This window comes from Phacochoerus africanus, chromosome 7 (genome assembly GCF_016906955.1).
Source record: "Phacochoerus africanus isolate WHEZ1 chromosome 7, ROS_Pafr_v1, whole genome shotgun sequence".
Taxonomy (NCBI): Eukaryota; Metazoa; Chordata; class Mammalia; order Artiodactyla; family Suidae; genus Phacochoerus; species Phacochoerus africanus.
In genome coordinates, this window is record NC_062550.1 from 81,888,503 (window position 1) to 81,999,048 (window position 110,546).

Below are 110,546 nucleotides of genomic sequence, written 5' to 3' on the forward strand. Positions count from 1 at the left end.
ATGCACATACATATGTATTCCGAGGCAGACACACTGCTTTCTCTTCCCGGCTGGCCTGGTCTGGACAATGAAGCTGCTCCTCTTTCCAAGTTCTCCGCCAGTTAGGTGCTCACATAGGCTTTCTGCCCTTGATTCAAAGTTCTTCTGCCCAAGGAGCCACTATGGGGCCAGCCAGCAAAGGTGGGAGTCCCTGGAGGCCAGGTCCCAGAGACATGGGTGGGGAGAGGGTGGCAAGTGGGGCTTGTGGCTAGGACACCCACAGAGAGAAAAATAAGAGGTGCCTCCTCTACATCAGGATGTGAGGAGAGGGTGCAGCGATGGCCTCTGCAGAGGTTTGGAGGGTGGGGAAGATGATGAAGCCACCTGGGCAAGGATGGTCAGCTGTCAGCCATGTGAGGAATGGGAATTCCATCAGGAAATACTTACGGAGGCTCACTCTGTGCCTGGTGCTCTGCCGACACTAGACCAGCAGGGGCTAGAAAAGTGTTCCTAGAATCTACTGGTTTCTGGTGGGACAGGGGCCAGACAAGACCCCAGCATTAGGCCACTGCTTAAGTAGACTGCACTCACCTTGGGGCTCCCAAGGCGGTCGGGGGTCTGTCGGGACCAATGGGCCATGGGAGAGACTGACCCAGGAGGCTCCTAAAGGGGACACATGCCCAGACCAGCCCATTGCCCGACCCTTGCCTTCTGTGAAACTGAAACCAAGGCCGAGTCACTTCAGCTCAAGACCAGAGACTGGAAGGGCCCCGCAGCTGGCCCAGCACAGGTGAGCCCTGGAGTCACTCACTAAGGGGACCCTGGCCCCTGAAAATGCTGGATCTCCAGCCTCTGTCACCCTGTGGCCCACATCTCATGAACCACCTCCTTCTGTGTGGGTCTGAGAGTGGCTCCGTGTATGGTTTTCTCCCACACTGGCTTGTGTGCTGTGTACCACAGCTGGGTTCCAAGCGGTTTTTTTTGTTTTTGTTTTTTTTTAAGTCTATGGGCATCCCTGATACTCAGCATCACACTCCCCGCCAGCCCTAGGAGTCTTGGTCAGAGGTGCCACCTGGCCCACTCATCACTGAGTCCCAGGCTGTGCTTCTGGTCCTGCTGGCCACGCCCCCACTCGTCCTCTGCCTGAAACGCCCGTCCCCCACCTCGCCAGCTGTGCGTCTCCTACTCACCTTACTCATCCTCCAGGCCCAGGGCAAACCCACCCACCCTTCCACAAAGCCTCCACTCCTGCCCGGGGACTCAGGTCTTGGAATTTGTCCTGGGCGCCTTTGAACCACATCACAGCCACTGGTGATAGATGTTGCTGCCAATGGAGTATTGGTTAACCCCTTCATTGCCATTTAACGTTTCACTCACACAGGTGGTGTCTTCAGCTGGCCTCTGAAATCCCTTGAGACAGGGACCCTGCCCCATGGGTAGTTTCTACTGCTTTGTATTGCCTTCTAATGAGTGGTGCTTGTCAGCTTGTTCCAAGGACCAGCAATGAATCATTTAGTGAGTAAATGAATGAATGAGCAAACTGAGCCTTCCAGCCCCACTTGTGATAGAGGCCCAGGGAAGACAATTAGCAGAGAGAAGAGATGGATCCTTCCATGAGCTCTGGAGGCCCCAGAGTTGGTACTGGGGGGAGGAGGGGAGAGCTTATGGGCAATGGTGGGAAGGGGTGTAGGGATGCATTTTGTAGTTGTGTTCTCATAGCAAACACTCTTTTCTTTCTTTTTTTTGGCCGCCCAATGGCATAAGGAGTTGCTGGGCCAGGGATCAGATCCTAGCTGCAGTTTCAACCGACACCACAGTGGCGGCAACACTGGATCCTTAACCCGCTGTGCCGAGCCAGGGATCAAACATGCATCCTGGCACAGCAGAGATGACACCGATCCTGTTGCGCCACAATGAGAACTCTGCAAACACTGTTTTGATTTGAGACTAAGAGAAACTTGGGGAGACTTAAAGCGTCATGCCACCCTTGGCACTGCCACTGCAGAGGGGCAGCCAGTGCAGGCAATGAGCTAGAGCTCAGGATTCCAGCAGCTTCTGAATCCACAAGCTAAAAATAACTCAACTTTATCCTGCTTTTTAGGATCCCAAATAACCACCTGCCTACACTTCCCGCCAGCTGTGCTAATGTTTGTTTTATACTGCCTGCTCGTGACCGTAAAATAAAACCTCTATTTCATGTCCTCAGACCCCAGTGGCTGGGAGAGGGTCTGGAGGCACAGATGGGAACAAAGAGGAGCAGATGAGACAGGCAGACAGCGATAAGGAGACTCAGAGAGACAGCAGGGGAGCGAGCAAGGACAAGATCAAGGCAGAGAGCTGGGCGGGGGCTAATCAGGAACCAGGCGCGGGCGTGGGGCGCCTCGCCCACCTCTTGCCCCAGGTGTGTTGGCACAGTCCTCTGTCATGCCCTGACAAAGATGATGACAGGACTAGCAGAAGCGGTTCTCGACCCAGGGTCTGGAGATCTACACTCTAACAGAATTATCATAATTACAGCACTGAAGTAGTTGGATGATGGGCAATCTCCCCCTCTCTCATTTATCTGAGCATGAGCTCAGCTATGCACAGCAAAGTGGATGCAAGGGCGAGATGCCCAGTGTCTGAAGGGAAGATGGACAGAGTGCACGGAAGGCTAGGATTGGGGTCAGCAGAACACCCTGCTTAGACTGCTAGTTCTAAGCCAGACTGCTGAGTTTGAATCCCAGCTCTGCCACTCACCAGCCTTACAACTCTGGCAAGTCCCCTGACCTCTCTGTGCCTTAATTTCCCCTGGAACTATAAAATAGACCAAGTAAGAATACTTACAGGGCAGTCATGGGATAGAATGAGTCAATATTTGCAAAGCCTTAAAACAGTATAGGGCACATAACTAGACCAGATAAGTATGTGTTCAAAAAAAAAAAAAAAGAGCCACCTAAGACCTAATTTTGAAGGGATGGTTAGTAAAGGCCTCCCTGAAAAAAAGTGACCTTTATTATTATTATTTTTTTTAGTGGTTTTTGTAACTTTCTTTATATATTTTTTGTTTGTTTGTTTGTTTGTTTTTTGTCTTTTTGCCTTTTCTAGGGCCGCTCCCGCGGCACATGGAGGTTCCCAGGCTAGGGGTCTAATCGGAGCCGTAGCCACCGGCCTACACCAGAGCCACAGCAACGCAACCTACACCACAGCTCACGGCAACGCCGGATCGTTAACCCACTGAGCAAGGGCAGGGACCGAACCCGCAACCTCATGGTTCCTAGTCGGATTCGTTAACCACTGCGCCACCACAGGAACTCCAAAAAAGTGACCTTTAAAACAGAGACACGAGACAGTGGCAGTTTCTCTAACCTAAACTCTCCATTAGGTGATCTTTAAAAATAATTCCGGCAGTTCCCTTGTGGAGCAGTGGGTTAATGATCCAGTATTGTCACTGTAGCAGCTCGAGTTGCTGAGGTGGTTCAGGTTGAATCTCTGACCCGGGAACTTCCACATGCCATAAGTGCAACCAAAAAAAAAAAAAAAAAATTCCAAAAATAAATTTACATCTTCAAAATGGACACTTTGAGGGCACTCAAGTCCTGGGGACAACTCTTGAATGAGTCGCACTCTCTAGCTCATCTGGCTTGGTTGCCAAAGGTGACCACCTATCTTCTGGGCGTGTGGCTACAGTCCAGGGTACTGAGATTTGCTCTTCAGGAAGCCAAGAACTTCAGGGGGAACAATCCATGGCCCTGGCCTCCTGGGCCTTGCCAACAGCTGCTGGGCCCAAGAACCAAGAGACAGGAGGGACAGAGAAGGCTGGCCTCCTTGGTGGGCCACCAGAGTCCAGCCTGGACCTGCAGGCTCGCCCTCCAGCACACGGCTTGCTCCAGCAGGGTCTGGCCCCAGCGAAGGCCACCCCCCTTCTCCCTCCAACTCTTACCCTGGAGAGGTAAAAACTATTGCCATAGTCCCTAAGTCATACTCTGGCCCTTGCCCCTTGCCCAACGTCATAAGAACTCCCCAGATGCCATTGTCTCTTTCCTGTTCGGCCCCTTACAACGACCAGTAGAAGTATTCATCAGAATCTTCCCAAGTGGGAGCCCCCATTGTGATGAAGCAGAAACAAATCTACCAGTGTCCATGAGGATGCAGGTTCAATTCCTGGTCTCACTCAGTGGGTTAAGGATCTGGCGTTGCCGTGAGCTGTGGTGTAGGTCGCAGACACAGCTTGGATCCAGTGTTGCTGTGGCTCTGGCGTAGGCCAGTGGCTGTGGTTCCGATTGGACCCCTAGCCTGGGAACCTCCATATGCCATGGGAGCGGCCCAAGAAATAGCAAAAAGACCAAAAAAAAAAAAAAAAAAAAGGATTCAGGCTTGGCATCTCAAAGAGATGGTTTCATCACCACCAGGAGAGACAGCTGTCACCCATCGCCCAGGCCACCAGCCCCTTCCAGGGCCCTGTCGGACTTGGAGAATCTGAAATCTAAGAGAGAGGTGCCCAGATTGGCTGGGGAAACTGGACGGGCCTGAGAAGGCACGCATTTCTGGCCCATGACCTTGGCACATGTGTGAGAAGCCCAGAGCTGCGCTCATGGGGAAGGGTCCAAGGACATATTCTGGAAATACATTTAGCCTCTGGAAGAGGGGGGGGGGATCAAGAACCACAGCTGGGTCAGAGATGGTCCCAGCCACCAAACTAATGGCTTGTACCAGTGGTGAGCTGAGAGCACCTCAACTCTGGGAGGGAGGGACCTGGGGCCAGATGGCTGGGGCCATGAACATGTACCCCAACACGGGGCAGCTAGGGGCCTGAATGCTTAGGAGTGAGCAGTGAGTCCCAGAGGCCCCGGGCATCCACCTCTCTCTGCACTCGCCTTCTGTGGCCCCTCAGCCCCTCTGATGGCCTTGCTTTGCGCGCATTCACCGAGCTGGCAGTCTGCTCCAGGAAGCCAGGGCAGCCTGTCTTATAGGTAGGACTAGCCCTCCAAGCCCACAGTAAATATTCCAAGTGGAGGAAGGGAGGCATTTAATCTATTCCTACAAGAGAAAAAAAATGCTGGGGTTCAGGGAGATTGCACCTGGAGTGCCAGGGGCATGGCTGATGCACATGCAGTTCTGTCACCAGACCACCCTGTTATCAACCAGTTATAGGACCTTAGGCAAATCTTTTCATGCCTCAGTTTGGTAATAAAACAGGGGTAAAAGCTCCTGTCCTATCACCGAGGTTGAAGTTAGACAATAGATGTGAAAGTGTATTGGAAAGGTTGAAAACACCATTCAAATATAAATCTATTACCATGATAGATACTATCAGTAAGAGCAACATTAAGAAGAATAACCTTTGCAGTTCCCATTGTGACTCAGCGGTAACTAAACTGACTAGTATCCATGAGGACGTGGGTTCGATCCCTGGCCTCGCTCAGTGGGTTAACGCTCAGCATTGGAGCTGCCGTGTAGGTCACAGATGCAGCTTGAACCTTGCATTGCTGTGGCTGTGGTGTACGCCAGTGGCTGTAGCTTGGATTTGACCCCTAGCCTGGGAACTTTCACATGCTGCAGGTACGGCCCAAAAAAGACCAAAAAAAAAAAAAAAAAAGGAGTAATCTTTGCCGCTTGGAAAGTAGAGCAGCCAGAGGCCTGCGGCTGCTGGGACCACAAACACCACAAGCTGCATGAAAGCAGGTCTAGCCCCACCTCCACCTGGAGCTCTAAGTCTGCTGGAGGTTTGGGGGTGGGCAGCAGAGGTGCTGGACCACCAGCTCCAGGTCTGTCCTACTTGAGGGGGCTTGGGGAGAGAGCAGAGGGCTGGCTTCCAGGAGAGAAGGAGGGGACAGTCAGAAGATCGGGGCTCCCGAGGCTGTCCTACGCCTCCACTGGGTCCTGTTCAGCCTGCTGGAGGGGGACCCATCCTGGAGTGCACCCCACAATTAGAGTCCTGGCCTGGTCCCCAACCTGCCCTGGAGGCTTTGTAGGGAAGCTAAGGATAAGGGGGGAAGGGACGGATGTGGGTCCATGTGTACACTGGAACGCTGGAATTACCCCCTTTGTTCCTTCTTCCCATAAAACACACACACACACACACACACACACACTCCCTCTCTGCTTTACCTACTTTTAGGTAAAAGGTTTTTTAAAGGCCTGAAGTCACACTTCCTCCTTTCAGCAGCCCTATAAATTCTTCTTCCCTGAAGCTGGGCTACACACTGAGAGCCCCCAGACACAGCACGGGCTGCTAAGGCAGACAAGGCATGCCACCCCCCACCCCACCCTCACACACCCATGCAGCTGGGGAGACAGAGGTGACACAGCCCTCAGAACAAGGGGCCACCGTGGTCTCTGGCTCCAGTCTGTGCCCCCTTGCCTGTCCTGGCACAGTTCTCCAGGCAAGGCCTCTCCTAGCAGACTCAAAAGGGGTCCGCCCCAGAGACAAGGCTGCTGGGGGTTGCCCGGCAGTCCAAGGCAGAGGGAGATTCCTGCCCCATCAAACAGCTTGGGGACATGGGTGTGACCATGGGGAGAAAAGGAGAAATGCTGAGGGAGGACATCAGCCCTGCCACGCTTGGCTTCCACTCCTCATCACAGGGCTGGGCTCACCCCGGGTCTGGAAGGGATGGAGAAGGGCCCCCCAGCTGGCCAGTCTGGCCTTTGCGGAAATCCCGACAGACAATGGGTTGAAGAGAGAAGAGAGGCCCTGGGAGTCCTGACTCACCCAGGCCTGTCCTTGTGTCATGATTGCTCATCTCTGGAAGCTTCTGTGTCCCATGATCTTCCACCCCCACCCATGGTCAAGGGCAAGGGCTTGGTCACCCTGCCGCCCGCTCCACCCTGGGCTCTCCCTGAGATGGGCTCCCTGACTTCCCCAGGCGATGCTGCCCCGGGCAGGCAGGCGGAGGGCACCCCGGCTGTCACGTGGGCTGCAGAGGCAGAGCTGACCTGAGATCATCACACCCATTTTACAGACGCAGAAACGGAGGTGCAGAACTGTTCGCTGACTTGCTCAGATTCGCTTAGAAACCTGAGGGAGCCCAGGTGGGCTGCCTCCTGCTAAGGGCTCTGACCGTTTCTGGAAGCAGTCTGCACGTGCGTCCATGAGCACAGGGATGGGTGATCCGGTGGTGCAGGCGTGACAGCAGGTGGGGTGGGTCCAGCCGAACCCCGGCAAATGTACCTGCCGTCCCCGCCCCTCAGGTATGATCTCACTTCCTCCACATGCTCCAGGGCCCGGCGGCTCAGCACCTACTCTGAGTCATCGGCAAGGCTGAGAGGTCCTTCTTGGAATCGGGTAGCACCCCTGAAAGTCTCAGGGCCACAGGGAGCTGAGAGGAGGGCGCCCCCATCTGGAGCGTCCTTGAATGAGGTCCCCAGGCAAAAGGGGTCCACATGGTGGCCAGTACCAGGGGGTGTGCAGAAGGGAGAGAGGACCACTGCACCCTGACAAGATATCTGACTCCTGGATGCCTTTAGGCATCAGCAAGGGATGGGATCCCCTCAGAAGCCTCTGCCTCGGCAGCCCTGTCACTGTCGCCTCTCGGAGCACCACACAGTAGGCTGCAGGCAGAGGGGCAGGAAGTGGTGGCCCGGGGTGGAGGGGGAAGAGACCCCTCAGACCACTGTGGAGAGCTGGGTTACAAGGGCCAGCCCCACGCGGGGTCAGACTCCTGAAGCTCCTGGACTAGGGGGCTTAGGTCTGGGCACAGTCAGCCTTGGAGCCCAGCCTGGTCCTGGGCAGCGGGCAGGGCTCAGCCTTCCCCGCCACACCCCCACGGGACTAGCCAAAGAACACAGCCTCTCTGTTCACTCAGGGTAACAGGGAGGCTCCTCGGGGACCCCCCGCCCCAGACACACAGCCCTGACCACGACCAGCTGTTTACCTCCCAGGCTGTGGAAGGAAAAGCAGCCTTGCCCCCACCTCTCTGCCTCCCCAGGCAGTGGGCCTGCCCCTGCCACACACATGCCACACACATGCCACACATGCAGATGCTCAGTCCACCACGGACACACAGCCCAGGGGCGCAGAGATGGCTGGACAACAAAGCCGCGAGGCACAGAACCTGGTAAAAACCTGGGTGTGGAGAGCTCTCTATTGAACAGAGAGGGCGCTCTGCTCTCCCACCCGCTCCGGGGCCTCTCTGTCCCCCATTCCTTGGCCTGGGGCCCCCGCTCATCTCATTCTGAGGTCCTTCTTGGCCACCTGTCATCACAGGGGACAGCAGCCTCTGCGTCGCCTGCTCCAGGGCCTCGAGTCCAGTCCGTGGAGAGCCCTGCCCGGCTCGGCCAGCCTGTGGGCCTCCAGGCCCGGCGCACCCTGGCTCTCCTGGTGGCAAGTGCCCGCTCCAGCCTAACCACTCCTCAAGGCTCCAGCTCCCGGGACAGGCGAGACAGCTCCCGCTGGTTGTCAATGACCTTCAGCTGCTGGACGGAAGCCCAGGTGCCAGCCGGACTCCGGGTGCTCAGGGACTGCTCCGAGCCTGGGGGAGGGGAGAGGGGTCAGGGGGGCACCCCCTCCACCCGCCAAGAAGCAAATCAGCTTTCCTGCCCTCGGCCACCCAGGTGGCCAATCTTGAAGACACCTGCTCCCCGTTGGGGGCAGAAAAGCGTGGGAGTCAAGAACACAGACAGAAGAGGGAGTTCCCATCGTGGCGCAGTGGTTAACAAATCCAACTAGGAACCATGAGGTTGCGGGTTTGATCCCTGGCCTCGCTCAGTGGGTTAAGGACCCAGTGTTGCCATGAGCTGTGGTGTAGGTTACAGAAGTGGCTTGGATCCCACATTGCTGTGGCTCTGGTGTAGGCCAGCAGCTACAGCTCGGATTGGACCCCTAGCCTGGGAGGCTCCATGTGCCACAGGAGCGGCCCTAGAAAAGGCAAAAAAAAAAAACAAAAAAAAAACCGCAAAAACAGACGGAAGAAAACAGGTCCTCCAAATTACATACAGCTTAATACCTCTTTTGCTAAATACAAAAACAACTAAAACTAGAGAATATTTTGTTGTCATAAATTATGAGATATTTTTAAGATATATATAACTGTGTGTGTATTTTATAAAATATATGATAAAGCTATTTTCAAAAACAAGAAAATAACTCAAAATTCAGGGAGTTCCCACCGTGGCACAGTGGGTTAAGAATCTGACTGCAGGAGTTCCCATCGTGGCTCAGTGATTAACAAACCCGACTAGGATCCATGAGGATGTGGGTTTGATCCCTGGCCTCGCTCTGTGGGTTAAGGATCTGGCGTTGTGGTGAGCTGTGGAGAAAGTCACAGATGAGGCTCAGATCTGGTATTGCTGTGGTTGTGCAGTAGGCTGGCAGCTGTAGCTCTGATTTGACCCCTGGTATGGGAACTTCCATATGCCGCAAGTGTGGCCCTAAAAAGCAAAAAAAAAAAAAAAAAAAAATCTGACTGCAGCAGCTCAGGTTACTGTGGAGGCATGGGTTCAATCCCCAGCCCAGCACAGTGGGTTAAAAGGGTCGGGCATTGCCACAGCTGAGGGGTGGGGTTGCAGCTATGGCTCAGATTCTATCCCTGGCCTGGGAACATCCATATGCCACCGATGGGGCCATAAAATTTTTTAAAAAAGAAAAAAATTCAGGAGAGGGATTACGCTGGGCGGGGAGGGCCAAGGAGACAGGAAGAAGGGAAATGCGACTAGGCGTCATGTGTGCCCATGCCTGTAAATGCCAGCCACGGCCAGCTTGTCAGCACCCGCCCCTGCCCCCACTTACACGTGGAAATCCTGGTCGCCTGGCTGTCCTCGTGCAGGTGGGAGACTCGGCTTCTCAGTGGTGACAGGGGCACTGGGAGGTAAGAGGTGGGAATCAGAGAGACAGGGCCCAGCTGATGCCTTGAAGGGGGTCTCGGTCAGGGGCGCCTACCAAGGGGGACCTGCCCTCTCACCATTGCTGTGGCTTCGGCAGTGGTGCAGCATCCGCACAGCTCTGGCCATCATTCTCTGCGGGCAACACAAGGACATGAGACCGGGTGTGAGGGACAGGGCCCTGGTGTGGCCTGAAGGGCTCCTAGGAACTAGGGGCTGTAGGAGATGGGGCTGTGCCTGCCGTGTCCCAGCGGGGACTAGGCACTGAGGGGAACGGAGGTCAGGCAGGACTTAGAGAGGAAGAGGCCTGAAGGAGACGCTGGCTGAAGGGTGAGACGGTTGAGGCTGTCCCCCCAGCACAGCCAGCACACCCCAGCACTCCCCAGCAGAGATGAGGCCCCCTAAGGGCATGCAAAAGAGTGAGGCAGGGCCCATTTTAAAGGAATGATTCTTATTTATATTATTGCTGGCGGCTTTAGACCATCTCCCACCCCCTGTCCCTTCCAAGGCCGTAGGCAGAGCCGCCAGCCTGAGCCGGTGTCACACGCCCAGTCTCCTCGCGCTCACCATCTTCTCAAAGTTGATGAGATTCTCCACCAGGGTGTGGTTTCCCTCATGGATGAAGGTCATGTCTATGAAGAGATGGGCTCTGTTCACAGGTCCCCAGCTCCCTCCCCTTCCAGCCGCCAAGGAAAGGTGCAGGGCTAGGAACAGTGCGACACGGGCCTGTCCCCTTCCACTCGGCCCTCTGCCTCCCACTCCCCACCTGGAGGAATCTCCTTGTATCTCTGAGGCCTCCCACCCTTGGTCATTTCAAGTCACCAATATCTGCCTGCGCATCCTCTGGGTTTGTTTGTTTTTTTTTAGGGCCAAACCCACGGCATATTGAAGTTCCCAGGCTAGGGGTCGAATCGGAGCTGCAGCTACCACTTTACACCACAGCCCCAGCAACACAGGATCTGAGCTGCTGAGCTGCGTCTGTGACCTACAGCACAGCTCACGACAACGCTGGATCACGGACCCACTGAATGAGGCCACGGATCGAACGTGCATCCTTATGGATACAAGTCGGATTCGTTTCTGCTGCGCCACGGTGGGAACTCCCTGTGCATCCTAACTCCGCTTCCATCCTATAGACTCCCCATTGCTACTTGTGGACCAGGGCGTCAGCACGTTGGAATCACTTGGAGGGTCAGACGGACACACAGACACAAGGATGGAGGGTGTGGAGGCAGGAACACGGGTGCTGGTCCTCTTACCTTTGAGAAGAAGGGGCATGAAGGGGATGACAGGAGGGGACAGCTTGGTGAGGGCTACACGGTACACTCGGTGGTTCCATGAGGGGTCCTGAGAGGGAAGAAGTCATGGTGAGAAGGGGAGGGTCCTGCCTGCCACCGCCACCACCCACCACGTGTCTCAGCGCAGCCAAATGCCCACCCCACCAAGGAGAGTGCCATCCCCTTGGCACTCGGCCTCCTCTCAGGCCCCAGATCTCACCAAGGCAGCCTCTGCAGCAGGCAGGAGGGGACTGGAGCTGTGACTGCCAGTCTGCACCATGTGGCTTCCTGGCCTCCGATTAGGCCAAGGACACTTTTTTTTTCTTCCTTTTTAGGGCCACAGATGTGGCACAGGGAAGTTCCCAGGCTAGGGGTCGAATCAGAGCTGTAGCTGCCGGCCTACACCACAGCCACAGCAACGCGGGATCTGAGCTGCATCTGCAGCCTACACCACAGCTCATAGCAACACTGGATCCTTAACCCATTGAGTGAGGCCAGGGATCAAACCCACATCCTCGTGGATACTAGTTGAGTTCCTTGCCACTGAGCCATGACGAGAACTCCCTCAAGGACACTTTCATAGCCATTATCACAGAAGCCCTGGGGTTTCTTGGAAAACTCTCTCTTTCCTGTCCCTATCCTGCTTCCCTTGCTGTCTCTCCCTCTCTCTCCCTGTTGGGTAAATACCTTTGACCTTTCTGAGCCCCACAAGGAGAATTTTTTCTCAAGAGTTCTTAGGGGGGAGTTCCCATCATGGTGCAGCAGAAAGGAATCCGACTAGGAACCATGAGGTTGCGAGTTCGATCCCTGGCCTCACTCAGTGGGTTAAAGATCGGGCATTGCCATGGGCTGTGGTGTAGGTCGCAGATGCAGCTCAGATCCTGCGTTGCTGTGGCTGTGGCAGCAACAGCTCCAATGAGACCCCCTAGTCTGGGAACCTCCATGTGCTGCGGGTGTGGCCCTAAAAAGCAAAAAAAAAAAAAGCAAGCAAGCTCTTAGGGCCTTGCTGGTAAAACACCTGTGCACCAGCTCCTCTCCTGGCCCCTGTCTAGCCTTTCAACCCCCCAGCTAGTCCTGGCGGTGGAGGGTTCATCTCCTCCACTCGAGACTCATCTTCTGACTTCGGCTGGCCCCTTGGCTCCTTGAGTCTCCTGAGGGACCACAGACAGGCCCCGGCATGCCGAGGGAGCCACTGTGGGGACCGGCTCCTGAGGCAGGTCTGCTGGAAACCAGTGTCCCCCAGGGGTGCCCAGGGCCAGACACTGCCCTGCACATGCGCCCTCAGAGCTGCAGCCAGGGCCACCCCCACACATGCTGAGGCGTATGATACACGAGGCAGACTCCCCGTAAGGCGAAACACCCCCTTCCTCAGCCAGCCCCCCAAACTCACAGACTAAAGAGAACCAGGCCCTGACCCAGGGTTGGAGACCCTGGAGGTGGCCAAGGACAGGCAGAGGGGCTGCTGAGAAGCCAATAAGCAGGATTTCTGGAGGGAGCGGCCGGAGCCCAGCACTCACCAGCAGCCTCTCGAGGGCTGAGTACAGCTTCCGGACTTTGTGGGGCAGCCGCTGTGAAGAGGAGGCAGGCGGGCTGTCAGGGCTCTGGGGGGTGGGGAGCCCCATCCCCAACTCAGACTCCCAGGGTTCCCACTCAGGACAGGGGAGGGGAGACCCCGGCAGATGTCACACACCTCCCAGGTATGGGCCAGGCGGCTGATGGCCGAGTTGCTGAGGCCAAACATGACAGCAAAGAAGGAATTGAGATTCTTCTGCTCCTTGAGGCTGGGAACAGAAGACCCGGAGATCCTCAGAGGAGGCCACCACGGGCAGAGCCCCAGGCCCAGACAAACAGCCAGGCCTGGGCCCAGACCAGCACCGCCCCTGCAGGGACTGGGGCTGGATGGGGCAGGGGTACCAGAGAAGCAAGGGGTGGCAGATGTGGCAACACACTGACCACGGATCAGGGGTTTAAGTAAAGGCGGCCTCAGGACTCTGCCATCCACCCCACCCAGCCCACCCGCACTCACTGGGCTGCCAGTTTGATGAACTTCCTGAGCAGCTGGGCCCGCAGGCTGGGCACAGAGCAGAGACACAGCTCCGTGGCCACCCAGTATTGCAACTCGTTGAAGCGGCGCATGAAACGCTCCAGGTTGGCGGTGGTGACGTCCCGCAGATGCTGGGGCCCCAGCACGTAGTGGATCAGTTCCACCTGGGAGCGGGCAGCATGAGAGGCCAGCACGTGCCAGGGGGGGCGTCCCTGCCACCCACTCTCCTCCCCTGCGCTCTGCCCCTGCACCTGGTGGATGCTGTTGAAGAGGCTCCAGTCGTGATCCGTCAGCTGGCCGGCCAGGTCCTTGGTGCTCACCAGGTCCAGCCCCTCAGCAGAGCTCATGGTGGGCCCCAGCTGCTCGGGGTGTGGGGTCTGCAGGTGGGAGAGTGCTCAGGGGGCGCCTGGGGAATCCAGGGAAAGGTGCACGGTGGGAGGAGGGAGTCTGGGGCAAAGACTCTGAGCCCAAGATCGGGGGAGTATCGGGGAGGGCAGAGGTGCCGCAGGGAATGGAGGGGCCTCCGATGGATGGGGCTTCCCAAGGAGGCATGACCCTAACAGTGCCCCAATACTGGATAGGGGCACTCCTGGTAGGGTTCCTGTCCTCTGGGGAACCCCCAGTGAAGCAGGTCTCCTTCTTCTCAACCAGCTCTCACCTCCCCCAACTTTGGGAAGCCCCTGTCCCCAGGTCCCCATCATCAGAGGCCCACTCCTTCCTCTTCCCCCTTACGGCCCCATAGCAGCCAAAGCCAGGCCCCCTTCTCTTCTCTGTGTGACCCTCCTCCAGCACCCACCTCTACCACCCTCCAAACACAGCTCCTCCCCCAGCCCCGCGCCCTGCCTGTCTGTCCCTACCAGCTCATGCACTTCCTGTGGGTTGACAACAAAGAGCCGCTCGTTGAGCCCCAGGGATGTGGCCACACCACGGGCATCTGGCTGCAGGCCAACGGCATCTGCGAAGAGAGCAGAGGCTGTGCTGGGTGAGGACAGAAAGGGAGGCCAAGGAGCAACCAGAGGCAGGGCGGAGGCCCCATTGAGGAGGTTGAGAGGTCTCCTCTCCCAGTAGCGGGGTTGGAGTCCTGGCAGATGTTCTAAAGGCACAGGTGCATGTGCCCACATATCCACACACGTGGGCAGCACAGCCAGAAACGATAAAAGGGGAGTTATAATGAGACAGGCTGCCCCGGGCAACACTGCAGCCTCCCTGAGCCTAAGCTTCCTCCTTTGTCAAGTGGAGACACTAAGATTTGCCCTGACTAGGCACGGGTCAAATGAAATAAGTGATATAAATAACAGCTATAAGTATATGACACATATACAAGCCCTTTTACAATGGGACGTACCCTACGGAAGCCTTCATGTGGATTTTCATCAGCTATTATGGACTGGGACTGTGTTTTTTGTCATGTTTGAGTTCCCAGTCCCCAGAGGAGCAGCCTCCAAAGTCAGGTATACAAGACTATCCATGTGTCCATAAAAAAATACTAGCTCTTCTACCTGTGTTGATTTTTCGTACCTATTTTACATTTCTATTTTGTGTGTTGCTTTATGATTACATAATATTGGTGAAGGTATATACGTTTGTGACTTACAAACAGATAGATGAACAATAGGGAGTTTGTAATAAAATATTGATTATTGTAATAAATATTGATTACATGGGTGTCCATCAAAGTCATGAGTGCTCTGAACAGGGCATGACACAGGATTTCAATCAACACTGGCTTTGGGCCACTGCGATTTTCCACGTGGCCACCAGAGGGCAGTGCTTCCCAGGGCAGCCCACAGGCACAGGTGACCTCATCCTCTCTCCACTTCCTGAAGGAAGAGGCTTTGTAGGTCTTGCGGCCACTCCTTGACATTGCTCTCTGGAGGCCTCTCACACCTGTCTACCCTGAGCTCCAGCTGTCAGACCTGAGCTGTGTCCTTCCTGTACAACAGTGGTTTTTAATGTGCCAAGTACTCCAAAGGCAGGTCTTAAATAATCCTCATGCTGCCACATTCTGAGCAGCAACTTTACACCAGGTCCCATGCTAAGAGCTTTACACACGGCGTCTCATTTAACAGCCACAGCAGTCCTGTGGGATCGGTTCAGTTATGGTGCTCATTCGACAGACGAGGAAAGAGAGACTCAGAGAGGTTAAGCAACTTATCCAGAACCACAGAGCTAGTAAGCTGTGGGTTTGGGGTTCCAACTCGGGTCTGGGAGTCCACCGTCTAGACTCTTAACCATCAAGCTGCTCCACCTTACCTGCTGTGGTACCTCTACCTCCTAACACACTGTTGGACCACAGATGACCCTCAAAGACGTCTACAGACTAAATGAACAACCACCTAACCTCAAAGGCCAGCTACGCTCTCACTGTGTGAGCTTGGGAAAAGCGCTGAATCCCCTTGAGCTTCATTTTCCTCATCTGAAAATAGGACAAAGGCACCTATCTCACAAGATCGTTAGTAGGATTGAATGAATATATAAGCATGATAATAATAGCATTAGTAGCTAATACCTATGTAGTACTGACTATGGGTCAGACACGGTCTAACCACTGTAATAAAGTAACTTTTTTTTTTTTTCAGTCTGCACTTGCAGTATATGGAGGTTCCCAGGCTACGGGTCGAATTGGAGCTACAGCTGCCAGCCTACAGCACAACCACAGCAATGCTGGGTCCGAGCCGCATCTGTCACCTACACCACCGCTCACGGCAATACCAGATCCTTAACCCACTGAAGGACGCCAAGGATCAAACCCGAGTCCTCACGGATATGAGTTGGGTTCATAACCGGCTAAGCCCCAACGGGACCTAGATAACTCACTTAATTCTCACAATGCCTCTGTGAAACAGGTGCTCTTCTCATCCCCATTTTACAGATGGTAAAACAGAACTCAGAGGAATGAAGCATCCTGCCCAAAGGACAGAGGGGGAACTCAAAGACTGGGGTCAAAAGCAGGCAGCAGGCTCCAGTGTTCACGCTCGTAAAACACTGCGTGCAAAGCACTTTCGAAGAGATGTAACCCACCTCCTGTAATGCTGCCTGTCATTAACGTGGATCGAGACGATAATGATCTTAATTCGGGGCATGGGCACCTCTCTGAGGGGGCTGCCACCCTTGGGGCCACCCTACCCAGCCAGACACACGACTCACCGCCTGCGGAGTTGACCTTCACCAGCACCTGCCCCTTAGTCCAGCCATCCTCCTGGGCCAAGGCCGCCATCACCTCCCTGACCGAGGCCGTCACTGGCAGCTGCAGGGTCAGCACCGAGTGGTCTGGCCGGCAGATGTCATAGGGGACTGAGAGGGAGACGGGCCTGAGTTGTGGGAGGGGGCTGCTCGGTCTCCCCAGCCCAGGATGGGGAGGCAGCACCTGCAGCGGTGGGAGGGTCCCAGGAGGGAGGGCAAGGGGGCAAAGAGAAGCCCGGGTTGCTGGGAGGCCCTGAGCCAAGGAGGGGAGGAGCCGGGAACACAGACCCCCAGGGAGCACAGCACGCCATCCTCGGCCAGGCACCCCGTGGGCCAAGGGGTGGCTGGCTTGGCCCACCAACCTTTGTCCCCAGCTCGGATGGCGCAGTTGCTGCTGGGAAGGGGCTCGTCCTGGCTGGGGAGCCAAACAGGCATGTGCCGGGCCTGCGAAGGAGAGAAAGGAAGGCCTAGAGGACTCAGGAGAGCATGCAGGGACGGAGACCCTGTCGCCAGGAGCACGGGACCCACACAGCACATCCACCACTCCCGGGCTCTGCTTGCCCCATGTCAAGTAAGCTGCTGGGGACCAAGGCTCCAGGACAAGAGACAGAGCAGAGCTAAGAACAGTCTGCGCCCCTCCACGTGCGTGTCACCCCTCAGCCTATTAGGTCCAGAGCTGCTCTAATGTGAACACAGCTCAGCTGCTGACCCTGGGTTTTTCTTCCCTTTTCCTCCTTCTGCTACCACTTGCTATTTTCTCCGTGCCAGGCTAAGCGCGTGCTTATTGTAAGTATCTAAATATTTACCACAGCCCTTTGACAAAATACTATTATGACTCCCATTTTAGAGACAAGATCAATAAGGCTCAGAGAGGTTAAGTAACATACCTAAAGCAACACAGCTGCTAAGTGGCCCGGCTGGATTCCTAACCCGCTCCTCCCCTTCTCTGTGCTCTTGTCCACCAGCACTCGACTGTGTCAGCTGCCCTGTCGCCTCACAACCCTTCCTTGGAGCCCCCCCCAGGCGGGCCGATGGGGAGCCCCTGCTGGCCCAGGCCTCTCTCACACAGCGTCTCTGCCCACCAACTCTTCTTCCAACTCTTAAACCGCCTCTTCCTCCTCCCAGCTCTGAAGCTGGCAGATCAGTTTGGCTCCCGGTCCACGGTTCTTCTCTAGATTTCCAAATTGTCTGCACACCCCTCAGAGCTGCTCCCAGCCTCGTGCACCCTCCCCCACCCCAGCAGATTCTTGAAACCATATGAATTCTCCTCCAAACTCTGCTCTCAGATGCCCCTCAGACCCTCCTGTGTCTGCGCTCCCGCACCCCAAACTCCCCACACCCCTCAGATTCCCTCATCCTACCTCCCAGACGATTTTCAGGGGTTCGGGGCTCCTGCCGCACCCCCTCCCCCCACTGTCACTTCCCAACAAGTTCTGGGGTTTCTGTGTACCCCCTCCCAGCCCAGGCCAAGCCGGGTCCACCTGCCCGTGTGTCCTCACCCCTTATCTACAGCACTGGCCCAGCTCATCCCCGCCACCTCCACTCCCGGGGCCTCCCTCCCACTCCCATCTGCCTGACCAGAGCTAGATTAAGCTTCCTATCCCAGCGTCAAGGCCGTCATTGTCTGCCGGATAAAGGGCAGGCTCCTCAGCTGACCTATTCAAAACACAAATCCAGTCTTGTCAACCCTTGGCTCCAACACCTCCAAGGGCTCGCACTGCTCCGAGGAGAAAGGCCAGGCCCCTGACCACGGCCCACAGGCCCCCCAACACACACACACACACACATACACACACACACACCGGCCCTGCCCGCCTCCCCCCTCCTCCAGGGCTCCTTTGAGAGGGCAGGCACCTCCACCCTCACGCCTGCCCTGCCCTGCCCTCTCAGCCCTAGAGGCTTCTTCCCCAGGACGCTCTCCCTGACCCCGACCCCGACCCCGTCAGCCCTTCCCTTCCTGCCTCCAGAACAGCAGGTCCTTAGACAGCAGATCACTCTGCAGTTCTGTCTGCCCCCCACTTCCCTGCAAGCCCCTCGAGGCCAGGGGGGCTCTCCTGGCCCTGACCACCTCCTTGGCACCGAGCACACGGCCCACCTGCAAGGGCGGTTCCCCGCTGGTCCCCGACCAGGGAGACCCCCCCTCACCCATGGAGCCAGTATTCTAGTGGGATGTACAGCTACTGACACACAATAAGCAAGGAGACAAAGAAACAAAGAAAACAGTTCCAAGGGGGGGAATGAATGGTTGGAGGAAGAGTCTCGGGACCGATTGGCAGGGAGCCAGTGGGGGAGGGGCTCGCACCAGGAGATGGGAGGGACCAGCAGGTGAGGGCGGGAGAGCCGGGAAGGAAGGAGCGTCACTACTGCGAGGAGGAGCGGGGACTAGGACAGGGGGTTGGAGGAAGAGGCAGCTAGCGCAGCAGGCCCAGGTGACACATCTGGATTTTATTCCCAACCCATGACGCCCCACAACCAGTGCCAGCCTACCTTCCCAGTTCTTTCCCCACCATTCCTCGAATCCCGGCTCCAGGGGATACATTCATCCCCGACCCCCCTGGAGGGGGCTGCCTTCCTCTGGGCTCCCTGCACAGCCCCCCCAGGGACCCCCCCCCCCCCGCCCCTGGGCTTCAGAGGCCGCCTCCAAAGCACCACTCCTCACCTCCCAGACAGGAACTGCTCTCTGGCTCTAACTATGAGCACCAATTACCTCCCAGGTGGAATAAAAGCCCCTGGGGTGAGGTGGGGGCAGGGGCGACCTTAGATTTCTGTGTCTCTCCGCAGGGCCTGGCCCCAGGGCCACAGGCAGCCTGGACTCCGTGATGGGAACACCTCTCCCAGACCCAAGGGTGTGCCTGTGCACAGGGGGTCTTCCCACACAGAGCCCTCTAGGTGGGGGGCTGCCGAAGGAGGAGGGTAAAGCTGGGGTCCAGCAGAGGGAAGAGGAGCCCACCGGGGCAGGTACCTTTATCTGAGGAGATGCGTTCCCACAGCCGTTTTCCAACCTGGGGAGCAAGCGAGAAGGGAGATGAGACCGTGGGCAGGACAACACGTGAGGTCAGAAAAAGAGAGGCTCGAGCTCTGGATTCCACCTGCCCTCACCCAGGCTCCGAGGGCTGCAGACTCGGGCGAGTAGCACCAGAGATGCGCAAACCTTGAAGCCCAGCCCCTGGATTCGGTGATTTTCCCAGGCCACCAGGGAAGGGAAAGTGAGCTCAAGGGAGGGCAGGCGCGCTGTGGGGGCAGGCAGGGCCGGTGAGGGTGTGCTCTCTCTGAACCTCAGCTGCCCCATGGGATGCCCGGGGTGGGGGGCAGTGGGGGTGGGGGGCGGGGCAGGCAGGAAGGTCTGGGAAAGTGAGGTAAACAGTGGGTAGGACATTGCCCAGGCTGTGTGGCAGGAGCTGCAAAGTGCTGGAAATAGACAGGAGGAAGTGAGAAGAGCAGGTGCCCTGGGGTAGGAGGGTGACACGCCAGTGACTGTGCTCCGTGGGAATGGATGGACACGTGATGGGAGGGTGAGCAGCATGGGGACTGGGAAGAACGCGCACTGAAAGGAGCAGGACTGGACAAGTGAGCCAGCGTGCCCTGTGCTGCTCCTCTGGTGCAGTGGGGCAGGCACTCTCCCAGCTCTGCAGATGAGAGCCCAAGCCCTAGGGCAGAGGCGCGGGGCCGGGCTCAGGGCAGCACAGCTATCCTGGTGCAGCCTGGATGGAAGCCCTGTGTCTGATCCCAGAGATCTCCACCCTGATGCACTGCCTGTCCCACAGGCGACATGTTCACTTGAGCTAAAGCATCACCTGTGGTGTCGCCGCCTCTCGGGCCACTGCTCCCGCAGCAGGTTGCTAAGCCGGGCATCCTTGCTCACCAGGTCCGACAGTTTCTGGGAGGAGCCAAGATTGACTGAGATGCTGAGTCCACCCCAGGCAGCCTGGTCCAGCCCTGCCTCACTCCCAGGTACCTGGAGGAAGCTGGTGGCCACAGGGTCAGTGTGGAGCATGGGGCCATACAGAGCCACCCACTGGCTGACCAGCCTCAGGATCTGCTGCCTCCTGTTGCAGACATAGGTGCTGCACTCCTGCTCGCTGCCTCCTGCCGGCTCCGCGTGGAAAGTGGGCACCAGTCAAGGGAACCGCAACATCCAATCAGACCACCCACCACACCTCGGGCAAAGGAGAGGCAGGATGCCCAGGGTCCAAGGGCAAACTGGGCCTGGCATGACGCTGGCACTTAGGAGGGTTCAGCTCAGCCAGGCTACAGGGATTCCTGCTCCCTGCCCCACACCTAACCACCCTAATCCACCAGGGCTGGAAGGATATTGGTGCAGGAGGGCAGCGCAGAGCTGAGCGTTGGGCATGAAGACACTGTGGGTCAGGAGGAAGTCACTGAGGAATGTCTCTGTAGGGCGGGGACGGGGGGGACAGGTGGGGGCTTCAGCACAAATATATGCATCCCTTTGCCCAGTCCCACCATAGGCAAAGGACCAGCCATACTCAGCCCCTGTCACAGTGCTTCCCACCCAAGCCAGGAGCACAGGAATAAGGATTTCCTGCCAACCCAACGGACTAAGCCAATGAGTCAGAGAGCAGGCAAGGTGTCTCCTGCCCCTACCTGTTGGGTCATGAGCACTGGAATCGGGCCGCATGGCCTCCAACAGCAGTTCTAGGATCTTCTCCGGTGTGCCAGACATCACTGTATACCTAGCAGAAATAGCCAATCCATAGCACTTGTGCCATGACTGCCCCTTCCGCAGACGGGCAGACATCAATAATCAATCCCATCACTCTTCCCTATTTACCAGCCATCTCCCACCTTTAGGCCGAGCAGGGACCAACTCAGGGGATGCATCTTAGTCTCTGGTTGCATCTCTAACCCCAGGTGGCCAGAGGGCAGGGGTATGACATGGGGGAAGGGAGGAAAGCCTGAGAAATGGAAGGAGAGGAGGTGGGCAAGCGGGACAGTGTGGAGAGGGAGCATGGTGGGTGTGTTACCGGTTCCTGCCTGGGGTGGGGGGACGAGAAGGGCCAGCGCCCTGAGAGCTTCTCTCCAGCACCAACACCACTTTGCCATGCTCTTCCAGCCTCATGGTCTTCGCTTCCACATCCTGGAGAACAAGCCACACCCAGGGCTCAACACACACCATGACTCTTTCTCCCATTCTAGACCCTCTACTCCCCCGTTCCAAACCCTGAGCCTCACAAGGTCCCCACAAGGACCCTCAGCCCTTCTCCTACCCCATTCACTGCCCATCGCTCCATGCCTGCCCATTGCCCAGACTCAGCTCCTCCTCCACCCCATCCCTCCCAGGGTTCCCTCCATGGATCCCCCTCTCCACTAGGCTGCCTCCCTCTCATCCTGCATTCCCACCCCTCTGGAACCCCACCCCAGGTTCCCAGGCCCGCTGAGCTCCTCGCATGCTCTGCACCTCCTCACACACCCAGGGCTGGGCTCCCACCTCCGGCCACAATCCCCGAGATTTCCTACCTCCAGGCTCTCAGGTCCCTACTCCGTGCCCCACGCCATTTCTCCAGAGACATGTCCCTCCCATGTCCCCCACCCTCCCCACCCCCGGCAGCAGCACCTTGATGATACGGTTGAAGTCCTGCTTGTCCACGCGGAGAAAGTGACAGTTGTCTTCTCGCAGGATGATGGTGGCTGCCCGGGGTGCGTCATTCACCAAAGCCAGCTGTCCGAAGTCATCTCCCTCGTGCAGTGTGGTCACCAGGCCCTGCAGCCAGGCCGGGGTCACAGCCAGCCCAGCCCCCAGCCCTCAATGGCACAGACCCCTGGCAGCCAGAGCCACTGATCCAGGAGGGGACCTGGGAGGTCTGCAGCCTGGGGCCCGTTAAAGACCCTGCCCATGAGGACAAGGACCAGAGAGCGGCTGCGACCCAGGCGGCTGGGGAGGGCGGGAAGACGCACCTTGCCATGGGTCACCACGTTGACGGATCCCTTCCAGATAATGTACCATGAGGTGCCCTTGTCCCCTTGGCTGAACACTGAGAGAAACACGGGTCAGACAGGCCCCCAGGCACCCACGCACTTCTCCCCGGGGGCCTCTGCCCGCATCCCGGCCCCTGATGCCCAGCAGCCTGTCCCATCGGACTTACGCACAGTCCCTGCCTTGCTGTGTGGTTCAAAGAGCAGAACCGCTGCTAATTCCCGCTTCACCTGTGGGCAGGGAGAGGAGGCGGTGAGGGGAGTCCAGGGGCAGAGGGGCCAGCTGAGCGGGGAGGAGGTTAGGTCCAAGGTCACGAGTGCTCCAGGGACAGAGAGGTGGTGGGGTAGGGTGACCTGGGGTTCAGCAGGAGACAAAGCAAGGGGAGGAAGCAGGCAAAGAGAGGCAGAAGGATGTTCAAAGGATGCTGGGGGCAAGCTTCCAAGCCCCAGGCAGATGGGGAGGGGAGTGCCTCCTGGACGGGTGGTAGTCACAGGGAAGGGAGGTTTGGGGCGGGGGGAGGGCGGGCCTGGGCCGGACACTGACCGAGTTGGAAAGGTGGGCCACAGCCTTGACGTGCAGCAGCTCCTCAAAGATGAGGTCCAGCTCCTCATCTGTGCGCTGACCCGGGCTGTGGGCACAGGAGGGCCGGGAGGCGGTGATGAGCTGTGGGCCCAAGGCCAGGCACGGGGAGGCACTGCGCCCACCAAGCTCGGGACTGGGCCAGCCGGTGCCCCAGCAGTGGCCGTTTATCCATAGGGGACCAGCCTTTTCTTTACTCAGAGCCGGTGAGCCAGACTCTGGGCCCAGCGCTTTACACGCCTTACTTCATTCCGCCTTCACAGCAACCCCGCCACGTGGGTCGTGTTATCTTTTGACAGAAGAGGAAGCTGGCACTGAGGGGCCCAAGGGCACTGAGCTGGTGGCCGGTGGGACTTGGGATTTGAACCCAGACCTGCCTATGGATTCCAAAGCCCACCGTCTCTCAGCCATCATTGCAGCTCAGAGTGGGCAGGGGCTCGAAGGCCCTGTGCCCCACGGCCTCAGCTAGAGAGGAAGGACCGGGTCAGAGAGGGAAGGAGGGCTCAAGATCACACAGCTGAACACAGACCAGAGCTCAGGCCTCTGGTCCAGCCGGGGTCCGTCCCCTCCCTAAGAAGTAAGGGAAGGGCGTTCCCATCGTAGATGAGCTGCAACAAACCCAACCAATATCCCTAAGGAAGAGGGTTCGATCCTTGGCCCCAGTCAGTGGGTCAAGGATCCGGCATTGCCGTGAGCTGCGGTGTAGGTCGCAGATGGGGCAAGGATCCCAGGTGCTGTGGCTGTGGTGTAGGCCGGCAGCTGTAGCTCTAACTTGACCCCTGGCCTGGGAACTTCCATATGCCGTGGGTGCAGCCCTGAAAAAAAGGACCAAAAAAAGCAAGGGCAACTGACTGTATAGCACAGGGAACTATGCCCAATCACTTGTGGTAGAACATGATAGAAGGTAATATGAGAGAAAAAAAAATATATATATATATATGTATAACTGAGTCCCTTTGCTGTACATCAGAAGTTGACAGAACATTGTGAATCAACTATAATAAAAAAAAAATTGTTTTAAACAACATGAAGGAAACTGAGAAACCATGGAGTCTGAGAGTGGGGCTGCAGGATGCAGGGTGCCTGACTTACGGCTTTCGAAGGGCCACTGTGAGCAGGGCGTCAGGCCCCCGCTGGGAGAGCAGGGCCAGCGCCTCCACCAACTCCTCCTCCAGCTCATGGACACCCGCGGGCTCTGGCTCCAGCCCCGGGAAGCGGTAGAATTGGGTATCTCGGTCCTGGAAGGCCCAGTCGTGTTTCACTGGGGGGCAGAGGCCCAGGCAGGGGGGAGGAGAGGAAATTGAGGCCATGTGGGTATGAGCCCCCCACCTCCCCCGGCTGCCATGCCCACCAGATGCCTGCTCCCCAGGACTGCCCAGCCCCGGACACCCACCCAGGGCTCGGGCTCACCATGACAGAGGGCACCTTCATCCAGCAGCACCTGGCAGATTCCCACGGCTTGGCTCCGGGAGTGGACCCCCAGCCCCAGGGCCAAGATCCCATCCACTAGCTCCCGGCCAGAGCAGCACTGCCTGGGAGGAGAAGGGGACAGGGTCGGCAAGGAAAGAGAGTCAAGTGGCAGGAAGGAGAGGCGCCTTCCTAGGATAGAGGCAAGGCTGGGCCCCGGTGCCCGCACAGGGTGAAGGGGAAACAGCGCGGGTGAGGGTGGGGTGGACGAGGAGGCAGCCGTCACTCACCGGTGGAGCCTAAGGTGGTACTTTCGGTCTCGGATGAGGTTGGGGCAGGTGGCCAGGAGATGTCGATGCAGCTGTTTCCCAGCCCTGAGGACCCGCTCAGTGGAGGCCTAGGATGTGGGGGGCAGCCCAGCTGGCTCAGGCCCTGACCCCTGGCTGTGCTGCCCGCTCCCGGCTCCACCGCCACCCCCCACCGTGACTTGTACCTGCTCCAGGCTCACGCTGAAATCCAGGGACTCCTCGCTGTTGGTGAGTGGCGTCTAAGGGCAGCGGGAGGGTCTGCATGTTAGCGCCAGGCCTTCAAACCCAGCTCTTGGATGGCCTCTCCCATCTCTGCTCCCCCCTGCCCAGTCCCCGACTCTAGACATTCATTAGCTACTCTTTCCACAAATACTCAGTGAGCAACCCTGGCCCGCCACCCAGTAAGCCACCTATCCCCAGCCTGCTGTCCTGCCCCCAAACCCCTGTCTTCCTTCCCGACCCAAGCACTGCATCCCCACAGATGAGGTGGCCATGCTGCTGGCTCAGGCCCCAGGGGTGCCCGGCTCCCAGGTAAACTGCACTGGGTGAGGGCAGAGCACCGTGGAGCTGGGGGAGCCTGAGAACCTGAGATAAGAAGGCTGATGGGAGGCCAGGAAGCAAGCGGCCTGATCCTAAGCCGGGGTCTGTCCCCATCACAGGAGCATGGGGACATCTCCTGCCCTCTGTGGGCCTGGGTGCAGCCTCGAAGTGAGAAACCCTGGAACCAACTCTTGGACTCAAATTCGGCTCATCTGTTTACTAACTATATGACTCTGAATATATGATTTAACCTCTCCCTGCCTATAAAATCTATAATCCACTCGCAATAACGATTCAGGCTTTGGGAGGAATTATGGGAGTTGATATATATCAAATGTGTAAAGCACTGGTTGGAATATAACACTGCTGGGTGTACACGTTATAGCCATTACTACTCATCTGTGAAGCAGAGGGCAGGCGGGCTGCCGGAGGGCCCCTTTCCTCTCCGAGGTGCTGGGGCAAGTTCCTAACCCCCCAAGAGTGAGTCAGGCTTGGCAGCACACCGACGGCTCCGGAAGATGGGGTGTATGTATAATCACCGGTGACCAAGCTTTCCCTGCCCTTGGCATCAATCGTGCCATCCAGGATCCCGGGTCTGTGTGCCCTGAGATGTCGGCCACGAAGCCTCTCGGGCCCCTTTTTTCTACCACCTGAGAACTGGGATTTGTGGACATGTCTGGACAAGATGCCCTACCCTCTCGGACAGGCACTTGACAGTTTACAAAGTATGTCTACCTCTGTGATTTCATCTGATCCCATATAAAATAGGATCAGGGAGTTCCCGCTGGGGTGCAATGGGATCAGAGGCATCTCTGCAGCACCAGGACACTGGTTTGATCTCCAGCCTAGAACAATGGATTGAAGGATCCAGTGTTGCCGCAGCTGCAGTGTAGGTTACAACTGCGGCTTGGATCTGATCCCTGGACCAGGAACTCTATATGCCATGGGGCCGCCAAAAATAAATAAATAAATAAATATGTATATGTACAAAACTATGATTCAAAAAGATACATGTGCCCCTATGTTTATAGCAGCACTATTCACAATAGCCAAGACATGGAAACAACCTAAATGTCCATCAACAGATGAATGGATTAACAAGATGTGGTACACATACACAACGGAATACTACTCAGCCATAAAAAGAATAAAATAATGCCATTCCATTTGCCGCAACACACATGCAACTAGAGATTCTCATACTAACTGAAGTAAGTCAGAAAGAGAAAGACAAATACCCTACAATATCACTTCCATGTGGAATCTAAAATATGGTGCAGATGAACCTATATCTACAGAACAGAAACAGACTCATGAACACACAGAACAGACTTGTGGTTGCCGAGGTGGTGGGGGTGGGGGTAAGTGGGATGGATTGGGAGTTTGGGCTTGGTAGATGCAAACTGTCACATTTAGGATGGATGAGCAATGAGGTCCTGCTGTACCGGATAGGAACTCTATCCAACCTCTTAGGATAGACCAGACCATGATGGACGATGGTATAAGAAAAAGAACGTGTGTATATGTATGACCGGGTCACTATGCTGCACAACAGAAACTGTAGATCAGCTACAATTTAATAATAACAAAATTTTGTTTTAATTTGAAAAAGGAACTCCCATCATGGCTCAGTGGTTAACGAATCTGACTAGGAACCATGAGGTTGCAGGTTCGATCCCTGGCCTCGCTTAGTGGGTTAAGGATCTGGCGTTGCCGTGAGCTGTGGTGTAGATCGCAGATGTGGCTCGAATCCCATGTTGCTGTGGCTGTGGCTTAGGTCGGCAGCTACAGCTCCAACTGACCCCTAGCCTGGGAACCTCCATGTGCCACAGGTGTGGCCACACCTGCCCCCAAAAAACAATTTTTTTAAAGAAAAAAAAATAGGATCGGATGGGAAGTAGGCAGAGTTGGCAGTGTCTGTCCTCTCTGGCTTACGAGGAAACAAAGTCTAGAGGTGAACTGCCCAGTGTACCTCAGACACAGCCAGACGGCCACGGATAAACTCAAGTCCTACCTAAAGTGCTCACATTCCTGGTCTCACTCCACCCGCCACACCTGCCCGTTTCCTCTCCCTCCCTTGTTCTCTCTGCCACTTTCCCATCTGTGCTCAGGGCCCTGAAGAGGACCCGGCTGGGGAGCTGCGGGACGGATGGAAGACCAGGCCTGGGGCCAGAGCCACCACCCTGGTCCCGGCATAGTCACGCTGTGTGCCAGGCAGAGGCCTGAGGTCTGGCGTGTGGGGTGCCTGGGCCAGCAGCGGGAAGAAGTTGCTAGGTACCCCAAAGGTATCACTGCCCCTCTCATGGGGCCCATCCTGGTGCCAGACTGAGCCTTGGAGGCTTAGCGACAGGAAATGAGGAGGAGGGGGAGGAGCCAAGGAAGGAGGAAGGGCTGGAATGCTACCCAGCCAGCCCCCTGTGTCGGAACAAACAGTGCTAAGCACTTGTTGTTCATGTCAGAATGCCCAGGTGGCCCCAGTCCCTGCCCCAACTCCCTTTGGTGCCCACGACAGGGCTCCGGCACACACTCCCTTCCGGGTATTATTCTGACCCTGGAGGGCACATCAGGAGGGGAGGTGCCCTGTCATCTGGCCAGGCTGGTCACGACCCAGATCTCAGACTCGGCCCGCTTAAACCATTTCCTGTCCTGCCCCAGGGGATGTGCTCGAGGCCCAGAGGCCAGGGGTTCTGGCCCATCAGAGCTGAGGAAGGGACCTGAAGGCATCCTTCTCATTTTGCCAAAGAAAGCGGGAGCCCAGAGAGATGAAGAACATATCCAGAGCCGCCCAACTGCTTGGAAATGTAACATCCAGAGTTCCCTCTGTGCCACAGCGGGTTAAGGCTCCAGGGCTGTCTGTGCGGTGGTGCGGATTCGATTCCTGGCCCAGCGCACTGGGCTGAGGATCTGGTGTTGCTCCAGCCATAAGGTCGCAGCTGTACCTTGGATTCAATACGCTGACCCTGACTTAAGCATCTATCTCCTATTTCCCAGCGGCAGAGAAGGAGGCTCAGAGGTTACATAACCCGCCCTGAGAGCTGGTAAACAGGGGTACCACAACTCACGCTGCGCCTGATTCCAAAGCCCACGTTCTTAGCCACTGAATGCCACCATCTCCCATGGTGCCTCCGTGGCCCCGTGTTGCCCCCACCCCGTGCCATAGGAGTGGGGATGGTAGAGGTGAATTCTGCCCCCGGGAATGCGCCATGGGCAAGAAAGTTTGGAAAATATGGGTTAGACAAAGTTCCTCTGGGCCCCGCCCATGGTCCTGAGCGCTCAGACCTCCTAGGATCAGGGTGCTCTTCAGGGGCGGCGGTCAAGTGTGCGGGCTCCAGAGCCAGGTGCCTGGGTTCAAATCTTGGTTCCCCCTTTACTAGCTGGTTGTGTGACCTTGAGCTGCTCATAAAGCTCTCTGGGCTTCGGCTTCCTCGTTTGTAACAAGGGAGTGACGATAATAGGGCTTCTCCCATGGGGTAATTCTGAGGATGCAACAAGTTCACAAGCTGAAGCCCTCGGAGCAGTGCTTGGCTTGTAGCAACGACTTAGTAAATGCGAAGTGACTTGATGTAACATGATTATTTCATGATGGGCACTTCTCCTCTGGACGCAGTGCAAGAAATGTTGTACCTCAGCTGACCCTGTCCCTGATCTGGTGACCCTATCCGCTGAGGGGGTTCTCAGTGGGAAGGCAGTGCCTGGAATGAGTAGGGGGAAGGCCCCGCTTCCCCCCTCCTCTCGTGCCTGGATGGGAAGGACTCAGAGTGGAAGAGGAGGGGCAGGCTGGCTTCCCTGGTACCAGTGCCATGGCCTGCCCCTCCCCCTTCCCTGTCACTGAGTGTCAGAGTCACACTGGAGGGGCAGGCACAGAGCCAGATAGCCGCGTGGGGACCCGTCAGACCAGTTCCCTTAGGCCACGGCTAGGGTCTCAGGCCAGGGCCGTGTGTGCTGGGACTGGAAAAGGATGCATGAGTGGGGGTGATGCTCTGGGGCGTCCGTGTCACCGTCTGCAGCCAGAAAGAGTTACACCAGGAGCTTGAAATCTGCCACCAGATCGCCTAGGACCATGGCCCAGCTTTGTCCCTTAGCAGCTGTGCAACCCCAGACTTGTCACTTAGCCTCTCTGTGCTTCTGCTTTCACATCTCTAAACTAAGATGATGACATTAGTATTTATCTCACAGGGCTATTGTGAGATTACTTGGTATGATAAAGCAAAGCTCATAATAGCACCCGGGACAAAAGCACTACACAGCCATTAGCGACTACCATTATTTGGGCAGGTTGGATAAAAGCATGTTTTCTGAGTTAGAGAATAGAGCCCCATCCCCCCACAAACAATCACTCAAAGAGGAACACCCCAGACTTCTCTGACCTTGTAGGACCCACCAGAGATCACCCTGATCTTGCCCCTGTCTCTAGACAGATCGGTCCCTCTATTGTCTGGGTCCCAGACATCAGACAAGAGCTCATCTCCCCCTCTGGTTTTCCAAAGGTGATGCTCTTCCATCCTGCTCCAGCATCACCTTTGCCATGGTTGTAAGTCCTTTTTGTATCTAACCTCAAGCCCTCCTGCTGTAACCTGCTCTCGTTTTCTCTTGCCCTGGTCTAGTAGGAATAGAAAATGCTCTCTTCAGACCTCAGGAGGTTGATGGGGTTCCCCTTTGGTTTTCTAAGAGGTGGGTATGGCCTGAACGACTGCCAGCATTGTTGTCCTGGGGCTCTGGACTCTACCTCCTTATAAGAGCCACCCTTCACCCTGTGTGTCCATGCTCCCTGTTAGGCACCCGCCAGACCAAAGGCATCATTCAGAGATGAGAAGTGTAGCTTCCCAGGTACCCAAAGTCTCTTAAACCCAGACACCGAATGGGCCGAAACCACCCCATCGCCACTCCCCAGAGATGGTCCTCAGGAGAGGGCATGGCCCCTGACTCTCGCCCTAAAAATCTAAGTTCCCTCTAACCATTAATCCATGCTTGCCCCCCACCACCCACACACACTTGGCAGGGGAGGAGCCTTGATTCTGTGCCTCTGACCCCATCCACACTCTACCAACTCTCACCCCCACCCTTCCGGCCTCCCCAGGCATAATAGCCCTTCAACTCTGGGGGACTGGGGAGCCAGGAGACAGCCTGGCGGCCTTCTCCACCCCTCCCAGACTTTGGGTCCCAGGGGATCCTCCAGTGACCTCATTGTCCTGACACCTGACCTTCCCCCCACTCCCCACCTTGCCTCTCTGAGCTGGAAAGGGGACAGGAAATGCACAAGTAATTATAGCCTGAGAGGGAAGGAGGGAGGGAGGGTTCCAGCCCACTGGCTCCAAGCAGTAGCTACGCCAGTGACCTGGGAGGCTGGGGGTGGACAGCTAAGCCCAGGAAGGCGCCTGGCTCTCCTGTCCCCTCCAGAGCGCCATCTGCAGCTGGACCCAGGGCCATGAGTCCCCTAGTCAGGAAGGCCCAGAGAGGGATAGAGGAGGGGAGGGCTGGGGACTGATACGTAGATTCCCTCTATCCCCATTGCAAGGAGATCCCCACCAGGCCTAGGTTGTCTCAAGTCAGCTTCACATTCTGGTAAGTACTAATGGTGGTTGGAAGCGGTAGGAGGAAGGTGGCAGAAGCTGGTGGTCATTCTACACAAAGGGACTTGCTGATAAGAGAGGAGCTCTCCCCAGTTGGTCATCTGCTCCTGCTTTCCTTCCCTCCACCCTTTCGCCCAAATGACCTCCCTGCACCCTACCCTCAGGTGGGCCACGTACGGGATTTACCAAATCTCAGATAAAGAAACTCTACTGAGTCTGGGTGGTTGGCAAGAGATTCTCTGCTGATTTGGATCCTGCAGCCATTACCCTGTCCCCCCTTCTCTCCCCCCCCTTTCTCTCGCCTTCATTCTTGCAGCTCCACAGATATTCCTCACAGCAAAGGGATCTCTGTTCATCTCGGAGTCCCTCAACTTCTCAGAATCCTTCCCCGAGCCCCCCAAAGCCAATGAATGCCAAGCAATGTTCACACGATCACCTCACCCCAAAACCAAAAAGCAGACTCCATGCAGTTCAGTCCTCACTAAAGGAGAACGTTGCCATGGTGACGTTTCAAGAACGGGAACCAAGCTTCCCTCACCCCTCATTTGACCTGCGGGCCCCCCCCCCCTGGATTTCATACATGCCCCCCTCCCACCTGGAGAACACACAGGCACCCAACTCAAGGCACACAGAGGTGACAGATAAATGACAAATCCCTTTCCTCTTCCCCCATGCCTGAATAGAGGGTCTTGGGCAGCACACACAGTGCAGCTGCATGAGCCACCCACACGCTCCAGCCAAGCTGCCTGACCCCCTGTCCACTCCAGCAGTATCCCTCACGCCCTCAAGAGCAAGCGGGGCCACCAGCAGCATGTTCTGTTCTCCCAATCCAGGGCCCCCTCCAGCCCTGGTGCCCGAGCCTGGCCCAAGCAGGAGATGGACACTCACCCAGCGAAGCCCCTGGATGCGGCTGGGGCGCTGGTGCTCCAGCAGCAGCTGGTAGGAGCAGCTTCGGGGCCGGTGCATCCTCCTCAGCACCATGTTGAGTAGCGTCCCCTCCGGCACCACGTCCGGGAGGCCTCCCACCGTTGGTGCTCCCAGAGCTGAGCCGTCCTCCACAGCCAGGCCCACCTGCCAGCGGCTCTCACCTGGCCAGCCCACCTGTGAGGAGAGGAGGACCGCAGACGGCCATGAGGCGAGGGCTGGGGCAGCTGGACCAAGACGCAACTGCCCCAGGCAGAACCACTTCCTCAGAGTCCTCAGGACTGGTCAGGCGGAGGTGCTGCACCCCTGCCAGGAGCCGGGGGAGGGACAGGAAAACCTTCACTGGGGCCTGCCGGTCTGGCGCATTTAGGGGTCTCCAGCTGGCGCAGAGCAGTGAACAGGCCCGGTCTTCTTTGGAATGCTGCCCCACCCCACCGCCCATGGCCCCGCAGGGATCTCCACCAACTCCCTATGAGGCTCTGGACTCACTGGATCCCCCAGAAATGCGGCTTCAGCTCAAACTCTTCTTTCCCCCTCCTTCCTAACCCTTGAGCAAGCCTAGAGCTCTCTCCCACCCCATCTCCTCCACCGCGTCAGCTTCCTCTCCTGCTCCCCCTCTCCGCGACCCCACCTCACCCACCTTCATGTTCCTTCTCAAGCTCACACAGCCCTGCAGTTTCTAGCAAAAGGCTGGGGGTGGGGGGGGACTGCCCCCAGCGAGCCCCCCGTCTGCTCCGCGGCTGTAAGTTCCAAGCGAAGTGAACAGGCCAATTCCTAGCTGGACCCGCTGTCAGGTCAGCCCCAGCCAAGCTAGGGGGAGAGGCTCCTCTTGGGGTGGAGGCGGGGGGGGGGGGGGATAAGCTGGGGACTTGGGGGGGGGGCGTCCCCCACCCCCAGCGACAGGGAGCCCCGAGCCTCCCCTCCGTCCCAGAAGAAAGAGCCAGCTGGCACCGGGCACTGAAGCGAGGCTGCTGCTGGCACTGGTCCGGGCAGGAGCTGTCACACCCCCTGCGCGGCCCGCCCCCTTCCCCTCCCGGGACTAGCAGAGGGGGCGGGGAGGACGCGCCCGGCCCCGCGGTAGGAAAGGGGGCGGGCACGGGCAGGGGGCGGAGCCGGGACCCCGGGGGCAGCTGAGCGGGCCGGAGCCGGAGCCGGGAGAAACCCCGGGAGGCAGAAGCAGCCCTGGGGTGCGTGCCCGGGGTGCGTGCCCGGGTCGCGGCGGCCGGGGTGTCGGGGTAGGGGCTGTGAGCCGCTGCATTGGCCGCCACGTGGCCGGGAGGAGAAATGCAAACAAGGAAACCCGGGGAAGGGGGAAGGGGGTGAGTCATTGCAGCCCCACCCGGGAGGGAAATCCGGGCTGGGGCCGCTTCCCGGCCGGGGGCGTCCTGCCTCCTGTTTCTGTTCAGGGTCTTAAACAGGCCGGGGGAAGGCTTGGGCCGCTTTCCCGTGGGGAATCCCGCTGCCGATCCTCCCAGACACACGCCCTATCCGTCCCTTCTCCCGGCGCTGCACACACGCACGCTCCGGGCGCGGGTGGGGAAATGGAGACTGGAGAGGAAGGACGGCGTTCCGGGACGGTGAGGGCTGGCGTGGTCGCTGAGCTCCCAGAGGAGGGGGCTTCGAGGGCCATGGCCCCGGCGGGTGAAGGCCCAGCCTGGGATTCCAGAGTCCTAGGCAGGCTTTGCAAGGAAGGGCCATCGCCTCCCTGGGCCTCTGCTCCCACCGCTAAGCTGGTGGCCCAGCGCCACCCTCTTTACCCTACTCCTGCTTCTGGGAGGGTGGAGAGACATTGGCTCTGGGACAGCGACTCCCCCGGGGCCTGTAATTGCTCAGGGCTTCACTGAGGGATTGGGAAGGAGTGGCACGGCCCGCCCCCGGCTGTCTGGGACTCACTCCCTTTTTGCCCCATCCGTGCCCCTTCCCCTCTGCGGCCGAGACTGCCGAGACAGAGGAAGACACATCTATCAGTCCGCACCCCCGCCTCCCCGCTCCCTGCTCTGGGCCGCCCAACCCTTATCTTCCACTGGGAATTAATTTGTGATTAAAATCTCAATCTTAATGTGTATTAAACAAAATCCTCCCAGGAGTTTATCAAACTATAAGATCCCCCCACCCCCAATTCAAGTTCAGTCCTATTGACATGATATGGAAAATCAGTATTTTGAACAAGTTTCCCAAGGCTAGGTTCACATTTTGAGAAACAATGGTAGAGTTTTAAATGCCCCCTCAGGGAAGGATGGAGGCCTGAAAATGTCTGGCCCCAAGACCAACACCCCCCCCCATGCAAATTCTGGGAATTTGGAAGAATGAAGAACAGCTTGCAGGTATATCAGGCTGGAGTCATAGGTGTCCTTGGAGAAGAGAATTTCCAGGGAGTGGGGAAGTGAGTTGAAATTTCAGGTTGCCAGTGCCAATGACCTGGTCTAGAAGTTCTTGCAGGGGAGCTTTCAGAGACTGGCAGTGGGATCAGAAAAGGGTCCCCCATTTCCTATTCATCCTGCCCCTACTTTGGGCAGGTGGAAAAGCAGGTGAGTGAGGCAGGACATCTGCATCCAGGTAGACCTCTCAGCAGGTCACAGTAGCCGGTAAGTGTCTGGCACTGTTCCAAGTGCTTCCGCATATTTGGTATTTGGTATTTCATCTCTGCCACCACCCTGTGGAGAAGTACTGTGGTTCCCACTTCAGATGGTGAGGATGAGGCTTAGAGCTATTAAGTAGCTTGCCAGGGTCATACAGCTAGTCAGTGATGGAGCTGGGCTTGAACCCAGGCTGCCTGGCTCCACTTAACGCCCAGGCTATACGGTGCTGTGTGTACATCACATTCATTTTTCTAATCTGGACTAAGAGAGGAGGCCATGGAAAGAAATACTGAGTGTGGTGGGGGCGTAGGGTACAAGGATCCAAAGAAAGGGATTCAAAATTGGTGAAAGTGAAAGCGTCGAAAGTCCATCATCCCTTCTCGGAGTCCCCTCCGTACTCCCCTTTCCTTGCTTTTCTTTTCTCACAGCTCTTTCTCATTCCCCATCTCCTGGGAGACTAAGAAGATGGCCTGGGGTGATTACCTGTTCACTGATAGCCAGGGGAGACCTTGGGATTGGACCTTCCACTTGTCTCATCCTTATCACTGGCAGGCAAAGCCCCCACCTCCCACCAAGGCAGAGGATGGATGAGATGGTTCCTTCTCAGGATCCCTGGGTAGGAACCGGCCAATGGAATAACCACTCAGTAGAGTCACTGATGGAGGCTGAGGCCTGGGGGGTGGGGGGTGGGGGGTGGGGCGGCAGACTAGAAGTGTGTCTGAAGAAGACACTTTAAGCCAGATGGTGAGTCATCATGGGGACCATCGTGCCTCGCCCTGGTGCCACCCACTCCTGCCCCAACTATCTTTAGATGCCTGAGAGGCGTGTTAGGACAGATAAATAACAATGGTTAGCGGGCACCAGGCCCGATCTTGATACTTGTCATACATTCACTGATTTCTTCACAGCAATCCAGTGGAGAGGCACTGTTATCCCATTTAACAGATGAGGAAGTGGAGACATGGAAAGGTTGACTGACATGCCCAGGATCCCACAACTAAGAAGACATGGAGCAGTGAGAGATTCTCCAAGCACTTGGGAGTCTGTGTGCGTTACCACTCAGCAGTCCTGCTCCCCAAACCACTGGCAGCTCCGGCGAAGAGGGAGAAGCCCACATCTAGGGTCGTTTCTCCTACCCCTGGGTGCACAGACCCCAAGGTTAGGGGGACAGACAGGTGATAGAGGCTGAGTAGCGGGGCCCCTGACACCATCCACCCACGTGATGTGCTCTCTGCCAGGCTGTGAGCCTCCTGGAACCCTGCCTCACCCTCTTTGGGCAGGTGGCAGGGGAAGGCAGAGGCTCCCAGGGGAGAGCCAGGGGGTGTCATTGGGAAGGAGGGTCTCGCTCTGGCTGTGGCTCTGGGTTGTGTTCCTCCCGCCCAGGCCTCTTTGCTGAGCTCTACACTGGAGGAGCCCACGGCTTCCTGGATCTTCACAGGTGCCTCTCTCCACGTGTCTAAAACTCCTTTCTCACCCCAGCTGCCTCTCTTCCCCACCCCGCCTCTCAGATCCCTGCAGCAGGAGCCCCACCACAGCCTAAGCAATGCACCTGATACCTTGGTCCCTCTTTCCCCCACATCCAGTCAGCCTCCAATTCTGGTTGATTCAACCAGCAGATAACCTCTTGCCTCCTGTCCATGCCCCATCCATTATGCCCATCATTGAAAATGCTCTAGCTCAGTGACGGTCTCTTCTAGCACTTACTATGGGCAGGGTTTATGTTTACTACTTTGGAGACATCATCTTTTTTTTTTTTTGGTCTTTTTATGGGCCACACCCATGAGCCCAAGGAAGTTCCCAGGCTAAGGGTTGAATCAGAGCTGTGCCTATGCCACAGCCACAACCTCAGCAACTCAGGACCCAAGCCACATCTGTGACCTACACCGCAGCTCATGGCAACACTAGATCCTTAACCCACTGAGCAAGGCCAGGGATTGAACCTATGTCCTCATGGTCACTAGTCGGGTCATTACCACAGAGCCACCATGGGAACTCCGAGACATCATCTTTTAATTCCCATAACAATCGCTGTTTACAAGGGGGACCACTGAAGAACAGAGAGGTAAAGTCACTTGGCCAAGGTCACACAGCTAGGAAGTAGTAACACCAGGCTCAGGCAGTCTGACCACAGAGCCCACAGTGTCATTATTTTGTACTGCCTCCCCATCACTGCTCTCAACCTTGCCTTCCTTGCAATGCCACAAGAATCTTTAATTCCTTCAATGGCATTTCTTGTAAGTGCCAGAAACTCTACTGTAAACTGGAGATCTAAAACTGGGCAGGGGAGTTCCCATCGTGGCACAGTGGTTAATGAATCCGACTAGAAACCATGAGCTGTGGTGTAGGTCGCAGACGCAGCTCGGATCCCCTGTTGCTGTGGCTCTGGTGTAGGCCGGTGGCTACAGCTCCAATTCGACCCCTAGCCTGGGAACCTCCATACACTGTGGGAGTGGCCCAAGAAATGGCGAAAAGACCAGAAAAAAAAAAAATTTAAATTACATTAAAAAAAAATAAAAAATAAATAAAACTGGGCAGATACTGGGCCTCAGGGCCACAGAGCTTAGTGGAATTTTCTATGAGCCTTCCTACGCAGCACAGTGTCTGGCATAAAATAGGCACTTAATGCTTCCGGGCAATGAGATGAAGTCTGTGGAGGAGTCAGCTGGGGCCAGCTGTGGGCCTGTGCCCAGAGCGGGGCAGAAGAGACAGGGGCTGCTTTTCCAGTTTTTTGGAGGATGGTTTGCCTCGTCTCCCTCGCTCCTGGCGGCTTCCTTGTTTCCTACGCTTTCCTCCTTCTCTTGTGCTGCAGACCTTGCTCACGGGGCTCAGCTGTGTCTTTTGAGGTTGGTTGGTGGGACCAAGAATGGGAGGTTGGAGGATGTTTTAGCTGATGGGCCTCCGGTAGGACGGAAGAAAAGGGCTAGCTCCAAGGCCGGGGGATGTAAGGGCTGTGCCTGGGCGCCCTGGCCTGCTGCAGCCTCCCTCAGCCTCCCCGATGGTCCCCCTTGGCCGTCTGACCACAGAGCCCACAGTGTCAACAATGGAGAGCCGCTGAGAAGGGAGCCCAGGTACCCTCATCCTGGAAGGCCGAAGGTCCTCTGGCACTTGTCCAGGCTCCTTGCCCCAAGGGTGGTTCCAGTCCAGTTCCCACATCTCGTCCCCTTGCCCGTTCCTGGGGTGGGCGGCCGAGGCAGGGAGCTGGAACACTGATGGGCACTCAGCCAAACCTTCCTGGGACCGGCAGGTCACAGCCAGTCACTCATGAGCCACTGATGATGGTGGTAGAACAGAACGAGGAGGCAGAGGAGCCGTGGGCTCCGGCTTCTCCAGACGGGGGCAGCGGGCAAGCAGGAGGGAGGTTTGTGCCGGCGGGATGGGGCTGGGGGCCAGTGGGGAGCTGACCAAGGGGAGAGCAGGGACCCCACACTTTCCTGGAGGCACATTCTCCTGGCTGGTGGTCAAGCTACCCATGCGGGCCTGGGAGTCAAAGAAACGGTCGCTTAACAGGCCTGTGGTGCTGATGACAGTGGCTGGAGGGGAAGGAGAGGCCGGGAGAGCAGGAGGGAAGGCAGGGGCAGGTCTGGAGCTGTGCGAAAGGGAGGGGAACAGGCCTGCTTAGCAGGCACATTTGGCGTTATCTGAACACGCAGGAGGTGCTTCTCAAGGAGTGTGTGTGTGTGTGTCCCACATACCCAGGAGACACTGCATCTGACCTTGAGTGATCGGCGCTCTGAAATGGCAGCTCCAGCCCAGTTATGATTTCCGTCAGGCTCAGAGCGCCTCTCCTTTGCCCTTGATCCTGCACCCCTCTGGAGCTTCCAGTCTGCACTTGCCTTTACCCCAAACAACACCGCACCACAGCCTCTCCCTGGGGCTCACTGCTCCGCTTTCCCTCTTCCCAACATTCCGCATTCCCAGCCTTCCCCAAATCCTCGCCTCCAGGGCTCCCACCTCCCAACCCATCCTGGGCCCTTGGCTTTTGCTCAGAACTTAAACTCTGCACCCACCTTGCCCTCACGTCTTAGAGACTTGGCAGGGGCAGCTGCTGGAGCCCAGCAAGGGTTCTGTCCGGATCCAGAGCCCTGGTTGAGGAGACAGCAAGGCTGTGAGTAACCAGGCAAGCAGGCCAGGCTGAGCAGCCCCTTCCTGGCATCTGAGCAGACCCTAATCCTGCCTCCAAATCCTGCTCGGGAAGTTCTAGGGCTGGCAGAAGCTGGACAGTCCAAAGACTTGGCACCAGACCCACTGCCCATTTCCTCCCTCCAGGGAGGGCACAGTGAAAGGCTGGGGCGAGGCTACAGAGATGGGGTCCAGAGAGGGAAGCAGAGAGAAACAGGGTCTAGAGAGGGAAACAGAAAAGAGAGGGGATGTCTGTAGGTCTGACTGAGAGAGGACGGCAGGCTTCCCTCCCCTCCTGGGATCAGTCCTTGGCTGCAGGATGGAGAGGCAGCCGGCAGCTGCTCAGACTTCCCACCCAGGCCTCAGGAAGTTCTTCCTGCTCCTGGCCTCAGCGCCCTCTGCCTCTAGGAGCTTCGCCTCCGGAGAAATGGAGAGACGGCGGGGGACTCCCCTTAAACCTGCTGCAGGGGCGGGCCTGGAGCCCACCTCAGCATTTCCCTTCTCATCCCATAGAGGATGCAATGGCCTGGATCCTGACATGGCCTCCAGGTGCCCCCAGGCCCCAGCTCCTCAGGCCTCAGCAGATGGTGGTGGCTGGGGTCCCGGGCACTGGGCAAAGCAGCGGTTTCTCACCCACTGTGCCCCCAGACCAGTGTTCTCCCGACAGAGCCCAGCCTGTGTCAGCTCCTCCGGCAGGGCCCCGTTTTCCTGTCACACGCCTGGCACTCACCACAACTGAAGTTAGAAATTTCTCTGCAATTGCTGAATTATTAGTATTGATTCCTCCTCCAAGAGAACATGGGCCCCCTGCAGGCAGGACCTGGTGCTGCCTTGCCCCAGGCTGCATGCTTGGCGCAGCCAGGGCGGTGGGCACAGAGGCTTCTGGAGTTAAGAGGGTGAACTCATCTCCCCCTCTCCCGCCATGGGTCCTTTAGCTTCCCTCACAGCTTCCTCAGGTCTGCCTTCTTTCTGCTACCTTTCTGCTCACTTTTTTTTTTTTTTTTTGGCCTTTTTAGGGCCGCACCCGCAGCATATGGAGGTTCCCAGGCTAGGGGTCTAATCAGAGCTATAGCCACAGGCCTACACCAGAGCCACAGCAACGCCAGATCCGAGCCACGTCTGTGACCTACACCACAGCTCTCGGCAACGCCAGATCCTTAACCCACTGAGCAAGGCCAGGGATCGAACCCGCAAACTCATGGTTCCTAGTCGGATTCGTTAGCCACTCAGCCATGACAGGAACTCCTCCACTCGCTTCTTGACACATCCCTGTCCCTCGCCCTGCCTCAGTCCATCTCTAACCCACCGTCTTCCTCCTCCAGGAAGCACCCTCACGTGTGGCACCTGGAACCTCTCTAGGGTGGTATGCCTGGGTCCCACGCTCTGGACTAAGCACAGGTGACAATCTCACTTCTGGTTTCTTGACTTCACCCAGTGCCCTTATAGCTGGAGTTGGTGGAGGGGGGAGGGCTCCCACATGTACTGATCAAGCCTCCGCGATGACTTTGTCATATCATAAATCCAATCCCCAGACTCAAATCTAAATACGAATATATACTAATCCCTGTGCCAGGCTTTGTCCTTTAGGGACAGTTAATGCTGTCCCCTCCTGCCCTCAGCCTTCGTATTTTCTCACTCCCCATGGCCCCAGGCTCCAGTCCATGCAGAGGTGAACTCCTGGCTTCATCTCTCTCTCTTCCTTTTCCTTTCTCTTCCCTCACCCAACAACAACCTCACGGTGAAAGGGAAAGGAAAAGAGAGTTGCAGGAGGTACCTGTGATTGGGGGGGTCGAGTCAGGAGATGGAGGTCACCAGAAGACCCGGAGATGCAAGCAGGCCTGAGCCCCAGGCCCTCCCTGGTGCCCCTTCCAAACACTGCGGCCACGGTGATCTCACACACGCATGCACGTCCTCCCTCCCCGCACTCGGCGGTCTCTGATGCTTAGCCAGCTCTGGAGCTTAAAGACCTGCTGCTTCCGCTCAGCATCTTCTCACTCAACGTCCTGCCCTCTGCGTGGACCCACAGGTTGTCACTGGGCAGGCAGAGGAAGTGGGGTCTCAGTGAGAAGCTGAGCGGTTTCACTCTAGCCGTCAGAAGTGAAGACGTCCCCCTGCAGGGACAGAAGGCAGCCACACCCCTAGGGAGCAGCATTGGGCAGGGGGAAGAGGCCAGGGCGACCCTGCCCAGATCTGATTCCTCAACTGGGGATTACTTCCTGCAGCCTGGGCAGCCTGAGATGCTCATGATGGGGCCAGCTTCTTCCTGCAGTGAGCCACCTGCTCCTCCGCCCTCCAACAGTCCTTTCTGTTCTGTGGTCTATAAGCCTGACCTCAAGAGGAAGACAAAGCTGCAGAAGGGCAAAGAGGTGGGGCCAGGGGATCCACCTCTGTGTCAGGCACAGCCTCGGGCTGCCTTACCCAGGGTCCTCAGCCTTGAACTCCACAGAGGCAAGGGGTTGGGCAAAGTCTGGAGGAAATCTTGTGGCAACCACCACCTAAATTCATGCACAGGAGATTTTTAGCCCAACTTTGCAGAGCTGGGTCTCAAGGCACAAGATTGGAGAAGGCTGCCTCCTAGAGCCAGGATCAAAGAATTCTTTCTGGACCGCCAGCCATTCTCTCCGTTATTCCACAAATATTTGTTGAGTTCCTACCTAAGCCCATGGCATTAGACTGGAAACAGGGAATGAGAAATGATCAAGGCAGGCAATGGAGTGACAAATGCGTCAAAGTTCTTCCTAGACTAAGGGGTTTCCTGGAAGTTGGACTCGTAGTGATAAAGCCAGGACAGTCCCAGGCAAACTGAGAGGAGTTGCTCCCTTACAGATAAAGCCCCTGCCCTCCTGTTGGTTTTATTTCAACAGGATGGAAAGGGTGGGGGTGGAAAGGATAAACAAATACACAATTTGTGGCTCAGCAGGAACGAATCCGACTAGTGCCTGTGAGAATGCAGGTTTGATCCCTGGCCCCAGTAAGTGGGTTGAGGAGCCAGCACTGCCATGAGCTGTGGTGTAGGTCACAGACACGGCTCAGATCTGGTGTGGTGCTGTGGCTGTGGCGTAGGCTGGCAGCAGCAGCTCCGATTCGACCCCTAGCCTGGGAACCTCCATATGCCACAATTTCAGCCCCCAGCAGACAAAACAAAGCAAACAAACAAACACACAAGTGCAGCATGCAGGAGTTTCTGGGCCTGGGATCAAACCCATGCACCAGCAGTGACAATGCCCTATCCTTAACCCACTGAGCCACCAGGGAACTCCAAGAGAGTTTCACATAGCGATATCACTTAAGACAAGATATAAGGTGGGGGGGGGATTGTACCTTAGAGAGGGAGGAAAGGATTGCCTCTCTGAGGAAGTAGCATGTGAGCTGAAGCTTGAATGATGAGGGACCAATCTCACGAGCACTCAGAGGAGAGCTTTCCAGGCACAAATTTACAGAGACCAGGGTAGGAACATGCTTGGCACATTTGAGAAACAGAAAGAAGGCCAGTGTGCCCAAAGTGAAACAGGCAGAGGTGAGAGCAGCTGGAGTTGGCAAGGCTCTAATTTGTCTACCCACATTGCTATGGAAGCTACTGGAAGGATTTAAGCAGAGGAGTGTCATGTTCTCATTTGTTTTTGTCTTTTCAGGGCTGCACCTGTGGCATATGAAAGTTCCCAGGCTAGGGGTCAGATAGGAGCTACAGCTGCCAGTCTACACCACAGCCACAACCACGTGGGATCTGAGCGGCATCTTCAACCTACACCACAGCTCACGGCGACACTGGATCCTTAACCCACTTTTTGGCGCCAGGGATGGAACCCGCATCCTCATGGATACTAGTCAGGTTTGTTACCACAGAGCCACAATGGGAACTCCTGGTTGTTATTTTTAAAAGACTATTCCAGCAGCTGGCTGGAGAATGGCTTGGAAGGGGAAGAATGAGCAGAGGAAGAGACCAGTTAGGAAGCTGCTACAAGTGGACAGGGGATGCTGGTGGGACCTGGGCTAGGGTGGTGGCAGGGAGATGGAGAGAAAGGGCAGCGCAGACCCAGCTGTGCCTGCTAATGAATTAGATGGAGGGGAGGATGCAGACACGGTGCCGAGGTTTGAGGCTGGAGCCATAATAAGCGAGGATATACCCCCCAAGGACACCAGAGGTCCCTCCACGTGGGGGTTAAGGGGCAGACAGGAGGAAACCCTGACACATGCAAGAAACACAATCCGTGAGCATCTAGCTCGGCATGGGCATCCTTGATGTAGCACTGTGGGAGGAGATCAATGTCTGGAATGTGTCTGCTTTAGGGGAGTGAGAAAGAAATGTCTTGGGAGGCAAGGTGTCTGCGGGTGGGAGATGAGGCCACTTTAAAAGTGGCTTCAGAGCAATTAGTAGTTCAGACAAGTTATCCATTTACGAGGTGTTTACACAACCTGAAATGGAATGAGGGGTGGTAGTGAGGTTATCTGTGACAACCCCGAAATCTCAGTGGCTCAGCACAAAGAAAGGTATTTTTCATCCATATTACAGTCCCATGAGGGTCTGGGGAACAGAGTGGGTAGTTCTGTTTATTCATTCATTCAAGGGCCCCAGGCTCTTTCCATCACATGGCGCAGCCGTCCTCAACATGTAGCCTCTAAAATCATCACAGAATGGGAAGAGGGAATGGAGGATGCCTGGGAGATTTTACTGGTCCAGCCTGGAAGTGGCACACATTGCTTCGACTGTGATCCTACGGCTCAGAGCTGACTCTCATGGCATCAATTTCACTGCCAGGAAGCGGGGAAGTATTCAAAGTTTGAACGTAGTAGGTCATGTGCCAGAAGAAGAGATGCTAAGGGTGCATCTCTGTTGTAGGCATCGAGAGCAGCTGTCCATCCTGGAGATGATGGGGAGCAGGGGGTGGGGGGCAAGGGGTGTCTGTCTTGGGTTCTGATGGGAGCACACTCTCTGAAAGCAGCTTGGAAAGGAAGCTGATGTGGGACGAGCATGCGTGATGCATACCCCTGTGCTTTGCAGCTTCATAACCTTCATGCTTTCCCCCTCTCATAGCCTTTCTCCAGATAAGATCTTAACTATCCCACACCTCACCACTGAAAGAGCCTTGGGAGTGCCTTCTCTTCTACAGTTTTCTTTTCCCATCGAACTTAACCTGGATACCAAAGTCTAAAGCATCTCCCTAAGACATGGTTTATGTCATGCTACCCCTGTTCAATAAGAACAACTATTTCAACAACGGCGATAATAATTTGTTGAGTGACTACATTGAGGTCTTTAACTGCAGTATCTCACTATGTCCCATTTGAAATAATATGCTGATGAGGCACCCCAGCCATACAGATGGAGCAACAGGCATTCTGAGAGGTTCCTGTGCTGTCTAATATGGTAGCCACCAGCAAAATATTAAAAATAAAATAATAAAAAATAATTTTTTAAATAAAAAGAAAAAAGGAGTTCCTGTTGTGGCGCAGTGGAAACTAATCCACCTAGTATCCATGAGGACGCAGGTTCAATCCCTGGCCTCACTCAGTGGGTCAGGGATCCAGCATTTCTGTGAGCTATGGTGCAGGTCCCAGACGTGGCTCGAATCTGGCATTGCTGTGGCTGTGGTGCAGGCCTGCAGCTGTAGCTCTGATTTGACTTCTAGCCTGGAAACGTCCATATGCCGAGGGTGCAGGCCTAAAAACCAAATATATATATATGTATATGGTAGCCACGTGTAGCTATTTAAATTAAAATCAGGAGTTCCCGTCGTGGCGCAGTGGTTAACGAATCCAACTAGGAACCACGAGGTTGCGGGTTCGGTCCCTGCCCTTGCTCAGTGGGTTAAGGATCTGGCGTTGCCGTGAGCTGTGGTGTAGGTTGCAGACGCGGCTCGGATCCCACGTTGCTGTGGCTCTGGCGTAGGCCGGTGGCTACAGCTCCGATTCGACCCCTAGCCTGGGAACCTCCATATGCCTCGGGAGCGGCCCAAAGAAATAGCAAAAAGACCAAAATAAATAAATAAATAAATAAAATAAATTAAAATAAATTAAAAGTTCAGTGCTTTAGTCAGAGTAGGCACATATCAAACACTCAAGGGCCACATATAACCAGAACCTACTATTTTGGAGAGGGCAGGTCTAGAATATTTTCTTCCTGGCAGAAAGTTCCGCTGAGTCAGGGGAACCTGCCCAGGCCCCACAGTAAGCGGTGGTCCCATCTATAAAATCTTTCAGCAGCTCTGTATTGTTTCTACAGTGAAGAAGTCTCGGCCCACTCTTAACATTCTCTGACGTCCTGGGCCCAGGCTGCCGTCACAGAACTCTCTCTCGTTATTTTCTTGCACAATCTCACTCTCCAGGGTCACACATTTGTTCACTCCTCCCCAATACTCCTGATATGTACACTCATAATATTTTTGCCTTCCTCCCTTCTATCTGCCCAGCTAATTAATTACTACCCGACCTTAAGGTTCAAAGAGCTGAAATATCTCTTGCATCAGCGTCCTCTTCTCCATTTGCACTGCCTCTGCCTGAACCCCCCCTCCGCCCCCCGCCCTATCAGTCTCCTCTCATCACCTCTTGCCATGGAAGCCTTTCTGTGGCTACTAACCACACTAGCCAACATTTCTTAAGCACCTACTGTGGACTCGCCACTCTTCAAAGCACTGACTCCTCATTACAATGCTTTCAAATAGACACCATGGCTGTGCCCATTGTACAGACTGGTAACTAACGCACAGGGAGGTGAAGGCTTTGTCGGGATGATCTCTCGGGTCTTTTCCTGGGCAGTCGCCCTCACACTGTTACCCTAAAACGCAGAACTGTTACTTTCCTCCCCTGGCTCCATGGAGCTGTGGGTGGTGGGGAGCCTTTTTAGCAGAATGTGAGAGGTTCAGAACATTTCAAACCTCAAAACCCATCCCTCTACCCACAGACCACAAACTACTTAGTTTCCTGAACCTGCCATGTTATTTCTTCCCTCTGGGCCGTCACACATGCTGCTCCCTCTGCGTGGAGAGTTATCCCCTCCTGCCACCGGCTCTAAAGCCATCCCTGGAAGTGCCCTCTGGACCATGGGGCTCACTCCCTCCTCTGAGCAGCCAGCAAGAACCCTCTCCATCAGCGCCTCCTAAAGGAGGGCTGGATGCTGAGCTCACCACATTAAAATCACTTCTCATTAAAAAATATACTCCCAAGATTCATGGAGTTCCCATCGTGGCTCAGTGGTTAACGAATCCGACTAGGAACCATGAGGTTGCAGGTTCGATCCCTGGCCTCGCTCAGTGGGTTAAGGATCCGGCGTTGCCGTGAGCTGTGGTGTACGTTGCAGACGTGGCTTGGATCTGGCGTTGCTGTGGCTCTGGCGTAGGTCGGTGGCTACAGCTCCGACTGGACCCCTAGCCTGGGAACCTCCACATGCCACGTGTGCGGCCCTAGAAAAGACAAAAGGCCAAATATATATATATATATATATATATATATATATATATATATATATATATATACACTCCCAATATTCAAACTTAATAAGACAGGAGTGAAGTATGGGGAGTCTTTTGTGACTGTTGCTGTTTTTCATCAGAGTTCCCAGGGTCAGGGGTCAGATCCGAGCTGCAGTCACTACCCAAGCCGCAGCTGTGGCAAGTAACCCGGTGTTCTGGGCTGGGTATTGAACCTGAGTCCCAGCGCTCCCAAGACACCGCCAATCCTGTTTCAACACAGGGGTCTTTTTATTTTTATTTTATTTTATTTTTTAACATAAAGCAGCTCCCCACATTATTCTGAAGTGAGGCAAATGTGGTTTACATCACGTATTGGGCAATTAATCATGCCCTGCCTAGATTTCTTGTGTATGATTCCTTTTATTGTTATTTAATTCTTACCTTCCTTCACGCACATTCATCTGTGACACAGGTTTATTAAGGGGTTCCTATGTGCCTGGAACGCTTCTGTGTGTTGGTATGAATAAAAGAGGCCCATTTAGAGTTCCCGTTGTGGCTCCTCGGGTTAAGAACATGACATAGTGTCCATGAGGATGGAGATTCCATCCCTGGCCTTGCTTAGCAGGTTGCAGATGTGGCTCGGATCTGCTGTTGCTGTGGCCGTGGCGCAGGCTGGCAGCGGCAGCTCGGGTTAGATCCCTGGCCCAGGAACTTCCATATGCTGCAGCGCGGCCCTAAAAAGAAAAATTTTTAAATAAAAATAAATAAATAAATATGTAAGTAAATAAAAGAGGCACAGTCGCTCTTCGTGGAGATTACATTCCAGGGGGATGTGGTAGCAGAATAATGGCGCCCCAAGGTGTCAATGTCCTGATCCCCAGAATTTGTGAATATGTTTCCCTTTACATGGCAAAAGAGATTTTGCAGATGTGATTACGGTGGGGAAATTATTTTGGATTATCAAGGTTTTTAATCACAAGGGTCCTTACAAGGGAAAAGAAGGAGGCAGCAGAGTTCGCAAGCGTGAAGGAGATGTAATAACAAGCAAACAGAAGCAGAGGTCGGAGGGATGTGATTGCGGGCCTTAAAGATGAAGAAAGACATTCAGGAGTTAAGGGATGTTGGTGGCTCTAGAAGCCGGAAAAGGCAAGGAAACAGATTTTCCCCTTGTGCCTCCAAAAGGAAGACCCATCTCCCCTTGATTTTAGCCTATTGATTTCCATTTTTGGACACCTGACTTATAGAACTGTCAGATAATAAATGTGCTCTTTGGAGCCACCAGATCTGTAGTAATGTGTTACAGAAGCAAAAGGAAATAAACACAAGAGGTACTGGCTACTTATTTTGAGCCTCCTCTAGATAAGCTTGAGGCCTGTGTGTTTTGTTTTGTTTTGAATTTCCCAGCTGGCTCCCAGGGTGAGGCTGGGCCCTCAGTGGGAGCTCCGGGTACAACTGCTATAGATTCGTTACTACCCTAGACTCTGATGGGAGGGATACTTGGTAGACTGGGGGTGGGCGATGGACTTGGGAAGGTGAAAGGAGAGGGGAAATGCCCGTGAGAGTGGGATGTTGGAGGTTAGAAGGTGATGGCCAGGGGTTCCATGAGAAGACTCTTCGGAGAATCGCTTCACGCTGGAAGCGGGCACTTGATGGATAGAGGCGGCAGGACTCATACTCACTGCGTAGGTTCATATTCCTTAATTTTCATATATTGAGTTTTTTAACAAGAAATTTACCTCTGAAAACTTCGGCGAGAACGTGCCTCCTATTGAGAGAGAAACGTTCAAAGGAGGCACTGCAGTTGGTTTGTAGAAACGCCGAGGCCCAAATATCCTGATCTGGGAGCTCAGAGGACGAGCCCCGGAACCTGCCTTCCTCGGCGTCATCCCCAAACCTTCAGGGGCCTGAGGACGCAAGGCCACGGCCCGGACGCGCTCGCGGCTGTGGTTCCGGGCGCGGACGGCCTCCGGCCGCGGAGGGCGCTGTGCGGGCCGCGAGGGGGGCGGGCCGGGGGCGGAGCGCGGGCGGCCGGCGGCTCCGGCTGGGCTCCCGGCTCCCGGCTCCCGGCTCCCGCTCCGGGCCCTGCACCTGTGACCATCGGCGGCGCTCGCCCTCCGCGCCCGGCGCCCGCGGCCCCATGGCCCCCTCCCGCCTGCAGCTCGGCCTCCGCGCCGCCTACTCCGGCCTCAGCTCCGTGGCCGGCTTCTCCATCTTCCTCGTCTGGACGGTGGTCTACAAACAGCCGGGGACCGCGGCCATGGGGGGGCTCGCAGGTACCCCTTGGGCGCGGGGGACGCCGGCTCCCGGCTCTGGCGGCTCGGGCGCGCGGCTGCGGGGAGGCGCGGGCGGGTGCTCCGAGAAGCCCCTCGCGGGCGGCGCTTCCCCCGGGAGCGGGTGGGGTGTTTACCCAAAACGGGCCGTGGGCAGCGCAGGCCCCGGGCGGGCCCGGACTCCTGGGCATCTTCCGGAGACCTCGGAGACCCGAGGCTCCGGGCGCAGAGGTGCGGTCTCTGCCTTTGGCACCAGCCTCGCCGCCCCTGGGTTAGCCGGACCGCTCCACCCGGGGTCCGATGACAGCGTCCTTCCTGCGCGCCGGCTCTTCTTGCCACCCTTTTCGCGCGACCAGGTGTAAAGATCTCTCTGTCACACACACACACAGACACACACAGACACACACACACACACACACACACACACACACACACACACACACACTTGCTCTGGGGGATCCCTGCCCCTCAAGCGCCCCTGCCCCGAGGACTAGGTGAGGGCTGAGAAGCTGCTAAGTGGAAAGGAGGGCTGGGGGTTCCCGGAGAAGCCCACCTCCCTCCTTCCAGGGTGGAGCCCACCCTCAGCAGAGTCCTCAGTGGACGCAGCCCGAGGACTGCGCTAGGGATCTGATGGAAACTGGACATTGTCTTCAGACAACAGTGGTGTCTCTTTGCCACCGTTCTGCCGTGGTCCTGGGCCAAGATCTGCTAAACCCGGCCAACAAAGCTTTCTGTGCCTCAAGGAGGGCAGGGGAGGCATGTCCTGGAGTTAAGAATGTCAGTGCGCCGGTGGAGGTCCCAGGCTCAGCAACACACTGCTCGCTGTGCACCTTTGGGTGTGTTATTAACCCTCTCTGTGTGAAGGCAAACGTTATTTCTACTTGCTAACGTATTTTTTAAAATGCTTTCTATGTGTCAGGCACTAGGTTACGCAAACGGCTTCCACCTTCTCTTTTAACCCTTACATGAGGCCTATGAAATAGGCATTCTTATTGTGTCCATTTTACAGGTAAGGCATAAACTGAGGCTTAGTGTAAATAAACAGCTTCCCCAGAGTTAGGGAGCTACATCAAATAAGTGTGGGAAAAAAATACATGTAAAGATAATACTTTGAAGGAGGCTCTCTTATTCCATAACGAAACTCCTCTGCCAAAAGAGCCCTACACGGACTAACTAAAAATAACTAGATTTGCTCATTGCCCCCGAGTTTACTGCGTGCCATCCCTGGGTAGAGAAGGACTGGAGGTGAGGTTTCTGCCTTACAGGAGGGGCATAGGTAAACACAGGCCCAGGGATACCAAGCAGTGCCCTGGGGGGGGTCTCTGAGGAAGTGTGGGCAGGCACCCCGCTGGGCTGCTCTGTACCTGCCTAGATGTCCCACCACCTGTGAGTTCCCGTCCTCCCAGGGGGCAGCCTGGCCGCGTCTGCCCTTTCCCCTCTGCACCCCCCACGCTTCCGTGTTCCTGGTGGTTCTCTGGCCCTTGCAATGTTTTTCTGTTTCCTGTCGGGCGGGCGCTGCTGCTTTCCTCTGGGGAAGGTGGTAACTCTTCAGGCGAGGCCCTGAGGAGACCTGAGATGAGGTTGGCCTGGCTGGGGGCGAGGAGGGAGGGCTGCCCCTGGGATCAGAGCTGGGTGTGTTGGAGTCTGGCCTGGTGGAGTGAGCCTCACCGAGCCATGTGGCCGCGGGCACCATGCTGCCTCGTGGGCCTCAGTTTCCCCGTCTGTAAGAATGGGAGCGATGCCAGGGATGGGGTGATGTCTGAGACTTGCATTCAGGTCTGGATGTTACAGCTGTAATGACCTCTCTCTGAGTCGCCCATCTTGCAGCTGCCTGTTGGGGCGCATCTCTGGAGAGTCTCAGGGTTTCCCTCTGACCCGAACCCTGCCCCCTCCCTCCCTCGACTTCTGAGGCGAGGCCAGCTGTGGAGCTGCCAGCAGGGAGAGGTGCTAGGGCAGCAACCAGCTGGGGCAGAGACCTGGCACCTCCCAAACTGTCGGCCTTTGACCACCATCGCAGAGCCAAAGCTGCCCGGTGACCGTGGTAGTCGTGGCCGTGGCCGTGTGGCGGGCGGGGGGAAGGATGGCCAGGCCAGGGCCACGCGCCCTTTCCACCGCGTGTGGGTGCTGAGACAGTCTGCAGCTAGTCAGCCTCTTCCTCTTTTGAGGGTGAGGCATCAGCGGATTTACTGACTTGTAAGCACCCCGATTCTGACTTGGCATTTTTCAGAAACTGCCGAGTCACCAGAGGGTAGCCCCAGCAGGCGCCTTCCCCTGTGTGCTAGGCGGGGCTGCTGGGGGCGGGGGGTGCTGGCTTCCGGCGCAGGATCAGCCCTGGAGCCCTGAGAAGCACGTTCATGAGTGGAGATCCACTCTCTCCCATCCCGCTGGGGGTCCAGGAAGAAATGGCTTGGAGGAGAGGCAGAAACGATGGTTTTGCTGTGGGATCCCTGGGGAGTTGCAGGCTTGCTCTGGGTCGGCCGGACCAAGGAAAGGGAATAAGAATAGTCAGGTGTTTCCTGGGAGTCTGACTGGGTCTGTGTTCTTCCCAGGGAGCTGTGAGCAGGGCTGGTGGGCAGGGGGTGTAGGGCAGGGGTGTGGGAACAGAGTGGGGCCCAGGCCCAGGGGCCAGCTTGTCTGCATTTCCCTGTGAGCTCCCCTGGGCTCCTCACCTCCATCCAGCCTCTGCAGGGGAGGTACTTTCACTAAGCAACTGTGCACCTGCCTTGCCCTGAACCGGGACAAGCAGGCCCTGGTTCTTGAAGCAGGTGGAGTGGAGCAAGAAGTGAGGTTGGACATGCAGGCCGGTGGGCCTAGAAACGTGTCCATTCTGCCCTGAATTGTGCAGACCAGGCTTCCTGGAGTCCAGGGCGTCCCAGGGAAGGGAGCAGGGCTGAGGTGGGGGAGGGACCCATGGGGGACTCTTGCTTCTTCATTGACCACCTTGTTGAGGTCGGGGGAGGTCCCTCTTCCAAGGACAGTGGCAGGAGCCTGTTTGGGCGGGGACGGGTCTGCTTCCAGATGTGGCCTGTGTTTATCTGGAGGCGAGGCCTGTGTGCAGGGGAAGTGAGAGGTAGGCCGGGTTGTGCCTGCTTATTAACTGACATCCTGGGACCTGGAACACCCCAACTCATCGTCTTCCTCTTCCTCCTACTCAGCCCTTTCGGGTCTGGGGGTGTCTGGGGGCATTTTGGAGGCACCAGCGGGGCATGGCCAGTGGATGAAGGGAGGGCATCTCCACGGGCCCCTATTTCAGCCTTTCCTGACCCAGAAATTGCTGAGTCACGAGGGAATTGCTCTGACCTCCTTATTTTTCTTCTAAGCTGGCTTCCAGAATCTTTGAGGGGTAAAGGATCTGAGAGCCACCTATTTCAGCCCCTCTGTGGCATGGTGAGGCGACAGAGGGCAAGAGGAGCAGTCGCAAGGGTGCCCATCTGACAGGTCCTCGAACGCGCCCAGTGACCGTCTGCCTCCTTCTTAGGGCCCTTTAAGAAACCCAGCAGCTCCCCCAGCGAACACTTAGGATGCACTCGAGAGGACTGGGAAAGACTTCTGGGAAGGGTGGCCAGCATCCATCCCGATTACGGAAGACGTAAGCGGAAGCCATGGGGTGGTTCTGTCCACCTCTGGCCTGCTCCCGCTTCCTGCCGGAGCAGGCGTGGAGGCATGCTGGTGCCGGCTCACCCCGATCTCAGGGCTGCAGGGGCCCACGTTCCAGGCCCCACCCCCTAAGGAAGGCCGGGGGGCGGGGCAGGGGCAGAGCTGGGAGGCTGTGGGCCCAAGGGCCTGGGAAGGGAAGCTGCGGGTGTTGGCGGGGCTGACTCCTCTCTAGGGGGAAGCCCGGGGGCTGCCAGGTTTCCCGGCTGGTGGGACCTCTGGGCTCCCTCACTTTCAGATGTGGAGTCAGTGGGGCTCTGAGAGTCACGAGCCGCACAGCGGTGCCAGGCCCAGGCTTCCTGGCTGTCAGTCTCGTGGTTTTCTGCGCCTTGCCAGGCTGCCTGAATTGTGGGAGCTTCTGAGCTGGCAGCCAGAGCAGCGCTCTGTGATGACAGGCCCCGCAACCCACCCCCCGCCCCACCTTGTTTTTTGGTCCCAAGTAAAAACAAAATATCATGAAATAGTTCAGGCATGTAGAAAAGGATAGACAATTTAACAAACTCCCTTGTTCTTACCACTCAGCCTAAGAAGTCAAATGTCATGCATGATGCAGGGAGTTCCCACTGTGGCTCAGCGGGTGAAGAACCCCACTAGCATCCATGAGGATGCAAGTTCGATCCCTGGCCCTGCTCAGTGGGTTAAGGATCCGGCATTGCCCTGAGCTATGGTGTAGGCTGCAGATGTGACTTGGATCCTGAGTTGCTGTGGCTGTAGTGTAGATGGGCAGTTACAGCTCCGATTCAACCCCTAGCCCGGAAACTTCCGTGTGCCAGAGGCCCGAAAAAGCAAAAAAAAAAAAAAAAGACAGTCATGATTCTGTCTAAGCCCTCTCCCACCACGACCTCCCTGTTAGCTTCCCTTCCTTCTCTCTCTTGCCAGAGCTGACACTTTGCCCAGCCACATGCCCACCCTTCCTGTGCACATGTGCCCGCCTGCACACAGGTAGTGCAGGTACCCCTTCTGAAAGGCCTCCTGACTCCCAGGTCCCAGCAGGCCGCCCCATTCCTCGTCCCTCGCCTGCCCGACCCTGCGGCCCTGCCCCGGACCCTTGCCAAGGGAAGTGGTATTTGCTCCACTCTTTGGGCTGCGGCGGCAGGCACAGCATGGCACTGAGGGCACTCATTGTGTTGGCTGAGCGGCAGCTGGCTTCGCAGAGGGCAGGTCCAGGACTGGCGGGGGGCATCTGGCCTGCCCTTTCAGCAAGCGAGTTCGTAAGAGGGAGTCTGGCCAAGGGCGAGAAGAAGGCCACCTGGGCACCGGGTGGCCCTGGGGGTTTCACTGCTGGGCCTTCTCATCCCATAAAACCGATACATGGAGTTTGGGGAGAGCCCCACTGCCCGAGAGCCAGGCCCCGGGCCTTGCGACTGAGGTGGTGGCCCTGAAGGCCAGGCGGAGCAGCAGCGTCCGGGTGGGAGGAATGCCTCCCATGTGGGTGGCACCCAGGGTGGGTAATGGGGAGTCCCCAGAAAGCGGGCCGAGCTGCAGGGGTCCTCAAACTTGCTGACTTCAGGCCCTCTTTATACTCTTGAAAAGTGGTAAAACCCCAAGGAAATCCTATTTATGTGGATTATATCCAGCCATGTGTACTGTACTAGAAATGAAACCGAACGTTTGTAAGCGTTTAAAAGTAATATTTAAGGAGTTCCCGTCGTGGCGCAGTGGTTAACAAATCCGACTAGGAAACATGAGGTTGCGGGTTCGGTCCCTGCCCTTGCTCAGTGGGTTAACGATCCGGCGTTGCCGTGAGCTGTGGTGTAGGTGGCAGACGCGGCTCGGATCCCGCGTTGCTGTGGCTCTGGTGTAGGCCGGTGGCTACAGCTCCGATTCAACCCCTAGCCTGGGAACCTCCATATGCCGCGGGAGCGGCCCAAGAAATAGCAACAACAACAACAACAAAAGAAAAAAAAAAGTAATATTTAAAATAACACTGTCTTAACATAAGTAACATTTTTTGGGGGGAGGAATAGTCTGATTTTCCAAAACAAAAAAATTAGGGCGAATGGCATGGTTTTGCATTTTTGCCAGTCCCTTTAGTGTCTGGCTTAATAAGAAGGCAGCTAGGTTGCCTCAGCTGCTTTTGCTCACATTCTCACGGTACCACCGGCCACGTAGCCTCCTGAAAACTGCACTCTGTAGGGAGAGTGAGATGGCCAGCGTCGACTTAGTGTTGTTTTGCCGCAGTTGGTCCTGCAGGGACTCCAGGGCCCTGGGGGTCGGCGGGTGAGGGGAGAGGGGCGCTGGCTGAGCCGTCTGTCCCGGCAGGTGTGCTGGCGCTGTGGGTCCTGGTGACACACGTGATGTACATGCAGGATTACTGGAGGACGTGGCTCAAGGGGCTGCGCGGCTTCTTCTTTGTGGGAGTCCTCTTCTCTGCCATCTCCATCGCCACCTTCTGCACCTTCCTGGCGCTGGCCATCACCGGACACCAGAGTAAGGGGCCCGAGGGTGGGGGGTTGGGGTGGGGATGAGGAGATGGGTAGGGTGGAGGGCCCCAGTGGCGGAGCACGCGGACCCCAGCTTCTGCTCCTGGTTTCAATGATTCCATCTGAGAGACCAGACAGTTCACTCGTCCTCCCTGTGCCTGGGTTTTCTCATTGTTAAAGTGGGGAGAAGGGGAGTTCCCGTTGTGGCTCAGTGGTAATGAACCCGACTAGCATCCATGAGGACGCAGGTTCGATCCCTGGCCTCGCTCAGTGGGTTAAGGGTATGGCGTTGCTCTGAGCTAGGGTGTAGGTTGCAGACGCATTGCCTTGGCTGTGGTGTAGGCCCGTGGCTATAGCTCTGACTTGATTCCTAGCCTGGGAACCTTCATATGCCACGGGTGTGGCACCCCCCCCAATAAATAAATTTTTAAAAAAGAAAAAAAAGTTCCCATCGTGGCGCAGTGGTTAACGAATCCAACTAGGAACCATGAGGTTGCGGGTTCCATCCCTGCCCTTGCTCAGTGGGTTAACGATCCGGCGTTGCCGTGGGCTGTGGTGTAGGTTGCAGACGCGGCTCGGATCCCACGTTGCTGTGGCTCTGGCGTAGACTGGTGGCTACCGCTCCGATTAGACCCCTAGCCTGGGAATCTCCATATGCCGCAGAAGTGGCCCAAGAAATAGCAAAAAATAAATAAATAAATAAAGACTTAAAAAAAAAAAGAAAAGAAAAGAAAAGGTGGGGAGAATAGACCCGTCCAGGAGTTGGAAGGGGTCAGTGAAATGCATGGACAGGCCGGAGTGTGTCCTTAGCAGGACCTTTTAGCTCAGCTCTGGGACAGGAGCGCACCCTGGTGGCCACCATCCGCAAGTGGCCAAAGGTCCTTCCTGCCCGCTGATGCTGAAGCACCTTGGAAGAAGTGGCCTAGGGTAAATGGCACGAAACTAGATATGTGATCAGCTAGCCCTAAACTTACCTATCCCCACTGCCTCCTGCCTGCAAACTCTGAATGCTCTGAGACCTCTCTCACACCGAATCTCTCCATTGGATTGGTTCAGCCTCTGTTAGAGGTTGTGGGGTAGAGGGGCCCTGGGCTTGAGGCATGGTGGCCAGGGTCAAGGGCAAAGTCCTCTTGAGTCATGGTTGGGTTCCTCTTCCCTGCAGGCATCACAGACCCCAACAGCTACTACCTCTCCTGTGTCTGGAGCTTCATTTCCTTCAAGTGGGCCTTCCTACTTAGCCTCTACGCCCACCGCTACCGGGCTGACTTTGCCGACATCAGCATCCTCAGCGATTTCTGACCCAAGGGATGAGGTCTCTGCACCCCGGCGGTCCTCAGGACCTGGACTCAGCCTCTGAGACACCGGGTGGGCCTGCCCCACCCCCTGGGAGCCCCAGAACCAGGGCAGAAAATATACAGCAGGAGGACGTCTGCCTCCCTGGAAGACAGGGTCCCCTTTGGGGGAACCCTGGGTGCCATGGGGAGGGGTCCTGCCATGTTGCTCGTCAGCCTGGCGGGTGGACAGCTTTAGACCTTTCCAAGTGGATGTTTTCTTTGCACTCGGTGGGTAATCTTTGTAAGCAGGGCCAGGGCAGCAGTCAAGGAGTAGGGCAGTGGGGCCTTGACCTGTGCCCGGAGGCCAGCGGTTTGGTCCCTGCTGCCCTGGGCGCTCTCCCTGAACCAGGGGTGGTCAAGTCAATAAGAGGGGAGGTCAAGTCAATAAGAGATCCCTGGCAGCACCTTCTCGACGCCCTACCCCAGCACCCCCATCCTGTTGTCCCCGAAGGGGCAGTAGCTGAACTCCTTGGTCCCAGGGATGGTGACATTTGGCTGTTTTCCCAAGGCCTGGGGACTTGAGGGGAGAGTTTGGTGTCCCTCTTCCCACCCTGTTCCACGCAGAGCTGGTTCCCAAGAGAGCGCTAGAGCTATCCTCGCCTTCACCGCACGCCCCAGAGTGGGACACCCTGAACAAGGCCAGACTGAGGGTCTTGGGGAAGGTGCTTCTGCCCCCAGAAGGGCTTTCGGGAAGGGCCCAGCGCCTCCAGTCCTGCGTGCCCCCCTGGCCTTCTCACACCTGTCCCTCATCAATGCCCAGATGACCCCCGGCCCCGCGACACCTCCCAGCTCCTGCCCCTGCCCACTGCCCTTCACTTAAGCACCTTTTAAAACCTCCCTTCTAGAGGACAAAACCTGCTTAACTGCCTACACACTGGCCCAAGGGCTCACCTAACTCGGGAGGGAAGGGGCCACATCTTTTTATCTTCGGTTGCCATTTTGCACGGTTTACCCCTTCCCCACCTGATGTGTCCTGCCCCTCAGCTCTTTGCCTTATCTGTGTCACTGTCACTTTAGCAGAAATAACAGCAGCCATTTCTATCAGCCAAGCCTCTGGTGCTTTCTTGTGGGGAGAGTGGGCAGGAAGGGTGGGTCGGTGGGTCTCCCATTGTCCATGAAGCCACTGAAGCCATTTCCTTAGCTCAGAGGAGCCCACATGCTCTGGTGCCACTGGCAAGGGGGAACCCACAGCCCAGCTCTCCCCCTCCAGCTCCCTCAGGACCCCCCACCCCAGTTGGGGCGACGCCGCCCCTGGGCACAGCCTCAGTCATGCCTGTGGGATCCGGTGCTAGTCACCCCCAGGGGCCAGGCCAGACAGGAAGGGAATGAACCCGCTTCCCTTCATGTCCTCCAGGCTGCGAGGGCGTGGGGCCAGTCGGAGGTAACAAGGCTGCTGCTCCTGCAGGCTGAAGAAGGCTGGCTGCCTTGGAACCATAAAGACAGGCACGGGCAGCCCTGGCAGCTTCCTCTGCTTACACTGGGTGAGCCTGCCCAGGCCTGCCGCCCCACCTCCTTCTAATAGGCTCCGAAGATCCTTCAGGAGTCATGGTACATTAGAGCCGAAAGGAACCTAACAGGTTCTGGAGTCTTTAACTGATAAACAGAGGCCCCAGGAGGTGAACCCAAGTAGGAATGATTCACGACTAGGAAGAGGCCTTAGAGAGCTGGGTCCGCAGGTGTCTGGATCCCCTGCCCCCAGCAGGGGCAGAGCTGCTGCCTCTTCTTCATGGGGCAGGCGGGGGCAGCCAGGGTGTGTTCAGAACAGACTCTTTCTGCAAGGCAGCTACCGCACAAGGCCAAAGAGCTGGGGGGCAGCTCTCCCCAGCCCAACCCGCTCCCTTCTCCTGGACATCAGATGGGGCCCAGGCTGTACTGTGTGGCTGCAGGCCCACTGCCCACTCCTCATTCCCCAGAGGTCCTTTCACATGCACCTTTAAAGCAAATAAAACATTTATTGTTCAGATTTTTTTCTTTTCTTTTTTTTCTTTTTTACAAAAACATGCATACATACACAGGGTATGGTGGTCCTGGGGAAGACACACGCACGTGCACACACACACACACACACACTCTCTCACTCTCTCTCACACACAAATACTTTCCTTCTTGGCCCCAGGCCTGGACCCCAGAAGCCTTGAAGACGGTGCCAGGGCAGCATCCCCTCCCCTGCGCCACCCATCCATTCTCCCACCCCCTTTCCCCTCAGCCAAGCTAGTCCTATGTAGGGCAGGAGGCAGCCGGGGTGGGGGAGACGCCAGAAGGCAGGCTTGTGGAGGGGGGCGGTGAGTGAGGAGCCCTGGGTGCTTCTGAGGGGAGATGAAGGGCTTGGCACCATTGGATCAGGAAGCGCAGAACTCCGAGAGCGCCTGTCTGCTCTACCAGGGGGCTGAGATGGTTGACATGGGTGGCCTCTGGTCGGGGCAGGGACCAGATGGGGGGCCCACCCGTGGCTGCTCTCGGAAGGAACTTTGTCTCTCTGCCCAGCGGTGGGGAGGAAGCTTCCAGAGTCATCTGAGGAAGCAGGTGAGAGGGGGGACTCCCCGGCTCCCGCCCCCAACCCGCCTCCCCCCAGAGCCCAGGAAGGGCCACTCTGGCTGAGGCCAAGTTCACATTTCTGTGTGGAGCCTGGGGCTGTGTGCAAAGTCCGGGGTCTATAGAGCCGAGAATAGTGGTTATGGGGGGCCCGGCTGGGCCAGTCCTCCTCTGCGCAGTCCTGAGGAATGGGGCCCAGCCCGGGGCCTGGACCCCCAGAGGGTAGGCTCTGCTTTGGGGAGGGCCCTACTGGGGCCCGGCTGGTCCCCAGCCTGCCTCCTCGTAGGGTCCTCTTTGGTCCCTCTCCTAGACCCAGGGGCCTTCTCAGGCTCCTTGGGGTGACCGTCAAGGGGCCGTTCTCTGGCCCCGACTACCTGCCCGAAGGATCTCTGAAGACCCCGGGAGCGGGGAGCGGGAACTCTTGCCAGAGGCTAGAGGAGAACCAGGTCCGAAGGGCAGGGCAGGGCGAGGCTGGCGGCAGATCCGTTCTGAAGCCTTAGAGATTCATGGGTTCTTCCTCCTCCACCAGCTGCACTGAGGTCCTGGGGGAGCGATAAGGGTGGGGAAGCTGGAGGGCCAGGGGCTGCACGAAGGGCCTCGGCCCGGGAAGCCTAAGAAGGCTGGGGTGGCTGTGCTGGGATCTGGGGTCCGGGGCTCTGGCATTACCGCTCTTCAGCCAGGATGCCCACGGAGAGGGATGCCAGTGCAGTCACTGCCTCCACTTCCTCTGCGTCGGCCCCTGGCACCCTGGGTACCCAGGAGTCTGGACAGGAGGCCAGGTGCTGCATGCAGCCCCAGTATTCACCTGGGTGAGAAACCGTGTCAGAAAGGCTTGGGGGACAAGCAGGCGTGTCCTCAATGTGGGGTCACCTCTCCCCTGCCTCCACCCTCAACACAACGCCCTCTCTGACTTGGCCCCTGCTGCCCGGACAGGGTGACGGATTCAGGGTCACTGTGAAGGGCCCTTGCAGAGGTCCGAGCCACTCCCCCAGGCCTCTGGCTAAGAGGCTGCCGCTGACCCACCCCCATGGGTACAGGGTTCCTGACAGCACCAGTAGGGCCTCCTTTCCCCTAGATAGAGTCCGTGTCACAGTGACCTCACGGAGCCCCAACCCGAGCCTCCTGGAGCCCAGGGTCCCACTCACATGCAGCCCCTGCTCAGCGCTCGGCCTGGCCCACAGGACAGGGGTGTGGGAGGCGGGAAGGACTCGGCGCCAGGAAAGCTGCCCAACACCACGGCTGCTCTGCGTGGCCATCGGCAAGCCGCTCACCCGCCCTGGGTGCCCCCTGACCGCGGACATGACCAGCCCGCCTATGTTGTGAGAGGTCATGTCCATGGAACACACCCCGCCCAGAGCCCGGCCCAGGGTGAGGGCTCCGTATCAAGGACCAGCAGCAAGTTCACTGTCATGTCCAGCCCCCCACCGAGTCGGGGGAAATCAATTTTGTTCATTTTTGGACTCCTGGCATAGATCATGGGTCTTTACATCCTGTGCTCCATAGATGCTGAGCTGAAGGTGGACGTGTAAAGGGCTCTCCAGATGTGGGGGATTCTAAGACCCAGCCCCCAAAGCCTGCAGGCCTCCTGTGGCCAGGATGGAGGGTCAAGGTGGGCACCAGCACTTCCGGTACACAAGCCTGAGTGCTGCTGGAGGCAGGGCCCTGGCCTGGCGCAGCGGCTGGAGACGGGAGACCAGTCCTGTGTGGAGGAGCCACTGTCTGCTGGTCTCCCCCCTCCCGGGTCCATCTAGAGGGTTCCCGGAGTATCCTCTCACGGGTGGGGCTGCCTGCCCCTCATGACCAGAGGGAACTTTCTGGGAAGCCTGCAGCAGAGCCCTCTACCTGGCTGGTGCTGGAAGACCTGGGGCCCTGGTCACTGGGGGAGCAGACCCCTGAGTTTCTCCCGAGTCTGGGATCAGCGGCGTCCTCTGCCCACACTCACTGTGCACCCGGATCACAGCTTCCAGGGAGCGGATGGCGTTGAGGTTGGGTTTCTGTTTCCAGCCTTCTTCTGAGAGGGGATCCACCTATGGCAGAAGGCAGCACATCGGCCACACGTCTCCAGGGGACCCGCCTCCCCAGCCAGCTCCCTCCCACCCAGGGACCTGGCTTTCCTGGCACAATAGACATGTGCTCTTGGCCCTGCCTGGGGCAGGAGATGCTGGTCCTAGACCTCACCTCATCTGGGGAAGAGACGTCCACTCGGTTCTCCTCGTTCGGGGACCTGCCACCCTGACCCCACCCCATCTGTGAGGCCTCGGGGAGGCGCCCCAGCGGCCTGCTCCTTGGGGCGGTCCTAGGAGAGCTGGACTCCCTCCCCCCAGGTGCCCAGATGGGGGACCGGCACCTCACCTTGTTGCCTAGAAGAGCAGCCACACAGGCCTCGGAGGCGTCACAGATGGCTGTGAGGTCATGGCCGCCCTCCAAGGCCAGCACCACCGCACCTCCCGCCAAGCTCATCAGCTGCTGCGTCATGTAGCCAAAACCTAGATGCGGGTGTGGAGGAGGATTAGGAGGGGACGGGGTGGAGGAGGGGGGCACCCTCCCTACCCCTGCTGTTTCCCCGCTTGTTTCCTCCCCTAGAAAGAATGACTCCGATGCATAAATCTCTACTTTCCCAAGTGCTTTCACATGGAATCCCTGTAAATCCTGTCCGTGCGCCTCACCAAAGGCGCGGAGAAGTTAAGGGCAACAAGTAAGAGGCGGGGCTTGAACCCGGGGCACGGAGGACTCTAGCCCGTGTCTTCTTCACTAAGACACCCCATATTCCAGGCTGTCCTCCCGGCCCAGGAGGCCGAGTGGGCTCCGGGCGGGCTCCCTCTCTTCTGAGAACACAGCTCCTCCTCGTCCTGCCTCAGGACAGGCTGCCAGCCCGGCCCGGGCAGGACACAGCCGGGGAGGGGTGTCCTGTCCACGGGACTTCTGTCCCCAGGGTGTGATGCAGGCCTCCCGCAGCGAACCCTCCTGGGCTGTGCTAGGCTGGGAGCCCCGCGAATTCTGGGGGGGCTGCAAACCCCAGTCCTCCTCACACTCGTGGCGCTCTGCTGGCCACTGCCGCCTGCCCCTTCACGGGGGCAGTGCCGCCCCTCCTGGCCCCGCCTTCATTCCCTCTACCGCCCCCTGGGCTGGGCCCTCCTTACATTTGGCGGACACATGGTAGCCACCCAGCGGGGGCGGGTGGCCCTCGGCAGCATCAAAGCCCGCGGACACGAGGACCAGGTCCGGAGAGAACTCTCGGGCGATGGGCATCACGACCGTCCTGTGTGATGGAGGTGTGAGGAGGGGGGTGCTCGCCACGCTGTGCAGGGCAGCCGGGGGCAGAGGCCAAGGGCCCTGCCTGGTGCCAGCCCTCTGCCACCAATGTTACTGCTCTTAGGACTCCAGGACAGCCACTCTCCTCTGACTTCCCGGACCTTGGCTGGCCACCCCTGGCCCTAGCACAGCCTGAGGGCTCAGCTACCTGGGGCTCTTAACTGGCAAGAGGCGGGAAGAAGCCAAGGGTGGGGCACCCGAGGAAATGACAGAGGCGTGGGCATGTGTGTTGTGGGGGGTACAGTGGGCAGGGCCGCGGGAAAGGGGCAGGGCACTGAGCCTCAGGGACCGGAAACGCTCTGCACTTAGCTGCCATCCACTTAGGGCTGAGCTGGCCACACCTCACCGCTCGCCACCTGAGGGCTGACCAGGGCAACAGACCCTCTGGAGGTCCTGGGCCACCAGGTCCACTCCCATCCTCTGCCTCGCTCCATCCCTCCCCCAGCTCTAGGGTTCACTTTAGGGTCCTTCAAGGCCCCGTGCTCTGGGCACACAGATGCCAGGAACCCCAACCCAGGGCACCCACAGCTTTAGCCCTCATGGAGAATACTCTAGAAAAGTATTTGGAGACCTACATCCAGGGTTCTCTTTTCCTTTTTCCAAATGGAGCACAGGACCCTCAGAATCAAAGATGTAAGGGGCTCCCGAGGAGAGCCCAAAGCCCCTCTTCCGGAACGGCTCTTCCTAAGCAACTCGCCTGCCAGGGACATCCCCCGACACCCCCGGCTCGCTTTCCTTCTTTCTTCACCACTTAAGTTTCCCATCCCCTGCACAAAGCCCACCTCCTCCAGGCAGCTTTCTTTGACTGACTGTGATGGCTCTGCTCACTCTACCCTGCCCATCTCCCCCGACTCAGTTCAGCACGGGCTCTCGGGAATGTGCGACGTTACAAAGCACCCTTCGACCTTTTCCTCCCGTGGTCCCTTCTTCCCGCAGGGACTGGAGGCCGTAGAGGCCAGGGTAACAGTGCCTTTCCCTTTGTCTCGGTCCACAGGCCCACTCCGGGGCCGGCCGATCACGTCCAGGAGTTGGATGAGGTCAGGCTGACAAGCCACCTGATCACCTCCCACCTGGCACTGTTGGGAAAGGGGGCAGGAGAGGGTGGCCTTGCTGGGCTCCCAGAGCACTGACCTGAAGGCAGCCAGGTATTCAGGATCCCCCATTGGGGGGTCCAGACCTCCAGCCCAGGCCACATTGACATTGAAGCCCTCACCGCTGCCAGCTCCCACCTGGGGAAGAGGAGGCACGAGAGACGTGAGGAGAGCGGAGTCCCGGCAGAGGAATCCCAGGAGGTCCGTGCTGCGAGACCAGCCTCTTCACCTCCAGATGGAGACACTGAGGATCAGAGAGGCGTGACGCTCTGCCCGGGCTGGCACAGCTGGTCGTGACAGAGGAAGAGCCCGGGAGAGTCAGTGGGGCTGGAAGGTGGGGTTACCTCATCCACAGCCCCGCTGCCCGGGAAGAAGTTGCCGTCGTCATGGCGATGAAGGGAGATGTAGAGCACACTGGGGTCCTGGTAGAAGGTCTGCTGGGTGCCATTGCCGTGGTGAACGTCCTGTGCGGGGACATGGGCAGTGGGTTAGGGCCGGTCTGAAAGCAGAGGGGTGGAGACCGAGTGGGACGGAAAGGTTTCGAGCTTGGTGACCCTTCTGAGGCTCAGGGGCCTGGACTGGGGGTGAGGACACAGGGGCTCCCAGAGCTAAACTGCGGAGTGACCCGCCACCCTCGCTGAGCCTCGGTCTCTCCATGTGGGCACAGATGCGTCTGTAACAGGCTGGGTGGGGGTGGCGATACCGCGAGACCCTGACCGGGAGCAGGTGTGCCCAGGGCAGGCCGGCCCCTTGGGAGGATGTGTTGGGGGAGGATGAGCGGCAGGAGAGGAAAGAGCCCGGCTTCCACGTCAGGAACCTTCGCTGCGCGTCCTGCCCAAGGCCAAGGAGCAGTGCAGGTGCCCCCAAGCCACACTCCGTCACAGAGGGACGGGCAGGCCCTGAGGCCCAGCGCGGTGGCCCTCCACTTGGACCGAGCGTGGCCCTGAGTGTGGAACGTTCCCACACTCTCCATTCCGCACAGGGCTGTCCCATCAGCGGGTGTCTGTGCAAAGCGGTTAGACGCCCGTGCTCCAGAGCTCAGGGGCCCTGACTCAAGGTGCAGTCACGGGCCTCAGGTGTGCGGCTATGTGCAGGTTCCCTAACCTAACCTCCCTGTGCTCACTGCCCTCACCTGTAAACCAGGTCTTAGTGAGAGGCGGGAAGGGGTCAGTGTGCAGACGCGATTAGCGGGATATACTGATGTTATCTACTCTTATGACTGTCACTACCTGCCGGGGAAATGCAGAAATGGTCAGGTCTGCAGAAAGAAGCCCAGAGAGGCCAAAGACACCATTCAAATGGCTCCTCCCTGGAATTCCCATTACGGCGCAGCAGAAACGAATCCAATTCGGTTCCATCCGTGGGTTCGATCCCTGGCCTCGCTCAGTGGGTTAAGGATCCAGCATTGCCTTGAGCTGTGGTGTGGTTTGCAGACGCAGCTTGGATCCCATGTTGCTGTGGCTATGGTGTAGGTCGGCCAGCTGTAGCTCCGATTAGACCCCTAGCATGGAACCTCCATATGCAGCGGGTGCGGCCCTAAAGAGACGAAAGAAAAAAAAACAAAACAAAAAAAGGCTCCTCCCTTGTGGGAGCAGTTATGGCTGAGGCCTCCCTCATACCATCTCCTCTGGGCCTTCCAGCGGCCCTGCGATGTGGCCCTTCCCCTCAGCTGCATCTGACACAGGGGACACTGAGTCTCGGGGGGGCTGCGGCGGGACTCTGCAGGACATGACGACCGAGTCCAGGGCTCATTCCACAGGCTCTCAGGCCTGAAGGGGCTGGGAACCAAGACCTACCCAGTCCACAATGAGGATCTTGCCGGCCTTGCCTTGTTGTTGCAGCTGCCGGCAGGCGATGGCCACCGAGTTGAAGAAGCAGAAGCCCCTGAGAAGAGAAGAGAGAGGTCGTGCCAGACCGATCCCTCCCGCCTCCCCCTCTCCCTGCCCCCCCGCCCGGCCCACCTCGGCCCACCCAGGCCTCCGTCGGGCCTTACATGGCTGTGGAATGGTCTGCGTGGTGTCCTGGGGGCCGAACCACAGCAAAACCGTTCTGGAAACAGAAAGAACACTTGTCAAGCAAACAGCCAGCCCTCTGACCCCCACCTCCACGAACCTGCTCCCCCAGCCCCAGGCTCCTCCCCCGAGAAGGGACCACAGGGTGGCAGCTGCCAGGATGACCAACCGCGACCAGGCTGGAAATCAACGGTCCCCATGCTGACCTCCAGGCCTCTGTGAACCTCCCACCCCAGTGGGTCCGGGCTCTTATCACTTTGAAAGAACAACAGCTCTTATTTGTTGGGCAAAACCTATGTGCCTGGCACTGTGCTACGCACTGATAAACGCCAGATTTCATCCTCACAACTGTCTGAGGTAAAGATTATCTAATCTTCACAGCATCTTCATAAGATAAACACCATTATTATTTCTGGTTACAGACAGGAGAAATCTGGAGCTTAGACAGGTTAAACACGTGCAGAGTTGCCTGGCTGGAGACAGTGGAACCTTGGCTTGGGCTCTGAGCTCCTAAATGGTGGGGGGCTCGGCACAAGCCCCCCCTAAAATGTCTAGCCCAGAGCAAACAAGTGCGGGCGCCAACCCAGTTTGTAAAACCTCAGCACCAGAAAGAACCTCTCTCTCTGCCCACGCACGGGCCCCCTGAGAGGCCCTGCACCTTGTTCTCGGTCGCACAGTGGGTCTGGGTTAACCGATCCTGGGTGATCGTGACCCTGTCTCTCTGAGGGCCAGCGGCACCGTGCTTGATCCCCCAGCAAGTAACATGAGCCTAGGGTTCAGATGGCATCTTAGGCCCCAGAGCGCTCAATTTCCCTAGCGAAACCCTGGGATGATGGCCAAGAAGAAGGCAATGCTGGATGCTGGTCTGGCCTCCCGGCGGCCCCATCCGGCTGCTCCTTCCTCCGTGGCTTGCCCACCGGTCACTTGAACCCCCTACCTTGAGCTCCCGGGAGGCCACTTTGAAGGCGAGGTCGGTGACGCTGCCTGCCGCCCAGCGGGCCGCGTTGGAGGAGTGCAGCTCATTCCAGATGGTGTCGGTGTCCACCTGCGGGGCCAGAGTCAGGGCCCGCATCATCCAAGGCCTCCCTCGGGAGCCAGGCCCGTGGGGCAGGGCCCACCCCGTGGCCAGGACCCAAGTGCCCCACCGCCCAAAGGCAAGGCCTCCCGTGTCCCCCAATCCCAGCACGACTGCTCCTTCCCAGCTTCTGTCCACATCACCAGCCCGCATCTGGCCAGCACTCTGCCGGCAGCATCGCGCCTGCCTCCCCGGTCAGAGGAGGGGGCATGGCGTTACCTGGGCGGGACTTGGGGTTTGGGCCTGGAGGGGGTTTTAAGCCCCAGCTGACTCTGCTCAGGCCCTCAGGACGGTCGGAGCTTGAGGGGCCGTCTGCACCACTGTCTTCCACTCGGGGCCCCTAGCCCAGGCTGGGAGGCCCCCCAAACCCAGTCCCTGGGCCTCAAGGCTAGGGAGGGGCCGGGGGCCGTGATGGGGAGATGGGGAGGGCGAGGCGGACCGAGAGAGGCGAGGAAGGCAGAGAGAGTCTCAAGAGGCTGGAGAAAGAGAGAGAGACAGAGACAGAGAGGGAGAGGAGGGAGGAGAAAACAGAAGCAACAACAGTTGGAAAAATCAGAAAGTGGCAAGAAATGGGAAGTTGTGAGCAGGGTGCTGACCGGCTCCCAACCCGCCCCCCAGCTACAGCTTCCACTCCCCCTCCAGGACTGGGCCTCCGTCCCTGCCTCCCCATGCCCAGCGGGCAAACAGCCGCAGGGGCCTTTTCTGGGCAGGAGAGCACTGCCAGGAGACAGGAGTCCCCGGGCAGGGTGAGGGGGAGCAGGGAAAGCCGGGATGTAGGAGGGACGTGCCTGGGTCACCAAGGACAGCAGAGGACCCCCCCCCACCAACACCAAAGCCCCAGGTCAGGCCGCTCCACTCTTCCTGGAAGTCCACTCGGGGAGGCAAAGCTGCCTGGAGGCAGCGTGGAGAAGCCAGTCCCCACCACAGGGTCTCAGGAAGGGAGATGCCCCCAAGCTCTGGGCTCGGTTCTGCTCTTGGAGCCTCCTCAACATCTACCAAACGCCCCCTAAGTGTGAGACACGGGGGGCGCCACACCCGGGAGGGCACGCCCGCCCCCAGGGGCTCCTACCCGTCTGGGGGGCACTACGGGACAGTGCTGGGCCCGGGAGAACGGGAGGGAGGAGCTCTGAGAGCCCGTGGCCAAGCACAGCAAAACCTGGGCACACTTACCCCAACCCCACCACAGGGCAGCATCACAAACATCCGCTGTGCCAGGAGCCCTGCGGGAGAGGCCCAGGTGTGTGAGCTGAGCCCGCTCAGCCTCCGGCTGGGCCGGGAGCAGAGAGGCCCTAGAAGAGGGTGGGCTGGGTGGGCAGGGTGGGGTGGACGTGGGCCACAGAGGGGCTGTGGGCAGTGAGGAGGTGTCCAGGGCCCTGGAGGGACGGGCAGAGCGAGGACAAGAGCACAGGGGATGCACGGGCTGGGTGAGCCGGGGGAGATCTGGGGGCCCCAGGTACCATCGGGCCCCTACCTGCCAGCTTCCCATTGTCCAGTTTGAGGCGGCTGAGCGGGTTGGTGCCATAGAGGAGCACGTGGCGCTCGGAGTGCACAGACTGCAGCTCCTCCAGGGAGGCCTTCCGGCCCCGGAGAGACTGAGGAAGGGCCCACAGAGCTCCTGAGCCCCTGCTCAGCCATCGCCCCGCCATTCCCACCATCCGGCCGGTGCCTCACCTCCTGCAGGGCTTCCTACCCCCTTCCCCTCCATGACCCATACCGCCTCCACCCCGCAGCCCCCCCACGCTGCCCCCTCACCTCACACTGGCTCCGGAGCCCCCGCTCCAGCAGCCGGGACCAGATGCTTTGGATGCGGCCTGCGTGCTCCGGATGCCTGCTGTTGTCCCCACAGGAGCACTGGTGCTTCAGCATTACCGAGTCATAAACCAGCCCTATTGGGAGCCAGGGTCAGGGCTGGGGCCCTGGGAGTCCCCACCCCAGCACCCCCACCACCCCGGGCCATTGACTGCAGACAGAGCACCCACATGCAGCCAGGGAGGACACCCCCCCCCCAAGAGTTCCGCATGCCCCACCCTGCCCCTTGGGACCCCGCCCCCCAGCTGCTCACCCAAGCAGGCTCAGACGCCTCACCCCCACACCACACCACCCCAGCCAACACAACTGCCTCACGGCCGCAGCCTTCCCAACTCACTGACCCCCCGCCCCTGATGTGGCCCCATGACTGTGACCTCAAGCGCTCAGAGCCCAAGGGAGGCCTGCTGTTGGGGGCTCACACTGGATGTCATGATTCAAATAGGTGCCCCCAAACTGGGAGCTGGGAAGCCCATGGTGACACAGGGCCATGTGACAGGACAGATGCAATTTTGGGGAAGTGACTGTTTTGGCCCGACCCACAGGACGCCCCGACGAGGGCTCTGCATGCTGTCAGCGGGAAGTCACTTTCAGCACATTTCAGGACATCGGGGATCCTCAAAATGCTCACACCACTTGACCTGGGGTCACCTCTCCTTGAGAGTGACCCTTGGGAAACAATCCCAGGAGGAGGGACGATGTATGTTCAAGGAAATTCAAACAAGGAAAAAGGAGTAACCGCCTAACTGCTCCAGCAAGAGGAAATCTTTACATGAACATAAAAGCCTGGGATGACATGCCACAAAATCTCATTTGAAAAGATTAATTATATCACAAAGTGTTCACGATGTACAAACTGAATAAAGCAAGCTGGGTACAAAACGTAGCCACAAAACGTCGTGGTATGCCATTTAGGCACTTGTATAGGTGGCTGGAATGAAGACTGGTCTGAAATCTGACGGCATTTAGGAGTGATTGCCTCTGGGGAGTGGGATATTGGCTGGTAATTTTTATTCCATTCTTACGCTTTTCTGTCTTTCTCAGGCTTTCTAACATGCCTTTGTGTTCTTTTCACAAGCAGAGTATTAATAATAAACATCCTTTGTGAAAGGCCTAAACCGGTTGTCAGGGGACCTGAATCCTCAGCCTGGCCTGACGGCCAGCTCGCTGCGTGACCATGAGCCCATCCCTTTCGATTTCCCGAGCCTGGGTCTCCCCAGCTGCAACATGAGAACCACCACCAGCTCTGTCAGCTCCATGGACACTGGGGATCTCATCAAGACTGAGAAAGTGCTCTGTGGCCTCCAAAAATGTCCCAAGCGACCCATGAGACAGGCGTGGACTTGTGCCCTGACCCTGTGTGCCCCCAGCCCCTTCCTCCTGCCCTCTAAGCCGGGCCTTACCTGTGGTGAAGGGCAGGGTCCTGGTGGGGGTCTCTGAGCTGGGCAGGACACGGGCCTGGCTGGGAGGCTCCGGGGTTGGCAGTGAGGCGGGTGCGGCTGGGGACGACTGAGCCCTGGACAGGGGCCGGTGACCACCCTGGGCCAGGGGAAGCAGCACGGGGTCCCCAGCGCCTCCCCGGGGCAGTCGCCCGGCCAGTCGCTGCTGCTCCCAGAGGAACACCTGGGGGACACAGAGGGCCTCAGTCTCAGGGCCTCCGGGTCCTGCTCCACCTGCCCCTGCCCCGGCCTCAGGAACCTCCAGGCCCCTTTTCCAAAGATGGCCCTGGTCCAGCCTCCCAGCTGGGCCCTAGCCTTTCCCTCTCTCAGTTTCCTGCCCCCAAAAAACACCCAAAAGTCTGCACCCCGGGTGACTATCCCATTCCGCCGGGGCTCCTTGGGCCCTCAGGACACCAAAGCCAGAAACTGGGTGAGGGGCCTTGGGCCCAGCTCTGACCAGGACCCCATTTTCTCCAAGGATGTGGGGACCTACCTGCCTGAGTAGGACTGTCGCCATATGCTAAGGGCTGAGTTGTGTCCCCCTCCCACTTCATGTTTAATGACAGAAGGAAATCTTAGCGCCCAGGACCTCAGAACATGACTGGATTTGGAGATAGGGTCTTTACAGAGGTACTCAAATTAAAGTGACGTCACTAGCCTAAGCTCCAACAGGAGCCTGGTCCTTACAAAACGAGGAAACTGGGACACACTTGTGGACAGAAAGAACATGATCATTGTGCAACTGTAAGTGTAATAAATTCATTGAGTAATTCAAAACAAAACAAAACAAAAAGATAATGTGAAGACCCGGGCAGAAGGCGGCCGTCTACAGGCCAAAGAGACAGGCCTGGAACAGCCCCTTCCCTCATAGCCCTCAGAAGGGATCGACCCGGCCAACACCTTCATGTTAGACCTCCAGCCTCCAGCACAGTTTGAAAAATAAACTTCTTTGTTGAAGCCACCCAGTTCGCAGTACACGTTACAACAGCCCCAACAAACAAATACCCTGTGGTTAGACTCGCAAGGTGAGAACCTGCTGGTTGAAGGGCCAGGCCCAGCTCTGTCCCACTTCCTGCCCTAGCATCTTCCTGGAAGCAGGACAAGCGGTCACGGGGGAGAAGTGCCAGGGCAGGAATGTGGGCAGCTTTGCAAAAGGCCAGTCTCACTGCTGGACAAGGGACCTGGCTTCACCCTGAGATGGGAAGGCTGCTGGATGGCACATGCCCGTGGATGTGTGTGCCTGGATGCACGTGTGCATGCGTGTGGGTGTGTCTGTCTGTCTGTCTGTACCTCAGTGAGGATTTGGCAGAGTAACCACAGGTCCCAGAGCTGCGCTGACATCCGGTCTCCCTCCCTTCCATCTTTACCAGGCCCAGTCTCCCAACTACACCTTCCGAGGGGTGCCTGGGCACTACCATACCTGCTGGTGCTGCTGCAGAGGAACAGGGCCCCTGGCCTCATGCTGCCCGTGGCTGGGCTCCCTGTGTTCCAGGCCATCCTCCCCCACTGGCCCCAGTCCCCCAGCGTCCGTCTCCAGGTCCTCGGCTGAGGGTATCTGCCGCAGTCGGGGCTTCTCACTCGGCTTGGCTGGCCTCTGGGGAGGGGAGATGCCCACTAAGGAGACATGCTGGGGTGGGACGTGGTGGGCTGGGCCAGGGGGCCCCTCACCTTGCTGGGACTCCAGTGGCCATGCAACTCTGGGGCCCCAGGGGCCACGCCCTCCCTCCAGGCCTCTGTCCCTCCTGAGTCTCCCTTCTTTCAGCCACCAGAGGCCCAGTTCTGCAAGCCCTCACCACCTCCCCGACCCAGGTTCCCTCACCTTGATCAGCTGGACATGAGGTTTGAGCCGCTCCAGGCGGGGCTGCAAGGCACCCAGCGGTGCGCTTGGGGGCAGGGGCTCTGAGCGGGTCCGGCTCAGGGGCCGGTGGAGGCCTGACCCGGAGAGCCGCTCGCTGGTCATTAAGGACTGGGCAAAGTGGAAGGGCAGGGGCCCAAGCCCGGGCACTGGAAAGAATGGGGGGGGGGGCATAAGGAGGGAACCACAGGGAGGAAGGGAAGGAAGCAAGGGCAGCGGGTGGGGATAGGGACTTAGCAGGGAGACCCATGGCAGGATGGGGGCTGCCAAGGTGGGGGCAGAAGGATGGGTCACTTCCCAAGCTTGGCCCTCGGCAGGATGTCGGGATCCAGCCCCTCTCCTGGAGAAGCTGCGGACTCACCAGTCAGCAGGGGGGCGTGAGAGACTGAGGGATCCAGGAGGAGAATGGGCTGCAGGCGGGAGGGCAGGGGGCCCCCGGCCTCGGGCTCCAGGCCGTGGGGCAGAAAGAGGGGAGCATGGGGGCTCCCCAGGACCGGTCCCCGGGGGCCCAAAGTCGGATGGGTCCTGCGGTCACCATCAGCCTGGGGGAGAGGTGGGGAGCTTCAGAGGGGAGGAGATCGGGCAGGGGGGAGGGTGACGGCCATGGGGGGCGTGTAGAAGGAGGGAGTGAGAGATCTCGGGAGTTGGAGCGGGAGAGGGCGCCTCAGCCACTCACCCTGGCAGGGGCGGGCAGCCCCAGCGTGATTGTGGGCAGCAAGGCGAACGGGGCCAGAGAGGTCTCCTGCAGCCGCAGCCGCTGGCCCAAGAGCGCCTGCCGTGGGGAGCAGGGCAGGGGTCACTGGTCCCAGACCTCTACCCCTGGGCGTGCCTTCCCCAGGACCCCCAGGAGGTGGGGGCTGCCCACACCCATGGCCCCAGCCTGGTCAGGCCGCTTGCTGAGAGCACGGCTGAGCCTCAGACCTGCCCCTGGGAGCCCAGCCTGGCAAGGTCTTACCTCGGAGCCCAGGACTGGGTTGGGGCCATGCTCGCTGTCATTGGGGGAGCTGCACCCTGATGCCGGCGTGCTGCTGCTGCTGGGGGAGGAGTCTGAGGGTTGGGGAGAGGGGATGGCAATCAGGGGCCACGTGGCCTGGAGGGGATGGGGGGGACCCTTCCCCAGTGGGTGGCCACAGGGCAGGAAGGAGGCGGCCCGCCACCCGCCTCCACATTTTTCTAAGGTGCCCCTTCTTCAGGGCAGACGTCGGCCAAGCCAACAGAGTTGGGGTGCAGCCCCAACTCGCCCCCTGCCAAGTGTGTGGGACACACCCCGACAACCACCCACAGCAGCCCTGGGGAGGGCACCCCTGCCTGGATGGGGCCTGACCCAATGGGACAAGGCCTGCCACCAGCCCACCCCGCGGGGCCTCACCGCCGAGGGTCTCTGCTGGCCGCCGCCGGAGGCTCGGCGGGGCGCTCTCCTTCCGGAGCAAGGGGTTCTTCCTCCGCTCCAGGGACTTCTTGGGCTTGTAGCGCAGCTTCAGGTTGGGCTCAGAGACTGCAGGAGCACAGGCGTCGCTCGGCCTGTGCCCGGCCTCCTGGGCTCTGTCCCTCGCCCTCTCTCCCGGTCCTCCCCGAGGTGGGCAGTCCAGAGAAAGCCAGGGTGTGCGGCCGGGGCCCCCTCCCCTCCACACTTCGGCGCCCTCAGCTCCCCTGGTGGGGGGGTCCCTGCTGGCCTGTCCCCGCACCTGTCTTACGCAGAGGAAAGTGTTCTGGGGGGTCGCTGGGCAGGCTGGGAACGGGAGGCAGGAAGCTGCTGAGCATGGAACGGGCAGCTCCTTCCGTCTCCAAGGGCTCGAGAGTTCTGTGGAGTGAGCGCCAAGGCTGCTTCAGAGAGGCAGGGGTGCCCAGAGGCCCTGCCGGCCCAGTGTGGTCGGCAGGAATAGGGGCCATCTCCAGGTGGCAGCACTGGACCACTGATCCCACCAGCAGCCCGCTGGTGAGACAGACCTCTGACCCAGCAGGGGAGCCGGGAGCCAGGGTCCAGGGCTTGGGTGCAGGCCAGATACAGTGGGAGGAAGCTGCTCTAGGAATCAGGTATCTTTGTGCTCAGGGGAAGACAGAGAAGGAAGCCAGCATGGGTGTGTGCGCGGCGTGGGCAGGGAGGGTGGAGGGGCACTGCAGGAGGAAGGGCCTCTGGCGGGGCTGGGAGAGATAAGTAAAGGGCAGAAGAGGGCAGGTGCCCCTTGGGACAGGGGTTCGGATCAGGGGATGGGAGCTGGGAGGAAGAGCGGGGAAGTGTGTGCTCCAGGCTGACACATGAGGAGGAGGGGCAGGCGGGCACCGGCACAGCAGAGAGGCATGCGAGGGAGGGCGTTACCTGTAGGGGACGCTGGGGCTGTTGGGATGAACTGTTTTCTCTAAGGCTGCCTGCTGCTTCTTCAGGATCACCTCTGCCAGCTTCTGCTTGACCACGCTGCTGGCTACGGCACCTGCAGGGGCAGAAATCACGAGTGGGTTGGGAGTGGGTGTACAGGCGGCTTCCCTGGGACATCCTCTGCCCGCTGCCCTGAAGATACCCCTAGAGCAAGGCATCCGGGGGGCTCCTCGGGCAAGAGCCATGCCTGAGGCCCCACTCCTTCTGCGATGCCTCCAGACCCGCCCTCACCCCCACGTACCTTCACCACCAGTGCCCGGAAAGCAAGCGTGGGGGACCCAGGCAGGCACTGCCCCCACCCCTCCCATGCCCACACAGGGGGTGGCGGACCCCGGGCTGGGGAGGCCTCCATCCTTACTCCGCTTGCTCTTGTCCTTGTTGAGAAGCTGCCGCAGCTCTTGCTCCTGCTGCCCCACCTGCAACTCGGGCATCGTGTCCATTGAGAGCTGTGGGGAGGGCCGGCCGCCCAGGAAGCAGGGGCAGCGGGGGCCGGGGGGATTGAGGATGGAGAGGAGGGTCTGGGGAGGCTGAGGGAAGGGAGGGGGACAGGGGACGGAGCTGTATCTTTACCCTCATGGGCTCCACCGAGCGCTGAGGCTGCACGGCCCCCAGGAAGAGGTGGTGGGGCAGGCGCTGGGTGTGCTGCAGGGCCAGCAGCGGGGGCTCCGGCGGGGGCTCCACCAGGGGCCGCTGCCCCACCCGCAGGTCCATGGGCTGGGGCTGAGGGCCTGGCGTGTCTGTGCGTGGCCGGGGGCAGCCTGAGGACACAGAGAGAGGGCAGGGTCAGCCGGAAAGGTCTGCAGGTGCAGGGTTACCTAACCGGCCTCCTTGAGACTCACTTGACGATGGCAAAACACCCTCTAGGGGCCTTGTCCTCACTGTGCCCTCACTACGGTCCTGCAAGGTAGGTATTTTCTACCCTATTTCACCTGTGAGCCAGTCATACAGGCTACACAGTTAACGGTGGCATTTGAATGGAGCCTTCTGACTCCAAGCATGGCTTTTTTCCACTAACTAGGTTGCCTCTCCAGGCCAGGGTTAGTGGCTGTGGGGATCCAGAGAGGGGCCCAGGGCCCTTTGGTGATACGTTCTAGGCCCCGCCCTCTCTTCCTTTCCTCCCCCTGGAAAGAGGATTTGGCCCTGCTGCCCTCTGAGCTGTGCTCAAAGACACAGGGATCAGCCAGGCAGTCCCCTTTGCTCCACCTCCAACCCCAAAGGGTATCTCGGGCCCTCTCAGTTGCCACCCTCCCTACTCCATCCCAGGCCACAGGATAAAGAGGTGCCTCCAACCCACCACCAGCCCTCGTACCCACGGAGCCTGCTCCCTGCACCCCCACACCAGCTCAGGGCCTGGCATGGTGAGGGCGGCAGGCTCAGCGGCCTCTTCTTGAGTATCCCCTGCACCCACACCAGGAGTGCCCTGCCAAGGCCACGGATGCAGGGGCTATTTATAACTAGCTGCCAGACCGGCTTCTAGGCCAGCACCACCAGCTGGGCCGGGCTGGGCTCAGCAGCCAGAGGCATTCTGAGGTGCTAGGAGGTGGACGGTTATCCTGGAGGAGGAAAGGCAGGTGGGGCCAGGAGAGGTGCCAGCAGACGCAGGACACAAGCGGGGAAACTTCTCTGGAGAGGCTTCCTTCAGCTTGTCCAATGCTGGGCGACCCCCCTCAGGAGAGCCACAGGCTGCCTTCTGGGCCAGAGCTGAGGAGGCCTGGCAAGCACTGTGGCAAAGTACCAGCTGGGGAGTCAGGAAACACAGCCTCCAGGCCCAGCTCAACCATTATCTTAACATCCATCGCACACATGCACGGGCTGCAAACCCTTTCACCTCATCACCCCCACAGGCCCTGGAAGGCAGTGATGACTATTCCCAAATGAGGAAACTGAGGCTCAGGTAAAGGGACCCAGCCAAGGCCACCCAGCTCGGGGCACGGTGAGCTCGGGTTCCGGTCCCACTGAGGGCAGTGCTCTGGTTCCATTTTCCCAGTGACTTTCAGGAAGCAGTGTCCCCCGCCCCACCCCCGGAGGACTTTCTCACTGAGCCAAGGGACAGGGGCTTGCAGTGGGTGGTCGCTAAGGGGTATCTGCCGTAACAATCTCTGACCAGGAGGTGCAGACAAGAGAAGAGCAGGGAGGTGCCCGCATGACTCTGGATGTCAAGGGACCAGGGGGGATGGCTGGGCACCCAGAGGCAGCCAAAGGCAGTCAATGCACCGCTTTGCTGCACCCACCCCTTGTTCACTCGCGGACCCCAAATTCTCATTCTGGTGGAACCTGGGCCTCTGATACCACTGCACCTCGGCCCCAGGAAGGGCCTCAGGCCTTCCGCGTCAGGTGTCCTGGCTTCCTGGGGTGACTCCCCGGGCGATGTGGGAGGGCCCTCAGGGCACTGTGGGGCAGGGCTGGACTTGCGGCCAGCAGCGTCAGCCACCCAGACTGTGAGCGGCCCTGTCCCTCTCTCTCAGCACCGCCACGGCCTCCAGCGCAGAGGATGCTGGGAACGTGGGAGGGGCTCTGCCTGCAACCTTGGGAACGCCTCTGGGGGTGACTTAGCATTTGGGAGTCTCCACAATCTGGTGCTAACTCAGCTTCTCTCAGCTTTACCTCCTACATCTGAACATGGACCCGCCTCTGCCATCAGCTCCCGTCCGGTCACATCCTGGACTTTCTGCCCTCTGAGCTTTTGCTCACAATGTCCCCTGCTACTGCTGTCCTCACCCCTTGATTCTATTTTTCCAGATCCTACCCTTATGTCCAGGCCCAGCTGGAGTCGTCCCTCCTCCCTGGCCCCAGCTCCGCGTCCCGCCTCATGCCCTCCTCGGGATTTCCCTCCCTCTCACTGCTGGTTCTGTGCCCTGCGAGTCTCGCCTGGACAGGAACCGCACCTGAGACAAGCTTCCAGAGCGGGGACTTGGTTTTGCCGATGGCTCACTATCCCAGCACCTAGAACAGTACCGAGCACATGACAAGCACCCCATAAATACTGTCTGAATCGATGAATAAACCTCTATATCCTCTGTGCCCTGGAATAGAAGTGGGGTTCATTCTGTTTCCTTTTCCAATTTCTAGCTCTAAAGCTTTTAGGAAATGACACAACTACGAGGACGAATGGCCAGTGGGTGGTGAACTGAAGGTTTCAAATGGATGGATGAACTTAATCCGCTGCCCCTCCGGCGCTGGCACATACTGCATTCTACCACAATTTCTCTTTTGACTTGTGTGTCAAAAGACAAACGGGCCTTCCTTTCTCCCTGCCATAGGCTGGGTGTCAGGTGTGTACCTTGCACCCAGTAGGCCCTGGGTGGATCCGGCTAAAGGCAAGGCAAGGGCGGCCCTCCTCCAGCCCAGCCCCAGCCCCTGACCCACAAGCATGGCCCAAACCATGTTAAGTCCCCCTGCCCTCGCTCAACACAGCCTAACAGCAGTGGGGGCAAGGAACGGTGAGAGAACCGTGGAGGGGTCTCCCCTCCCCACTCGGGGAAGACGCGGTACAGGGCGTCTTCCCCCCCTGCCAGGGCTGCCATGCCCACCCCGCAGGGCCTACAAACCAGATCGCACCACTTTGCCCTGCTCCCGGGTCCGAGTATAAATATGAGCTTCCTACTGGCCTTCCTGTTTCACTGCACCTAGTGCAGACAAGGAGAGCTTCCTGCTTTCCTTCTCCTGCTGTGTTTCCCAGCTCTGGGGCCAGCCTGGATCCAGCATCACCTCTCTTATTCCCTATGCTCACCGCCTCCCCCGGAACCCCAACCTCCCGACCCTCTGGCCACCAGGCAGCCATCCTGCTGAACCGGCCCCCAGCTCCTTGCCCCCTTTCGGTCCTTTCCAGCCCCATCTTCCACTCCCCACCACACACCCCCTTGAGCCTGCTCTTACCTGTGCCAGGGAGGCTGGGGCCGTGGGCACCCGGGCTCACCTGGGTCCCATCTGTAAAGAGAAGGGAGATGGAGTGACTCGGGCAGGGGAAGGAGAGGGAGAAGTGGGGGCAGGGGGGGGCAGGCAGGCCAGGCAGGCTTCCTGCCACTCCAGGAGGCCCCTCTCCAGCCTGAGCACTCCAAACCCCTCACCTCGGCCAGAAGCTGACCAGCAAGAGGAGACCCCACCCTATTCCTTCCCTCAAACTCCCACGCTGGTTGAGAGCGAGCCCCCGGCTCCCTCTTCCCCCTCTGACCAAGTGGCTCAGATATCTCGCTTGCTCTGCTAGAGCTCAGTCCACGCAAGAAACTCAGGAGGCCCCGGCTTACCCAACAGTGTCCTCGGCCCTCCCGGATGTGCTCAGATACAATCTTCCCCGGACCGTCCGACCAGGCCCCCACAGCCCGAATGGAAAGATGAGGGCCTGGAGGTGAGGTGGGAGAGCATGGGGTGGGGGTGGGGGAGGGGGAGGGGGAGCGGCACTAAGGACGCCCGAGGGAGCTGGGGGGCAGGGAGCAGGCCTGGAAGGGGAGCTGGGGCCCGCTCAGAGGCTTCCTCAGTCAAGGAGGAACTGGGTCACAGCCTGGAGGTCAAGTCAGATCTGGTGGGAGCTGTAAAGTGGGAGGTCTGGAACGCACAGCTCGAGAACCCCCCAAAAAGGAACCCCCTTCCTCCTCCTGTCCCACCTGGGGTCCTGCAGCCTGTGTCCCCAGAGAAGAGAACCACACAGCCTTTTTCACAGATGACCTGAAAAAGTCTTTCCTTCTGGAAATGGCCACCTCTCCCAGGCTCCTAGGCTCAGCCAGGGGCCCCCCATCCCATCCAGAACTCCTGGAACCCTATGGTAGAGCGGGCGCTGTCAGCAACAGGGAGGCAGAGGGCGGCGGAGAGGCTGGCTGGGGTGGGGAAAGAAAGAGGTGAGTCCTGAGGCCACCTCTCCCTCCTGCTGTCCCAGCTCTGGGCCAAGGGGAGGGGAGCCAGCAGACTTGACGCCTCCTGGAGGGGCATGGAGTAATATAAGCACACAGAAGCCCTCTTCGGGCCAGATTTGGGGCAGAAGGGGCATTTTCTGAAGGACAACAAGCAGGTGCTGCTCTACTGGGTCTATGCCTAAGGGGAGGCCCCAGTTTCTCTTCCAGACGCTGGAAAAGGAGACCTCCCTGCAGGCAGGTGCCGCTGGGGGAGGGGGCAACTCGGGGCACAGATAAACTCCCACCAACTGCCCTCAAACACTAGCGCCCCATGCTTCAGCTGACGAATTTGGTAGGGAAATGCCACTCCACCTATTCAAATGCTGCCCATCCTTTGAAGCTCAGCCCAAGCCTATCTCCTCCTGAAGCTCACCCTGACCACCCTCTCCTCGCCTCCCAAAGCACCCACTCTGTGCCCGCGACCTCGACACTCCGCTAATCAGGGTCTGCTCCTAACACCTTGCTGGGCACATGGCAGGCCCCGTTAGGAACTGGTGAATTGCACACAATGATGCTCTCCTGGCCCTCTACCTAGCACAGGGCATGCGTATTTCTCCAGGTTTCTGAGCCTCAAGGAACAGCAGTGTGGGAGGCAGCCTCCCCTCCCCAGGATGCAGTAGCCCCTGAACCCCCGGACTCTCTTAGGACCTCCTGTTTCTTCTGCAGGACCTGGTCCTCCAAAGAGAGCTTTCTGAACTAGGCCCCTGGACGCGCTCCCCGAGACTGTGTCTGGCCTCCAGTTCCAGCCTGCTGGGAATTCTCCCCTACCTCTCCCGGTCCCTGCCTGAGGGTTGGTCAGCAGCACTCATCTGTGGGAGCAGAGCTGGGCTCTCTGCGCCCCCCTCCCCTGGTAACCACAGGTTCCGGACACCGTGCTCCCTCTGGATGGGACAAAAGCTAATGGCCCTGAACTTGTAGTGTTTGTTACAGGGCCCAAAAAGGATGTTCTGTGATGAAGATCTAGGTACAAACTCAGTTCAGAAAAGCTGTGTGCGTGTGTGTGTGTGTGTGTGTGTGTGTGTGAGAGAGAGAGAGAGAGATCCTTTGGATTCTGAAAAGCCCAGAGTGACAGAGATAAGACCCAGGGAACAACTCTCCTGTGTCCCAGAGAGAGGGAAGGACCTAAAGGCACCCAGTCAGTGGCTGAACTGAAAAGCAACCATCTGGCATCCCAGGCCTGGGGATGAATGTGGGGACCCTTCTTCTCAGAGCACTGTTACCCTTAACCTGGGGTCAGACTGAAACAAAATCAGAAGTGAATAGGCCCGAGCGACAGAGAAGACTGAATAGGGCTGGCCCTTCTCCACACAGCTCCCTGCCAGGGCCCAGAGGTCTCCTTCTGGAATCCTGGCTGCCCCCTGGCCCCCGTCTCTATCTTCTTTGGAAGCAACTGCAGGCAGGCAGAAGAGGCAGTTTATCGGGTGCTGAGGTTCCTGGGGGCACCAAGTCACCTTCCCCATTGGACACCTGTTCTTCCTCAGAAAGGCCGCCCCAATGCATCCATCTTGGCCCTCTGCCATCTCCAGGACAGACACAAATGCCACTCTCCTGTCCCCCAGGCACCTGCACAAGCTGGCCTCGCATTCTCCCTTGTTGCCCCAGGCCCTCACCTGCCCAGCAGATGGGACTGGAGGAAACCTGAGCCCAGCTGGACCACCTGCTCTCCCTGTGCTGCCAGCCCTGCGAAAGGGGGCAGGGCTTCTCCCCCTGGGGGAGGGGGGGCACCGCCACCCACAAGCCCCCTCCAAAGATTCCCATGCCTTTGTCAAGGCTGTACCCCCTCCCTGGTCTCCCTCCTGAGTAGCTGGCCAAGGAGGAGGAGGAAGAGGAAAGCAGGCAGGGGCAAGAGGCCAAGCCCCTGGTCCAGGGCTGGCTCCCCACAGGGCCACCGTCACGTCTGCATGGGTCTGCTTTCCCTGACACGGGCGGGACAAAGCTGGACTCCAAGTGGGGGCTGGCAGAGGAGGTGAAAGCCAGGAGTGCAAGGGCCTTAGGAAGGTCCAAGAATAAATAAACACGAGAAAGAACATTGTGGCTGCCCTGCCTCTCCGACAGAGCGAGGGCCGCGCAGTGTACGTTAGGAGTTGATGGGGCTTTAGAGATTGTGCAGGCTGACACTCTCACTTCCCCGAGACGGAAAGGCAGAGGGGGAAGGCGCTAGGTCACAGTCACCCAGCAGATCAGTGGTAGAGCCAGGCCAGGCCAGGCCAGACCAGACCAGAGCTGGGGGCGGGGGGGGGGGGGGGGGGAGGCCCAAGAAGTTGATCCCCAAAGCGAGTACTAAGTACCTCCGTGCGAGGTCATTGGTCCAGGGCTGGAAGGGATGGAAAAGTGAATGAAATCTGGTTCTCACTTCAAGGAATTTAAAGTTCAGCCCACAATTTTTTTTTTTAATTGAAAAGTAGATTCCTTGCAGAAACTGAAAAAAAACTCAAAGAGCTTCTGAAGGTATAAAACCAGAAGATTCTCACTCATCCAACTACCTTGAACTTCTCCAGACTCAGCCCTTTTGAACAGCCTCTTGCTTTCCCCTTTCAGAAATTCTCTTGCTATTTATTAATTTGATGGCTCATTATCTTGGCACCAAGCTGCTTATTACTCAGATTTATCTGGAATCCAGTGGGCTGCAAGCTGGCTGGAAACTCTTGCCACATGAAGAGACAGAAGTGAGGGTCCACAGCACAGTGGACGTTGGCTCTGGGGTCAGGTGGACCTGGGTTCAAACTCTGGCTCCCTCAGGGAGTGGCAGGGAGAGCCAGGGCCATGCTGCAGCCTGGTCAAGCCTTGGCTGTGCCATCTGAAATAAGAGGCTAAGAACATCGACCGGGAAGAGGTCATCGGAGGTGAGCAATGCTGTATGTGAAGCACCTAGTACATGGCGGGTGCTCCCGCCGGGACTGTGATTCATGCTCTTTGCCCTTGAACGCGTCTGCAGCCTCCCTCTGGCATAAGCATTTCAGTGTCTGGTCCCACCTGTGTCCCCGCGGCCACACTCCATTTTCTTCCCCGTGCATTCCCGCCCCACGCCTCCCATCCATGGGCTCTTCCCTTTCTCTTCCATCTCAACTTTTGTAAGCTAAGGCGTTATTGCATGCCGGGAGGTGTTCCAAGGGCGCTCCGTTTACTAATTCGTCTAACCCACATGGCAAACCTGTGAGGTGGCTACTGTTTTTAGCCCCATTATATAGATCAGTCGACTGAGGCCCCGCAGTATTAAATAACCAGCCTGAAGCCACACATCATGGAAGTGGCTGGGCTGGGACTTGAGCCAGGCAGTTGGGCTCCAGAATCCATGCTCTCAAGCAACCCTCTCCACTGTCCCTCCCCAGCACGTCCCCTCCCACAGGCCCTGGTGGACAACAAACGCCAGGACCCTGGCTGGGCCCAGGGAAAGATCAAAAACTCACAGAGCCCCCCAGGCAAACTCTAGCCCCGCCGCATGTGAGAAAGTGCCTATTCCATCTTTGGGCCCCGTGAAGACAACCGCGAAAAAAATCACTTGGAGAGAGCAATGGTGGCCTCCGCAGATCCCAAGCAATGATTGTGTACCGCGTGGGCTCAGGCGCTGGTGACCCACAGACAGGATGGAGGCTTAGGGGAGCACTGACTTCGTTTTTCCGGGCTCTCGGGTGCCCTGCCATGTCCTTCCTTTAGATGCTCCCAAGGCCCTCTGACGCGCCCTAGGGTCCCCAAGCGAGCTGCGCTGAGCCGGCAGAGGCTGGCTCCCAGGTGAGCAGCCAGCGCGGGCCTGCCCGGACAAAGGCCTCCAGGCCGGCCACGGCAGGGGGCTGGAGCTGGGCAGGCCCAGCCGCTGTGCGCCAGGCGGGAGGCTGGATGTGGGGCCGCAGTGCCGGCCCTCCCGCCTGCGCCTCCGCAGCAAGCAGGCCCCCTTTCCCCGCGCCTGGGGCCCCGGGGCAGCTATTTTTAGCTCTTGACACCTGGGTATTTTGCGGCCGCAGGATGTCCGGTTTGGAGTCTCTTTCTGGGAATCCCACATGCGGCTGTTGTAAACAGCCCCACGCAGCGGTGGCCCGAGCCGGGAGCCGGCACCCCCCCTTTCTGCTGTTTGAGATGAATCAAACAGGAAGCAGACGTAACCATGGCAGCGGCGGCTTGCGCTCCCAGGGGGTGGGAAAGCGTCCTCCGGCTCCTTGCTCCGCGGCCCCGGGTCCACTCCCCTCCATGGCCTCTCCTCAAGGACGTAGACCTGCTGGTCCCTGAGGCAGGGGGACCTGGGCCACTAAGAGCCTCACGGCTCTTCAGCAAAAAAAAAACAGGGCTTCCTCCAGGCCTGGCCGGCCCCAGGGCCTCTCAGGGCTTCCTTGTCTTTCCTGGCCACCCTTTGTGAAGGTGGGAAGGGGAGGACAGAGCCATTTGCCCAGGGTGTGGGACCTGCTCTAAGCATCCCTGAGCGGACAGGCTTCCCCAGTCCCGGCCCCTCGGGCCAGACTGCCCAGGAGTGTCTCGGGTCCTGAAAGTTCTCAAAAACCTAAGTTCCCACTTACCCTCACTCTCCTGTTCCAGGAACAACCAATCCCTGAGACAGGAAGTTCACCATGATGTCTAACCACTGGCTTTCCTACCATACGCAAACAGCCTGAGCAGTCAAGACGTGAGCCCCGTCTGTGATACAGGGAGAAGAGTTTCTGTCTGCTTCTCTCTTTGTCTCTCCCCCTCCCCCACCCCCTGGTGCCCCACTTAGACCAGCTGCTCCCTCTTAGCCGCCAGCCCCAGCCAGTCTTTCTCAAGGGCCAGCGCTTGCCCCAACAGGAAGCACGGTCACCGCCCCCGGGGCTGTCTCTCAGAGCCACTCCTTTCTCCCCTCTGAGGTCTCTCGGTCACTCCCTCGCCCTCCTGTTGCCCCCTCGGCCAGACCCGGCCTCCCTCTGCACCCCACTCCTGCCTGCCCACCCGTTCTGCCTCTCCCAGATTCGCTCCTCTCACCTGGGCCACCCACGAGGCCACTCAGCCCACTCCGGACACTGCCAGGGAAAAGCTAATAGTGTTACTATTAGTAACTGTCATCTCATAATCAATAACTCGTAATATTAGTAAGAATCAACAGCCGGGTGCCGACTGCTTACAGGGTGTTGATTACTCTGCTAGCTCATCCGAACGGTACTATCCCATTTGATCCTCACAACCACCCTATACGGTTGATACTGTCACTACCCTCACTTTACAAAGGAGGAAACCGAGGATCAGAGAGGTTAAGAAACGTGCCAAGGTCACACAGACGGTAAGTGGGGTTTCTGAGCTCATAATCACGCCGCTGGCACATCCGAGTCCCACCCACCTCCCCTTGGCTGGTGAGGTGAGGCCACCGAGGGGCCCCAGGACACAGTGCGGTCCCAGCATCTGAAGGCCCGGGCGTGACTTGCGGTGCTGGCATGTTCCCACCGTGCGCTGGAACTCCATCCAGAAAACGTTAACAACAAAAATAAAAACAGGACAACCACTGCCTGTGGTCCCTCATATGCTTTTCATGTCCAGGAGACACTCCCCGACCCCGCCTTCACTTCCTTTTTCATCTTATATTTTCCTTGGTTTTTGAACATATGCGTTACCATTTATCATTTCCTGTAAGCCGCCCCCCTGCCCCCCCCCCCCCCCGCCCCCCGCAGCAGGGGTCTAACTCAACAAGCAAACCCCCAGGGCTGCCATGGAGCATCAAGGCCGCATGCCAGCAATCTAGAAACTGTCTAAGCCTTGTCTGCAATGCAGGTTGCATAACCAGAGCAAGACACCCACAGAGTGGCTACTCAGGAGTGAATCCTTCTCCTCCGACCCCTAGGGAGGGGACGCTATTTTTCTCTCCCTTCCTCTGACCCAGCCCTCACACACTCGGGCAGCCATGGGCAGGGGTGGAGGCACCCACGAGGGCAGAAGGGAGCACCCACCTTCAGAGAAGGCTGCTGGGGACTAGGAACACAACCGAAGGGCACCCGTGGACTCGGAGCGGTGCCAGGAGGCCACAGAGGAGACCGGGGCCTGATCCGCAGCCTGGGGCATCAGGGATATGAGTCCGTGAATAGCAACAAGCCATGAATGCTGGCACTCACTGGGATGCCACATGAATATGCATGACAGCTCCCCATCCCAGTTGTGCCCCAGCATCCCCTTCGTTTTGCCTGCCCATTATTTCTGGAAGACGGCAGAGCTCTGTCGGGTAGATTCTCCGGGTGACATGATTCCTTTCTGCAGCCAGGCTTGCCCTTGAGATTTGCTTGGCTGGGGTTTTTCCAGACCACAGATCCAGCCAGTATGCTTACCCAGCTTTCAGGGAACTCAGAAGCCAGATGCATGGTCCTGGGTACTGATTTGGACAAACCAGCTGTGAAAGACAATTTCTAGCCAACTGGGAATTCGATGAGATGAAAATCTACTGTGGGGCAGGTGGAGATCACTTGACTGAAAACATGACATATGTGATGCAGTCTCATTTTGGTAAAAAGTATGATATGTGAGAAGGCATATCAGAAAATGGGAAGCTGCACCCTGAGGTGCTGTAGCAGTGAGCTCTGATTGCTGGGACTGGGATGTTTCTTATTCTTTCATTTGTGTTTGTCTGTGTTGCCTGATTATCTACAATGCACATGAACTGCCTCTGTAATAATAAAACAGAATATGTATGTATCTGTGCAGCCACACAATGTAAAGATGGCACAACCAATGGGCAGCAAAGCTGGGACACGACCTCTGGTTCCCATGAGAACAAGGACACGGGCCATTCATGGATTCTGTGTATTGTATTCTGGGACCCCATCTCCTCTGGGGTGCTGCGTGTATCTGCATCCTCTGCCTCTCCGGAATCACACAGAGGGCCTAGCACGGGGCTGGGCACAAAGTCAGAACTGACTTAATGGATGCCTGTCGGCTGAATAATGATCATTTCCTGAAAGATATGGCTCCTGCCTCTTCCAGGGCCGCTGTGCTGGGAATACTCAGTGTTGACATCATGGACCTTCTCATCCCTCCTCTGCCTCATGCTCCTCTTCAAAGCTGCCAGGGAGGGGCCAAAATAAAAGGTCACCGCAGCAGATGCTGGCAAGGTACTCCGCAGCAGGACCCTCAGGGGTGGTCCCATCCCAGACCCTCCCCAGTGCCAGCTGGCTGTGAGATCCTCAGGGTGCCCTCCCCCCAACATCCTGCTTCATTGGGAGAGGCCAGGCCGGGGGTGGGGGAGTGAAACAGAGAAGGGGTCCACCCTGTGACTTCTGGCTACAGACTCCTGCTGTTCCAGGCCCTTATGGGTGGAGGAATCTGGAACAGTGAATTTGGCCTGGGTTTTCCTGTGAACTGGGGCTGAGCCCAGTTTCTGTTCTTCATGTCTCTAACATTCCCTATCCCTGACCTTCAAAAATATGAACAATAACATTAAGAATAGTGATAATATTTTTTTTTTTTTTTTTTTGCCTGCGCCTGTGGCATGTGGAAGTTCCCAGGCCAGGAACTGAACCTGCCCCACAGCAGTGACCGAAGCTACAGCAGTAACAACGCTGGATCCCCAACCCTCTGCGCCACCAGGGAACTCCAATAGTGATAATATGCTGTGTGCGCTGATTTCATACCAGGCACAGTGTTAACTTTTCATCTTTAGAGCAACTCCAGGAGCTTGAAACTGATTATTTTCACATTGCAGAGCTGGAGAAACAGAGGCCCAAGAGAGCCGTGTGCCCAAGGTGACAGATATCTGCAGGAGAAATAGGGACACTGCCAAGGCCGTACCATTCCTCTCTGTGCGTCCTCACAGGAAGGCCCTTCTGCCAAGCTTTGCAATGGGTACGGACGAGCCAAAGGCGATTATTCACATCTGGAGGGTGCATTCAAATCCAGCAAATGTGCCACATGCGTATGAGAAAATCCCCACTCGAAAGACTAGGAAACTGAGTCTCAGAGCCCTTGGCACCCCGGCAGGAGGTCCCCCAGCCACTGGGCTGGGATTCAGACCTAGGTCTTTGGGCCGAACCGTGCCCTTCTTCCCCGCCATCCCACCGTCTCCCTGGTCCGACCCGTGAGAGGGTTCTGAAGGCCTGGCAGGGAGATGCACCTCCTCTAGAACCCTGGAGATGAAGCCAGTGCCCAGCCCCTCGCCCGGTGGGGGTGGGGGCGCTGCGCCAGCACCTCTTCTCGGCGGCTCCACTGTGACTCACTCCTGGGACCCAGGGGAAACACAGCCCTGAGCTGCGGGCAAACACGGGCCGCCGCCTGCCCCGCCCCCAGCTCCCCGCCTCCACATTTGCTAACCGAAACCGGGCCGCTGCTATTTTTAACCCTCCAGCTCCCCCTCGCCTGGGGCTCCCCCCTGCACCCCACCCCCACCCCCTGCCCCAGCCGGGTGCCACCAGCCTGTCATTCTGAGAGCAGTTCCACAACCTGAACGCCCAGGAGGGCGCAGCGGATGCCCGTGCAGCTTTTGTGGGGCAGGCAAAACAAGACGGTTACGGCCGGGTCGCCCGAATTCCCCCACCCCAACTCTTTCCGAACCTGGGGCTCCCAGCCTGCTCTGCTTCTCCCTGTCATCCTGGCGGCGGCGGGGGAGGGAGGAATGGGACTTCAAGGGCTGGGGGTGGGGGTGGGGGGGGACGGCAAGAGCCAGAGCTGGCCTCCTTGGGACGCAGGGAGCTGAGCTGGACTCCAGAAGGGGATGGGGGTCCCCAGAGGTCTCTCCAGGGCACCAGGCTTGCCCTGAAGGCCCACCATCTCTGCCCACCGGGGTTGCCAATCCCTGCAGGCAACACGGGGAAAAAAGGAAGTGGCTGGGGACAGGGTGGGGATGATGAGTTTAGTCCAGGGCCCTCCTCTTGAGAAGTCCCCTCCCCATCCTGGGCGGAAGGCCTGGGAGATGCAGGAGTCCAGGGGGTGAATGCACCCTGCAGCCTAAAGGAGGCCCGGGAGAAGGACTCCAGGCAGGGGGTTAGAGGGGGAGAGGGCCACATAGGGCCCCTTCTCTTACAGGAGGGCTCCCCTGATGCTCAGCTCTCTGAGCAAAGGGCTGGATCTTCCCGCAGCCTGCAGCTCTGGGTCCCCAGGGAAAGCCTGCCGGGAGAAGAGGTTGGAGGTGAGAGGGTCTGCAGGCTGCTTGCTGATGTGAAAGTTAACCTCCTAGGGTAGGGGATGGGGTGAAGGCAGTAGGATGGCAGGGGGGCCGGGGGGGGCATTGCCCTGTAGCTGTCCTCTGCTGCCTCTCCCCAACGCCCCCCCCCCACACACCCCAGCCCCTGGCTCAGAGTCTCACCCAGTTTGAGGAGCAGGTTCCAAGGGTGCAGGAGAGGCTCTGGAGCACCCAGCCAAAGGTCTCCTCCACGCCCTCTCCCCTGCCCCGGTCCCTGCTCGGCCAGCCTCGGCCCTGACTTTGTTCTGTCCTCTCTGGTCCCTGCTCCAGTCCTTCTTTCTGGCGTGTCCTCTCTTCCAGGGCCCAGGGCCCAGGTCCCAGGTCCCCTCTAAGCCTTGACCCCACCCACCCACCCCGGTGACTCCCGAGCCAGGTAAATAAATCCCAGTGGCCACAGAGGCAGCCAGGCTAGACCAAGAAGGGAGGGACTTGGCACAGGAGGTGTGTGTGGGGGGGAGATGGGGAGGAAGGGAATGAGGTGGGAAGAAGGTGAGGCAGGAGGGTCAGGAATGAGGAGGCCCTTGCAAGAGGCTGCCGCCTTCCCAACACCCTCCATGTCCACAAAGGGCCTTTCCCGCAAAGGGAAAGAGGCCGCTGCTCCAAGCACCAAGGCCACCTGAGTGCAGCCCTGTCCAGCCCCCTCTCCGCCTCTCTGCCAGCCTCTGGGGACCACTCAGGGAGCCAAGACCCTGCTGTCTTCCATGCCAGGCCAAAGGCTGGCCACTGGGCTCCAAACCTCAGCCAACACTCAGCCCAGGTCCCTCACCTGGATCCAGGAGGTTGCCGAGTATGGCTCAGAAGCTCCGAGGGCTCACTTCGAGTCTGGGGAGGTGACAGCAGGCATCAATGTCACTTCTCAGGCAGCCTCCCGGGCCGCCCTGTCTAAGGAAGTCCCACCTTGTTATTCTCTCTCGTTGCGCCCGGTTCATTTCCTTCTTAGGGCTCATCACAAAGGGTAACTAGATATACCTACTCATTCCTTCACTGTTTACTTGCCGTACTGTCTTCTCCACTAGAGTGGAAGTTCCCTGCAGTCAGAGGCCCTGCCTAGGTGTTCACTGCATATATGTGCCCAAGTCTTGGCACACGGCACGGCCCAGTAAGCATCCGACCTGTGGATAAAAAGCTGAATGCCTGGCTCAGTAAAGGGGGCCTTCCGGGTGCCAACATCACCCTTCAGGTTGACAAGCGTCAGTGCCAGGATTTCCCCAGGGAGGAGGAAGCAGGATGTTACAGGAAGAGCAAGGTCAGGAAGCCCGGGACCCCAGGGAAAAGGTCAAGGTCCAGGAAGCATCCGCACCAATCCCCTCTGGTCCACAGCCGCATGCTGAGTGTGGACATGCACACAGATGCACGCTCAGAGGACATGTGGGTAAGTCCTGGACCGGTCTTGAAAGGCTTGACTTCTGTCCTTGTTCTTCCTCTTAATATCCCTGTGTCCTTGGACAAATCACCTGCCTTCTATGGGTCCCCGTTTCCTCAAAAGAAAAAAATGAAGAGGTTGGCCCAGGTTGGTGGTTCTCAAACATGGCTTTCCACCAGATCACCGGAAGCGTGCGTCAAGATCCAGATTCCCAGACGGCACCCCTGCAGATTCCGAGTCTGTCTGGGACCGGGCCTGAGGGTCTTCATTTTTAACATATTCCCAGGCGACTCTAAAGCAAATGGTCTGCGGAGTTCCCTGGTGGCTCAGCAGGTGAAGGGCACGGTGTTGTAACTGCTGCGGCTCAGATCACTGCTATGGCGTGGGTTTGATCCCTGGCCCAGGAACTTCTGCATGCCAAGGGCACGGCCAAACTGTGGGGGGGTGGGTAGCAAATGTCCAGAATCAGGCATTTGAGGAAGGATGAGAGTGTTTTCCAGCAAATACCCAGACTTCTATTTATTTATTTATGCTTATTATTTTTTTTTTTTTAGGGCTGCACCTGCGGCGTGTGAATATTCCCAGGCCAGGGGTCTAATAGGAGCTATAGCCACCAGCCTACACCACAGCCACAGCCAACGCAGGATCCGAGCCACGTCTGCGACCTACACCACAGCTCACAGCAACTCTGGATCCTTAACCCACTGAGCAAGGCCAGGGATTGAACCTGCATCCACGTGGACACCGGTCAGATTTGTTAACCGCTGAGCCGCGATAGGAACTCCATGGACGTCTATTTAAAAAGCCTCTCTTGCACGGGCTCACATTCCACTCACGTGTGTCCACATACCCCACGCAGAGCCAGAAATTGCAAAGGTGCACAACTCACAGACAACACACATCTGTACTACACGTGTGCCTGCTCCCCAGACACCCAACAAAGAGCCGCCACATGGATCACCAATTACCAGGGAACCACCACCTCTACAAACACAGCCCGGGGGTATACACACAGAGCCCCCCCGCCACACACCCAGTGTGCATACACACCCATCACATGTTGACCCACACGAAACAGACACTACCCTGAATTTATTTTGCCTCTGGGAACTGGTCCAGGACCAAAGGAGCTATGCTCTGCTGATGAAAACATCCCTCCCGCCTCTGCCAACCACCCCCCCCAACCTCTTGCCCCAGGCAGCTTGTTGTCCACCTCCCCCTGGGAGGGGGAGGGCTGCTGGAGGACAGGGGAGAGATGGGATGAGGGGAGGCACAGAGCCCGCCCCAAAGTCCGGCAGGCCCTCTCTTCCCCTTCCCCCCGCCAAGAGATGCAAAAGGGCCTCCACCCAACCTCCCCCCACCTGCAATGCTCCTTCAGCCCACTTGCCTAGATTCCCAAGCCCTGGTCCAAGGAAGCCAAAACACAGCAAGGGAGGTGGCTGGATTTAGGGACTCCTAAGGAAAGGGCTGTCTGGGGGCACTTTCCTGCAGCTCGAAGCCCCGGGTCCCCCAGGGAAGGTTGCCACAGAAACAGGGGGAAATATCACAGGGAAACACAATACCCGGCAGGGTCACCTGCTGACCAGGCTTCCTGCTGTGTTGCCCACCCCCGCCCCCTCTCATTGCCCTTGCAGCCTCCTTCACTGGCCTCAGCCTGGGCCTCCTCACCAAAGCGCTCCTTCCTGCCTCCTGTGGGCTAGGGGAAGCAGCCTTAGGCAGAAACACAGCCTCTCTGGGTTCCAAACAACAACATCAGGGATGGCCCAGAGCTGAGTCCCCCACTCCTAATCCTACCAGCACCCCCACCACAGGAAATCAAAGCTTCCTGCCCCAGAGGAAGTGCCCCATCTAGTGAACAAATCCAACACATAAACTCACAGTCCTGGAGCCGTGGGGAGGACAGACGCCCTCCCCACCAGCTCCCATGCCTTTCCCCAGCCCTGCTTCCAGCAACAGCCCACACCCCACTTCAGCCCCAGTCTCAATTCTGGGCACTGGGCAGGGCCAAGGTGTGACAAGGATGTGGGCAGCACCTGAGCCAGGCCAGGGGAGGAGAAGGTCAGAAGAACGGGCCCTGGCAGAGTTAGAAAGTCTGGTCCCAGCCCAGCTCAGCCTGGCTGAGTGACCCTGGGCCTCACATTAGCTCGTATTCTCTCCGACCCCTGCCAACTTCAAAATTACCAGCTCTTAAGCCAAGTCCAGGAGAAGGAAGGCAAAGCGGTGGGGGGTTACACAGGCTCCTGCCTTGGGCAAGCATGCCTGTAGCTACAGCAAGTCCCCACTCCCCACCCCCATCACGCAGGAGCTGCTCACTTCCAAGGATTTTATATCCGGATTGAGGAAGGGATGGAGGAAGAGAAAGTTCCAACTCTCATTGCCAGACAAGGATGAAAGCTGGGGTCCATTATTCCTGAAGGAAGTGGGGGGGCATAATGGCTCCCACGCTGGACACGGATCCCTCGCCTTAGAGTCTGCCGCTCCTCCTCTGGGATCATTTTATTGACGGGGAAACTGAGCTTCGGTGTCAAAGCGGAGTGGCCAGTATAGATTCTTAGATCAAGCCATGCAAAGACCTGAATGCAACTTTCCCATCCCCAGGATCACAGCTTAAGACTTGGGGCTAGAGAAATACCCACCCCTGGGCTCAAGCTAAGGAACACAGAGACCTCAGGAGGACACTGCCCCGGGGCCAGTCCAGCTGAAACACCAAGAAGCAGCTTGGAGCCTGGCCATTCGGGGTATGAAAAACATCAGGGGACCAAAGGCAAGGGGAGGAGTCCCAGTGGGTCCAGGACCCGGTTCCAGTTCAGGTTCACTGGAAACAACACAGTGAGCCTGCTTTGTGCTTTAAGTTCCCCAGAAGTGACTCTACAGAATCAGAAAATTACTTCTTCCATCAGGTGGGTAGAGGGAACAGAGCAGAGAGGAGGGAGAATGAGATGCTGAGCAATGAGGAGCTAAGAGGTGTCTTGCAGAAGCAGGAAAAGGAGCTTCCAAGAAGGCTGGTGTGAGGAGAGGAGTGTATGTGGCAGCCTAAGCCACTCAGAGGACCTGGCCTACGGGGTCCCACAGGGAACAGATGGGCCACCAAAGTAGCACACTAGAGGGTAGGGAACTAAGCCACATTCTCCTCTCTTTCAGCCCAGCAGCTGGCCGGGATCCTGAGGAAGGACCCCACGGGTACAGGTCCAAGTCCAGGGAACAGGCTGAGGAGTCCAGATGTTGAGTTCCCAGGAAGGCCACTGAGACTGACAGGCAGAGCTGGGCCTCAGGCAGATGTTGAATGGGGGGGCAGCCCCAAGACAGCCAGTGTCCAGACGCAGGAGGAGGCCTTCGTGTATGCAGGACAGCCAGCAGGGACAAGGGAATGACCAGGACTTGGTGGGAAGGGCACCAATGGCTGGTGAGGTCGGATTCGAACGGGCAGCCTGGGCAGCCAGAGGAAAGGAAATGGGGCAGGGGGTGGGGGGGAGCTGGGGAGCCTGCAAACCCAGAGGGCTCTCTCCCAGCCCACAGGCCTAAAAACTTTGGGCGTCAGAGGCCAGCCCAGCGGCCAGATTTGCTGCCTGCTCTCACGCTCCCCAGAACCAACGGATCTCAGGCCTGGGGGGCGCACATCCTGTCCCCCAACACTCACTACACAGCCTGAGGTCCCCACCTTCCCGCGCCCCGCCAGCTCACTCGGGCACAGGTGTCTCTCCACCCAGATGGGTGAGCGAGGGTGGGGGGCGGTGCTCAGAGAAACCTCGCCGTCAGAGACCCTCCCTCCCAAGGATCACTTTCCCCAGAGGAGGGGTCGGAGAACAGTCCGGCGGGATCCGCGGGCTGGGGGCGCTGAGGTCCAGCGCCAAGGGCCCGGCCCCAACTCAGTGGGTCCTGCCCTTTGCCCTCGGGCTTCCAAACCTTCCGCCCGGAGCACCGCCCCCTCCCGGGGCCGCGGCGGCCGCCCCTCCCTCCCGGGTCCCCTTGTCCGTCTCCCCCCAACCCCCACCCCCCACCCCCACCGCGAATGGGGGTGATGGGACGCCGGGCCACTGCACCGCCGGCCCGGGGCCTCCAACTCCCTCTCTCGGGCCTGCCGCTGCCCCGGGGCGGGCGGATGTGGGCGCCCCGCGGGAGGCCCGAGCCCTCCGGCCCCGGAACCAGCCCAGGCCGGGAGCCTGCCTGAGCCCTGCGGGGCCGGGCGGGACGGGCACAGTCGGGGGCACGGAGGGGGGGGGTGGGGGGTGCTGGCCGGGCCGGGCCCGGCTCGCGGGGCCACACGGAGCCCAAGCCGGAGCTGGAGCCCGAGCCCGGGCGGGCGGCGCTGGGTGCCGCGCGCAGGGCGGGGCGGGCGAGGGGCGGCAGCCCTGTACTCACCAGAGCCGGGGTTGTGCATCCAGGGGCCGGGGCCCTCAGAGCGGGGGGCTCATGGCGGGGCGGGGGGCTGGGGCGCCGGCCTCACATCCCCCCGGTCGCCGGAGGCTGCGGAGCGACTGTGAGACGGCGAGAGGAAGGGAGGGGGCCGGGAGGGGGAGGGCCCTGGCAGCCCGGCCGGCCGGGTAGGATGACAATGGAAGGAAATGCTTTATCTGAGTCTGAGAGCGGGCCAAGGGGGAGGGGAGGGAGGGGGCAGGCGCTCGCGGCCCGGGGACACACCACCCCGCAGACACGGCGCGGCGCCCGCGCGGGCGGGCGGCGGACACCCAGCGCGTGGAGAGCGCGGGGAGGCAGCGCCGAACCCGGAACGCGGGATTCGGCCCCGACCCGCGCGCGGCCGCCGCGCTGCCGCCCAGTCCCGGCCGCCGCGCGGCGCAGCGACCCGCGCACAATTCCCGGAAACCCAGATACCTGAGCGCACGCACCCTCGCAGACACCACGTACGCGAGCACCCATCCATGTTTACCCGGGCAGAGCCGTTTACACAGACACGCTGCGGGGAGGGACCCCCGCGCCCACAGCACACACGCACGTACGGCCCGGCAGCCAACAGTTACACTTAGGGACAGCGGGACACGCGAGGAGTCCCCGGTCCCGGCGAGGAAGCCCAGACGGACACCCCAGCCCCCCGCCCCAAGCAGGACTTGCCTGAGGAAAGTTCCAGGATCTGATTTGAATCACTGCCCAGGCCTCCCCCTCTGCCCCCCCCCCCCACGCCTGCTGAGGGGAATCGAAGGGTCCAGCCTGTTCCTATTAAAAGAAAAAGGGGGTGGGGGTGGCGCGGATTTTGCAAGTTTTCTTTTTTAAAAGAAATTTCTCAAGGGATTTCCTTCCCTCCTCTCCTCTTCCTCTCTTCCTCCCATTCCTCTTCCCCCCACACACACCCTCCCCCCCCACTTTCCCCCTCCCGGTCCCTATGAGTCAAACTTCAGCAATGTGCCCAGTGTCTCCCAGTGCATTACAGCGGATCACAGAAATGTTCCAGTCTGTGAGTCGGAATGCAGCCGCCTCCAGCCCTCCCTCAGCTAATAAACTCAGCTCCAGGCTGGCTGTGCGCAGCAGCCCTCCCTGCCCCCGTCCCTTTTAGCGGGATAAGGAGGTCAGAGGCGGGGGGTCGGAGCCTGGGGACCTCGCCATTGTACCTCCCAGCCTGGCTTATCAGCCCAGTCGCCTCCTCGGGGAATCCTCTGGGTCTGCGACCCTGCGGCTCCGGGACAGCGGAGGGGTCTGCAAGGGAAACACTGGGCTCTCCTGTAGTGGGAGGCTCACAGTCCAGAAGGCAGAGCCCTGCTTCCCTCTCACCCCATCCTTACTCCCTCCATCCTGGGAGCCCCAGAGCCACAACTCTACAGAAGACATTGAGGCTGAGCCAGAGGCAGAGCCGTGTCAGCTGGGAAACAAGAGTCGACGGTGACCTAGGAGGGCTCGCCCATGTCAAGGTCCACCTTCTGACCATAGATTCGGTGTTGCCCCCAAGCCGGACTCCAGCCTCACCACCTGTTGCTACTGCTTCCTACCTCAGACCTCTTCCTTGGCCCAGGGCTCCCTGAGCAGGCAGATCCAACCCCTCTGCACTTGTTAACTTTTCCTCACAGACTCTTTTCCTGGCATTCTAGGCTTCCTGCAGCATGGCACCACAGTGCACCCACACCTCTCTTCCTGCTCCCCCCAGACCTAGTCCTGCTCAGTGCCTCCCCATACCCAGAGCTCACTGATGTTAGTTGCTAATATTATTATTGCAGACAAACTGGGCTACTGGTTGCAACTCATCCTGTTCTCAAGCTTTCCCATTTCCCTACCTCGGCTCCTGGAGTTCCCTCCAAAGATGAATGTCCTCCCTGCCCCTTTCTCCTGTTGAAACCGGTCCAATCCTCAAGGTCTATACCACCTTCTTCAGGAGCCTCTCCCTAATCCCCATAGCCAGAAGAATTCTTTCCTTCCCTCAAAGGACCCCGCTCCAGCACCTTGTCAGTCGTTCTCTGTACTTTGACCTTCATCCGCCTGTCTGCTTGTCTCAACTCTCTCCTTCTTCCCAAGAATGTTCAAGCATGGGCAGCCCCTGAGCCCAGCTACTGCCCTAGTCCTGGGCGCATTTCTGGTAGTGTCTTGCACCGAACCCTAGGTTCCTATGGCTTATTCGTTCACCTGGAACAGGTAGGTGTTCATGGGCTTCAAGGACCATCCCCCAGCGGGACCCCCCAGTATACCCTTTTCCCCCATGACTCCCCATACTGACTCTGAAAGGCCCATGTTCTTCCACACTGGATGTGCTTTTCCCAATCCTCCTTTCCAGACCAGACCCCCCCGCCTTCCAAATCTCTCTCTGTGCCCACAGCCTCCAGAAAAAATGGCTCGATTGCTTCAGACTCCCAGCTGGTCTCCTTTAGCCCCACGATGCCCCCTCCTGCAGTTATTTCTGGACTGAAATCAGGCCCTTGTTTGCTCATTTCTCTCATGTCATCATTCGTGTATTTGTGAGCTTTCTTTTTCTTTTTGACCTGATCACTTGAGTTCTAAGAGATTTGAGCAAAAAGGGTATCCCCCCTGCCTCTGCCTGGCCCCACAGTACCCAGGATACCCAGAACACACATGGGGACTCACAGCCCCCTCGGTACAGGCAGAAAGACTATGACAGCAGGTGAGTCCTGCCACCTACAAGCTAGACTGTGCCCCTCCTTCTCTTGCTGCTTTACTTACCACCACCCCGCCCCCACCCGGTGGCAGTCTCAAGTCAGTTTCTAAGTCACACGTCCCTTGTTGGCATGTGTTAGAGAGCCTCCAGGAACCCTAAGAGACATGAGACAGAGAAGGGCAGGCTACCTCTCTCTCCTCAACGCTGGTTACCATGGGGAGGTTTTTTCATGTGTTTTTTTTTTTTTTTTTAAGGCTCTTGAGTCCAGGCCTCTCACAGACTGCTCAGCTAAGCACCTAGCAGAAGAGATTAGCCCCACAGGACCTGCCTTGGCTCTCCAGAGTCTTCCTGGAGTCTCTGGCCAGTACGAAGCCTGAAGGCAGCCACCTTCTGCTTGCTTTGGGGTTCTGAGCCTCTTTGACCTTCTCTTTCTCGTTTATCTCGCATCCCCTTACTTAGCTACCATTTACTGACTGTGTGCCATGCAGCAGCCCTATGCCAGCCCCCTGGCAAACATGAGATCATTTATTCTTAGCAGTAATCCTTGTTATGTTTGTGATTAAAGTGCGACTCATAAAAGTTGAGAAACATGACCAACGTTACACAACTAGTAAGTGCTGAGGCCATGCGTTCATTCAACAAGTGTTACTGGGCGCCCACCTTGTGCCAGGGTTCAAAGCTCCATCCGAAGGCATCGGTCTAAACCGCAGGCCTCTGAGACCATTCCTGACCCGCTTTCTCAATGTGGTGTCTGAAACCACAAGCCCTTTCCTAACCTGGACTTCTCACACCCTCTCCACAAGGCCGATCAGAAGGTGTTCGTCCCTGGCCTGGGTGCACTCTCCGAGGGACAGCCACTTCCTTGGGCAGTGGGGATGTGCATTCCTGTTTCTGAACCTGGGATCAGATGCCAGTGCTCAGGGTTTGGACTTGCACGTAAATAGGGGAGGTAGAGCTCCAATTCCAAATAAAGGGTTTCATGGAGCCAGATGCAACAAGTGGAAGGAAAGGAGGGAGGGAGGGAGGGAGAGAGGGAGGGTAATTAGGATTTTTTGAGCATCTCCTTGGTATCCTGTGTTGTTCCAGGACCTTTCACTTATATCTCATTATTATCCCCATTGTTTTAGTTAGCAAACTAAAGCTCAGAAACACAAAATGATTTGCCCAAGGCCGCAGAGCCAGCAAGTGATTTAATCCCAAATGGGCCTGATTCAGAGCCTGTGCAGCTTCTTTCAGCAGGTCCAAACACCACAGAAGCCGTGACCAGGTCTCAGATCCTGTGTAGCCTGGTTACTAGAGGTCCCCCCTCCACCTTTTTTTGGTGTCTTTTTGTCTTTTTAGGGCCGAACCTGCGGCGTATGGAGGTTCCCAGACTAGGGGTCCAATTGGAGCTGTAGCCACCGGCCTAAACCACAGCTCACGGCAACGCCTGATCCTTAACCCACAGAGCGAGGCCAGGGACCGAACCTGCATCCTCATGGATGCCAGTTGGGTTCGTTAACCGCTGGGCCACGACAGGAACTCCCTAGCGGTTCCCTTTGATGTAGGAGTGATGGCCTAGATGTCAAATTTCCTTCCTTACCGACCCCCAGCCATGTCCTCTCACTCCTGGCTTCCACCTTTGTCTGCTGCACTGCGCAGGTGGAATCAGAGGAGCTAGGTCAGTAAACTGGCTAGGATTGGGGGTGTGGCTTTGGGGTGCAGCTAGGCAGACCGCCCCACCTCCCTCCAGGATTTCAGGATCTGTGAGAAGGGGCGATACATCCTCCTGGGCCAGGTTTGGATGGGTTCCTCAGGAAGAGGCTGGGCCATGGGTCAAGTCCAGATGACCCACCAGGCTGGGAGGCGAGATGACTGCGGGGACAGAGGCAGGTGGAGAGACGTAAGCAGGTTCTTTCCCTGGCCCCCTGCCTCCCTCCAGTGTCAACAAAGGTGATGTGGTTTCCCCTGTGGTCTGTTGCCCTAGACACCTGCAGCTCTGAGCATGTATGCGTATGGGTCAATGTGCCAACAGGCCGTGGGGGGACACAAGGAGAATGCGGTGGGACAGGATGGGGAGGGGTAGGAGGCCAGAGGCAAGGTCTGCTCAACCCCAAAGTGAAGAAATCACAAGGAAGGCGAAAGACGGCAGAGGCCACCCCTTTGACTACTCTAGGTCCCCTGCCGGGAACCTCAGGAAGGCTCTAGAAGAACAGCATCATGGGTGTCAGGGTCCTGGGCTGAGGCTGGGAGGCAGGGAACTTGCGTTTTGGCCCCGGTTCTGCCATTAACTTCCTGGGTCACACCTTTCTAAGTCTCAGTTTCCTGCTCAGTAAGATAGCAATGCCTTGGTGACCTACCGCTCAGGGCTCGCTCATGTGCACCCCTGCGAGTTTTAGAACTATTACAGTTGCCTGCACATACACAGCACCGTGGAGCTTAAGAACACCAATTAAAACAGCAACATCACCTCTGCCCTCATAGGCATCACCACGTGTCGAGGAAATAAAACAAAGACGTAGGATACTTGAAAGCCTCTTGTGAAGCCAACTGTTCGCCGCCACCACCACCACCAGCAAACCTCACAACTGTGTGACCTTGGCCGAGTCAAGACCTCTCTGGGCCTCAGGGTTTCCGTCCATTGAATGCGAGAGCTGGTTTAGGTCATCTGTACTTATTTCTTTCTGAGTCTAAAGCTGTTCTCTGATTCTGTGATTTCAAGCATAAATGAATCTATCGTGAAGAGGAGCGACCTGGGCAGATCACAGCCCCAACGACGTCAGCCAGTCTGGAGCTGGGTTTCGAAGGAGCCCAGAAATGTGAATCGGTGTTGGGGGGCGGGGGTGACATTCCAGGTGGAGAGAATGGCATGAGCAAGGGCGAGGCAAGGAAGCAGAGGGTGGCAAACAGATTAGCGTGGTTTAGGAATGAGGTTGGTGAGGGAGCCTGGGGAGAAAGTCGGGGCAGGAGGAGGAGAAGGGGGCTGTCCTCTGGGCTGAGACCGAAGTGGGGGAGGAATACGGATGGGAAGACACTCTCTCAGCTCCAGAGGCTGGTGCCAAAGCCCGTGCAGCCAAACTCCACCCAGGAGAGTGAGAGAGAAAGGTCCCCGTGCCAAGAGGCCCCACCTACAGGGACAGCCCATTCCTCCCTTCCCTTCTCTCCCAGTCCAGCTCCAGCCTTGAGGTAAGCGAGGACCTCAATCCTGAGTCCTCTGCTCGCAGGAAGAAAAGGGTGTTTCCATTTCTTTAATTTTGTATCTATATGAGTTGATACATATTTACTAAACTTAGTCTGATAACCCTTTCCTGATGTATGTAAATCAAATTACACTGTACACCTTACACAGTGATGTAGGTCAATTATATCTCAATAAAACTGGAGGGGTTCCCTGGTGGTGCAGCGGGTTAAGGATCTGGTGTTGTCACCACAGGGGTGCTGGTTTGATCCCTGGCCCCGCATGCTTCTGCATGCTGCAGGTGCAGCCAAAAAAGGCCTGGAAAAAATAGTAATTGATGGTGATGATGATGATGAAATAAACTACCCACCATTTGCCCGCTGATAAAACCCCACAGCACCAAAGCCTCTTGTTACAGCCATTCCATTTACTAGAATCTTTTCTCCTAAGAGCTGCAAGTGACTTATATTTACAGTCTATTTATATTTATAGTCTGTAGGATCCCCCATATTTGACATTATGTCAAAATCCTGTAGGAGTTCCCCTGTGGCTCAGCAGGTTAAGAATCCGGCATTGTCACTGCAGTGGCTAGGGTCGCAGGTTTGATCCCTGGCCCCAGAACTTCCACATGCTGTGGGTGTGGCCCAAAAAAATCATGTAGAAGAGCCTGTGAAAAACAGATTCCTGGGCCATCTCACAGCCCCCAGCAGACTCTTTGAGATGCAAGGGGTGAGGGGCGTACCTAGTAATCTGAAGCTCCCCAGGTAATCCTAAAGTGTGGTTAGGTTTGGGCCGCTCTAATCTAATCACATCACTCCTTTTACAGATGAGGAAACTGAGAACCCAGTCTCCCTGCCAGCCATGCCATGGTTAATCCCTGGCGAGGAGCGGGCAGAGAACTCCGGCGTCCAGGCTTCTAGGTCAGCCCTCCTTCCACAGCCCCCGCTGCCCAGCCCCAGAGATGCCTGTGCCAGCAGAGATTACAGTCAGGGAGGCAGCCACTGGGCCATACCCTAATCGTGAGTGAGAAGAAATTCGTCTGAGTTGCAAAATGCCTTTCTGCAGCCAGCTCACAATTACGTGCTCCAGTGGCCCCTGCAGGGATGCTGTGGTCCACCCACTGGTGGGCTCGGGAGATCAGCCTTGCAACAGGCCGCAGCAGGACCTTCTGTAGCCTCAAGGACTGTATTGGCTGGAGGGTAGGATCTCACCTTGTTCTGATCTTACTGGTTCCCTTTGGAATCACTTACCTCAGGCCTTGGAATCTCTAGGCAAGCGTTTGAGGAGGTCCTGACACTCTCTTTGCCAGGAGTGTCTTTTAGGATGGGTTTGGACTTCTCCCTGTGTGCAGGAAAGTCACTGTGAGCTGAGGGGAGGGTGAAATGAGGTGAGAGGAGCTACTCAGGGTGGGGGGGGGAGGGGAGGAACAGGAGTCACCTTGCTACAACCTTGAAGGATCCACCCACACGTGACCACCACTGACTTCAACTCTTTTTCATTACGTATGATCTCTTATTTGTTGAGCAACTTCCTGGCACAGAGGCAAAGGAAGCTGCAGTCCCTCTCCCTGGGGAATTCATCATCTCCTGGAGAGCAGGATGTAGCCAAAGAAAAGAATCTGGAATGGAGAAAACTGTCAGAGGAGAGGCTCCAACACCAGTGCTGCAAGAGATGCTGGGTTCACAAGGTCGAGGGAGCTCCACGTTGAAGGTACCTGACAGACCATCAAATCCTGGCGGGCAAGGGCGGGGTCCTGCTCTGACCCGCCCACCTCTGTGCCTAGAACGGTGATTCTTGACGTCTCTGCCCCACCCTGGTATCCCTCACTTCAGCTCGGCCTGCCTGCGTGGCAGGGGTAGAAGGCAGAGAAAGCCACTTTCCCCTCGGGCAGACCCTGAGGCTGGGCCCCAGGCTTCTCTGCATGGAGCTTTGAAGCAACCACTTAAAAGCCCTGCAGAGGACTGGCTGGAGGGAGGCTGTGTTACACTGTGGTTCACTCTGAGGGTCTGGAGTCAGGCTGCTTGGGCTGGAGTTGGTCACCCCAACGGTTCGAACCAGCTCTGTATGTGACCTCCCAGAGGCTCGGTTTCCTCATCCACACGTTGGAGCATGAAGTGCCTGTCCTGTCAGGGTTGTCGTGAGCACTATTGAGATGGGGACCCGAACTGCTTACCGCAGAGCCTGCCCTTTGGACGCTGGACTCTCAGGAGTGGATCTCCGTGCTGACATTAGTAAGAAGACAGCATCCTGACCCTTCTGTCCCTCTGAACTGCAGCTGACTTCTACAAATCCAGCCTCCAAATGAGTCCTGTCCTAATTTATGCAAAGAAATCCACATGGGTCTATAGCCCGAGCTGTCCCGTCTTGGGATCAGGCTATGGGAGTGGAGAAAATAGGTGGGAACTTCCTGATGTCCCCCCATCCCCCAGGACTCAGGTTTGTTGACTCAGAGTGGAGGATGAACCAGGCAGCAGGGAATGTCCAGGAGAAAGGGCCTGGCCTGAGCTCCCAAATCCTGGCACTGCGCATCTGGAGTGATCAGCACATCTGGCTGCATCCCTGGGGCAATGGCCACAGCTGCTGACATTTGGGGGAGGAGAGATGTAGCTCCTCAGCCAGGGCCTGGGGAGCTATAAATAACTAGCTAAGAGGACCAGGGGGATGAGTTTGACCTTTGGGGGGGGGGGCGAGAGCGCCTGGCGACTTTCCCCCACCCCCTTGGGTCCAGAGCCAAAGTTTTAGCAAAACAGGAAGAGGCAGCAGCAGCTGCTGGGAAAGTAGGAGTGGTTCCCCTTCCCCCACTTGCCCGGGGCCTTCGGATCCCAGCCAGGACCTGGGAGAGGTGGAGTCTTCTAGGCTGGGGTGAGGGGAGGGGCAGATCCACGCAGACTGTGGCCCCAGCTCCTGGAGGCCTCCGATGATGGGCTCAGCTGGGGCCCAGGCGAGGGAGGGTGAGGTAGAGGAGGGCAGCCTAGTGGGCTGTGCCTGTCACCCCAGCCCCTCCTGTTTCCTTTCTGTTCCCCCATCAGTGGGACCACAGGAAGGACCAGACATTAGAAATGGAGCATAAATATGTCTGCAGTCCAGCCAGGTGCATCTAGGGGCCCACCTGTCTCTTCCATCCCCTCCCAGCCCACAGGTGGGCTGAGCCTAAGCCCAAGTAGGTAGGAGAGAGGACTCTGGACAGGAGGAAGTGTGCTTCGGGGCTTCTGGAGTGGAACCCAAGGCCTGGCCCCAGTGGAATGATGGAGAACTTCCCTGCAAACTATTGAGGTGGGGAGATCCAAAGCCTGGAGTAACTGGTCCCCAGGAACAAGCTCTGTAGAGCAGGGAGCCGGCACAGAGGGCCTCAAGAGGTCCACCATGAAAGGAGTTGTCCAGGAACTATCGCTTTGCTTTGCTTTGCTTTGCCTGGGGGAGACTGGCCACTCTGGCGACATCTGGTTGAATCTTCGGCTGGCCCACATCTCCAGTGGGTCTGTAGCTTTATCTTTCATGACCTGTCACTGGAGCCACTCAGCCTGGAGTCCTGCATTTTGTGTGCAGGGAGGGGCTAGACCAGCACCACCCAACGGAAACAGAATAGGGGCCATGGAGGTAACTACATTTTCTTAAAAAAAAAAAAAATGCATAGGTAAAGTTCATTTTAACTGTATGTTTCTTTAACCTCATATCTGTAAAACTTTATTCCAGCATGCAATCAGGACAAAAACATTTGCTTTGTTTTGTTTTTTGGCCATGCCTGCAGCACGCAGAAATTCTGGGACAAGGGGTCGAAACTACGCAACAGCAGTGACCTGAGCCACAGCAGTGATGATGCCGGACCCTTAACCCACCAGGACACCAGGCAACGCTAAGAAATTGTTGAGACCTTTTACGTCCTTTTTTCAAACGAGGTCTTGGAAATTCTACATGTATTTTACCCTCGTAGCACCTTTCAGCCCTGACCAGCCATGTTTCAGGGGCTCCACAGCCCCCGTGGCTTGTGGTTACTGTTTTGAACAGGTTTCGAAGACTCTGGCCCAACCTCCTCTTCAAGCTCTTCCAGTCCTTGCTGAGGAAGGGACTCCAGAAGTGGAGGAGGAGTCCAGCAAGGTCAGTGTCATGGGTCAATTTGCTCTAGAAAGAAGGCCACCCCCTTTGGCTTTCAAGCATCTATCTCTAGACCTGGAACCAGGTCTAGTAGATAGGGAAGCAGGGAAACTGAGTCCCGGGACAACCTCTTCCTAGACAGCTGGCCTTCTCCTCTTCCCAGCCCTCATCCTCTAAAACTTGGTAGATTCCTCTTCGCTTCTCTTTCTCCTTCTAAACATCACCCAAAGGTCCTCAGGCAGCAGAGTGAGGGAAGATGGGAGGAGAAGAAACTTCGTAGGGAAATGCAGAGTCAGGTTATAGACACACGGAGTCGAGGTACTGGCGGGACAGGTACTGGGAGGTTGAGGGGACAGTTGCTCTCTGGAGCTCAGAAGAGGAGGGATGGATAAATAAAGACCTGGGATCATTGGTGAGAGCTGAGAGGGAGCAGTCAGAGACTTAAATGACGTAAGAGGAAGTGTCATGTCAGAATCCAAAATGTGAGAGTTCCTGTCCTCACTCAGCAGTAACGAATCCAACGCGTACCCATGAAGATGCGGGTTCGATCCTCGGCCTCGCTTAGTGGGTTAAGGATCTGGCTTTGCCGTGAACAGTGAGTGGTACAGGTCAAAGACGTGGCTCGGATCCTGTGTTGCTGTGGCTGTGGTGTAGGCTGTCAGCTACAGCCCTGATTCGACCCCTAGCCCGGGAACCTCCATATGCTGTGGGTGCAGCCCTAAAAAGCAAGCAAACAAACAAACAAAAAATCCAAAATGGGGAAAACATCACAAGGGAGGGATTTGCACTTCATTGTGATGACGATGCTTTAGAATCCTACTTACAGAGAGAGCTCACACAAATTAGAAATAAACACTAAAACGGGGGTGGACAAAAGCGCAGAGACAACTCTTCAGGGAAAGAGGAAACACAGCCAGTAAGCCAAGGTAGGGGAGTGTTCAACCTGATGACCAGTCAGGTAGTGCCAATTAAAACAAGATGAGGCAGGAGCCATTTTCAAACATTAGTGAGAGGTCAGTGAAATTTACATGTTGGTGGTGGTGGCGTAACCTCTTTTGAAATCAATTTGGCAATAAACAGTAAGAGCAGTAGGGGTTTTTTACCCTTCGGCTTAATAACCCCACCCAAAGTACCCTATGCTAGATTTCTATAACCAAAATTCAGGGAGGGGGAGTGGAATATGTGTGTAATAATATTCACCACCACACTCTTTACCATATGGAAAGTGAGAAAGAATTTGAACACCTACAATTGGAAACTTATGAAGCAAATTATATTTCCACTTAATAGAAAATTACGAAGCTGTTAAGAAGATGTTTATGAAAGTGACATCGCATCACAGGAGAAGATAGATTTGTGCATGACCCGTGATGGCAACTGGGTTTAATGAAACCCAGCACAGGCACAGAGGAAAAGCGTGAGAGGAAATACGAGTAATAGGTCATGATTGTGTCAGGTGTTGTGTGAGTACGCATGGTTTTCTAGGTGTTTAATAACGGACAGAGTTCCCCGTCGTGGCTCAGCAGAAAGGAATCTGACTACCATCCATGAAGACGCGGGTTTGATCCCTGGTCTCGCTCAGTGGGTTAAGCATCCGGTGTTGCCGTGAACTGTGGTGTAGGTCACAGATGTGGCTCAAATCTGGCATCGCTGTGGCTGTGGTGTAGGCCAGCAGCTGTAGCTCCCATTCAGCCCCTAGCCTGGGAACCTCCATATGCTGTGGTTGCAGCCCTAAAAAAAAAGTCAAATAAAATAACTGGCCATGTTGTGAAGAGCTGTGGAGTGTGGGGATGAGGGTTGACCAGGAGCCTAGACTGGGCTACGGGGAGGACCCTGACAAGCTGATGGAGGTCCTGAATTCATTCCTCTAGCAGGTACCCTTACTGGCTCCATCTAGATGGAATAAACTCAGATTCCCTGTCTGGCCTCCAGGGGCGCTCTGTCCACTAGAGGGTCCTGGAGCTTGCTTGAGTCCTGCATCGCTGCTGGGGGCAAGACCCTGGAGGGACAGCTCCCAGAGGTCAGGGGTCAAGAGCAGGCACTGGGGAAAAGGAAACAGTGGATGTGGGGAGCGGTGGCCCCAGTGAGGGTTGGGGAGGTTTGGGGGGATCACCACGGAGCTTAGGGCTGGTGAAGGCTGCTCTGCCCTGGGGGAGGGGTTGGCAGGCTGTGGTCGGCCACCTGCTGTTTCACATCACCCTGAAGGTGACAAGAGATGTGAGGGGGCCATCACCTCCACTGCCCCCCCAGGAACTCTACCTGGGCCCCCACCTACAGGCACCATCCGGCCGGGCAGCCTCCTGCCCCTCCCCCCTCAGCTCTCTTCCGACAACGACAAGCTGGGGCCTTGAAATAACATATCTTTATTTATGCCATCATTTCCACATAATTTGCCTATGATTCATCTGTTGTCAAGAGGCATTAAAACCTCCAGCCTCAGCTCCCAGACACCCACCAGTCCCTGTCCCACCCCCTCCTGTGCCCCACCCCTCCCCTTCCCACAACTTCTTGCCCAGCTCTCGCCCCCCAAACTGGCATCCCCCAGTCTCAGCACCGCTTCCTCTACAAGCGCCTCCACCCCCAGCTCTTCCCTAACTGGGACTTTTCTGGGGAGTGGGAGGCAGGGGCTGGGACAGCAAGTGGCCCGGTCCCTGTCCATCCACTTCCCCGGCCCAGACCCGGGCCTGGGGCGGGCACCGCTGGTGCCAGATGACCTCACACAGGCGGGAAATGGGAAGAAGCTCCTCTGTGCCCAGGAGCAGGGAGCTCTGGAAGCCCGTTTTGGGACCCCCTCCTTCCTCAGGCTGGATCTTCCTGGTACCTGAAGGCTGGTCCCTGGCTCCCTCCCCCTCGTTCCATTTCCACAGGGGTATAGAATTTCCACTGTGTGTGTGTGTGTGTGTGTGTGTGTGTGTGTGTGTGTGTGTGTTGGGGGATGGGAAGAGCAGCCTTCTCACACCCTCATGACCCAGTAAAGCTTTCGGCTTTGGGGGCCCCTCCCCAGCCCTCCCCAGCCCTCCCCAGGGAGGTCTCGAGGAGGCGGGGGAGGCAGGGGAGGAAGAGGGCAGGGGGCGAGGAGGGGGCTGCCGCGCGGGCTGGGCGAGGGGAGCTGCTGTGGTCGGGTTATCTGATGTGAGCAGCCAGGTGTGCTGACTGGGGTGGGGGCGGGGAAGCGCAGCCCGAGACGGAGACGGAGGGAGGCAGAAACTGCAGACGCGGAGAGCCTGAAACAAGAAGGGCAGAGGCACGCCGAGGGGGCCCCCAGATGGCTCCCCCCAGAGACCAGCTTTCCGTCAGCCGCGCGGTGGGGGCCTTGTCCTCCCGGCGGCTCCCCCATCCTGGTCCCCATGTCCCCAGCTGCCAGAGAAGCAGGCAGCCTCCCCGCCCCCAGGAGGACAGAGGTGGGGCAGCCAGGAGTGTGTGGAGGGGGCGAGGGTCCAGCCTGGTCCGAATCAGGGCAGTTGGAGACAGTTGAGGGTCTGTAATCTCGGTTGGGGGTTGACGGGTGGAGGCGGCTTTGCAGGAGGAGATAATGGGGCGGAGCAGAGCCCTGGCCGGGGGACCGGGGTGCCCCCGGTGGGATGGGGGCCAGCCCTCCCTCTCCTTGGGTGGCTTGAGCAGGGCTGGGAGCACCGTTGGGGTCCTGCACAAAAGGGTTCCACCTGTGAGTCCTGACTGGTTCCCCCTCCTGTCCTGAGTCCGGATGTGTGTGCGTGGGGGTGGGGAGAGGAACCCGAAGAGGGTGATGACACTTCTAACAATGGAGCTAAGAGTCACCAGGCACTTTCTGCGTGCCAGGCACAAGTCTTAAGGCCATCATGTGCTCACTTGGTTCTCAAGACGCCTGTGAAGTAGGTACTACTGTTATCGTCACTTGGCAGCACAGAGACAGAGCAAGTCCAGGCTGCCAGCAGTCCCGCCGCGAGTTCAAATCCTGCTCCCCCTCAAGGCTGCCTCTGCTGCTCTCACCTGCTGCCTTAGGTGTTACCTTCCTGTTACCTTCACAGAGACCCTGTCACCCTTCATGGAGGGGGGGACCGGGGGACTCGGGCTCAGAGGGCTCAGGGCATTGACCCCAAGTTGCACAGCTGGTGAGATGCACTGTCAGGATTTGGGACGGCTTGCTCTCCTTCACCTCCTTGGCTGCTTCCCTCAAGGTCAGGAGCAGCGTGGAGAGGGGCTGGGCCAGCACCTGGGCTCCTGCCTCTGCGCCCAGGCCCAGCCCCTGCTGGCCTGCGGTGGGGGCAGGCCCCTGGTGAGCATCTCAGAGAAACAACCACCAAGCAAACCAACGACGACCTGAAGGGTCCTCTTCCAAGGCCACCCATATCCTGCCCCCTTCGGCTCCCCTCCCATCCACTCCTCCACCTCAAGGCCTTCCTGTAAACACAGCAGAAGGCAGGAGCCCCTTGGGGCGGGGTCCCTATCGGAGAGGAAGTGGGGCCGGCTTCTCTCCCACCCCCTTTATCACTTCTCCCCATCCCCACTTTATCACCCCAGGCTGTTCCACCCTCCCCTCCCTGCCCTTCCCCTGGGGCTCCAGAGCAGGAGAGGAGAAGAAATTTAAATCAGTGGAACTGGGGGTGGGGCTGGAGGAGACGCCTGGGACACCGGGGGAGGGGCTTCCCTGTCCCTCCAACCTGGTCCTGCACACACAGGTGGGGGCGGGCCTTTGCGGCCCAGGCCTTTCTGATGGGCTGCTTGCTCTACCTGGCCGGTCTGGTAGGCAAATGGAGAAACAAGAGCCAGGCTCGGACACAGTTGGGGCCCCTGCCCTTGCCTGGCCTCGCCCTGGCCCGGTGTTGGTGGCCACAAATGTTCACAGGATGTGTAATTACATGGAGTGGGGTCAGGCCTTTCCACCATGTAGGATTCTGAGTACAAGTGATGAGGGCTATGGGAAGTCCTGTGGAGATAAAGAAGGGACACCAGGCTGGGCATTATGTGCCTACTCCATTTGTCACCAAGGTATAGATGCCTCAGCAGAGTTGTGCCCATGGCCTTCCCCTCTCCACAACCAGAACCTGGGAGGCTGTGCCTTTCTTCCCTGAGTCCAGCTCAGACAGAAGTTGCAGAACAATCCAGCTTGGAATTTGATACTTGATACACCCCTTCCTGCATCCCTTATATCAGATATCCCTGGATCCTTGATCTTTGGCTCAGATCTCATCTAATTCTGTAAGAATCTGTTCTGACTTGGGGTGAGACTCTTGGGAGGGAGAGGGAGAGGGTTGTGGAAGCGCTGACAAGTTCCCCAAATTCCTGTGGATGCCTGGATTGTCCAACTACTCCCCTGCCAGGACTCAATCTCATGACCCACCCCTTCCCTTGATCCCAGCAAGGGCTTGAATAAAACTGAACCAAAGGGCTCTAGTCAGTGCGCCACTGTCACCCTGCAGGAAGGTACCGTCTTGGCTCTGTCTCGGCCAACTCTGGACATGGTCTGCCGATCACGGTCAGGAGGGGTGGTTACAATTTTGGATGACAAAGCGACGATTCAGAAGTTTTGAGCAGAACTGTGGCTCAGCAGTTAATGAACCTGACTGGTATCCATGAGGACTCAGGTTTGATCCCTGGCCTCACTCTGTGGGTTAAGGATCCAGTGTTGCTGTGAGCTGTGGTGTAGGAAGGCAGCTATAGCTCTGATTCAACCCCTAGGCTGGGAACCTCCTCATGCCACGGGTGCTGCCCCAAAATACAAAACAAACAAACAAACAAAAACTCGAAAGATTTGAGCAGGCTAATCTCAGTGTGGGAGAAATGAAATCATATAGACATGAATAGGGATAAATTCTGCATTTGGGTCCCCAAACCCCAACTGTGCACATATAGAATAAGGGATGTGGAGCAGAAGATTTAGGGAGTAGTTAGGATGTGGCTTCTGAAGCCACAGGAACTTAACTTCTCAGTTTCCAAAGTTCAAGAGGAGGTGTTGATATTTGCATAAGGCTGTTTGCATGTCATATTCCAGCAGGGACCCAAGCAGAACTTTTTTCCCTTGACAGCTATTGTGAGGATCAGCTCTTCTCTGCCAGATGCTGACAGAAGTGGGCGGCATGTTGCCTCACATTCATTTGGTCAGTCATGCCTTTATTCAGCTGCGCTTATGGAATCCCGCCTTTGGTCCAGTCTGGTAGGGAGCCCCACAGGCAACACAGAACTCTTAAACACACTGCAACGTACACTTCACTCTCCAAACAGAGTGGGTGCACCATTCTACCCAGAAGGGGCCCGGGAGGGTACAACACAGTCACGTTCAGGGAGGAATCTGTGCAAGACCTGAACTGGAAATTCAAGGAGCAGGAAGAGTTTGCCTGGTTGAGAAAACTGGGGAATGAAGGACAGGATGGGGCACCTCAGGCCAAGGAAACAAGGCCCGGGACAGTGTGGAGTGTGGGTCTCAGAGTGTTGGCTGGGGACCCCTGTGGACCCCTGAGCCCCAGAGGCTCTGCAAGGTCAAACTACTTTCATAATAATACTAAGACATCATTTGCCTTTTTTTTTTTTTTTTTTTTAGGGCTGCACCTACGGCATATGGAGGTTCCCAGGCTAGGGGTTGAATTGGAACTATAGCTGCTGGCCTACACCACAGCCACAGCAATGAAGGACCTGAGCTGCATCTGCGACCTACACCACAGCTCATAGCAATGCCAGATCCTTAACCCACTGAGCGAGGCCAGGGATCAAACCCGCAACCTCACAGTTCCTAGTCAGACTTGTTTCCGCTGCGCCACAACCGGAATGCCTCATTTGCCTTTTTAACTCTCATCCTCTCACTTGTGTACGGAGAAGTTTTCCAAAGTTTCTGTGATGTCTGAGACCCTAACAGGTGGAAAGCAGGAGCAGAGGCTTCAAAGAGATTTGCAGAGCTATCAAACAACACTAAATGTTGTCCTGGTCACTAAATGTCTTTTTTTCTTTTTAAGGCTGAATCTGTGGCATATGGAAGTTCCCAGGTTATGAGACAAATCGGAGCTGCAGCCTATGCCACAGCCTCAGCCACAGCAACTCTAGGTCCTGAACCCACTGAGTGAGGCCAGGGATCAAACCTGCATCTTCATGGATATTACTTGGGTTTGTAAACTGCTGAGCCATAACAGGAACTTCTAAATGTCTTATTTTTAATAAGACATTTATTTACGTTAACTTATAAAAGATTAATTATTTTTTTAAATTTAGTGAGTATTTTCAAATTTTTTCCATTTAAATTTCTAACCTGATAACTATTGTTGGATGTAATCCACATAAACAAAAGCTCTTTGTGTGTGGGGGGGTGTCCTTTATTTTATGATGATTTTTTATTAAAATATAGTTGATATACAATGTTGTGTGGGGAGGTCTTTATTTTTAACAGCATTAAGGGGTGCAAAAAGCAAAGAAGGGCTGGTGTAGAGGTGGCCTGCCCAGCGCGTGGTCAGAGCTGCAAGTGGCTCGAGTCTCACAGTATGGACGGTGACACGTGATCCTGGAGTGGCAGACAGGCCGCAGCAGGGTGGGCTGTGGACCTTGTCACAGGATCACCGGTCCAGGGAACGCCAGGGTACGTGAATAGAAATCATGACACAATGAATACACAGAGCAAACCTGATTCTCGCTGCTATATTGGCTCACTTCTCTCTGGACAGGAGCCACTTCGTTAACCACGGGTCCATAAAATGTGTGCCGTGAAGTTGTTGGTGGTGGTCGTTGGGGAACGCTGACCAAGAAAGACCATAATTAGACATAATTCAGGACAGTTTTAACTAGAGCTCCACGTGTGACAGATTTCTGTGCCTACCTCCCCATCTCTTTGCCACAGTTTTGTCTCCAGCGGGGCTGTGTCAGTTGGGTCCTAGCTGGGTTACTAAATTGCACATCTGCTCTCTGGTGGCCACACGACGCAATGACGCCTTCGGCTAGCTGCGGTAGATAGTCACGGATCTGGAGCCTTTACCTCCTGAGGTTGCAATCTGGAGGAAGGGCCAAAGAGATCCCTCGGGAGCCAGTTCAGAGAGCTCAGCTTGGATCAGAGGATGGGAGCAACGTCACCTTCCAATGAACACCTATTTGACCATCCC

At 57.5% G+C, this 110,546-nt stretch overlaps 3 protein-coding genes and 1 long non-coding RNA gene across 13 annotated transcripts; 2 read left to right on the forward strand and 2 right to left on the reverse strand.

The window, feature by feature from the left end:
* Nucleotides 1–8,016: 8,016 nt before the first annotated feature.
* Nucleotides 8,017–32,457, reverse strand: RAPGEF3 (Rap guanine nucleotide exchange factor 3). The gene is made up of 28 exons (XM_047788061.1): nucleotides 32,185–32,457; nucleotides 31,509–31,721; nucleotides 24,696–24,749; nucleotides 24,493–24,599; nucleotides 24,206–24,327; nucleotides 23,888–24,056; nucleotides 22,760–22,844; nucleotides 22,386–22,446; nucleotides 22,198–22,274; nucleotides 21,857–22,003; nucleotides 21,267–21,379; nucleotides 20,887–20,975; nucleotides 20,595–20,673; nucleotides 20,237–20,387; nucleotides 20,076–20,158; nucleotides 19,244–19,283; nucleotides 16,644–16,725; nucleotides 16,246–16,392; nucleotides 13,956–14,053; nucleotides 13,350–13,475; nucleotides 13,081–13,262; nucleotides 12,745–12,835; nucleotides 12,572–12,622; nucleotides 11,037–11,124; nucleotides 10,345–10,409; nucleotides 9,858–9,912; nucleotides 9,686–9,757; nucleotides 8,017–8,429 (listed from the first exon to the last, which is right to left on the reverse strand). Exons 1-28 carry the CDS (start codon nucleotides 32,188–32,190, stop codon nucleotides 8,311–8,313), a joined length of 2,772 nt encoding a protein of 923 aa, XP_047644017.1. The 5' UTR covers nucleotides 32,191–32,457; the 3' UTR covers nucleotides 8,017–8,310.
* A 15,238-nt stretch (nucleotides 32,458–47,695) lies between these two features.
* On the forward strand, nucleotides 47,696–56,373 carry SLC48A1 (solute carrier family 48 member 1). The gene is made up of 3 exons (XM_047788071.1): nucleotides 47,696–47,921; nucleotides 53,835–54,002; nucleotides 55,158–56,373. Exons 1-3 carry the CDS (start codon nucleotides 47,786–47,788, stop codon nucleotides 55,292–55,294), a joined length of 441 nt encoding a protein of 146 aa, XP_047644027.1. The 5' UTR covers nucleotides 47,696–47,785; the 3' UTR covers nucleotides 55,295–56,373.
* Nucleotides 56,374–57,268: 895 nt separating this feature from the next.
* HDAC7 (histone deacetylase 7) lies at nucleotides 57,269–93,083 on the reverse strand. 8 transcript variants are annotated; one of them, XM_047788065.1, is made up of 26 exons: nucleotides 93,020–93,083; nucleotides 76,702–76,752; nucleotides 73,396–73,583; nucleotides 73,184–73,241; nucleotides 72,769–72,880; nucleotides 72,137–72,252; nucleotides 71,821–71,946; nucleotides 71,407–71,498; nucleotides 71,128–71,223; nucleotides 70,813–70,993; nucleotides 70,416–70,600; nucleotides 70,017–70,190; nucleotides 68,561–68,780; nucleotides 67,104–67,237; nucleotides 66,823–66,943; nucleotides 66,522–66,571; nucleotides 65,214–65,321; nucleotides 64,258–64,313; nucleotides 64,061–64,148; nucleotides 62,609–62,728; nucleotides 62,305–62,402; nucleotides 61,002–61,120; nucleotides 60,214–60,347; nucleotides 59,804–59,888; nucleotides 58,528–58,666; nucleotides 57,269–58,403 (listed from the first exon to the last, which is right to left on the reverse strand). In XM_047788065.1, exons 1-26 carry the CDS (start codon nucleotides 93,066–93,068, stop codon nucleotides 58,358–58,360), a joined length of 2,946 nt encoding a protein of 981 aa, XP_047644021.1. In that variant the 5' UTR covers nucleotides 93,069–93,083; the 3' UTR covers nucleotides 57,269–58,357. The 8 variants fall into 8 exon arrangements, with proteins under 8 accessions (XP_047644021.1, XP_047644018.1, XP_047644019.1 ...); XM_047788062.1 differs by having other exon boundaries at nucleotides 73,184–73,271; XM_047788063.1 differs by having other exon boundaries at nucleotides 73,184–73,271; nucleotides 93,034–93,079.
* A 6,767-nt stretch (nucleotides 93,084–99,850) lies between these two features.
* Nucleotides 99,851–104,041, forward strand: LOC125131827 (uncharacterized). 3 transcript variants are annotated; one of them, XR_007136031.1, is made up of 3 exons: nucleotides 99,851–100,107; nucleotides 102,146–102,492; nucleotides 103,780–104,041. It is a non-coding gene; the product is annotated as an uncharacterized LOC125131827 (long non-coding RNA). The 3 variants fall into 3 exon arrangements; XR_007136030.1 differs by lacking the exon at nucleotides 99,851–100,107 and adding an exon at nucleotides 101,291–101,994; XR_007136032.1 differs by lacking the exon at nucleotides 99,851–100,107 and adding an exon at nucleotides 101,291–101,670.
* The last annotated feature ends 6,505 nt before the right edge of the window (nucleotides 104,042–110,546 follow it).

Bases quoted from the DNA above. Each gene is read 5' to 3' on its own strand.
- SLC48A1 (XM_047788071.1), top strand. From the start codon at position 47,786: ATGGCCCCCTCCCGCCTGCAGCTCGGCCTCCGCGCCGCCTACTCCGGC. The intron at 47,922-53,834 runs GTACCCCTTGGG...CTGTCCCGGCAG, and splicing joins GGCCATGGGGGGGCTCGCAG to GTGTGCTGGCGCTGTGGGTC. The intron at 54,003-55,157 runs GTAAGGGGCCCG...TCTTCCCTGCAG, and splicing joins GGCCATCACCGGACACCAGA to GCATCACAGACCCCAACAGC.
- HDAC7 (XM_047788062.1), bottom strand. From the start codon at position 93,068: ATGGATGGGTGCTCGCGTACGTGGTGTCTGCGAGGGTGCGTGCGCTCA. The intron at 72,881-73,183 runs GTAAGGATGGAG...CTGCCCCTGCAG, and splicing joins CAAGGACAAGAGCAAGCGGA to GTGCCGTAGCCAGCAGCGTG. The intron at 67,238-68,560 runs GTAAGGCCCGGC...GGCTCCCAATAG, and splicing joins GACCCTGCCCTTCACCACAG to GGCTGGTTTATGACTCGGTA.
- RAPGEF3 (XM_047788061.1), bottom strand. The intron at 24,328-24,492 runs GTGAGTGACGGC...TTCTCCTCCCAG, and splicing joins TACCACCTTAGGCTCCACCG to GCAGTGCTGCTCTGGCCGGG. The intron at 16,393-16,643 runs GTTGGTGGGCCA...TCTCCCTCTCAG, and splicing joins CATCCGAGCTGGGGACAAAG to TCCCCTATGACATCTGCCGG.